The sequence below is a fragment of the Oncorhynchus nerka genome, linkage group LG12, assembly GCF_034236695.1.
Source record: "Oncorhynchus nerka isolate Pitt River linkage group LG12, Oner_Uvic_2.0, whole genome shotgun sequence".
NCBI classification, from domain to species: Eukaryota; Metazoa; Chordata; class Actinopteri; order Salmoniformes; family Salmonidae; genus Oncorhynchus; species Oncorhynchus nerka.
The window spans coordinates 60,948,407-61,078,484 of NC_088407.1; the positions used below are offsets into that span (position 1 = coordinate 60,948,407).

At 44.6% G+C, this 130,078-nt stretch overlaps 1 protein-coding gene across 5 annotated transcripts; it reads right to left on the reverse strand.

The window, feature by feature from the left end:
* Positions 1-6,738: 6,738 nt before the first annotated feature.
* Positions 6,739-75,455, reverse strand: LOC115138502 (steroid hormone receptor ERR2-like). 5 transcript variants are annotated; one of them, XM_029675400.2, is made up of 8 exons: positions 75,017-75,454; positions 64,791-64,859; positions 53,398-53,807; positions 41,548-41,664; positions 31,635-31,745; positions 29,929-30,090; positions 17,575-17,844; positions 6,739-10,007 (listed from the first exon to the last, which is right to left on the reverse strand). In XM_029675400.2, the coding sequence occupies exons 3-8, from the start codon at positions 53,792-53,794 to the stop codon at positions 9,763-9,765; spliced, it is 1,302 nt and encodes a 433-aa protein (XP_029531260.1). In that variant the 5' UTR covers positions 53,795-53,807; positions 64,791-64,859; positions 75,017-75,454; the 3' UTR covers positions 6,739-9,762. The 5 variants fall into 5 exon arrangements, with proteins under 5 accessions (XP_029531260.1, XP_029531258.1, XP_029531261.1 ...); XM_029675398.2 differs by lacking the exon at positions 75,017-75,454 and adding an exon at positions 69,267-69,404; XM_029675401.2 differs by lacking the exon at positions 75,017-75,454 and adding an exon at positions 68,629-69,249.
* Between the last annotated feature and the right edge of the window lie 54,623 nt (positions 75,456-130,078).

Consider the following 130,078-nt stretch of genomic DNA (forward strand, 5'->3'; position numbering starts at 1 on the left):
CTGTCCCTGAGCAGCACAAACTGGTTAAAACCCCCCCTAACTGGGGGGCCTAAAATGATGTCTTCCTTAAATGGATATTGTGGCCATATTAATAGTTGTATTCCTTTTTCTTACTTAACAGACTGGACCCCTTGTGAGTGTCAAACCACAAACCACTGTGTTCCCTGGAGCAGTATGACTTCATTTAGCTATCATGGGAAATATAATTACTGTAATGATTAGAGGATTTTGTAATACTTCCTCTGTTTTACCTTAACACCCTCCCCCTCACACACACACACGCACACGCACGCACGCACGCGCACGCACGCACACACACACACACACACACACACACACACACACACACACACACACACACACACACACACACACACACACACACACACACACACACACACACAGAAGGGAAACAGTAACAAAAATAGAGAGTTTCATTGGAGGGTTTTAATCATGGTTTATGGGCCAGTAAAGTTTTTAAAAGCAGTCAGTTTGTCTCCATGTCTGGGGCCAAATGTCGGCATAACCATCTCTACCATCTTAGAGCATGGAGCTAGCTGAAGGAGAAATAATTATATTACTGGAATGACTTTGTGTTGTTGTTGTTTTTCTTCATTTTACACTGGGGCAATCCTCATTCACTAGCTCTCCAGTATGATGATGCATGTATCATGTAGCGCAGCTGTGTCGTCCTCCTAGCCATATGACCACAGAACAGTTACTGAGTCAATCAGGGCTATCCAAACATGACCATGCACATTACATATCGCCGCTGCAGACAGAGACTAAGGACAAGGTACATACACCTAGTAAATCCCTTATTGGGATTTCCTCAATAATCTATTCTCTGACCATTCTCATTAGCTGTGTAGTGACAGTGTTAATTCCAATGAAAAGTGTCCCAAAATACCTGTCGATATATGAGCTTTAACTACACAAAGACAATAGTCCAGCCCTGCAGCTTTAGCTTGATGGTATTGATGGATGTCAGGAACTGACATAGGTATCTTTTGTGTATCACATGGTATATTCTAGATTGACAATGGAAAGGACACATTGTACAATGTCTTGTTATAAATATATATATATATATCTGAAGAGGACTGTGACATATTTTTCCCTTTAACACCAAGAAAACATTGAGGCAAAGAGAACATGGTTTCTTATTCCTGAATTAATGCATTTAGAACTCATACTTTTTTTAAAGGATATTTTACATACAAACATACTGCATTGAACCCTTTCTTTAGAGGACTAGTTAAATATAAGTTATAGGCAAATACTGTACACTTTTTTATCGGAAGAGACTCATCATTGTGTAGGATTTGTCTACATGTAATTACACCAAGACTTTAAAAAGTCTTGAAAAGGCTTCCTAAATGGCTTAAGTTCCACAACACATCAATGGTAGCATCTGTGCATGTGTGTGTGTGTGTGTGTGTGTGTGTGTGTGTGTGTGTGTGTGTGTGTGTGTGTGTGTGTGTGTGTGTGTGTGTGTGTGTGTGTGTGTGTGTATGTGTGTGTGTGTGTGTGTATGTGTATGTGTATGTGTGTGTATGTGTGTGTGTGTGTGTGTATGTGTATGTGTGTGCAGTGTTTGTGTGTGCATCTGTACGTGCATGTGTGCATGTCTGTGTGTGTTTATTAGGTCTCTGTGTGATTGAGAGCAAGGTCAAAGAGACATAAGGGGGGGGGGGGAGCTAAGGGGGGGTTGCTACCATACCGTACCATGCTCAAGACCATACCCACACATACGGACACCATATTGAAATGATCAAATGGACTGCATAGTGTTGCTTGCTGCCCCATTTGCGGTCCCCTTCTCTCTTTGTGATATACAGACGTGCACTGTGAAGGAGGGCGGGGGACGTCTAACCTCCCCCTGTTCTAAAATGAAATGAATCGACTCTTATTTATTTACTGCATGTTTTGCACTCATTCCATAACACTGTAAATTACCTGCATGGTCAAGGCTCCTTTCTCAGGCAAGGAGAGAAGGGAGGAAAGGACATTAAATATGTCATTTATATGGTATTTCATTCAGCAATCACATATGATCTGTCAATTTCCATATATCATGGTTTATAAGTCATATTTTAAATACAAAATCCCGTTTATGAATATAAATGTTTGAATTAGGAGCGGACATATGTGCTCTAAGAGGTACAATATGCCTGTAGGCTCCAGACAATGTACCATGCCAGTATTTATAAGGTCTCTATGTCACGTAAGAGGATAAGCAACGGGTGATTTCCATCCTATATTTTAGGCAGTTGATCACGATCATCTATTTCATCTTAGTTCAAATGTATTCTTGTCCTCTCCTTACATGTTTGACACTTAAACCTCCTCAAATACAAATGGTAGGAAATGTAAGTAAATATATTCTAAGATACGATACTTTTTGACTTTGACATGCAATATTTTCACCCTCCTTTTTGTACCCAAAGGAAATCTGAGCAGCAGCACACAGTACTTTGATTTAGCTAAAAACGCCTTGAAATGTTTTGTTTGATATCAGAAAGAAAAAGGCATTGGGAAGAGGGGAGGGGGACCAGAGAGAACGAGACTGAGCGGGTTAAGGGAAAGGGAGGATAGAGAGTATGTATGTGTGTTTGCAGAAAGAATTCCACAGCAGCCAGGGCTATTCTCCTGGGATTGGACCTGGTCTCTCCCTGTTCGCCAGAATAAGCAGGGGCCTCCTCCATTATGGCATACAAGTGCCTTTCCTTTAAGGCCAGGGGAGATTTCTAACCTTTGGTTGACATGCAGAGAAGGTCACATTCATCCCTGGCTTCTCCCCGTAATTTACTCCTAACCATTTTACTCTCTGGCTGGGGCTCTGAGGGAGGCTGAACTCTGCCTGCAAGTCCCACTGAAACTGAAGAAACTAAAATCCCCACAACTGCCACTGAGGGAGTCATATGGTCACAACAAACACATGCGTGAGCAGGTGATATTCTGTATATCTCAAAAATAAATATGTGAGAACAATGCAAAGATCTTGCTGAGTAATGTTTGGTTCTAATTTGCTTAATTAAAATGTGTTTATATATAGGGTCTATACACAAAGCATGTAATTGAGTACGATATTTCATTTAAACAAACCCTTTGCATATTTAAATTGAAAAATATGAATACGTGCTTAATTTGGGTTTTGGGTAATGGTGAAAATATTATAATTCATTTTCATCTGAAAATACAATGGAAGAGACAAAAACATATTGTTACAAATATTGTATTACAAGGAAAACACGAATGACAATACTACACTACAATTAGCACGTAATATGCTCAAGTGTGCTTTGCACACATTCATCAAACTAATGTCTTTATCTAGCTGTAAGTGTACACATTTACAGTAGTGGTCTTTAATGCTAGGGTGATTGTGTTCAATTCCTGTGAAGTGAGCACACACTCTGTGTAACTGAGTTTTTCTCCATTTGATGGACTGATTCATGTTTATCTGATCTCCTTATCTACCATCATTATTTCCAAACCAGTGGCTAAATTGGAAAAGCCCATAAGAACGTGTGAATACATGGCAGAGGCAATAAAATAGAACAGAAGGAGGAGAAGGCCCACCACACAGCAGAGCTTTGCTTTGGCAGTAGCAGATAGACTACACAGATAGCAGGGATATTTCTATTCCCCCACAGCACCATTGAACCACACAAATAAAGATGCAGCCAGCCATATAAATCTCAAAGGAAAGATCAACACTTCAGGTGGGGTTATCTGGTGTGTGTTTGTGTGTGTGTGTGCGTGTGTGTGTATGTGTGTTTGCGCCTCAATTGTTATTGTTTTAGATAATAAATCATAAAAGGTGCATTTTTATGCAGTGATTTTGTGCTGTGCACTTCCGTTTTAGTGGGCCAGTGGAGTCCCTGTTATATGGACATGTGTGGTAGCCTGCTTCTCTCTTCTGAGGCCTGTTTCCCCCTCTGTCTGCTCCCCGAGGACCATTGCTCAGGGGATTTTTAGGGATCACTTCATTTCTGTGGTATTGATCAGCTCAAATGACAGGGCCATTCAGGCAGCTCTCTCCAATTGGTGTGAATGACCTCAGTGAACGCTCTATCCAGAAGCCATATCAGCTCACAGGATGCACTCCACTGGTGTGGCACTATACAGGCTCCAGAATGGGCTATGTTTTCAATTGAGTGTAGTCACACGCACACCGTCTCTGTGTGTGTGGGACTATGCGTGTGTGTGTGCGTGTGTGTGTGTGTATGCATCTGTGTGTGTATGTGTGTGTGTTTGTCTGTGACACCTGAGTGGATATTCAGGAACACAGTCCTGGATGCTGGTTCATTGAGGGACGTGAGGTATGCACAACAGCTTGACCCCCCTGCTTCCCATGCATTAAATGGAGAGCAGAGTAGATGTGTAACCTGATAAATGCACTTAAAACAGTGAAGATGGACAGAGAGTGGAGGAAATCTCAGACGGGCTGTAGCCCAGTCTGCCTGCTAGGCAGTTAGAGGCTATTGATTAGCCACACGGAGTCCAAAGGAGGGCCAGAGGTGTTGGCTTCGTGGATCGTCTTATGCGTATAGCGATTCACCAAAATCAGCGATTCACCAAAATCTTGACAATGAGAAAATTGTATCTTTTTTAGGTTAGATATTATTTGATGTATTCCACTGCAGTATATGAGATTAATCAGATACAAGGTGCACCTGAGGGGCTCTGTACAGCATGTGTACAGCATATTGGGCTACACATGGGTGATGGTGGAGCAAGTGTTTATTCAGGCACAGTGGATGGAGCCATGCCAGACCAAAAGGGCAGGGGGATCTAGTGGACCAGGACTGGTCAATCTTGATGGTGAGCTTTTTCCCTGAAAAGAGGACGCTATATTTAACACAATACTACAGTAGTTGACCCTACTTTACGAGGTACATTTTGCAGTGACGTAACAGTTCTCTGTACATTGTGCTGTCGGAGACACTAATACCCTCAGGTTGTGAAATATGTCCCACTCCTGTTATCACAAATGGAGCAATAAATAAACACACAAAAACCAGTCTGACAGTAAGATCATCTGTATCGTACAGAGCAGCTGAGGACTCATATGAAGAGGAAGAGGAAATAAAGAAAATTAGACAGGGTGAGGGGAGACTGAGAGAGTGAGAGAAAGAGGGAGAGAGATAAAGAGAGAGAGGGAGGAGGGGAGAGGAAGAGAGGAAGAGAGGGAGAGAGAGAGATGGTGGCCCATGCTCTATATCTGTGCCACAAATTCTCCTGGGTATTTGCGTGCCCCGTTTTCAGCCTAAGTGTAATTTGAGCCTTTGGTTGATGCAAAGTGTGTGCAGCAGGTCTGTTCAAATCCAATCACTCACACTGACGTGTAATCCTTTCCCTCCCCATCATCAGTATTGTAATGAATAATGAAACACACTTAAGCAATACACAGCCGTCATACACCTGCGATGGAGATTGCATTCTGATGAGATGCGTGGTAGACCTAATGAAAGGTGTTTTTACTTGTCAATGGCTGGCTGGATGTAAAGCTGACTGTTATCAGTTGAGAGGGAACCATACAGCTTGGGATAACTGGAGAGCCTGGAGGATCCTCATGTAGCATGAAAATACCATTACTCTTAATGTACCCATTACATCTCAGATATGTACACAGTATGTGTAGGAGCTACCAGACCCCATGGCAACAGAGAGAATACACCCCCTTCTTTTCTTTCCATTCTTCCTTCAGTCAACCTAAAGCCACCATCACAACCGGCACTGTCTGGTGTCTTCTAACACTGTAGTTTCAACATGGAGGATTATTACAATTAATTGGTTAGCGAGACATTATTTCAAAAAAGGAAATTGCCTCTTATAATTATATAGAGCAGGGAATACTCAAGTCCCAGGAATCTCAGCTTCCTGAAATGATGGATCCATCTCCCCTCCCCTCCACCACCCCGCCTCCCATTCCAGCCCCCCCAGTAGTGCTAGCGTGTCTGCCAGTTTTCTGTGACGGATGCATTTTCTATGGTTCACTTCCACAGCTCCTGGTCTGGCTCAGTGGAGGCTGGGGCTGTTAGCTCATCTGCCCGTCGCCGGTGGCCTGTCCGGTGTCTGCTGGGACTGCTGCTCTCTGCTCTCACGCTCTTCAACTCACAGCATTAAGTCAATCCCAATCCGAGTGTCTGTAAACCCTGTGGACGAGCAGCATGCTAGTGTCTCTGCAGATTGGGTAAATACACTGAGGGGAGGATGGAGTTAAGGGTTCAGGTTACAAACTGAATGAGTAGCCTAGACGTGACAGAGTAAAACATGGATGAAGGCAAAAAGTCATACAGCACATGGTTGATACATAGAAATAAATGTATGTCTGATCCTCTTTCTGAGTCTAATGATATTATTAATAAAGATGAGCCCTCATCTTCACAAATGTGACTTTATAAATGCACTATTTCTCAATACTACTATGTGATTATTATGATATATATATTTTTACCTTTATTTAACTAGGCAAGTCAGTTAAGAACAAATTCTTATTTCAACGACGGCCAAACCCGGGCGACACTGGGCCAATTTTGCGCCACCCTATGGGACTCCAAATCACAGCCGGATGAGATACAGCCTGGATTCAATCCCGGGGCTGTAGTGACGCCTCTTGCACTGAGATGCAGTGCCTTAGACCGCTGCGCCACTCTGGAGGTTTGCTTGGGATCTTTTAACATCACAACATAATCACCAGTGTAGTGGGATAAGAAATGAATCACAGACTTCTGGGAGTTATTTAATTATTTGTTCCTTTTAGGAAATCAAAACATAAAAGTTACACAGATATTGATGATTTAACAATCTGAGATAACAATGTACACTGTTGCCAAATGATATAATTCACACCATAAATATTTATATGTAGGAGCAGGAAATAATTTAAAGTACCTGTTCCTTACTGCAATTTTATCATCAAGGGACCAATTCTGACACACTGATGTTAATAAAAACATGTACCCGCTTCATAACCAAAATGGGTGTCACACCCATTAATGGCCAACTCATGTGGTCAACTTTAAGCATGCTGTACCTTTACAAACAGATATATAGATGGTAAGAGACAACTGGTGACTACAATTACAAATATCTTGGCAGGAGCATTTCTAGACAATAAATCTTTGATAGAAACATGGACGGCTCAGGTATGTTTCAATACAGTCTTGATGATGATGATGAAGAGTAAGTCTTGAAATCAAAAGTATCGACAATAGTGATGAGGTAGTAGTCAGCAGGACGCTGCATACCGTACTTTATTTTGAACTGTTGTAACTCGGCAACCTACTGTATAGGCTACTGTCCAGTAACTATTGACATTCAGATATATACACATTATATAGAACCAGGGTTTGAATGTGAGACGTGAAGCATTGAGAGGAAGTGCCTGGAGTTTACGTTGCATCGTGTTGGGTGTGAATTTTGCATCGTTACAAAAAGTTTAGGCTAAACTGTTTGATGTGTGTAATCTGTACTTGTCCATTAAAACACTTGTATTTTACAGCCGAGCAAAGAAAATATAGTTGTGATATTTATTTTTGATTAGAGGTATTTTGAGTAATATTGAAAAGATAATCAAATTGTCCCAAATCTTAGTAAAAGCATGCTTTCAGCATGTTTTCAGCATGCTTTCACCATGGTTTCAGTCAGAATTGGTCCTTGTATTGCACAACAGTAAAATAACTCACGTTACATTGTCCCCCTCTAAAGTGGAGCCTGTTAAGTAGACAGCGGCTAGTTCAAGTTGGATGATTAGGTGCTGGGGTGTGTAGTCAACCTCCATTAAGTGGCCAATCAGGCTGCAGTAAAAGAGGGTGCTGCTGGATTAACACTGGCCAATGATATTACAAGCAGAGTGGCGACCATCCCGTCTGCAATGTCAGGGATTCATTTGATCACAGTATCATATTGTGACGGTACCACAATTTATCACTTCACATAAATCACATCAGTACTATAATCATCCACCTCCCACCACATTCTCTCCCTTTGAGAACAAAGAGCAGCATGAGTCTACAGTACTGAACTACAGGTCCCAGCATGCACCATGGAGGACAACCTGCCTACACACAGAGAGAATGGAGCCCCTCTACTCACTTTCCCACCAGAGATCACACCTTGTATAGACACACTGTGGGACTGGTGCTACCCTTTGAAACGTGCTGACACTTTGTAGTCTGCATGGCTTCTCACAAGAGAAGCACCTTGGGGGGGAGGGGGGGGGGAATTGCTGTCTTTAAGAATGCCTGTCTGTCTCCTGGCCTATTGGGAGGTGTTAGACCACAGCTACTGTGTGAACATGGAGTCAAGCAGCGCTCCACGTGTCTACTGTACTCCTGGAGGGAGGCAGAGCAGCACAGCAGAGAGCAGGCAGACAGCTACAGCAATAACCTCCTTCTGGGTTAAAAATACCCCCAGTCAGTGTGAAGCTCTAGCTACCAACACATCACTGCACTGCACCTGCCATTCACCTCCGTTTGGATGGAGATCCACAAAGGCAGCCCCAGCTATAAAAAGACCGTCAGCTTCTAAAATGGTGATAGCAGATGCTGGGTACCTTGCGCCCTGTGTGTGGGAGGATTCTGCCATGGGCTTAAAGGACCCTAAATAGAGCGTTTGACATATGGGCCTCTGATTGTTTGAACATGGAATCTCCTGGACTTCTGCCACTCAGCATAAATCCTTTGATACCTCCGCCCCAAACCCACTCATCATCTTTCACCCTGCCCAAATCAGGTCATTCGCTCAGTTGCCAAGAGGCAATTTCCATCGGCTTGAACAATGACCAAGTGTGGGGTTTGAGATAGAGCACCATTGACAACAACATCTGCAGAGGAGAAACATCTACATTGCCGGGACACACACTCACACACATATGGGTCTTATAGTGACAGACAGACAGATAGACAGCAGCATTGTGAAGGAGAGGGTAGTGGAGGTTTAACATGGCTTGGCCACGGCACGGCTCCCTTTATTGCTGAGTTACTACAGAATAAGACGACTGACTACCTGCCTACGCTAGTTTGGTTAAACATGTCATGTGACCAGTTTGTCTTCTTCCTGTCTGAGACAGACCCATATCACATGGCTCACTGCTCTGAAGAGGTATATTCAAGGGCATTTAGATCAATAGAGCTCACATTTAGGTAACAGTTTTAATTCTTTCTTTCTTTCTTTTTTTTCCCCAAGAAAAAGAATGAGAGAAAATGGCCGTCGGGTTCACCAGAATTAACTGTACACTCAGTTTTCCATTATTAATAAATATATACATGTCCTGGTCAAGTCCAGGAGGTGAAATAACTGTCTGACAAGTGAGGCTGTTCATAGTGGTTGCCATGTGTGTTGTCATCAGAACACATTTGGAGATGTCTTGAGGTTCTGACTAGAAACCATGTTAATTAAGAGCCTGCAATTATTCCTTCTGAAGATATAGAGAGAGGGGGAGATCCTTCACATACAGTATGACCACAGACCATAAACAAAACAAAATTATTACTGTACATAGTATTTCTTATATATTTTAAATTAATCTGCATCATTTTATATTTATACTTATAACCAAGTTTTGCATTTGTTCTTCTTTATTTGTATTTTTTTTAATGTCTGGGGCCCGAGGGGGTGGAGAACAAGAGAGGTCAGTCTGTCTCCTGTCTCAGTCAGCAGGGTGTCCCTGTCCTGAGTCCCTTCTGTCCATGTCTCTCTGTCTGCATTGCCCTGTCCCCATCGCCTTCACAGGGGGCACCTGCTCCTCCATCAGACCTTGGCCTCCAGCATCTCCAGGAAGAGTTTGTGCATGGGCACCTTGCCCTGCACTTTGATGCTGTAAAAGTGCTGCACGGCCTTGGTGGCGGTCTGGCGCAGCAGGGGCAGGGTCATGAGCAGCTTGCCTGCCCGCCGGGGGTCCTCCTGGTGTTGGCTGCTTTCGTAGTCCTGAAGAGCCTCGTGGAGCGCATCCTGGAGCTTCTGCACCGCCTCCACGTCCTCTATATGCATGGAGTCTGGAGAGGAGAGGGAGGGACAGGGTCAGTGAGAGAGGGCTCTTCAACATGAGTCTTGTGTTAATATCTTCAGAGATATAATGACAACACAAACCATTGCTCGATATATTGAAATGTAAAATAGTTCTGTAAACAGTAACACATCTCAATTGTATTTTTACTAAAGTAAACAATGGCTGGGCTGGGACTACTGATCTCTCAGTGGAGTCAGCTATGGGACACGTAATCAGCATAATTAACACTGTGAAAAGATAAACAACAGAATGTAAAGAAAAACACAAAGCTTAATGTCTTTTTTTTGCCTGGCGCCCTGGGTTTGATTTTCATATGGCCTTTGACCAATGAGACTGAAAATCAATGTAATCCTGCTGATTCCTGGAGGACGCAATGGAATGAATTGCGACCAAACCCCAGTGAATGATCACACATTAAACACCTCACTGTTCCAAAGGACAGCTCCGGAATAGACTGTTTTCTTATAAACACTCTGGGAATCGGACGGTGTAAACTAGCTTCAATAAAGAAATTATACTTCCTTCACATTTGGATTAATTTCCTCCCTCCTCTCCCACAGAAACATCTAGATCAAATAATGAGTGGAATGAAAGTATATACTATTGTACATTTGATTACATTATCATAGGACTGTCAGTGCTTAAGCTAGCTGGAAACCATATTTTGACTGATTGATTATCATACAAAATGTATTCTATCAATTCTGATCCAACCTGTGTAACTAAATGTATGTATGTATGTATGTCCAACCTGTGTAAACTAAATGTATGTATGTAGGTCTACTGTAACAGTGAAACTGAATCAACAACAACCACCATGTGTCTCATATGGACATATCATCCTCTCAGTCTCAGAGGCGGGTTCTCTCTCTGACTCATTGCAGTCACTCTCTCTCTCTCTCTCTGGTGTGCCGTGGTGTACTGCATTGTTCACGACTACTTTTACTGCATGTGTAGTATGTTTCAACACTTTTAATTTCTCCCTCTCTCCCTCTCTGCCTCCCACTCTCTCTTTGCCTCACCTCTCTCTCTCCCTCTCTGCCTCCCACTCTCTCTTTGCCTCACCCCTCTCTCTCTCTCTCTCTCTGCCCCCCTCACCTCTCTCTCTCTCTCTCCCCCTCTCCCTCTCTGCCTCCCACTCTCTCTTTGCCTCACCTCTCTCTCTCTCTCTCTCCCTCTCTGCCTCCCACTCTCTCTTTGCCTCACCCCTCTCTCTCTCTCTCTCTCTCTCTCTCTCTCTCTCCCTCTCTGCCTCACACTCTCTCTTTGCCTCACCCCTCTCTCTCTCTCTCTCTCTCTCTCTCTCTCTCTCAGGGATAGACTGGGGTTGTGGTTATCTCAGTGGTTAACCAGTGTCTGGTACTCGTGAGACAGCGTGTCATTGGTAGCCTGACTCATCTCACCTTGGTGGTGCATATTTCACCACACGGGACAATAAAAGGCAAACAGATTTCAGACTTCATCCTAAATTCATTGACTGGAACAACTGTAAGCCCAAGACCTTGAGACATTTCTCACCCTGACGCTTTCCAATCCACAGCGGTAAAAGGAAGTAGGTCGTGAATGGGGGGGGTGAGCAGAATAGATTAACAAAAGGGAAAATCACCAGGAACTCAGAGAGCTAACTGACTACTGTATCTCCTGTTTGTGTCAAACACAGTCAGTGATAAACAGGATATTAGGAAATATAGACAAGTCAATGCACTGACAAATTATTAGCAATTAAATGCATTTTAATTACAGTGATAAATCATAGAACTAATAAATGTATCAGAGACATTAGTGTGTGTGTGTGTTTGATATTTGAGCCATTACAGTGATCTGATCCCAAGAGTGAGTGAGCATAGGGGACACAGGTCAGAGTGAATGAGCATAGGGGACACAGGTCAGAGTGAGTGAGCATAGGGGACACAGGTCAGAGTGAGTGAGCATAGGGGGAGGGATAGAGTGAGATAGATATTGAGAGAGAGAGGGGGGTAGATAGAGAGTGAGAGAGATAGAGAGAGAGAAGGGGAGAGGGAGAGACAGAGAGAGAGCGAGCGAGAGAGAGGGGGGATAGAGAGGGAGTGAGAGGGAGAGAGAGAGAGAGAGGGGGGGATAGAGAGGGAGTGAGAGGGAGAGATAGAGAGAGAGAGAGAGGAATTGAGATAGAGAGAGAGAGAGAGAGAGAGAGAGAGAGAGAGAGCAAGCATGTAGGCTTTGGAGGAAGGGATGGTTTTAAAAAAACAACTTTGAAGAAACAATTTCCTTGCAATCCATCAGAGAGCCCACGTCGATCCCATTGATAAACTGCTAATTACAAAATCAATCGCTATGAATTTTCACAGCTGTCAGACAGAGGGGCTCCCGGGAGAGGAATCTCACAGAGACCTTGCTCAAACGTTCCGGACGCCCCCTCCCCACCCTGACACAAGGCCTCACTCCCTCCCCTGCCTTCCACACCTCACCTGCCCCACCCCCCAACAAAGCTCTGCCGTGTGAAAGCAAAGCCCACCATCAGCATTTTCATTTGTCAGCCTGACAAAAAAAGAGAGAGCACGCCCGTGGCCCAGCCAGGCATTGATCAGAGACGGACAAGCCCTGCCTTCTCAAAAGCAGCCTGTCGATATGAGTGTACCGTCTTTGCATTGGAACAAACGAGACCCATCACTCCCTGATACTCATTCCGTTCGACTTAACACATTTTATTGACAGGTCTTGTGCTCCTAATGAAATGCTAAATTTATCTCCCATGGCTGGCGTGCCCTGCAGCTACTGTTATGGAGATAGAGAGGGACGGATGGAGAAATATCACAACATGGAAGGATTTCAATTAAAAGCTCAGTCCTTCCCTCCTCCCCTATCTCTCTCACTCCAAACTAAAGGGTAAAGTCAACAACTACTTTAAACACGGACATGACATGTTGGTCAGAGATATAGAAATGTAAACTTAACATATTAAATTCATAAATATTAATGTAATGGAGAATATTAACAAATACAAATGATGAACAATTGTTATCACGAGTAAGATAATAGTCCAATATGACATTTTAAGCAGTTTTCTGGATTTGTGCAAATGTAAATAGAATGAGTTTTTAACTTTAAAAGAACCCCATAAAGAACACTAAAATCATGTTTGATGTGGTGGCAAAAGTGTTTTAAAAATTCAGAACACATTTAATAGTAATAGTTTGTTCATTTGAAACTAACACTTGCTCTAGATCTGATATATGAAAGTTTTTTGAGATGAATGAAATGTGTATAAATACTGTATTTATTCATAAAATTACAACAAAAAGTTTTTTTAAAGTCCCAATTATTATTACTGACTACATGTGTATATTGCTTGTGATGACCCATTTTACAATATCCTATTGTCCATAAAATACTGAAAATTTATACTGTGATTTTCAAAACATATATTTTGTTTGTTGCAAAAATACAATATCACCTTAAATTAGGAATTTTATATTTATATTTTTAATGATTTTGTTATTTTTGTACCTTTTTTAACTACATTAGGCAAGTCAGTTAAGAACAAGTTCTTATTTACAATGATGGCCTACCAAAAGGCAAAAGGCCTCCTGCGGGGTCGGGGGCTGGGATTAAAAACATATAGGAAAAAACAAACATCCTGACAAATGAGACACCATAACACCACATAAAGAGAGACCTAAGACAACAACATAGGATGGCAGAAACACATAACAACACAGCATGGTAGCAACACAACATGACAACAACATGGTAGCAACACAACATGACAACAACATGGTAGCAACACAACATGGCAGCAGCACAGCATGGTAGCAGCACAAAACATGGCACAAACATTATTGGGCACAGACAACAGCACAAAGGGCAAGAAGGTAGAGACAACAATACATCACGCGACAAAGTCACAACTGTCAGGAATAGTGCAATGATTTAGTCTTTGAATGAAGAGACGGAGATAAGAGCTGTCCAGTTTGAGTGTTTTTTGCAGCTCGTTCCAGTTGCTAGGTGCAACGACCTGAAAAGAGCAGCGACCCAGGGATGTGTGTGCTTTGGGGACCTTTAACAGAATGTGACTGGCAGAACAGGTGTTGTATGTGGAAGATGAGGGCTGCAGTAGGTTGCATACCAGAAAGAATACTATAGACATCAAGACATCAAGAAAGCCACTCAGTAGATTATTGACAAGTTTTTCCAACACTTTTGATAACAGGGCAAAATAGAAACTGGCCTATAATAGTTAGGATCAGCTTCATCTTGACCCTTTGAATAACGGACACTTCGTGTCTTCGCCTTCCAAGCAATGGGAACCTCCCCAGAGAGGTTAGAGATGGGCTTCGAGATGATAGGGGCAGCAACCTTAAAGAAGAAAGGGTCTAAACCATCTGACCCAGATGTTTTTTTTCAGTCAAGTTTAAGGAGCTCCTTCAGCACATCGGAATCAGTGACCGCCTGCAGGGAGAAACGTTGTAGCGGGGCAGCGGAAAAAGAGGGAGGAGCAAAGGGGCTTGTCGCATTAGAAGGCGTGGGAGATGGGGAAATGGCTGAGTTGATTAGGAATCATGACTTAATGAAGTGGCGATTAAAGAGCTCCTTGTCAGTAACAACTAGAGATGGGCAATATATCAGTGAAAATATCAGAATTTCTATTAGCTACAAAAGCCAAAATCGGTATCGGCCCGATATCTAGTTTAACGCCAATGTTAAAAACCGATGTCAAAGCTACCGTGCATACCTATATAACGTAGGTACATGACGTAATAACGCCACGTAAAATGTTGCGCTACACCTGCAACACAGCATTCCTAACTTAGCCCACAATGTCTGTTGTGTGGATCAAGCAGTCAACAAGTCGAGCAGTCATTTGAAATAGTAAGACAATTTCAGCGAGACAACTCAAAGGCGAAATCCATTAAAGCCAAGATAATGGGATTCATTACACTTGACAATCTACCGTTCTCTATCGTGGGGGGATGTTGGTTTTCGACGACTGGTCGAGCACCGGTATACACTACCAAGTGCTCTATTTTTCAGATGTTTCCCTTACCGGAGTTACACAATAATAGCGTCACGGCTATTAGCTTCTCTACATACATGCTATGGAACGCCGTTTGGGTGTTTGCGTGTCAAAAAATATACAGTAGCACTGTCAAAGTTGTACAAAAAAGTCTGCAAACAAGAAAACACCGGCCACGGACGATGTGTTTATAATACCGTGCTAGTTTTAGCTTGGCACCTAGCTAGCACCAATACAACCAGCCTGAAAACAATGATCAGTATAAACTGCAGTCATTTTCATTATTCTTACAAATTATTTGTGAATCTTTGTGAGTAAGTATTAGCTAGGTTGCCACTTGTTGTTCTCCTACTGAAATTGAACTTCAGTTCATGAAAATAAATAGCTAGCCAGCTACTTAAATAAAAGTATGTCATTGACAGTGATGCAAATTAATACAAATAGTAGAATTATGCCATACTTTTATTTTGAAGGCTAACCGCAAAGTCCACTGTTGTGGCTAATCCTTATTGTGGCTCGCTTCACATAGATGGGTCCGAGCACCATTAATCAATAAGAACTGTCTTATAAATGAGGATTCATTTAGATGATGACGCCTAGCTATATACAGTTGAAGTCAGAGGTTTACATACACCTTAGCCAAATACATTTAAACTCAGTTTTTCACAATTCCTGACATTTAATCCTCGTAAAAAAATTCCCTGTCTTAGGTCAGTTAGGATCACCACCTTATTTTAAAGAATGTGAAATGTCAGAATAGTAGTAGAGCTTTCATTTCTTTCATCACATTCCCAGTGGGTCAGAAGTTTACATACACTCAATTAGTATTTGGTAGCATTTCCTTAACATTGTTTAACTTGGGTCAAATGTTTTGAGTAGCCTTCCACAAGCTTCCCACAATAAAGTCGGGTGAATTTTGGCCAATTCCTCCTGACAGAGCTGGTGTAACTGAGTCAGGTGTGTAGGCCTCCTTGCTCGCACACACATGTTCAGTTCTGCCCACAAATCTTCTATAGGATTGAGGTCAGGGAATTGTGTTGGCCACTCCAATACCTTGACTTTGTTGTCCTTAAGCCATTTTGCCATAACTTTGGAAGTATGCTTGGGGTCATTGTCCATTTGGAAGACCCATTTGCGACCAAGCTTTAACTTCCTGACTGATGTCTTGAGATGTTGCTTCAATATATCCACATAATTTTCCTACCTCATGATGCCATCTATTTTGTGAAGTGCACCAGTCCCTCCTGCAGCAAAGCACCCCCACAACATGATGCTGAGACCACTGTGCTTCACGGTTGGGATGGTGTTCTTCGGCTTGCAAGCCTCCCCCTTTTTCCTCCAAACATAACGATGGTCATTATGGCCAAACAGTTCAATTTTTGAGGACATTTCTCCAAAAAGTATGATCTTTGTTCGGATGTGCAGTTGCAAACCACACTCTGGCATATTTATGGCGGTTTCTGAGCAGTGGCTCCTTTCTTGCTGAGCGGACTTTCAGGTTATGTTGATATAGGACTCGTTTTACTGTGGATATAGATACTTTGTACCTGTTTCCTCCAGCATCTTCACAAGGTCCTTTGCTGTTGTTCTGGGATTGATTTGCATTTTTCGCTCCAAAGTACGTTCATCTCTAGGAGACAGAATGCGTTTCCTTCCTGAACGGTATGATGGCTGAGCGGTCCCATGGTGTTTGTACTTGCGTACTATTGTTTGTACAGATCAATGTGGTACCTTCTGGCATTTGGAAATTGCTCCCAAGGATGAACCAGACTTGTGAAGGTCTACAATTTTTTTCTGAGGTCTTGGCTGATTTCTTTTGATTTTCCCATGATGTCAAGCAAAGAGGCACTGAGTTTGAAGGTAGGCCTTGAAATGCCTCCACAGGTACACCTCCAATTGAGGTATATCAAAAAATAAGGTTCAAGCGTCTTCGATAGAGGTGATCAAGCTGATTCTATACCAATTTACAGAGGCCAGGTCATGAAGGAAGGCTTGCTCATTAAATATTTTTAGCAAGCGTCTATGACAAATCAGTACAGGTTGTTTCACTGAGCAGCCATTACGAACACAGGCTGTAAAACAGTGATCACTAAGGTCATTACAGAAAACACCAGACTGATACCTATCAGGATTATTTGTGAGGATGACATCAAGGAGAGCAGCCTTTTCTGGGTGTTTGGAGTCATACCTTGTGGGATAATAATCTGAGAAATATTTAGGGAGTCCCACTGCTTTAGGACTTGGTCAAGTGGTTTAAGCATGTCCCAGTTTAGGTCACCTAGCAGGACAAATTCAGACTTAGTGTAAGGGGCATTCATTGTTTACATGAATTGCTCTTTCAATATTGCATCAATTACAAATCCTTGTAAAGAATGTAATATCCAGATATTCACCTATCATCCCTGTTTGCCACTTTATTTACGCTCTATATTGCACTGCATTGTCGGAACTAGAAGCACAAGCATTTCGCTACACTCGCATTAACATCTGCTAACCATGTGTATGTGACAAATAACATTTGATTTGATTTGATTTGATTTATTGGTGTATATTGTCCTACCTGAGTTGGCGAGAGCGATGGCCTTGAGGGTAACAAACTCCTCCTTCTCCACCTTCAGCTTCTTGTACTTGCGAACAAGCTGCAGGATGGACACGTAGAGGTCGAGCAGGCCCGTGAGCCGCGAGTGCTCCTCGTCCATGATGTAGTCCTCTGCATACACCAGCTCGTCCTCGTAGGGCAGCGAGCGGAACACGATGCTCAGGATCAGGATCTCCATCCAGGCGCTCTGCAGTAGGCTCATCTGGTCTGCCAGGGACAGTGTGGAGAAGCCTGAGGAGACAGAAGAGAATTGTTACCTGCACTACAATGCACTGGCACTCATATCATTTTGTGTTTGTATGTGTGTGTGTTTTATTGTGTTTTTGTATGTGTGTGTGTGCATGCGTGCGTGCGTGCGTGCGTGTGTGAAAGAGTGGGTGTTTCCAGCTCCTGCTTTGCCCTTAAGATGAAATAGAAAACAGTGAAAAAGAATCGGATGGGCTCTTTATATTCACACTTTGTCAATAGATCAATGCAATTATCTCAAATAAAGGGTGACCTATTAAAAGAACATCAACAAGTTAACAACGCCACTCTGATTATTTTAATCTGTGAAGCCGAAGATGTACTGTCCACTTTCAAGGTCTTTTCTCATGGACAGATCTGATCAGTAACCAAAACATGAGTTGTTGGTTTCACCCCGGCTGACTACACTACATGCCACGGCACATGTTAGCAGGAGAGGTGTTTAATTTTAAATGCACTCTGGAAGGTCCTCTCTGAAATGGGTGTCACAGCACTCCAGTGGGCTTTACTGTAAGTGAAGACAGTAAATCGGTGCAAAGGTCTTCGAGACACAAAGCCGTCTGGTCAGCCCTTGTTTCCTGTCACACTGCTATTGGTGGGATTAGCACTGAGACAGATCCTCATTGGAAGGGTCGAGGACGTGACACACACTCAGTGCCGCGCTGGGGGAGGTAATGAAAACATACATACAACACTAACATGCACGCTCGCTCGCACACACGCACACACACACACACAGCGAGGGGTCATGGGAGCCACCCTGCCCTAAAGGCCTGCTTTAAAAAATATAAAAAAATACTGATGTTTTATTGTCACATACACCGGATAGGTGCAGAAATCCTGTCCCCGTTCCTGACAGCAGCTGGATGAAATGAAATGGTCTGGATCACTGCAATTTCCTATTCTAACATAGCAGCACCCCTTGATTTGTTTTTATATATATATATATATATATATATATATATATATATATATATTGATATAGATATTATATAAAAATAACAAATATTCACAAAAGTAGTGCACTGGGCCTTTAATAGTCTTGTATTAGCGGACTGATATAGCCGATATACCCACCTACTCCCCCCAAAAATATATATATACTGATATACTACCCCAAAACAAATCGCAGCACCCCCACGCGTATGCCTTCAAACACACAGGATGCTACTGCTACCTCTACATATGGACAAAGAAACAACCATCCACACAGATTCTCTGAAGATGAGGTGAGGGAATTCAGAGAAATTAAAAGGAGAAAGAGGATCTGGACAGAAGAGAGGAACAGATAGCCATCTCATCCCTTTTTCCCCTTACTACCCTTCAGTGGTCAATAAACTGGGCACATCCCCTCCTCCCCCACAATCCCTCCTGTCCTGGTCTAGCGGGCCCACGGCGCCCCATTCTGAAAACATTTTAGCCCTCTCCGACGTCGCCTGATTAAAATGATTGCTTTTACAAGTTTACTGTTGCAATACTATCTTCTCCCAGGTGATTAAGAGGTGATAGATTACACTATTGACCAGGCCGCTCACCACACCTCCTCCAGATGTTTTCTCTTAAATATAAATGATCTCATTGGGACAGTCACAGGGTGATGTTTATCTCCCCAGCCCTGACACTGTGGTGGACACACACATATGGGTGAGAAAGAGGGAGAGAGGGAGAGAGAGATAGAAACAGAAGTGGGAGAAACAGATAGAATAAAGTAGAGAGAGAGAGAGAGACAAAGAGAGAGAGAGAGAGAGAGAGAGAGAGGAAAGGGGCTACCTGAGAGTTCAATTTCCCTTATCGTGGTGATGACCACAGCAGGGGAGAGCTGGAGGATACATTCATTAACAGATTGCGATCGTAATGTGAGGGCCTTCACAATGTGAAGGGGAATCAATAGTCAGTAGAATGGAGGCTGATCAAACAGAGACAGAGACAGGTGCAGGGCCCAGGGCAGGGCAGGGCAGGGCAGGGCAACCCGGGTGGCCAGGGGTATGTGAACCACAGACAGGACCAGCAAAATACAGACACTTTACCAAATTTGCTAGGAGCACATATTCATATCATTGTAGGAGGAAGCCACAAGTCCAGGTTAGTTCAGGTTCCTGTGCAACCACACCTCAAAATGCATTATAAATCCCTGTCTGCACTGGAGTAGGCGTACCTTGCCATTAGTGAGACAGAATCTGGACTGACCGCAAGGAAATTGTCACGCAAGTGTAGACAAGGTGCAGCCTGATTGCTGCGTCAGGTTGGCATTGCAATCACAGCCCAAGCTTTGTGCACACTTTTAATGCCAAGGAGGACTCAAGCGGAACAAACACCTTGCCCTCAATGTGACAGCACAGGGAAAGAACTTGTTCTAGATTTGTACGAGAGAATGCAGAATCCCTCTGTTATACCAGACACCTCTCAGCAATATGCACACACTGAACACAGCAGCCTGCAATTACGTTTGACGCTAAAAGTCCTTGAATTGAATCTGGTGTTGTGAGATGGAGAGTAGGTGTTTTCCCCCTGCTCTGTCTCTCTCTTCAGGGCCTAAATTATGGCTCCAAATGGAATCTCGTGTCGTTGCCTTGCCGTTTTCCACTCAATTTAATCGAGTAATGAAGTGACTTGCCGACTCCGCAGGTCACATGGCACTCTGGCCGCCACGCTCCAAAGGCGGCCCGGTTAAGTGCCGTCGGAGTGGGTGATTTCCTCTAATGAAATATCAATATTTACATCTTCATTTCCACACCAGTGCCTTGGTGGGATTTGACCAAACATGACACAATATTGACCAAATCTGAAAGACCTGTCTGTGTGGTTGAAGGCCCTTTTCCACTCGGCTGCTGAGTCCACTGGGTGAGTAAGCTAGCAGAGGGCAAGAAAGGCATTTCTGAGATCTTTATTTTTTACATTGATTTTGATTAAGGAAGCTTTCATATGGGGAATTGTGAAGTTATGAGAGAATCGTGCTTTAACATTATAACGTTTTAATTACATTTATAATGTAGTATTTCTTTTATCCACTAAACACAAGGGAACTTCAACATACAGTTGGTTTTAAGTGAATCATCTATGCTGTACCACAATGTACCTTGTCCTTACATGTGGACAAGAGGTCCCCAGGATAAATGTCTCTCCCTGGGATTACAGATGGTGACAGACAGACATGTGGTGGCTGTGAACAGGGAACATGTTCTCTTCTCGCCTCTTGTCCAGACACTGAAGACCATGACTGATTTCAACAGTAGACTAATTCACTTCATGCCGCAGCTGCGTTCTTACAAGGAGCCCTGTCCTTGGCTTGGCACAGTATAAAATCACACCAGTTTGTTGCTTGTGTTTATGGAGCTCAATAAACACGGCCACTTGAAATGGTTTCAACAACATTGACAAGCTTGGCCGGTCTCTCTAGCTGATAAAGGCAAATCTAGAATAGGGGTTCACTGCCATATTTTGTATAAATCACATATGAGAGTCATAAGACAGGAATAAATCTGTTTTCTTTGACAGATCATTTCCCTCAGCTTGTCCTGATCTGCTCCCTCACATTTGGCCTGACTTATCTATACTGAATTTGCATACTCAAACAATATCCCTGTCAAAACAGTCCTGTTACAGTCTCATTGCTCTGTCCTCTAAGCTCTCATCTGTTAATCCTATAGAGACGAACACATGTCGAAATATGTTTTGGTTTATCTTATGATTCTTAGCTTGTTATTGTGGATACAACTGTAAAGAGCCAGTTAGGGAGAGACAAAATCCCCAACCGACATATCTCTGACATATCTCTAACATATCTCCGACATATCTCTAACACATCTCTGACATACCTCTAACATATCTCTAACATATCTCCGACATATCTCTGACATATCTCCGACATATCTCTGACATATCTCTAAAATATATCTGACATATCTCTAACATATCTCTGACATATCTCCGACATATCTCTGACATATCTCCGACATATCTCTGACATATCTCCGACATATCTCTGACATATCTCTAACATATCTCTGACATATCTCCGAAATATCTATGACATCTCTAACATATCTCTGACATATCTCTGACATATCTCTGACATATCTCTGACATATCTCCGACATATCTCTGACATATCTCCGACATATCTCTGACATATCTCTGACATATCTCTAACATATCTCTGACATATCTCTAACATATCTCTGACATATTTGCGACATATCTCTGACATATCTCTAACATATCTCTGACATATCTCTGACATATCTCTGACATATCTCCGGCAGACCAGGCAGGCCACCCCGCGCCGACTGCCTCTGGGTCCACCACTCGTCAGATTAATCAGGGTGGCATTTCATCTGCCAGAGCAGAGGACGGCCCAAAATTAAATGCTGAAGATTTCTGTTGAGCGGGAGTTCATATTCTATTAATTTATTATTGTTTCCCTCTCCCAGAGGGCCATTAGTACGGGTCATAAAAAGAGATGTAATTACGAGGCATGGTGGCCCCCTCCAGCTGCAGCCCCCTCGTATTTCACCCTCAATCAAACTACTGAACAGACCGACAGAGAGAGAGAGACAGAGAGAGAGAGGCATGGAGAGAGATGGGGATTGAGGGAGAGGGATGAAAGGAAAGAGATGGAGGGAGGGATGGGGGAACGAGAGAGTGAGAGAGAGAGGGATGGAGGGAAAGGAAGAGAGAGAAAGATAGAGAGAGGAAGAGAGAGATGGAGAGGAATAGAGAGAGAGAGAGTAATTCTCGCTGGACAGGGGCTGATCTATCATGGCTAGCTATCAGAAGGACAAGCCAGCCCTGAAGACTTTTGCCCAACAGCAATCTCACCTCAGCCCAGTCTAGTGCTCTCCAGGCTCCAGTTCAATACTAGCCCTAAAAATCACAGAGGTCCAGCTAGCTCATCAAAGCTTTTATTTCAGAAACAGTCTTTTAAAACATCCCCAAATCGACTACTTTTATTTCAGAGACAGATACATTCTTAATTAAATCATCTCAAAAATGTTATTACAAGAAGCTGTGCTGTTAATGATATGTCCTGATCAGCTATACATTGGTCTTAAGGTTGATAAAACTACATTTATTTCATACCAAACAGACTGGAGCAGAAGCAAAGCCGTGTGGTCATTTTGATTCTAATGCGTGTGCAAGCCTGTGTATGTGTGTGTGTGTGTGTGTGTGTGTGTGTAAGATGCAGCTGACGGCAATGATTCTTCCTGAATTTACATGACAGCGCCAGGGGGACCCAATCAATAGCTGCTTGGTAATAAATTGCTGTGCTTGACATAAATAATTTACCCTGAGCCTCGGCCACACGTTCAACACACAGCTCAAGTCAGCCTGCTGCAAGCCTTCACTGGATACACAGTGCCCCACACATCACACAAACTACCTTGTCATATATGATGTTACAAATACAATTCAGTACATCTTGAATTTCAGCAGTGGAAATCGGTTTGAAAAGTCACATATAGCTGGATGATAGACAATTAATTAATTCAATTCTGTTTTGCAGGTTAAAACTATGACTAAACAGTTCAGTGCTCTCACTTTTCTGAAGAGCCAGCTATCTCTACTTTTAAGATGATAACCAGACCATTATCCCATTGTAAGTAGCTGGGAATGGGTGATTTGACCAGCGGCCTGTGAACGTTATGAGGTTGTATAACGTTAAATACAGTAATCCCCTTGTCTTAATCTGCACCCCCTGACCCCGTGACCCCGGCTCGGGAGTATTTAGCCGTCCCAAGGGTCCCACAGCCCTCGTTTGGCGTTATATATCTCTGTTTAGCCCAAAGACCAGGAGGAATCTGACTTTAATCATTCACATAATTACACATAATTTATCTCTGCTGCCAACCAGCAACACGTCTTAATGAGGGACGGACAGCTATCTGACAATGTCTAAAGGCACATCATCAGCTCTCTGAAGGACTTCCTCACTGCAAATTACTAATACTATTTATACCCTGCTGACGTTAATGATGTATATCAAAATATAAAATGCGTTTGATGCTCGGTTTGCTGGTAACTACTCATACAAACGGGTGACATTTTGTAGCATGGCAACAAAACAAAGGAATCCCCCTTCTCTGTTCCTGGTAGAGGTCCCTTTCCTACCCTTAAACACCCCTGCCTGCCTCCCTGCCTCTCTCCCTGCCTGCCTGCCTCTCTCCCTGCTTCTCTCCCTGCCTGCCTCCCTCCCTGCCTCCCTCCCTGCCTGCCTCCCTGCCTCTCTCCATGCCTGCCTCCCTGCCAGCCTCCCTGCCTCTCTCCCTGCCTCTCTCCCTGCCTGCCTCACTGCTTCTCTCCCTGCCTGCCTCTCTCCCTGCCTGCCTCTCTCCCTGCCTGCCTCCCTGCCTCTCTCCCTGCCTGCCTCCCCGCTTCTCTCCCTGCCTGCCTCCCTGCCTCTCTCCCTGCCTGCCTCCCTGCTTCTCTCCCTGCCTCCCTGACTCTTTCCTTCCTCTCTCCCTGTCTCCCTTCCCTCCCTGCCTCTCTACTTCTTCTCTCCTTCCTCTCTCCCTGTCTCCTTCCCTGCCTGGACTTATCTGATACACCCCATCTCAATCTCCCAGCCCCCTCAGCATGGTGCTCCCTGCCTGTCTGCCTGGGTTCAGGCCTCAGCATCCACCTGATTGCTCAATCTATCTTTATCTGGTGTGTTGAAGCCTACGTCAGAGGGTAAATTGAATATACTAAGAGCTGTCTGTTGGTGTCTATATTTAATAAAGTACACTGATGAGGTGCTGATGTATTGCCCGGCAGTATTCACACTCTATTACAAGAAGATTACGCAGCTTGAGTAGGATCAGCCTGGCAACACAGTAAGTAGATTTCACAATTTAATGGCAAAGCAACACAAAAAAAAACAGAGGGGGCTGTGGGGGAGGAGGGGTGTGGGGGAGGAGGGGGGTGGGAGTGTGTAGGAGCTCACATATACCAGAGGTGTGATATCTCCTAAACATCACTGCCTTGTTCCCTGCTAACAACTAAACATAAGCTACATGACCAATGGAGTCTGTATACTGAGCTAACAGGCTGGAATTGAATCAAGTAGATTTGATTGATAATCCCCAAAGACCATTAATAAATAAGAACAAGAACCAGGCCAATTCATTAGGCTGTTTGGGTGTAACTGCAAAGCAAAAATCTACAACTACATTTGATAAAAGACAATTGACATTCTGGGTTTTGTCTTAAACTGAACAATTTTGAAAAATATCGTTATTACATGAAATGTCTTACAAAATGTAAAATACTAGGATATGGAGTGTGTTCTACATTCCTATTGAAACATGCAAAAAGACAATGAACCCAACCAGGTTTAGGTCTGTGGACTAGACACAAACCGCAAGAGGAGACCAGTCAGCACTCAGTGAACCCACAGAATCACACCACAGAATTCCCATCAGAAAACACTCCAACCCTGGAAACAGCAGGTGACAAACGTCTGCCTCTAACAATGCAACCCTCCTGCACAAGTGGCATGCATGGCAGGTTCCACATGGTTCACACTGTTCCTGGATTAGGGGCTGGGGGTAGTTTTGGAAGGGTTGGGGGGGGTTCAGCAGTGCCCCCCCCCTGCGAAATATGTTAAGGAGACACAGAGGTCATAGCCATGTGGAGACCAGGCAGCCCAATTCTGATTGTTTTGTCACTGATCAGAACAGCTCTGAAAAAAATCTGAGGTGAAAAGATCTGATGTGATTGGTCAAAAAAAACAATTAGTGGAAAAAAAAAGAGAATTGGGCTGCCTAAGTTCCTCCTAAACCACTTGGACACAGAGAAATGCAGCTTGGGGGAGGGGGGGGGGCACCTTAGGAGCAAGTCATCACTCATTGTCCCCAAACACTGGCCTTAATGACCGTGATCCAGCCACAGTCCCTGTCAGCCCACCGTCATATTTGCCTCCTCCCTCCCTCTGCTGCTGCTGTCTCTATCTGGAGCAGAGACGCTGGCATCCACAGCCTCATAATGATCACTAATCCATCAGTAACAGATTTAAAGTAAAGGCTGTCATTAGAGGACCGGGTCCTCAGAGCTGATAACAGCAAACTGGGCCAGGCATCTGCAACACCAACTTGCTTCCTGATAGGTCAACAGTGTGACCTATCACAGTGTGAGGACTTATTGACTAACAATTATTAAGTCTAACTATGCATTGTGTTAGTCAAATCCTGTGGTTGAGATCCTCAGTGTGGCTACAGTATAACTGTACAATTTTACTGTAGTATGTTAATTGAAGTGTATTTCTAGACCATACATTAGAGAGATAACACACCAAATTGATATGGGATCTTGTGAGAGAATGATACCGCTCACGGAAGCTAATAGTACCACTTTGCTGTTCCTCAATCACCCTCCAATTAGACGAGGTTAGCTCTACTCCACGGCCAATTACAGCACTTTCAAAACACTTTTTCAAATGTTAGCCGAGAAAAGGGGCAATGAAAAATCAATTGGGAGAACTTAAGTGCCAATCTTCTTGACTTGTAAATGGTTACCTTTGGACTTTGGTCATTGCCCATCTGTCAATGTCCTAATCAATGTGGCCCACTTCATAATGAACTGTTAATCTTTTTAATTCCATTGCCAAAGGCCAGAAAATCTATCAAAATGCAATCAGCAGTTTTCTCCCTCTCTTTTCCTCCCAGCGAGAGTGGATGGGGAGAAAACATGGTTCTCTGTGCCCTGTGTCTGTGCTAGACTGCCCTGTGTCTGTGCTAGACTGCCCTGGGGTGCCATTGGTGCATAGAGTATTAGTGCATGGAGTCTGGGTCAGCCAGTGAACCATCTCTGATCAGGTTCAGCCATGTACAACTCAATTATGCAGCCATTTCATGGCTGGTGTAGAGGGAATGGCCTAATACAGTGCTCACCAAGGGGAGAACAGGGGAGCTTTGGAGTTACAGTTTCAGTCTCCCTTTTCATTCTAATTTGACGACTTTATGGCACATTTTGGGGTAGTCAAACAATCATAAAGGTTGTAAATTACATCATAGTACTGACGCTGTGTTTTATTCATGATTTAAAAACAAAATGGATTTAGACTCTTTAATTGAAATGTATAAACTCCTGAATGCAATACGTTGATGTTGTTGTTGACTCCAGTAGTCAGGTAAATATAAACAATCGGTAAGAGATAAAAGTGGGTGTGAGTGCATGCATGTGTGTGCATGCGTGTGTACACAGGCAGATCAGAATAATCTACTTAGGTTTAATCATCTCGCTGCAGCTTGTGCAGTACTCCAGCAGTACTATGCAAAGCCAAGCATTTCCACACATTTAGAAATGTCAGACAGTCTGCTTTCCAGTTGAATTTTGGGTTAAACAATCATTATGGAGTCATTCAGAATGATGGGCTTGTTGTCAGACAAGGCATGGCAAATCCAATTAAGATTAGTCAACTATCCACTGTACAATGCAGGTTACGATAATTGTATTAACGCAGCACTTAAAAGCTTTGACATACAAAGCACTGTAGTTAGCGCGCCATATTTACTGTCCTGTATGTCAACACAGGGAGGCAAGGGCTCTGACAACCTTACAGTTGACAATAGAGTGTAGCCCACCTTACAGTTGACAATAGAGTGTAGCCTACCTTACAGTTGACAATAGAGTGTACCCTACCTTACAGTTGACAATAGAGTGTAGCCTACCTTACAGTTGACGATAGAGTGTAGCCTACCTTACATTTGACAATAGAGTGTAGCCTACCTTACAGTTGACAATAGAGTGTAGCCTACCTTACAGTTGACGATAGAGTGTAGCCTACCTTACAGTTGACAATAGAGTGTAGCCTACCTTACAGTTGACAATAGAGTGTTGCCTACCTTACAGTTGACAATAGAGTGTAGCCTACCTTACATTTGACAATAGAGTGTAGCCTACCTTACAGTTGACAATAGAGTGTAGCCTACCTTACAGTTGACAATAGAGTGTAGCCTACCTTACAGTTGACGATAGAATGTAGCCTACCTTACAGTTGACAATAGAGTGTAGCCTACCTTACATTTTACAATACAGTGTACCCTACCTTACATTTGACAATAGAGTGTAGCCTACCGGTAATCAAACGGATTCAACTCATCCTCATGTGCTTTTATAGTTATTCAATAATTTGAACAGAATTCTATAATATTATCTGTAATAATACAGATGGTGTATGTATGGGGTAATAATACAGATGGTGTATGTATGGGGTAATAATACAGATGGTGTATGTATGGGGTAATAATACAGATGGTGTATGTATGGGGTAATAATACAGATGGTGTATGTATGGGGTAATAATACAGATGGTGTATGTATGGGGTAATAATACTACACCCCTACAGATTGCCAGAGGTGAACGGTAGTGTTTTCTCTGTATATTCTAGCCAGAGTTAGTGTACCTGGCTGGCTTGTTTGGGCCAGGTAGATGGATGGGACTGTGTTATTGGGTCAGTGTGATCCAGTCCTGGGTAAGCTAAACTCTCCCCCTGCTGACAATGCACTGCTGACAATGGGCTGTACCGAACAGTTTGGATGAGAAAGGGCTAATCTCCTTAATAGATCTGTAGCTGACTGCTACACCTCTTCTCTTCTGATAAATACTGGAACACCTGTCTGTCCAGGTACAGAACAGTTGTCACTCCTACATGTCCTGCACGCAAGGTGAGAACCAGGAGAGGCCCAGCTTAAACTACAGCAGGGCCTCTGCTGCTGCTGTCAGCTCAGACACACGTCTGGTATGCTCTGTTATACTGAGGCTACATAACAGAGGCTGCATAACAGAGGCTACACTGAGGGACACAGTCATTTAGTGTGTTACCTCTCAATATCTAGCATGCTATAATGTTCTAGAGTTATGAGGGTCAACCTCAAGATCAGACAGAATCTGCTCTGGTTGCAAAAAGAGTCACTAAGCAATGTGTTGACTGTCAGAATCAGGAGAAAACTCTAGAAGGGAGCAGAATCTCTGCTGACATAGAATGTGGCATCCTTAATACAACAGCATCTCATAACCTAACACCTTGTCTATCACACTTCCTATGGAGTAGAGAAACATGATTATGCTTATCAATAATTAAATTGAAGTGTGTGTGTGTGTGTGTGTGTGTATGAGTGATCAGTCTTGTTTCAGAGGGAGGGTCCTGTGGTTATGGTATATATTGACACCCGGGCTACAGCCCCTCCCCAATCAGAGTAGGGATTTTAGCTGGAGTCTATATATTTGATTATTTTAAAACAGTCTCCATTTTGGCCCTATCTCCATGCTAGCTTCTGACATTAATTATCTGCATTTGTATGCGTATTTGTGAGACTGTGCATGTGTGTGTGTGTGTGTGTGTGTGTGTGTGTGTGTATACCCACTGGGAGCAAAGGGAGGGACGTGGATTATAAAGGATAGAGGATCATGAGGGTACTACTGTAAATGGAACTGACCAGGACTAATCGCAACGTCAGATTGCACCAGTCAAAATGAATGGCTGGTCCTGTATCTAAACTGCTATCATGTGTTGGCTTTAAAACTACACAGTATGTTATATGTGATCATGAGGTAATGGTGTTATGCACTGAATGTACACCTGCTCTTTCCATGACTCAGTCTGACCAGGTGATCCCAGGTCAAAGCTATGATCCCTTATTGATGTCACCTGTTAAATCCTCTTCAATCAGTGTAGATGAAAGGGAGGAGTCAACTGAGACATGGATTGTGTATGTGTGCCATTCAGGGTGAATGGGCAAGACAAAAGATTGAAGTGCCTTTGAACGGGGTATGGTAGTGTCAAGAACTGCAATGCTGCTGGGTTTTTCACGCTCAACAGTTTCCCGTGTGTATCAAGAATGGTCGACCACCCAAAGGACACCCAGCCAACTTGACACAACTGTAGGAAGCATTGGAGTCAACATGGGCCAGCATCCCTGTGGAATGCTTTCGACAGCTTGTAGAGTCCATTCCCCGACGAAATGACGTTGTTCTGAATGCAAAAGGGGAAAAACTCAATAATAGGGAGGTGCCCTTAATGTGTTGTACACACAGTGTATATCGTTCTATGGTGTTCAGTTAGTGCAGGGGCTGTAGATGGGTGGGCGTACCTGGGATATGCTTGGCCCAGCCAATGATGACCACCAGCTCCCGGTCAGCCAGGTCACACAGCGTGGTCAGGGCCTTGATGTCACTCTCAGGCATGGTGGGGTCAGGCATGGCGTAGATCTTCTCTGGCTCGGCCACCAGAAGGTGGGACACTATCTTTGTGACTGAGGAGGAAGCAGAGGTGGTCAAAACAATAGTCAAAGGTCACATTACTGTGATGCACAAACAGGTACTGTACTCTTAGATACACACAGTACTTACATGGAAGAACACACAAGTACAATTATGACGTATTCTACATTCAACATTATGTGAGATGGTGTTACTGGGACTGCTATCTTTAAGAACCCAGTCACTGTTTAACATCGGTCATCCGCTCTGAGACCTGTCATAACTCAGCTGTGTCCAGAACAATGCATGTCTGGCCTATATTCTCTAGTACTTCTCCTCCATGGAAATACACCTATACAGACAACAGAGAGTCTGGTCTGAATAAAATGAATGCTTTAACTGAATGTGGACTGGGAGAAGGCTTTGGGGAGGGGTTGGGCAGTGGGGAGGGGTTGGGCAGTGGGGAGGGGTTGGGCTGTGGGGAGGGGTTGGGCAGTGTGGAGGGGTTGGGCAGTGGGGAGGGGTTGGGCTGTGGGGAGGGGTTGGGCAGTGGGGAGGGGTTGGGGTTGGGCAGTGGGGAGGGGTTGGGGTTGGGCAGTGGGGAGGGGTTGGTCAGTGGGGAGGGGTTGGGGTTGGGCAGTGGGGAGGGGATTGGGCTGTGGGGAGGGGTTGGGGTTGGGCTGTGGGGAGGGGTTGGGCAGTGGGGAGGGGTTGGGCAGTGGGGAGGGTTGGGGTTGGGCAGTGGGGAGGGGTTGGGGTTGGGCAGTGGGGAGGGGTTGGTCAGTGGGGAGGGGTTGGGCAGTGTGGAGGGGTTGGGCAGTGGGGAGGGGTTGGGCAGTGGGGAGGGGTTGGGGTTGGGCAGTGGGGAGGGGTTGGGGTTGGGCAGTGGGGAGGGGTTGGGGTTGGGCAGTGGGGAGGGGTTGGGCAGTGGGGAGGGGTTGGGGTTGGGCAGTGGGGAGGGGTTGGGGTTGGGCTGTGGGGAGGGGTTGGGCAGTGGGGAGGGGTTGGGGTTGGGCTGTGGGGAGGGGTTGGGCAGTGGGGAGGGGTTGGTGTTGGGCTGTGGGGAGGGGTTGGGCTGTGGGGAGGGGTTGGGCTGTTGGGAGGGGTTGGGCTGTGGGGAGGGGTTGGGCTGTTGGGAGGGGTTGTGGTTGGGCTGTGGGGAGGGGTTGGGCTGTGGGGAGGGGTTGGGGTTGGGCTGTGGGGAGGGGTTGGGCTGGGGAGGGGTTGGGCAGTGGGGAGGGGTTGGGCAGTGGGGAGGGGTTGGGCTGTGGGGAGGGATTGGGCAGTGGGGAGGGGTTGGGCTGTGGGGAGGGGTTGGGCAGTGGGGAGGGGTTGGGGTTGGGCTGTGGGGAGGGATTGGGCTGTGGGGAGGGGTTGGGCTGTGGGGAGGGGTTGGGCAGTGGGGAGGGGTTGGGGTTGGGCTGTGGGGAGGGGTTGGGCTGTGGGGAGGGGTTGGGCAGTGGGGAAGGGTTGGGGTTGGGCTGTGGGGAGGGATTGGGCAGTGGGGAGGGATTGGGCTGTGGGGAGGGGATGGGCTGTGGGGAGGGGTTGGGTTGTGGGGAGAGGTTGGGCAGTGAGTTGACAAGGCTGTACTCACGGGGTTTTTTGGCAGGAGGGGGGAGGGTGAGGCCCAGGTATGCTGTGCTCTCCGCATCCATCCTCCTCTTGTACTTCTGTCTTCCCCCTCGCACACGGTCCAGACGCACACCTGACACATGACAAGAAGCAAGGAGACCTTTGAGTAGGAAATACAATTTCACCAATCTGACAAATAAAATTAATCAATCAATTCTACAACATAGAATGTTTATAATGAAAACACAACAATTATGAAACCATTTAACACAGGGTAAAGTAGTCCCACAATTAGTAAATTGTTATTGGTAGAGAGTAACACTATAATAACAAACAAACATTCAAGTCTAATTCCCCCTCACACTGTCACGCCTTGGTCAATATGTTTTATGTTATCGTTATATATTTTGGTCAGGCCAGGGTGTGACATGGGTTTATGTGTTGTGTTCGTATTGGGGTTTAATAGGCATTGGGATTGTGTATGGTTAGGGGTGTGTCTAGTTAGGCTTGGCTGCCTGAAGCGGTTCTCAATCAGAGTCAGGTGATTCTCGTTGTCTCGGATTGGGAACCGTATTTAGGTAGCCTGAGTTTCACTTTGTATTCGTGGGTGATTGTTCCTGTCTTTGTGTAGTGTGCACCAGATAGGCTGTAATTAGGTTCACGTTCCGTTTGTTGTTTTGTCTTTATAGTTATTTCATGTATCGTTTCGTTTTCTTCATTAAAGTAACATGAGTAACCACCACGCTGCATTTCGGTCTGACTCTCTTTTAACAACAGACGAACGCCGTTACACACACACTCAGATACCCTCTTCTCAGATTGTTTTACATGATCAGTATCAAAAGTATTCCTCTTGTTATATGAGGAAGCATGAAAACTAGAAACTTGACCAAGCTAAGGTGTGAGTGTCTGTCCAGAGGAATCGCTCTGTTCTGTCGTCTGCATGGTCAGAGTACAGTACAGGGAGTGTCAGAGAGACTGCCGGCTGGCGCTGCGTTCCCATATGTGGTCCATGCCTGGCTGGTCTACTGTGACACTGCCGAGCCTGAAGGAGCTCTAAACATATGAATATTTAACGCAGGGTCAATGATCTCACAGACTGGCCCTCTAATTATTTGGCTTTTTGTGTGAGGCAGACGGAATACTAATGAGCAACCAGGCTGGTACCTGTGAGCTCAGCTGTCAACGGGCCTCTGCATCTAGCCATGTAGCTACTGTAGGAGGAGTGAATCCAAGGTGTGGAGTCGAGTCACATGACTTGATGTGGTGACTTGAGACAACACTTGATATAAAATAAAATAAATTGAGACTTGATTTGGACTTGGTGCCTCAAGACTCGGGACTTGACTTTGACTTGAGATGTGTGACTTAAATATCCGGCCAGGTTTTGTAACGCTTTGTTACTCATTTTGTGGCACAGTGTCTTCATTGACACAAAATGATCCAGAGGCAGTATTGCATTTGCAACCAAACGCACACTCAGCCTTCTGATTGGACCAGCAAACTGTCAGTCATCCCAGGTTGGGTGAGCTAGTCCAGTGAGAAGACTTTGGGGGATTACGAGTGTACAAGTGAGTCTGAATGAGATATAAAATGTTATACATGTTCTCATTGGCTACATATAGCCTACCGTTTGCATGTTATTATTTTTTTAATTAAAAAATATATATATATATTTACTGTATTTCACCTTTATTTAACCATGTAGGCTAGTTGAGAACAAGTTCTCATTTACAACTGCGACCTGGCCAAGATAAAGCAAAGCAGTGTGACACAAACAACAACACAGAGTTACTCATGGAATAAACAAGCGTACAGAAAAAAAGAAAGTCTATATACAGTGTGTGCAAATGGCGTGAGGAGGTAAGGCAATAAATAGGCCATAGTAGCGAAGTAATTACAATTTAGCAGATTAACACTGGAGTGATAGATGTGCAGATGGTGATGTGCAAGTAGAAATACTGGTGTGCAAAAGAGCAGAAAAGTAAATAAAAACAATATGGGGACGAGGTAGGTAGATTGGGTGGGCTATATTTCTACCTTTGCTTATTCGATCTGGTCACTAACATAGGCCTATGGCAGAGCACCACATTTTTGTTTAGAAAACATCTAATCTGTGTTTAAGAACCCAAAAGTTTTAGTCTTGACTGTTGACCAATGACCAGTCATCAGCATTGGCACGCAGCGGCGGGTGCACATATCCAGATGAGTGACCTGAAAGCTCTTCTTTAATGTTCTCCGGTTTTGCCTGGCAAAAACACAGTACCCATGTTATTCTGATCTTTTTCAAAACAATAGGCTACCTTGGGATTTCATTGATCATTTCCATAGTTCAGATAGGCCTAGATTGTGTGGGTATAATTACGTACCTCAGCGGTACTGCACATGTCTAAAGATGTAACATCACACGACCTTCACCATTTATGGGATGAAATTGCATGTGCGTCCGAGGGTAGGGGTCGAAAGCTTTGAACCACGCGCCTTTTTGGGGGTTGCGGCACAAAATGTTTGAAAATCACAGCGCAAATGTGAAATTGCTGGGATAGAGGATTGCCATAAATGAATATGCAGCTCCAAAAATGGTTTGGTGTTCTAGAATCTGAACCGTCTACTTTGCAAGCTCACCAGCAACGAGGCATCATGCAACAATTTGTGACTGGACTCGACTTAACTTGCTCATAGAATGCACGATTTTCCATCCATTCTACTGTATTTGCTGCTCGACTTGAGACTTGGACCTTGTGACTTGAGACTTGCTTATGACTTGGTCCCACCTCTGGAGGTAATCCACAACCCCATACATACACTGTCTGGCTGTGTACAGGAACAGTGTTATAGACACACTGTGTTATTACACAGACAGATAGATAGAGGGTAGCTTTCCAATAAAACCTCCTTATTTCACCCCTCTTTCACGGGACAGGAGTGAGGCCTTATCACTCTCTGCCACTCATAGGGGACCAGGTCCCGCACTGATACTGTAAATGTCACCAACCTCATCATAACATCAGTTATTATCTCATTATTTGATAAGAATGTTTCCATTTGCATTGTCCTTTCTATTCTATTACTTTTCCACATAGTTAAAATATTTCATCTGTATTGTTCCATTTATTTGATACAGCACGGCGTATGATGATTTGACTTAATAGTGTGCCAAACATTTATGTATATTGTGCAATACCCTATGCGGCCCCACAGGAACACTGTCCTTCACACAGCTGAATGTGCCTGATGTATCTTAACCCTGTATAGCAAATACCTATCCATTTATTCATTATGTATAACCTAAACCCTCTAAACAAATGGATGCTAAACTAGATTTGAGAGCACCTCCGATCAGAGGTATTATCCAGTATGTATGGCCTAGCTGGTGGAGGAGAAGGAGAGGGAGGGGGAGGGGTTCATTTGTCAGCGCACCAAGTCCCCTCTGCTAAAATCACTTGCAGGGAGAGCACTTGCTTGATGATTTCATCACTTTATAACTGTAAAGATGGTGTCAGAGCTGGGCATTGTGTGGCCACTGCAAATGAGGCTAATACAATTTCCCCTCAGTCTGTACTCTCGTGGAGGATGGGTTTGGATGTCCCTATGTACGCTGATTAGAGGTCGATACAGGGAACAGACAGTGGGGGTGTTTGGGGAGAAAAAAAGGAGATGACGTAGTATGTAAAGAATAGCCTTCATTCCATAGAAAGGGCTGAAACAATGGATTATGAAAACAGTAATTTTCAATTTCACCCCATCCACTGACAGAGCTGTACCCCCTTCTCCCCAAGCTAGACTGTACGCATGGGTGGCTACAGCAAACAGTATTATCTTGTAGGAGTAGAATAAGGAGATTTTATTCTACTTATATAAATTATTTGATTCCCTAGAAACACAAATCTGATTAGGATTGTCTTTCAATTTCCTGACTGACAACCCACTAACCTAATTACCCACAATTCCCAGCAGAGACCCATCATTCGCAGCAAATCACTACTTCCTCATTTCGCAATTTACATCCTTCACATGTAGCATGTAAAGAAAGTGTCAAGAAATATTTGACCAGTAAATCTATTCAGGGACGAGGCCTTGAGTATGAACTCATGACAAAACGGACTCCGATATCACCAAGTCAGTGCTTGCTAGGTTTAAGTGCTTAGGAGCATTCCGATTCAGTTTCTGCTGGTGGTACTATAGGAGTGGAAAATTCCTAACGCTGATAACTGTGATGTCACCACATTCTACGGTTTCTCTGGGCCCTCTTGAGGAGCTCAGATACAGCCAGGTGGTATGGATGAACCCCATGAGCTGTCCCGTGGTGTTGGGCTGGGCTGGCTGGCTGGCTGGCTGGGCTGGGCTGGGCTGGCTGGGATGGGCTGGGCTGGCTGGGCTGGCTGGGGTGGCTGGGCTGGGATGGCTGGGCAGGGCTGGGCTGGCTGGGCTGGGATGGGCTGGCTGGGCTGGGCTGGCTGGGCTGGGCTAGGCTGGGATGGGCTGGCTGGGCTGGGCTAGGCTAGGCTGGGATGGGCTGGCTGGGCTGGGATGGCTGGGCTGGGCTGGCTAGGCTGGCTGGGCTGGCTGGCTGGGCTGGCTGGGCAGGCTGGGCTGGGATGGGCTGGCTGGCTGGCTGGCTGGGCTGGGCTGGCTGGGCTGGCTGGGCAGGGCTGGGCTGGCTGGGCTGGGATGGGCTGGCTGGGCTGGCTGGGCTGGGATGGCTGGCTGGCTGGCTGGGCTGTTAGTCATGTGGCTGTGTATGTCAGCCAGCATAAAGCCACGGTGACGAGGAGTCCGAGGTACATGGGTGCCTTTTTTAATTAGAACAGTCCCGGCCATAATTAACAGATGCTGGCAGGAATTAAAGCTTGGCACTAACCTGTCTCATTTTACAGTCAAACAGGGCCATACAGGGAGGAAGGGAGGACGGGTGGAGACAGTGAGACAAAGAGCAAGGGCGTGTGTGAGAGAGAGAAAGAGAAAGAAGTAGAGCAGTTCATTCCATGTGTCTGACTCCTCTTGGAGAAACTCCCATATACCATTGCCAAGCCCACTTTGGTGAGCCATGGACCAAGCTTTGGATTGTTTGTTTGTGGCCAGTGTGTCTGTATTGTATGAGTATGTGTGAATGTGAATGTGTCTGTGTGAATGTGTCTGTGTGAATGTGAATGTGTCTGTGTGAATGCATCTGTGTGAATGTGTCTGTGTGAATGTGTCTGTGTGAATGTGCATGTGTCTGTGTGAATGTGTGTGTGTGAATGTGTCTGTGAGATTGTGAATGTGAATGTGTGTGTGTCAATGTGTCTGTGTGATTGTGTCTGTGTGACTGTGAATGTGTGTGTGTGAATGTGTGTCAGTGAATGTGAATGTGTCTGTGTGAATATGTCTATGTGTCTGTGAATGTGTCTGTGTGAATGTGTCTGTGTGACTGGGAATGTGAATGTGTGTGTGTGACTGGGAATGTGAATGTGTGTGTGTGTGTGTGTGTGTGTGTGTGTGTGTGTGTGTGTGTGTGTGTGTGTGAATGTGAATGTGTGTGTAAAAAGGGGTGAGTCCTGCCTCATCACCAGACACCACTGTGTTTTACGGCCGGCACCATCACCCGGTGGGTGGGTAAAGGGAGGGCGGTAGTGTGCGGTGAGCTCGGATGTCAGCTCTTCAAAGCAGGATGCAGGGTAGAGGGCTTCTGGCCAAGGCGGTTGGCATTTGCACACGGATTAGCGGCGGGCTAGGGGCGGGGGCTGGGGCCAGCTGACCCAAGGCTCCTCTTTCTCTCCAAAAACAATAATAATCCCCCTCAGAGCACACTCCTACAAAAGGGCCTGTCTTCACTCACTTTGTGTGGCCGGCCGAGGCAGGGGCCCTTATTTTGAGCCCCTCACCTGTTCTGGGTGTCTCTCCCTGGGGAAAGTGTCAGGATGTCTGGGATGGTTGGCAGTGCCAAGGGGGGCTTAAGCGGACCCTATTTTAGCTGGGAAAATCAGACGTCCACATGGCAAGGCATGGTGAACTGAACTCTGCCTTTCAAGGCAGCCGCCCCGCTAAACTACCGTCAGCACTATTTTAAAGGGCCCCTGTTGCCAGCTTTGCATGCTTGTAACGTGTTGCAGCATTTTTTACCGCGAGTGGTGATGAGCGAGGGCAGCGGAAAAATGGTCACACATTGTCCCCCCATCCCTATCTGCTGATTGGCCCCACAGTCTGCTCACCCCGAGGCCTACGTACGCTCTCACCACATGCTCCATCCACCTGCCCGTAGCGTGGTGGAGCCACCATACCACCTTGCAGTAACATCATGCTGGCTTCACTCCCCACTCAAGATGCAGGCTCCATTTGAAGGCCAAATTACACGTGGAAAAACATTGGTCTGTTTGAAATCTCATGTTCATTCTTTGACTTGGGTTCTAATGGAACCAAACAATTGATTCCCCATCTCCACACAGTGGCTGTCAGTGTCTTACTAATGTGTTTGGCTTGAATCCACGTGTGGCTCGATATGTCTGGTATTGTGATGTTTATATGTGCGTGTAGTGTGGCGTGTGTGTACAGAATGTTCGTGTGAGGATAACAGGAGTGCTATAACGGGATGTGGTTGTTCTACCGTGTGTCTGTCGTATAATAAGAGTGATATACAGGGAGGTACACCGAGTATCAACCACTCCCCCCTCCTTTAAAACACATGTTCGCGTCTGTTGTAATGCTCTCACCTGTCAGCCCACGGAACATAACAGGGTCGTAGCCTATTACAGAGAGGTGACAGATTGCATACTGTAGTGTGTGTGGTAGGGCAGAGGACATCTGCCACTGACTGATGTCAATGTAATCTCTCAATAGTATCTGTTCCTCTTCTCTCTCTCTCTCTCTCTCTCTCTCTCTCTCTCAGCTCTGATCCCCCTCCATTGATCAGAGGAGAAACCTGTAGCCTCTGACATTTGATTCTTCTATTGATCACTTCCTCTTTTATACAGTCGGGGGAAAGTAGAGCGATTCAACTCAAGTCTCTGGCAGATCCCCTTTAAGCGGACTGCTGATCTTTGGAGATCACTTCCCTTACACTTCCCTTAAGACGTCTACAGAGATAAACTGGAGCCTTTTCCAATGGACCAAATACATGCACTAATTCTTTACCATGTACTCGCTTAATCAGTAAGGGAGGTAAAACCTTGAAATGCCTTGCGTTTCAAAGATATCAAGTAATAACTTTAACATGGGCACTTGAGGCCCAATACATCACTGGGGTCAAGCTTCCTGCCATCCAGGACCTACAGTATATACTAGGTAGTGCCAGAGGAAGGCCCCAAAAATGTCAAAGCCTCCAGTCACCCAAGTTATAGACTTCTCTCTGTTACCGCACGGCAAGCGGTACCAGAGCGCCAAGTCTATGTCCAAAAGGCTCCTTAAAACAGCTTCTACACCCAAACCATAAGACTGCTGATCAGCTAATCAAATGGCCACCCGGACTATTTACATTGAACCCCCCCCTGCTGCTACTCGCTGCTTATTATCTATGCATAGTCACTTTACCCCTACTTACGTGTACAAATGACCTCGACTAACCTGTACCCATGCACTTTGACTCGGTACCGGTACCCCCTTCATATAGCCTGGTTATTGTTATGTCATTTTATTGTGTTACTTTTTATTTTATTTTTTACTTTAGTTTATTTAGTAAATATTTCCTTAACTCTATTTCTTGAACTGCGTTGCTGGTTAGGGGCTTGTAAATAAGCATTTCACAGTAAAACACTTGTATTCAGCGAACGTTACAAAGGAAATTTGATTTGATTTTAGGGAAAATTCCATTGCATTTCCAAGATCTCCCTGAATGTCTAGAAATTCAGTCGTATCATAGAGAGGTTAGGTGTGTTGTGGTCCATTCAAACGTACTGTAGTTTCGTAGAGCGCCTGACGGTAGGAAACTGCATTGCACCTTTGCTGGAGCTGAGCAGTAAAGTTATAATTAGGTGTTTTTTCCATTGACTGGATGACCTTTCTGCAGCTTCAGTCACATGAGCGCAGACCATCTCCAGCCTCTGAACATGGCGTTGAGCCGATGTCTTCGTGGAGCTTGGACTCGAGTCTTCTCCTGTCCCCATAACCAGACTCATCGGTGTCACACACGCTTAGATGCATTTCACATCTTTCTGTTCATTTGGGAAATGTATTTACTTGTTTTGATTGTGTTTAAAAAAAAACACTGCTGGAGGTGGGAGAGAGGAGGGTGATCGGGGGACTGGGTTCCCGCAGGACTTCATATAGCCAGACGTAATCTCTACCTCTATTGTAAAAGGTGGCGAGACCCACTCTGTGGTCTCTCTCTGCATATTTGAGCTATACACTCTCTTTATACAATCTCTTACTTCCGCCTGAAACTGGCCATGCATTTATGGCCATCACTACCTATTTTGTGGTCTCTTATTCCTCCAGATCATATATTGGCAAACATTTTCCATCAGATAGTAATGCGACTCTGGCCCAGTCTCTTTATCTCACTGCATGCAGTGAGGAGATTCTGTTACGGAGCAGAGATCTATATAGGCTACTCTGTAGATGGAGACTTGAAATCGCTACATCACTACATCCTAACGGGATAGGATCTACAATATACGTTCCAGTCTCTGGCGAATTAAGGGAGACAGGGTGGGGTAAAAGCTGGCTATACTGCATGTCATGTTGATGGGTAGGGATGAACAAAACAACATGAACAATTATGTACGTTTAGTTAACATATTTTAAGGTATGACAATTAGCCTATGGAGTATTCCGAGAGAGTATAAAATAACTCATCTTGTTGTGTTTTTCTGCCCCCATAATAGAGAACACCTCCTCCTGAGTCTTGTCTTCATGTCTATTCTGTAGTACAGTGAAAGTGGATAATCACGCTTCGTCAAACATAAGCACCCCTTGAACTATTCTCAGCAGCGCTCCCTCAAAAGCAAGACACAAAAAGTACAGTATGCTTCCTTAAAGAGCTCTTCCCAGCGGCCAGCTAAATAAATATGACACCTCCTCTCCATTCCCCAGCCACACTGCTCTCATTATTCATGTGTTTTGGCTGTTTGGCGAGACCAACAAGTGAGGAGGGGAGGGGAATAAAGGAGCAGTAATGCATGGGGTTGGGGCGAGGTAGGTAGGGGCCTAGTGGGCTGTGGCCATGGGCTGGGGCCTCCCCGGAAGGAGCAGCCCAGCCTGGGGTCTCACGGGGCCTGGCAGGGGGGAAGAAACCGAGCCAGAGAAATCCATCGGCAGCATGTTTAATTGTCATTGAATTCCCAGTTGGCGTGACTTTAAAAAACCATCCACAGGAAGAGAGCTGAGATGTTCGGAAAACATTTAGTGGATCAATATGCCGGGGAGAGCTGAGACTGGCCGGAGTGTGTGCTCAGGGACCCAGCAGAAGCCTTTCCAGTCGGAATACTGTTACATTTCTATTACTCAGACAGCAGGATCGACCTATTCAGCATATTTCTGTCCCCAGCTCAGCTGCACATGATTTACTGCTGTGTTGGTAGGGGGAGGACAGAACAGGCCAGGGGGCTCAGATCAGTTGTCTGGCTATGGCTGCAGGCACAGCAGGCTGCAGCCAACATCCCTCACCCTGGTCTGGACTGGCATGGGCCCACTCACTGCTGCTCGATCAGTCGGGAGCTTTGAGGAGACCACATCCTCTGAGGAGGCCTTTTCTGATTTATCCAGTCTTTACATCCTTTTTATTTGAATGGTGGCGTTCCATTGACAATTTGGAGATAATTTTAATAATGTTGACAGAATATCTAGAGAGTGATACAAGACAGACAGGCAGACAGACAGACAGGCAGGCAGGCAGACAGACAGACAGACAGACAGACAGACAGACAGACAGACAGACAGACAGACAGACAGACAGACAGACAGACAGACAGACAGACAGACAGACAGACAGACACTTTCACAAGAAAAGGAGATCTCCTTACCTTCCTTGAGCATCCCCACTTTGAGACACTTCATAAAGCGGCAGGCTTGACATGACTTGCGTCTCCGTTTTGTGATCTCACACTCGTTTGTGGCGGGACAGCTGTATTCTATGTTGCCTGAAGAGAACAAGAGATGTGGTTAACCTTAGCCTGACCACGCTTTATAAGGCAGTGTATCTTCCTATTGACTCAGAGGCAAAGGAAAAGCAAAAGGTCAAATGTTCTGACCTTTTTTCTCTCCTTTTTGTACATGTAAAAAAAGGGGGCACACATGAAGAATAAACGTAAACATATAAGTATTGATACAATAGACATTTTAGGGCATTGTCATTTACCTTTACATTGTACGAGTCACTGTGTAGATTTAAAACCAGTGGAATAGTTACTGTATATCACACAGTATTCTAGAGTCTATAATCAGATTGTGCAAACCAGACATTGGGTATCAGCATTTGTTAATCATCTCCTATGCAACAATCAATTACAGTAGTGTGTCTGAGGTGAGGTGAGCCGGAGGGAGGGAGGGAGAGAAGGAGACCTCCAGTACTCATCATGGAACCCTTTACAGACCCCACCCTGGCCCCCACTCTAAATTGGCCTCATTAATTCTGAGCGTGTCCCCTCTAGGCCCCTGGAGCAGCCAGCCATCCAGCCTGCATGCCCCTTCCCTTCTCTGTGTCCCTCTGCCTCAATAACAGGAAAGAGAGTCGGACACACGCCCCCCCCCGGCCACTTTACATAATACTCTGGCAGCCCCAAACCTGTTGTTACCACTGTTGCCATTGTTGACTACACAGTGTACAGACAACAGGCCTTATGCATTATTCAAGTCCAGCAATACAGCGTCTGATTCCGGGACAACACAATGAAAAAGGGTTATAGATGTTTCTGCCTGTACTGTAGCATTAGCAATAGAAAGGAAGGGCAGGATATACGATGGCATTCCCTACTTTTTACTGTAGTCAAGCTTTTCAATAAAGGGTTTCAGAATAATAGCTAGCTACTCAAGGTCCTGAATTAGAATCATTCATTGTCCACCAAGAATGGAACAACTGAGAAACACATTTTGAGGCACAACACTATTTTATCATTGATGTTTTGTCTTACGTGTGTATTCTTAAACTTGGATTATGTTTTTTAATATCGACCACAAAGCCATGTTATCTATTCAACGCTGTGTACAGCTCCTTCTACATTTAGAAAGATGAACCTAAATGACTTCAATATAGACTAACATACAGTATTATCCTGTCTAACTGCATACAGAGACAGTGGTTCAGCAGCTCTCCTGCCTATAGATGAACAGCCATACCCAGACACACTGGGATTCCATCCCGACACAACCAGCTTCTCTCTCTACTCTCACTCTCATTACGTGTTTTTTTTTTAAAGAGAGAGAGAGAGAGTAAGAGCTGTATAATATTCCAGTAGCGTTCCCCCTCCAACCCTCCAATCCCCTTTAACAACTTATGCAATTATGTTAACATTATTGGACATATCAAGCGGAGGGTCCCAAGATGTATTAAATAATTAGAAATGTCTCCTTTATATCTGGCTTAGAAATCATCATGCCAACTCCTCTCATCTCGTTGGAATTGGGGTAAATAAAGGTGTGAGGGAAGGGGAGCGATGAGGTATGATAGTCTCTGTTCCTGTTGTCTCTGTTGTCATAGCACAACCAGACCATAATAATAAGCCCATCTATTTCCCATCTGTTCACAGGAGGCAATCAGAGTAGCCGTCTCTGGTATCTATAGGCTGTTACCCTGCTGTGGTTGCTTCTTTATGATACTGTCTCAACTGCAATACTTTGGCACCTTTATACAAACCCCTTATGCCTAGAGAACCTTAAGTTACATTTCATTTCATCCAATGCATTGTCCTAGAATCTGGGCTGTAGATTTATCACATTAATTAAACATCATGATATTGAACATTATGTAATTGGCAGATGTATATGGTATGTTGCCTGCCTGCCAGACAAACACTGCAGAGCTGACCCTGGTCCCTGGCTAACCCACAGGACACTCATGTTGACGGGGGAGACTTCTCCCTCCACTACACCCTCCCTCCCCTGCTCTTCCCTCCACACCGGGAGCAGGGTTTGAACACCTGCACAAGGCACACCTGAAAGCTAACAAACTGAGACCATGCACAAATAACACACACTCATACTCTCTCATGATACACTTAAATTACAGCATGCACAGGCCAACTCATGTGCTGCCTCCAAAAAATATTTATATAAAAAAAAACGGACTGGTTCACCTATTGTGACATTTATAGCTCAAGGGCTGATCCTCGGTGACAAATGTCTATTCATGTCTATTCATACAATCAGTCAGTCAAGCATTTGAGGGTTTATATATAACCAGAACGCTGGGTTCATATTTGGTTTCAAAGGTTACCGTATGAAACAAATAACATAAAAAATATTTTCTTCTCTCAATTTATTTTATGGCTTTTCAGGACCTGTGCCAGGGCAGTGAGGGGAAAGTCAGGTCCTGTAAGTAAATTACAGTAAAATGGCAGGTATTTCTCATCAAAATCGAAACTGACTTTTACAGGCTTACTGTCAAGGTCTATTACTTCATATAAAAAAGAGGGCCACTGAGTTCAGTTGGTTTTCAAGCAATTTTACACTTGGGTTCAAAACGAGAGAAAAATAAGGTTCAATAAGAGATTTATGTTTTTGATTGGCGGGGCACGCGAGGTGCGGGACGGGACTATGATTAGGGAGCTATAAGAGCAGGAGTATTTCCGGGATGGATGCTGATCTAGGTTGACGTTAATTTGGGCCTGGGCTTGACTAATGTATCTATCTCCATGTAAGAGTTCAGGGGGCTTTTCATTGGATGAATATGTGACAGAAGATGGATTTGCCATTCCCTCCTGTCTAAAAGGTAGGGGCATCAGGTCTCTTTTACAGCAGTGGAACGTAAGGAAGTAGAGAGAAGAGAAATGAAGCTAGGAACCCCAGGTTGAAAAACAGACATTTACGGAAAATATTCCGTGCGGACAAAGTCAACTGTGTGGTCACTATTGTCTCAAATTGTTCTCAGATGAAATGCATTTCATTGTGTGCTAAAGATGTCAAGGGAAAAAAGTCCATTAGCTTTAGTGTTATTGCTTAGAAACAATATGATGAATGAGTGTGAAAGATACGTCTCCTGTGTTGTTCTCATTAAGGGATGTCGTCTCACACACTCCACCCTGGAAAGACAGCCTCATTATTTCTTTAATTAATCAGGTCTCATCTACTGAAACCTCTTCTTCATCCAAGGGCTTTATGTCCCACTGTTTACTGCGCCCTCTTCCTCCTCTAGTCATCCTGTGTGGTTTTTATTATTTCAGAGGCTTTCGGCCCCCTCCTCCTCCCCCTCCCCCAACGTCCCATGGTCCTCCTCCCTGTCCTGTTCTGCCTGGATTGGGACCCCTGTCTGATTATTATGCCATTAAGCCTCTCCTCCTCTGAAAGAGCGCTCGGGTCCCTCTCCAATCTAAAGAAGTCCTCGTTTTTTTCTCTCCCTCCTTTCCCTGAAATTACCCGGCGTGCGATGCGTGCCTGAGTTTCTAATTGGCCCTGCTGTCCCTGGAGACAGCCCCCTCCCTTCCTCCTAATGAAAAGCCTCGGCCTTAATTACACTTTCCAAACGCTGATTGTTATTGACAAAACTCCTGTGGCTCGGACAAACGACGGCAGATTAGCTCCATTACAGGCAGCCCTCCAAGAGGAGAAAGAGAGGGATTTCAAATCGACAATGCAAAGTGAGGGAGGGAAAAAAAAGAGAGAACTTTCAATTTTTCTTTTCATGTACCTCTCTCTTAATCGTTTGGGCCATTGCTCCACTTAAGACGTCTCTTTCTTCCCAGATTGCTCTTTTCTGTTCTATTGTGTGTCGCCGTCAATGTTTTGTAGCGAGGGGACAAAAGCATAGTTATGTTACTTGAGAGAAAATGTTCATCTTTTGTCAATAGACAGGATAGCTGATGGCAGCATGGGTAAACAGCAGGATTTGGCCTAATGCTTCTGTTTGCCTGCGAAGGTACATAGACTGTTTAAAGCTGATAGGATTTGGGATGTCCAAAATAAACACCTAGGCCTGCTAGACAGCCTGCACTCCATAACCTGGGAGCAATAATGGCATTTTAAGGGGGGGACATTTTTAAGAAGCTAAGGACCTCAATTGAGATGTACAGACTATTATATTTACAGAACATATATGAGGCATGTACAATGTCAAAAGTTTTTTATTTAACTAGGCAAGTCAGTTAAGAACAAATTCCTATTTACAATGACGACCTAGGAACAGTTGTTTAACTGCCTGTTCAGGGGCAGAACGAGCTTGGGGATTCAATCTAGCAACCTTTTGGTTACTGGCCCAACGCTCTAACCACTAGGCTAGCTGTCTCTAACCACTAGGCTACCTGTCTCTAACCACTAGGCTAGCTGTCTCTAACCACTAGGCTAGCTGTCTCTAACCACTAGGCTAGCTGTCTCTAACCACTAGGCTACCTGTCTCTAACCACTAGGCTACCTGTCTCTAACCACTAGGATAGCTGTCTCTAACCACTAGGCTAGCTGTCTCTAACCACTAGGCTACCTGTCTCTAACCACTAGGCTACCTGTCTCTAACCACTAGGCTAGCTGTCTCTAACCACTAGGCTACCTGTCTCTAACCACTAGGCTACCTGTCTCTAACCACTAGGCTAGCTGCCACCCGAAGGTATAAATATATAATAAATACATTTGCCTCCTAAATACAGTGCACTCCAAAAGTACTGGGACAGTGACAAGTGTGTTGTTGTTTTGGCTCTGTACTCCAGCACTTTGGATTTGAAATTCTACAATGACTATGATGTTACATTGCAGACTGACAGCTTTCATTTGAGGGTATTTTAATCCATATCAGGTGAACCAATTAGAAATGGCAGAACTTGTTGTATATAGTCACCCCATTTTAGGGCAGCAGAAGTATTGGGACAAATTCACTTATATGTGTATTAAAGTATTACATAGTTAAGTATTTGGTTCCATGTTCATAGCTCGCAATGACCACATCCAGCTTGTGACTACACTTTTCTTGGATGCATTTGCTGTTTAGGTTGTGTTTCAGATTATTTTCTGACCAATATAAATGAATGTCAAAAAATTTATTGGGTCATTTTGGAGTCATTTTTATTGTAAAAAATAATGTTTCTTAACACTTCTACGTTAATGTGGATGCTACCATGATTAAGGATAATCCTGCACGAATCATCAATAATGACGAGTGAGAAAGGATCATTATCATATCATACCGAATACCCCCCCCCCCCCCCCCGAATAACCCCTTATTTTATTATTATTGTTTACACTCCCTGGACTCTGACCACACGCTCACACATACTACACTGACAGCAGTGTGTGTGAAGAATGTGAATGGTACTGTATGTGTGTGTCTTAGAGTGTCACTCGGTACCGGTACCCCTTGTATATAGCTTTGTTGTTGTTATAGTTCTTTTTATTGTGTTACTATTTTTCCTTTAGTTTATTTACCACATTTTTTATACTCACTTTTTGGCATTGTTGGTTAAGGGCTCGTAAGTAAGTATTTCACGGTAGGGTCTACACATGTTGCATTTCACGGTGAGGTCTACACATGTTGTATTTCACGGTAAGGTCTACACATGTTGCATTTCACGGTAAGGTCTACACATGTTGCATTTCACGGTAAGGTCTACACATGTTGCATTTCACGGTAAGGTCTACACATGTTGAATTTCACGGTAAGGTCTACACATGTTGCATTTCACGGTATGGTCTACACATGTTGCATTTCACGGTAAGGTCTACACATGTTGCATTTCACGGTAAGGTCTACACATGTTGTATTTCACGGTAAGGTCTACATATGTTGCATTTCACGGTAAGGTCTACACATGTTGCATTTCACGGTAAGGTCTACACATGTTGCATTTCACGGTAAGGTCTACACATGTTGCATTTCACGGTAAGGTCTACACATGTTGCATTTCACGGTAAGGTCTACACATGTTGAATTTCACGGTAAGGTCTACACATGTTGCATTTCACGGTATGGTCTACACATGTTGCATTTCATGGTAAGGTCTACACATGTTGCATTTCACGGTAAGGTCTACACATGTTGCATTTCACGGTAAGGTCTACACATGTTGCATTTCACGGTATGGTCTACACATGTTGCATTTCACGGTATGGTCTACACATGTTGCATTTCACGGTAAGGTCTACACATGTTGCATTTCACGGTAAGGTCTACACATGTTGCATTTCACGGTAAGGTCTACACATGTTGAATTTCACGGTAAGGTCTACACATGTTGCATTTCACGGTATGGTCTACACATGTTGCATTTCATGGTAAGGTCTACACATGTTGCATTTCACGGTAAGGTCTACACATGTTGCATTTCACGGTATGGTCTACACATGTTGCATTTCACGGTATGGTCTACACATGTTGCATTTCACGGTAAGGTCTACACATGTTGCATTTCACGGTAAGGTTTACACATGTTGCATTTCACGGTAAGGTCTACACATGTTGCATTTCACGGTAAGGTCTACACATGTTGCATTTCACGGTAAGGTCTACACATGTTGCATTTCACGGTAAGGTCTACACATGTTGCATTTCACGGTAAGGTCTACACATGTTGCATTTCACGGTAAGGTCTACACATGTTGAATTTCACGGTAAGGTCTACACATGTTGCATTTCACGGTATGGTCTACACATGTTGCATTTCATGGTAAGGTCTACACATGTTGCATTTCACGGTAAGGTCTACACATGTTGCATTTCACGGTATGGTCTACACATGTTGCATTTCACGGTATGGTCTACACATGTTGCATTTCACGGTATGGTCTACACATGTTGCATTTCACGGTAAGGTCTACACATGTTGCATTTCACGGTAAGGTCTACACATGGTCTACACATGTTGCATTTCACGGTAAGGTCTACACATGTTGAATTTGCATTTCACGGTAAGGTCTACACATGTTGCATTTCACGGTATGGTCTACACATGTTGCATTTCATGGTAAGGTCTACACATGTTGCATTTCACGGTAAGGTCTACACATGTTGTATTTCACGGTAGGGTCTACACATGTTGTATTTCACGGTAAGGTCTACACATGTTGCATTTCACGGTATGGTCTACACATGTTGCATTTCACGGTAAGGTCTACACATGTTGAATTTCACGGTAAGGTCTACACATGTTGCATTTCACGGTAAGGTCTACACATGTTGCATTTCACGGTAAGGTCTTACACATGTTGCATTTCACGGTAAGGTCTACACATGTTGCATTTCACGGTAAGGTCTACACATGTTGCATTTCACGGTAAGGTCTACACATGTTGCATTTCACGGTAAGGTCTACACATGTTGCATTTCACGGTAAGGTCTACACATGTTGCATTTCACGGTAAGGTCTACACATGTTGCATTTCACGGTAAGGTCTACACATGTTGCATTTCATTCTACACATGTTGCATTTCACGGTAAGGTCTACACATGTTGCATTTCACGGTAAGGTCTACACATGTTGCATTTCACGGTAAGGTCTACACATGTTGCATTTCACGGTAAGGTCTACACATGTTGCATTTCACGGTAAGGTCTACACATGTTGCATTTCACGGTAAGGTCTACACATGTTGCATTTCACGGTAAGGTCTACACATGTTGCATTTCACGGTAAGGTCTACACATGTTGCATTTCACGGTAAGGTCTACACATGTTGCATTTCACGGTAAGGTCTACACATGTTGCATTTCACGGTAAGGTCTACACATGTTGCATTTCACGGTAAGGTCTACACATGTTGCATTTCACGGTAAGGTCTACACATGTTGCATTTCACGGTAAGGTCTACACATGTTGCATTTCACGGTAAGGTCTACATTTCATGGTCTACACATGCATTTCATGGTAAGGTCTACACATGTTGCATTTCACGGTAAGGTCTACACATGTTGCATTTCACGGTAGGTCTACACATGTTGCATTTCACGGTAAGGTCTACACATGTTGCATTTCACGGTATGGTCTACACATGTTGCATTTCACGGTTCACGGTAAGGTCTACACATGTTGCATTTCACGGTAAGGTCTACACATGTTGCATTTCACGGTAAGGTCTACACATGTTGCATTTCACGGTAAGGTCTACACATGTTGCATTTCACGGTAAGGTCTACACATGTTGCATTTCACGGTAAGGTCTACACATGTTGCATTTCACGGTAAGGTCTACACATGTTGCATTTCACGGTAAGGTCTACACATGTTGCATTTCACGGTAAGGTCTACACATGTTGCATTTCACGGTAAGGTCTACACATGTTGCATTTCACGGTAAGGTCTACACATGTTGCATTTCACGGTAAGGTCTACACATGTTGCATTTCACGGTAAGGTCTACACATGTTGCATTTCACGGTAAGGTCTACACATGTTGCATTTCACGGTAAGGTCTACACATGTTGCATTTCACGGTAAGGTCTACACATGTTGCATTTCACGGTAAGGTCTACACATGTTGCATTTCACGGTAAGGTCTACACATGTTGTATTTCACGGTAAGGTCTACACATGTTGTATTTCACGGTAAGGTCTACACATGTTGCATTTCACGGTAAGGTCTGCACCTGTTGTATTTCACGGTAAGGTCTACACGTTGTATTTCACGGTAAGGTCTACATATGTTGCATTTCACGGTAAGGTCTACACATGTTGCATTTCATGGTAAGGTCTACACATGTTGCATTTCACGGTAAGGTCTACACATGTTGCATTTCACGGTAAGGTCTACACATGTTGCATTTCACGGTAGGTCTACACATGTTGCATTTCACGGTAGGGTCTACACATGTTGCATTTCATGGTAAGGTCTACACATGTTGCATTTCACGGTAAGGTCTACACATGTTGCATTTCACGGTAAGTTCTACACATGTTGTATTTCACGGTAGGGTCTACACATGTTGCATTTCACGGTAAGGTCTACACATGTTGTATTTCACGGTAGGGTCTACACATGTTGCATTTCACGGTAAGTTCTGCACCTGTTGTATTTCATTTCGGTAAGGTCTGCACATGTTGCATTTCACGGTAAGGTCTACACATGTTGCATTTCACGGTAAGGTCTACACATGTTGCATTTCACGGTAAGGTCTACACATGTTGCATTTCACGGTAAGGTCTACACATGTTGCATTTCACGGTAAGGTCTACACATGTTGCATTTCACGGTACAGGTCTACACATGTTGCATTTCACGGTAAGGTCTACACATGTTGCATTTCACGGTAAGGTCTACACATGTTGCATTTCACGGTAAGGTCTACACATGTTGCATTTCACGGTAGGGTCTACACATGTTGCATTTCACGGTAGGGTCTACACATGTTGCATTTCATGGTAAGGTCTACACATGTTGCATTTCACGGTAAGGTCTACACATGTTGTATTTCACGGTAAGTTCTGCACCTGTTGTATTTCACGGTAGGGTCTACACATGTTGTATTTCACGGTAAGTTCTGCACCTGTTGTATTTCACGGTAGGGTCTACACATGTTGTATTTCACGGTAAGTTCTGCACCTGTTGTATTTCACGGTAAGGTCTGCACCTGTTGTATTTCACGGTAAGGTCTACACGTTGTATTTCACGGTAAGGTCTACACATGTTGTATTTCACGGTAAGTTCTGTACCTGTTGTATTTCACGGTAAGGTCTACATATGTTGCATTTCACGGTAAGGTCTACACATGTTGCATTTCATGGTAAGGTCTACACATGTTGCATTTCACGGTAAGGTCTACACATGTTGCATTTCACGGTAAGGTCTACACATGTTGCATTTCACGGTAGGGTCTACACATGTTGCATTTCACGGTAGGGTCTACACATGTTGTATTTCATGGTAAGGTCTACACATGTTGCATTTCACGGTAAGGTCTACACATGTTGTATTTCACGGTAAGTTCTGCACCTGTTGTATTTCACGGTAGGGTCTACACATGTTGTATTTCACGGTAAGTTCTGCACCTGTTGTATTTCACGGTAAGGTCTGCACCTGTTGTATTTCACGGTAAGGTCTACACGTTGTATTTCACGGTAAGGTCTACACATGAAGCATTTCACGGTAAGGTCTACACATGTTGTATTTGGAGCATATGACACAAAATGTGATTTGATTGGAAAACGCTAGCCTCCCGTTATTGTAAGTAAGGTATTTGTGCGTCTGTAACTTTCTCACTTGTCATTATTCAGGATTCATTTAGGATTATCCATAATCATGGTAGCGTCCACATGAATGTAGAAGTGTTTAGAAACATATTATATTCTTATTTACTATAAAAGTGCAAAATACATTATTTACTATTCATTTCTAATTGGCATAAAATAATATAGTCTCATTATTTTATTGTGATACTATATCCTTTTTATTTGGCAAATATTTGTCTTACTGTTTTAACTCTGCATTGTTGGGAATGTGTTCGTAAGTAAACATTTCACTCTAGTCTACACCTGTTGTATTCGGCACATGTGAACTCTACCATTTTATTTTATATTATTTTAATTTGAAACACAACCAAAACAAACAGCAAATGCATCCTACAAGTTTGTAGAGTCACGGGCTGGATGTGGTTATTGTGTGCTAAGAATATGGGACCAAATACTACACATTTGACTACTTTAATACACATATAAGTGAATTTGTACCAATACTTTTGTTCCCCTAAAATTGGGGGGGGACTATGTACAAAAAATGCTGTAATTTCTAAACAGTTCCCTCAAATTAAAGCTGACAGCCTGTAACAGCCTTTCATAGTCTTTCATAGTCATTATATCATTTCAAATCTAAAGTGCTGGAGTACAGAGCTAAAACAAACAAAAATATAATCGCTGTCCCATTACTTTTGGAGCTCACTGTATGTTTACCTTAATGCATGACACTAAATATAAAAATATTAGTTTTCATTTTGAATTTCTCCCATTCTCACGCAGACTGTCTGAGCTTAGGCAGGGACAGCTGTGCATGTTGAGCAGTGATTTTCCCTGGCTCAATAATATCTCCCTCCGTACCGTAGGTCCCACTGATTAATGTAGGACAGAGCACACAGAGAGACACACAGTGGGGGGCCTGTCATTGCCTCTCTAATGGGAACCTGTGATACATCATACCATGCAGATCTGCACTCACGCCCTATTCCTCAGGCACTCACTCACACACACATGCAGCACACACACACACACACACACACACACAGGACAGGAAACAAGCACCTGCTGATGATAACCCCTGATGATGATGTCACGACCACTGCCCCCTACCTACCCACCCAGCAGATGACGTCATCGCGAGCGACGGGCTAGTGGCCTATCCTGTGTGTGGCTGTCAACTTTGTATTCAGCCCCTGTGGACATGTGTTGTCTCATACTGTGCTGCACTGCATGTGATTCCCCTCACTATTAATGAAGGTGCCCTGGGTGTCATAGCAATGCAGGCCATTGATAGCAGCACAACTGGAGGCACCAGCATTTCAAACATATACCTTTTCCCAGGGAGATAAAGGGAGATGATGTAGGTCAACAGCTACATTAGAAGATGGTAGTTCAGGGCAGTAGGTGATTGTGTTCAGACCACAGAGAGATACAGTACATCTTCTAGTGTGTGTTTTATGCTGGAGGAGGAGGAGAGGTAAAACACTGTATGGAGTGTATTGTTGTGTCTGAAAGGGGGGCAGATCCCTTGTACTGAGTGTGTTTGTGGGGGGGGGGGGGGGGTGTCAGGGAAATACCTTGTATTGTCCTTTTAAAGAAGGCTTTGCAGGCCTCACATGAGGCCACGCCGTAGTGATACCCAGAGGCTATATCTCCACAGACCAGGCACAGCCTCTTGGGGATGGAGTTCAACATGTATTCGCACTTAATGGGTGAGTCCTCCATGATGTTGCTAGAGCAGTCGTCGTAGCGCTTGCGGCAGGCGCCGGGGCCTAGCCCGCCGGGCGTGAACATGGGCGGAGAGTCCAGGCCGTTGGAGTGGCTGTTCATGGCGCTGACATAGCCACCGCTGGCGTCCGAGTTGCCGCTGGGGCTGTGGTGGCTGACCGTGTCGATGACTGAGGAGGGGCTGGACGGCTCCGTCTTGATGTAGGACCCGCAGCTGGAGGGAAGGTGCCGGTCATCGGCAGCCATTCTATTCAGCAGCCTGGAGAAGGGGGGAAAGGAGAGGGGAGGGTAATTTGCGCGGTTTGTCTGACTACAGACATGAACAGCTTCAGATCGACTGGTGCTACCCACAAAACAAAAATCTATACACATTGTCTAACGATACAATGACAGCTACAGAGAGAGAACGCATTTTTGCACAATTTGACTGTGGGAAAACTCTGTAGGCTACTGTTCACACAGATCAAGTCCCTTCACACTCCCACACTCCAAAGAGGACTTACTACATTATCAGCTGTTCTCTTTTATTCTGACCCCCCCGACATTTATGTTAGCCTAACCATCACCATTAACCAGCCAACCAGGTGGGAGGATCCTAAGCGCCTCATTAACCCCACACTCCACCAGCCGTGAGAGAGAGAACACACAGGTGCAATAAACACGCTCAACACTGACCACACTCCTTCTGCTTTAACACAGAAACACAACCACAGCTGACACAGGATGGCACCATGCCTGGGACACATATTTAAGACTAGGTTAAAGAAAGCCAGAGCACAGAAGACTTATCTGGAGCGGTCTCCTTGAGTCAGCAGTCAGGCAAAAAGAAACATGATGGCACCATGCCTGGGACACATATTTAAGACTAGGTTAAAGAAAGCCAGAGCACAGAAGACTTATCTGGAGCGGTCTCCTTGAGTCAGCAGTCAGGCAAAAAGAAACATGATGACAAAAGGATATTGACTTTGTTCACTGTCTGGTTGATAACAGAATTTCTGAATTTTCTGATGTTGTGCCTGCCTTGAGTGAAATAAAGTGCAGCCTCTGGCTGTGTTGATACAAAACCCCCAAAACAGCTCATTGTCCATTCGATTTGATTTATGTTTCCTTCCACCACATGTAAAGTGGACTGGGAGAACAGATAAAACAGTACTGCTCTCTTGTAATATGGACTTTTCCTGGGTCAACAGAGTGAACTGAGGAGATGGAGTGCTATAAGAGAGGGATAATAGTATTCTAAAGGTGGTGTGGACACAATGACGTCAGGGTCGTGGCGGGATCACACACACACCTCTGCACTAGGCACCCCTGACAAGGTCAAAGGTTGCCTGCACTCATCCACATTCATCAAATTGAGCCTTGCGTGACTTATGCAAATGCAAACACCGGGGTTCCTGGTTGAGTGGCAGCTAGTCAGCCCAGGTTCTGCCTTAACACGTTAGTTATATTAGTATATTGCCAAATAATGGTAATGTTTACATAGTTCCCATGTCAGTTTGCCATCGGCAGGGAAGAGAAAGGGTAGACACTCTCTACCAGTATGCCTAACGTCTCTATCAGGATTTATCCATGAGTGGACGTCTCAGACTGCTACAGAGTGCAGAGAGGGAGAGGGAAAGGCCTTTCCATATCCCCATCGGCCAGCCAGAGAAGGGCCAGCCAGGATAGCTGTCTCTCTCTCTGGCTGATTTAATTGTAAGGGTGGGTGATGGTAGGGTTCAGGCCCAGGGGTCAGTGGGTCAACCTTATTTTCTCACCCTGGCTTCCTGGGCCCGTGGAGATGGGGGTCAGTGTGTCAAATTAAATCTCATTCCCGGGTTTCCCCATGTATATTCATTGGAACTCCAGGTGCCCACCACCTCTGAAAATTCACAAAAAGGTTAACTGCTAAAATAAATATTAAAAAATGCCCCCTGTTAAAACCGTTGACCTTGTGGAATAAGCCCTTTGTCTGAACACTCCTGGAACTTTTTTCAATATAGAACGTACACAATATAAAACCGATAACCACCTTTTATACTAGGGATCATGGCACTCAATTTACAGTATTTCTCACAGTAACTATAAAAACAAGTTGGACAATACCTATAAAAAACATTGAGAAGGTCAAAGTAAAGCCAAGGAAGTTTGAAGGTTTTTTCTCCCTGTGTTTTAAGGAATATTTAGTATTTCAGATAGATTACTCTATGTACTCTTAAAAAGTCAGAGCAAAATAAAACAATTTGCAAGATAATGAAATAAAAAGCTCCATCTCCTTGATGCTTTTTTAACATACATGTAATGTCTTGGTTTAAATAACTCGGGGGTTCTATCCACATATATGAATGAAATTAGTCTCTATTCATCCGCTTTATGTTCTCTACTTCAGCAGCTCTGTGCACCTGTGTGATAGGACACCTGCACTCGGCTCTATATTAAAATGGCAGCACGCTGTTAGATGGCTCTATTTAGCTTTTATTCACAAATTCAGAGTAAGCTTAACCCCAGTTCAAAGGTCACCTCCAGGGTGACACTTAGCATAATTGCATAAGTGTCTAAACTGTTTCCCCTCCAGCTCTATGTGGTCATATATAATACATGTTCTGGCTACAATTCCCTTAACTCATTCCGCAATGACACATTATGCTACTGCTCTGCTTATGTTTTTAACAAGGCTGGTTATATTGATTAATGACATTGAATGAATACTAACCATTTGAACCTAGTGTACATTAATCAAATATTTTCTTAAATTTATAGAAATATTATTTTTCTCAAATGGGACAGGTTCAAATCAAATCTATAAACACTATTAATAATGTGGCAAATATAATATGAACATAAATAATTTGACAGCAGGAATTGTGTTAATAAAAACACAACATATGGACCAGGTGCTAATTAGGATGTATCCCAGACAGGACATAAAATTAAGAGGTCCACTGAACTGATCAAGACCCAGGTATGTTGTGAAATCCATAGTTATGTCTTCCTCTCAAGTACAGGAAGTGTCCTTTCCCATTCTGCTGCTCAGCTGCACACTGGAGGATTGCACGTCAAAGATATATCTCTCTCTCGCCCTTTCCCTCCTCCTTTCTTTCTCTTTGTACCGATCAAAATGCATGCTGAGTGGTGGGTTATGGGCCCACAAAAGCACACTGCGCAGTTTGGTTTTAATCTGATTCCAGCTGGTCCTCCTAACAGCATTTCAGATCAGTAATATCATTCCACTGCTGCTGCTGTGACCAGGATTAGCTGCCCTAATGATCTCCTCTCCAGCTCCTCTATCTCTCTCTGCTCCGCTTCTTCAGGAGAAGAGGGAACTGAGGAGCACCCGTCCTCATGTCTCAGCCATTCCCTTCTTTGCCTGGGCCTCCGGCAGCATTCTGAACACGGCCTGAACATTCTGAACACTGTCACAGGAAGACGACAGAGCCTGGAGAAACTAATTGGGCCAATTTGTAGGTATTCCTACTGTGAGCTGTATGCTGACTTCTGTAGCGTGCTAATGTCTGTACTGTACTGAAGTGTTAAACACATACACGGACAGACACTCAGACGTTGTCTCTCTGACTCACATTAGCATTCCCTCTTTCTATGAGCACATTACACAACTCGAGTGCTTATATTAAAAGCTCAACTCAAAATGGGAGAAAATGTAAAATGTGTACTCAAACGATTCGTCCTGCGACTGAGTTTTATGGCATGATGAGATCATTTAGAATGTACTTTTCACTCTCTGAGCTGTGGGATGCCAAAAACCTGGTTTGATAGTGTTGGCTAACCTCATCCCAGCCCCAAACCCCTCACCCTAAGCAGATGTGGGGGGTGATATCAGATGCCCCAGTAGGGGCAGATCTGCCTGGAGGCCCCTGGGCGATGTCCCTGATAAGCTACTGGCCCCAGAGTCAGCGCAGGAGGAGGAACTCAATTAGCTCCTGACAGACCGTCTCAGCCTCCAGCCACCACCAGAGCCCACTGGCAGCTGCCATGGTGACCTCTCCTCCAGTGGCCACAGCCACCTCTTACCACTCAGCCGACCGCACGGCTGCATGGAGGACGACTCATTTAGGGAGATGGGAACGAGGGCTGAATGACTGAAACCAGATCACAGGCTGACTGGCTACAATCACTGGAATACACATGTCTCCAAACATCATCTTTAGGACGGGACGTTTCTGGAGGGTTTCTGTATCCACATGGGGCCATGGAAATGAAATGGGATAGGGGGTCAGGGCTTGGGGGGAGGGGGGTGTATGGGGAACCATGTGAAATAGGGAGAATGCCTTTCTATATAACTGGGTCCAGGTTAATAACCCTCGGAGGAATGGGGACAAAAGACGTCTGGGACAATTTTGAGTGTGTGTGTGTGTATGTGTGAGAAAGTGAGGAGGTGGAGACGGATCTGAGTAAATGTGAAAGGAGGCAGTGGTTGGTATAGAGGCTAGAGGCACTCCCTGCACCTCATAGGGACCCATTTCATCTGGGAGAAACTCCTCATTTGGGATTTTCTCATTCATTAGTCCTGCTCTAAACAGATAGAGGAAGGGGCAGCGTGGGTGTGGAGGGGTGGGAGGGAGAGGCCTCTTTGTTAACGAATACGTCGCCTGACAGAGATGTATGATGTGCTGTTCTATAGAAGAACACAATAGAGGAATAAGATAGCAGACAGAAAATCAGAAATCCAAAAAGAGGGGGAGAGGCAGAGCTACAGAAAGAGAGAGAGAGAGAAAAAGAAAGAAAGAAAGAAAGAAAGAAAGAAAGAAAGAGAGAGAGAAGGAAAGAGAGAGAGAGAGGAATGGATGTTTATGCATGCTTATGGAGAGCAGCACGGGCCCCAGATCAATAGTCCGTAGGCCAGGGGATGGGTGTACATGGAGCTGGGTGGTGCAGGGTTACCACTGGGGGGACCATGCTGCTCCGTTGCCCGGCCAATTAACTTCCTCAGTCTCCAGCAGAGGATTAAATTTAGCTGCTCCACAGCGATGTCACTGTAGTCTTTATAAAGCCATGAGCTCACTCACTACGACAACATGAGCCACACGCACCAACAGGCCAGCCACAAGATAGTGCTGGCTGCCCAAGAAGACACAGATCACATCTATTGATCCCCCCCCCCCCCCACCCCTTTCCTTCCTGTTGGAAAGATGCTGGCAGGAAAAACTGGCCCTCTTATGATACAGGCGCTGCTGTTTATCTGACGTAAACTGTCTGAGTGACACTGGAGTGATCCTATTCTGAAAAAGGGGCTAAGGATCCTCGGAAAACAAATGGCGGTAGGAAAGATCGGATGAAGATGCCAGAACCCTGTTAGGGAATGGGTTACCAGTTTAAACATTCTTCTACAGCAATAGAAGAGTTAACACACTACTCTGCATACCCAGCAGAGAAGCTCCCTGTAGAGTAGGACCGCTCATCATCACATGGAACAAAAAGTAGATCAGTACAGCCCTGGCTTGGCACACATTAGGATCCTATAGTGCATCATTTCATCTCAAAGTAGGAAGAAAATCTAATGGTGCTCGTTCAGAAAAAGAATCAGCAACCATCAAATCTGTCATCAAGAGCATTAATCATTGGCAGTGGATGCCTAATGCCTAATCATAAAGAATTGTGTAAGACATATCCCACACACATTGTCTAACAGCCTTAACAGGTTTTCCATTTCCTGGCCTAAACCAGAGACGCAGAGACCTGGCTCCAGCTGTCCCACCACACAACACTGTTCTGGAACCAGCACAGACACACCACCCTGTCTACCAGGCCAAAGGGCAACTATAACCAGCAAGGGAACAATATGTGTAATATCAAACTGGTCCACACATACAGTTCTGGAAATATAGCTAATGTCTAGGGTAAAAGACACTGCATTGACTCTGCAGTGTGTGTGTATAGACTACAAACAGAGGGAAATATTATTGTAAAGGGTTAAGCCTGTTTAAAGCAGACCAATGTAAATCACAGGTTTAGACACAGTGAGAGTACAGGGGGACAGAGGCAAGGAGCCATGCATGAAATTACTTCATTAATCTTCCTCTGATAGACTGTCTTGTTTAGGGGGGAACTCTACCTGCTTCAAACAAAGAGCCCGTCCTGCCACTACCATAAATTATCCTCTTCATCAGAGGAAGGGCCAAACACACACACAGACAAATATACTAGGTTAAATTAACCGGGGCAAAATTAGTGAGTTTATCAGTTGTCCAGAACAATTGAACTGCAATCAAATGTGTAAATGTTTATACAGGCTCACACAAAAACAGCACATATACACACGGTTGAGATCCAAATATGTTGTCAAATATGTAACACTGAAACTATGTGAAATGTTGAACATATATAGTTTGCTGATAATCGACACTGATAAAGAAATGAGAAAGAACAAAATACATTTAATATTGTTAATTTCACTACATGGGTTGTTTGTTTGTGGCATCTTTGAGTCAAACACAAGTACATTTTTGTCTCTCATTTAACGATCAACAATCAACAATGTAATATATGGCGCCACCAACTGCTGGTCTTCTTCCAGGGCTACTGTATGAGGTGGTGTGGTAAAATTAAACAAAAATTCTCGAGGTGGTGTGGTATATGGCCAATATATCACGGCTAAGGGCTGTTCTTACGCACGACGCAACGCGGAGTTCCTGGATACAGCCCTTAGCTGTGGTATATTGGCTATATTCCACAAACCCCCGTGGTGCCTTATTTCTATTATAAACTGGTTACCAACGTAATTAGAGAAGTAAAAATAAATGTTTGTCATACCTGTGGTATACGGTCTGATATACCACGACTGTCAGACAATCAGCATTTAGAACTCTAACCACCAAGTTTATAAGTTCCTTTAGACCATTATAGAGCCAGGGCCGCTCTTCCAGGTCTCTCCCCGGTCTCTCCCAGGTCTCTCCCCGGTCTCTTCCAGGTCTCTCCCCGGTCTCTCCCCGGTCTCTCCCTGGTCTCTCCCCGGTCTCTCCCCGGTCTCTCTCCCCGGTCTCTCCCTGGTCTCTCCCCGGTCTCTCCCTGATCTCTCCCCGGTCTCTCCCTGGTCTCTCCCTTGTCTCTCCCAGTCTCTACCTGGTCTCTCCCTGGTCTCTGCCTGGTCTCTCCCAGGTCTCTCCCTGGTCTCTGCCTGGTCTCTCCCAGGTCTCTCCCTAGTCTCTGCCTGGTCTCTCCCTGGTCTCTACCTGGTCTCTCCCTGGTCTCTACCTAGTCTCTCCTTGGAACCTCCCTGGTTCCCACCTCTTTACAGGCTGATCTCCCAAACCCTCCTCTCATTTCCCATAAATAGTGGTGATAATATAGGCGGGAAGGTTGGCTGAGTTACACACTGGCGTCCAACATACGCCATTCAGGAATAGTGAAGGGAGGGTACATTTTTGGGCACTGGATACACACATATAAAAGGGCAAGCACACACACATACTGTATACACAAACACACACACACACACACACACACACACACACACACACTGTATACTTAAACAGAAACACACACACACATACTGTATAGACAAACAGAAACACACACACACACACATACTGTATAGACAAACAGAAACACACACACACATACTATACACACAAACAGAAACACACAGACACATACTGTACACACACACACACACACACACACACACACACACACACACACATTCTGTATACACACACACACACATACTGTATACTTAAACAGAAACACACACACACACACACATACTGTATAGACAAACAGAAACACACACACACATACTGTATAGACAAACAGGAACACACACACACACACACACACACACACACACACACACACACATTCTGTATACACACACACACACATACTGTGTACACAAACAGAAACACACACACACACGTACTGTATACACAAACAGAAACACACACACACACGTACTGTATACACAAACAGAAACACACACACACACAGGTACTGTATACACAAACAGAAACACACACACACACGTACTGTATACACAAACAGAAACACACACACACACGTACTGTATACACAAACAGAAACACACACACACACGTACTGTATAAACAAACAGAAACACACACACACACAGGTACTGTATACACAAACAGAAACACACACACACACGTACTGTATACACAAACAGAAACACACACACACGTACTGTATACACAAACAGAAACACACACACACACGTACTGTGTACACAAACAGAAACACACACACACACGTACTGTATACACAAACAGAAACACACACACACACGTACTGTATACACAAACAGAAACACACACACACACAGGTACTGTATACACAAACAGAAACACACACACACGTACTGTATACACAAACAGAAACACACACACACGTACTGTGTACACAAACAGAAACACACACACACACGTACTGTATACACAAACAGAAACACACACACACACACACGTACTGTATACACAAACAGAAACACACACACACACGTACTGTGTACACAAACAGAAACACACACACACACACACATATGCACGGACGCACAACAACATTTACAATTGAAAAACTGTCAGACACTGTATTATGCCATAAGCATATAAAAACACAACATAAAGTATGACTAGCTTACACCTTCCATAACATATGCAGTAGCCCTTGCCAAGCCATCCATCCTCCCTCTACGTACCCCCTACAGCATCATGTACGTCCATACCTCTGCTATGACATTCTAGAAATGAAAGCAGAGAGGCTTCTCTCAGGCAGAGAGCGTGATGAATAAAGATTTACATTATAATGCGCTCTGGTTTACTGAGACACTCACAGGTCAGCACAGCACTGAGAGAGGGACAAAATGCCTATATAATGTACTTTGATTTACGTAGAGAAGATAGCACCTTGACATTGAATAAAAACAAAGAAATGAAATAGACGTGGTAAACCTTCTGAAAAGACAGAACCCAGAAAAAGATCAGTGTGAAAAATACACAATATCCAGAAATCTCATTACCCAATGTTTTAGCACTAATATTCTAAAACTCTAAGTTGACAATTTAACTGAAAACAAAAACAAAAATATTCCCATCCATTTTGCAAAACGACTGCAAAACATATTGACATGGGCCCTACGAAATAAACACATCAATAAATATCCCCAGTCACCACAGTGAAACTAGGCCCGCATACTGAGGCAGAGAGTGGCCAGTAGTCAGCCTGCATGCTAGGATGTTAATGGTTGGCGATCGGTCAGTCAGAAGTACCAGCCCCAGGGCAGGCAAACAGGGCAGTTCTCTCTCTCTCTCTCTCTGGGAGAGACAAATGCACAACGCAACAGCAGGGGTCTGACAAGTATGTATGTACGCACACTACATTTTCACACCCTTCATTTTAACTCCTGAACTTGTAACTTTAGTGTCGCTCCTCATCCAAGCTCATTTATGCTCTTGTTCAGACAGACCTACAACATATCATCAGAACCTCCAACAATACTCCATGCCATCAGTCTGCCTGGGTGGGAAGGACAGAACAGGGCAGAGTAGAGCAGAGTAGGGCAAAGAAGAACGATGAGGCAAATGGCTCTTAGTCTAACAGCTGTTATGGCTGCGATGCCTGGGAGAGCTGAGGCCGTGTACAGTCAGTCCGTCCATACTTGGTTAAGCTGTCAGTAAGAATCAGAGCTGCTATTGTGACGGACGGTTTCAATATTGATTTCATAAATAAACAGAGCTAACCATCGATCCTAATGTTATTTTGCATTTCAATTACTGCTCAGAAACATAACCTTCAAAGGACTGGCCGCTCAATACCAATAAGATTCACTGATAAACGCCCGCGTAGCCACCCACTCCACGTCACGCTTTTAACCAAGTGTAAATTAGCGGACTTAGCATTTTCCCTCCATTACATTTAAGACAGAGCGTATCGAAAAGCTGCAGAATTATTGTTCAGTCTCGCGTCCATTGGGCGGCAAAAAAGAGGCAAATACAGACAGAGAGAGGAATGAATGAAAACAGACAGATGACGAGAGGAGTAACACACCAAACCAAAGAGCTTCAAAGATTCAACTTTAAATGGTTAATCACAATCTCACCATATATTTAATTGTAATAAACCTGTAGTTACAGCTGTTTGCCACATTGTGTCAGAAAGAAACAAAACTAGTGTACCGATGCTCTGAAATCGTATATACATTTTCATGAGAACTAGTAAAGTGTGTATTATAATACTTATAATACTGGTATTATGTTTTTACAGTTTTTTCACATCGTTTCTGACAGTACTCCATCAGAACCTCCTTTTTGTGTGTGTGTGTGTGTGTGTGTGTGTGCGTGTAAATCAAGAGGAGCCTTTCCGTGTTGGAGCAACAGGAAGAAGTGCTGACGCACCGTGTCAGTGATAGCACTTCGCTGCCACAAGGGCGTGAGAGTAGCCCACGTAGCCAGGCTAGCATTATCCTCCTAGACTAATGGACCTGGTTATTTTTAAACACATTCTCGCACTGCAGTGAAGGTGTCCAAGGTTACCGTGGCCAAAATTAGGAGGGACTTGTGGTGGCGTTTGGTGGTTTCAGCGCGGGTGGATGTCGTGAAACGGTCAAAGTGACACGTGGCTCATCACAGAAAATACTAGAAAGGCCAAACACGACATGAGCTCGTATGAGTCACGGTACCCAAAATAAAGCTGTAATGTTAGAGCGCTATCAAAGGGTGCTAAATACTAATGGGACAATTATCTAGGTGTTCTGAGAGAAACTACACAGACTTCAACCAAACAAATTAAAATGAAAATCGTCAAAGAAACATCACAGAAATGGAAGTCCACCTACTTCAGATAAATTGTATGAACTTGTATCATTTTCGTTATGTATTTTAACAGCAATAAGTAAGCATCTCCAGAGGCCCTAGTTTAGATCGGGTATATCAGATAAGGTGTAGCAGATGTGCGCAGTTCATTCTGTTTGAGTCTCAATACTCTGTGTCCTAATATTCTATCCTGCCTAGTTTTCTGGAAAATAAGGATGCATGAAGGACAAGAACGGGGAAGAGTGACACTGCATGTTAATGTGGAAGTGAAGGGGTGTGAAGAGCTTCCCTTAAAAAGCAGGTGCAAGTAGCCAACAATTACAAACACACAGAAAAACAAAATGGAGAACAGGGAGGGTAAATCCACTCTGCATCCCTAAACGCCCTGGGGGCCAGGGACAGTACCCCCCACCCTCCCTTAACAGCCAGATCTGAGTGACAGGTTTACAGTGAAAGAAATGATACTCATATGCAGAGCTTACCAGAAATGAGAAGGCTCCAGTGTGGCCAGTGGACTGAGTAATCGCCCTAATGAATTGGACAACGAAGCCCTGTTGGTACAAGGAGATGCATTTAGAATTGTGTGACAAATGTAATTTAAAACATTAGGTTTTTCTTAAAAGACACGTTTCCCCCGACACCTCCCCTTAAGTGCAGAGGGAGAGAGGCAGGAGGAGGGTTGGAGCGGGCCGGGTGAACAGCGGTGGCCACCGGGGCCGGCTGGAGCTGGCTGTCTGCAGTGGCCACAGCGACCACAGACTCCTAGCTCTTAGCGGGGTGGCTGTTCTCGGCCAGGAGCCTCTTCTGGTAATGTATTCTGAAACCAAATGACCGTAAACTGATCCCATCTGGATAGTGTCTGTGCAGGGCTGCTTTGGTTACCCGGCACTGCCTCTACCCCGCGATAGCATCTCCATGAAGACAGCAAAAATCTGATTAACCCAATAACACTGAAACACTTGGTCAAAGACCAAAGAGCTTTTAACTTAAGATACACTAATGCAATTCCCTCGCCTTGTTCTCTGAAACCTAATCAGAATAAAGAGAGAAGGGACAAGAAGGAATGTTAGAGATGGGTATTTTACTGAGCCTAATGGATCGGATTAATCACTGTGTGGTAAGTTTTGCTTTTGTGAAAATTCATCCAAAAGATCTCATTCCCTAAATGGAAAATGGACATGTAGAATATGGCTGGGAGCAGTGAGGGTGTTGATGGAACATTAAGGGAGGGAAAGGAGTCCTGTCTCAATCGGCTGCCTGCCGCTCAGAGTGCGTTTGCTAGCGAGACCAGATGAACTCAAACTGACAATCCTCAGCATTGGCTGATTTCTGAGCGCCGCTGAAACAGCCAGAGCAATAGGAGAGCAACAATAAGCCTGTCTGACTGCCATATGTTACCTCCTGCCGTCTGAGCCAAGAGAGACTTCAACTTAAACGAATCAAGTGCTGTGAATTACGGCTTACTATCCACACCAATCTTGGTGTACGTAGCTTACTATGCATCCCAATCGAGAAGGGAGAATAAATATTGAGCAAACTTGAAGCTGTGGAGAGAGGTATCTTAAAGGACATACCACGTCATATCTACTATTGCTCTTTTTGAGGTAAAATGTATTTGGTTGACAAATTCAAACGAGCAGTAATACTAGGCTATACATACCTCTCCATATTGTCTGAAATACAAATCAGTCACTGTCTCAATCCTATTCCTACAGTGGTAGGCAGTCATTCGGGCACCCAGGTCAATCTATAGAGTAACATAATAATACACTGCTTCCACATCACTGCTCTGGTTCTGCTAATTACACGGTGCACAAACGTCCCAGTAATCCCAGCAACCAAGCACCGGAGACACACACCACGTCACACCACACCACACCACGCTGGCGGATGTAAATACTGCTGTCCACAGACCAAGCAGATGGACTACTAGTGAACAGATAACGACACACTGCAAATATGTCCTATAATGAACAACACTGCATTAGTTAGTATGAAAAGCAAAGACAACATTTGTGGCATTAGCAATAATTGTATAGATGTTGACCGAAGTTATTTTCATTAGAAAGTCTTGAATCTTTTGCACGATGCTTCTACTTTAGGATTAACTGCTATGTAAAATGAATATTTAAAAAAAAAAAAAAGTTATTTAAATGATTTAAAATCAAATCAATCAAATAAAACTTAAAGAGGATGATAAATAGTGTTAGATAAATATCTAAATTAAATCAATGTGATTTATGAAAAAGATAACAGCTTACTGATTTATGCATAAAAAAAATCTTAAACTGATTTATGTTTGAGATATTGCCAACCATGTCAAAATATCTACTGTTTGTAATTACCTCTACACACGACTAAAGCCCTAATAAGTATTTTGTTTCCTAATATCATTTTTACATGCACCTATGTCTGACACTCATATCATAGAAAACAATAATTATGTCAAACCTAAAATTAAATATGGAGTTATATATTTCATTTACAGGCATGACCTTTTCTATACCTATAGAAGATAAGGAAACACACGCTGTCTCTACTTCACATGTGATATAAAATAAAACATGTCAAATACAGTCAGCATTTTGAATGCCAGCAACCCCTTGCAGTTATATTTTCTGTGTACATTTCTAATGATAATTGATTGTCTTAGAAATGTTACATGAATGAAAGAGTGTTCACACAACATTGAGAGAAATTAATATTTGTGTCTAGGAATCTTATTCGACTTAATGATATGTTTTATGTATACTGTGTGTATATGTTATATTACATGCAATAAATAAAGGATTCTGCATAATCTACTTGTGTTATGAAAGCAAACAAAGTAAAGCTTTGCCTAAGTTAACCACTAACACTACTTTACTGTTGTATATTGTGTTCACATTTCCAATAAAACCCTAAATCGTTATATTGCACGTTTCTGTTGAAATTACACTCTTGCTAAAATGATCTTAAATTCAACTTTCCCTATAGGAAATATAATGTCAGTCAACTGTAAATAGACTGCATTTAATCATTTCATTTATGCACCTCATATTGACTACAGTGCTTATAGTGAATCACCACCAAACTAGGTTAGATTGCCAGTTGTTAACAATTGGAAGAAAATCATAAAAATATATACATGACAGACACATTTTGAGGAGGAAAACGGCATTTTAAAGGTCTTTGGGTGTTAAAAACTCAGTAAACTGACTAGGTAAACGTCAATACAATTCAATTGATCTTAAATATGTCTCAGTAGTTATTATATAGTTATTGTATATTATGATGAGCGTGTTTATGTTACTTTGACCCTTTTCCACTGAGGTGTATCTAAAAGGCAGAGTTGTATAAAACCTCTAAAAAAAGACGAGGTAAAACAAAGGAGTTGATAACAGTGTGTCTAAGGAGTTAACGAGTTTATCTAGGAAATGTGTCTTTTCTCTCTCTGAGCAGTCAATGGTTCAAACTCAAACTAGAGTTCCTGAAAACAAGTGAGCGAATCCTTAGGCGGTCAGAACAATTCAACCAATATCCTCTTTTGCATGACATCCCATTGAGAATGTCTGTGCTTGTATTGCTTTGAAATTCAATACATGAAAATCTACACTTCTCAACTACTTCAATTTATTAATCACTATCGTATAAATCTTTCAGCAGGCATGCACGGTACCTTTAAAAAAATCATAATCCAGCTACAACAACAGACACATTTGGCTGATTAGATTGTTATGTGGAAAGAGTTATGGGTTGAAATAATGACTGTCTTGAATACTATATGAGGGTTTCACAGCAAGTAGAAATAATTTAATCAACAGCACATGATAATGCTTACAGACCTTACAAATTAAAAGATTGTCACCGCTGAATGAAATATTGGGAATTAAATGTATATTCGCAAAAGAAAATATCACAACTTCAAACAACAGACATCTGTCCTATAAATTGATATTAAAACATACACGTATAGATATCTAGCTGTTGTATTTTTACCATTTCTAAAGCAGATGAATAGGACTGGATATACTTTCCTTCGTTTTTTTTCAAGTAATAATAGCAGTCAGCTCCTCAAATGTACTGAACAGTACATGCTATAACATAAAACAACCTCCTACATGTCAACAAGAAATTCATATCTAAAAGCAGAACTGCATTTAGATATAACAGGTTACTTTGAGTAAACCCACAGCTAGAGAGGGCTTCTTAGACAGGGTTGAAGCTGCCTGATCACTGGGGTTACAGGGTCCTTTCACATGTTTTCCCCCCCAGATGTACAAATATTGCAGCGTGTAAACTCATCCTCCCAATTCCATGAATTCACTTGAATCTAATCACCTTAAATGTATTCTGATTCTGCCAGGGTGGCCGTCCGGCCAGGACAGGGACAGAGAACAAAGCCATCCTAGAACAAGCTGCTAACCCAACAGGACACGTTCCCTCTATTCTTTAGGAAAAACATACGCACGTTGCAATGAGCCACTCTTAATTGATCGGCCATGCTCTTAATGAAATGTGCACAGAGTGACACACGGCTAACAATGTGTAATCTCTCCCTATTGAACATAACCACAGACACCTGCCCTGTTGCTTTAGGATATCACTGGCAGGAGACAGTCCTGTACGAATTAACAGCCATTCAAAACATATACATATAGAGAGAGAAAGAGTCAGATAGTGCATATTAGTGTGTATCTCTCTGTGTGTGTGTGTGTGTGTGTATGTGAGTTAGTGTGTGTGTGAGCAAGAGAGACAGGAAAAAGCGCAGTGCATCTTTACTATAGCAGTAAAAAGTTCAGCGCCACGATTGGCAGGACCTTTGTAACGGAAACAAATGCAGGCACTTCTACAAGAAAACACAAAGAGAAAGAAGGAGAGAGGAGAAAGAAAGATTGCAAGAGGGGAAAAATGCCATATCCAATATCACAAAAGACGGGTATGTTAAAAGGAAGGTTGAAAGAAAGAAATGCACCTACTGGTTATGATAGCTGAGAGGGTCTGGCAGACAAAGTTCTGAAATGTCCATCAGTCCAGTTTTAGCATTCCAGGAATGAGAAGAGGAAGAGGAAATAGGAAACAATTGAGACCCGCTTCTCTCCCAAAATGACAGCACAGCGCCCTCAGAGAGAACGGTGAAAAGCCCCTCCAGCACTACTCCCCCCAGCCTGCACAGGTATGCTGTATCTGATTGTGTGTGTGTGAGTTTGTGTGTAAGAGAGTGTGTGTCTCTGTCGGTATGTGTGTGTGGTTGTGTGTGTCAGTGCGTATATGAGAGAGAGGAGTGGAAGAGAGAGAGAGGGAGCGAGAGAGAGAGAGGTAAAGGGGGGTGAGAGAGAGGTAAAGGGGGTGAGAGAGAGAGAGAGCGAGAGAAGCGCAGGCAGCGGCGGATGAGCGCTAAGATGGAGAGAGCATGAGAGAGGGAGCGAGAGGAATGACTCTTTCCATGGTCAGGATAGGGCTCTTTAAGACTCAAGGGCTTGATGAATATGGAACAGCTGCTGTTGGCTGGCTCCGAGGGGCAGGACTTAAAGCGACAGAGGGACCAGCAGAGCATGAGGGAGGAGGGAACCACACGCTCAATACCTAGCTCACTCAATCGTGCACTCCGCTACACACAAACACAAACACACACACACACAAACACACAAAGCCACTGTCATTCAAACAGGCAGATAAATACACTTTACATTAGAACATGCATATGCAAATTAAAGAGCTCACACTACACACTAAAACAAGTAGAAAAATACACCAACAAAAATATGACTACTAAAATCTCACATTGTAGGGCATTAGAAAAACTTTTTTATATATATATTTTTTTAAATGATTAATGTAAATATTTTGTGAACTTGTGAACGTTTGTGAAATACTGTGTGAACGTTTTAAATAAAGAATAAATACATGAGTGTCTGGACAAGCCCTATTGATGATGAAATATCAAATCAAATCAACAAAAACATTGTCACATGCTCCGAATACAACAGGTACCTGGTACAGAGTCAATGTACAGTCAAAATAAAGCACATATCCAGACAAAGTCAAGAAAATGATTTCCCCCTTGAGCCCACTGAATCTCAATTAGTTAGGGAAACAGCTAAACATACTGTTTATTGTAGAACAAACATCATTATTATTGATTGATTCAATTCAACCTTTACTTTTCAGCTTCACAAAAATAAAGCTTTTATAAAAAGTTGAATAGCTAACAATTCTCTCTTTTTTTTGCAAAAAAAGGTGGTATCATAATTATTATGTATATTCTTTTGAATGTGCTGAAACTTCACAGGGACTATTTATGACCATACAGTATATATATTTTTAACAACAAAAAAATTGCACAACAATGACAAGAGTCCATCAGCAATTTGTTGTTTTGTTTACATACAACCACAATAAAGCAATGCAGCAACACAATGCAGCAACACAATGCTGCACAATGCAGCAACACAATGCAGCAACACAATGCTGCACAATGCAGCAACACAAATGACTCATTAAACAATCTTATTAAAAACTGTTTCCAACTAACAGCAGTAGTGGCTTTTAAGTTTACCAGAGACATTTCTGCAGAAGTATAACCAAATCAGATGTGTTTTGATTCAGAACAAGTCAAAAAGCTCACCAACAGAAAACTGAAACCACATCACAGACACAACTGGGAACTGGTGTATTTCTTTACTTGCAATAGAAAACAACTTTGGAACCATTGAGGAAATCAAATCCATGTATTGAGCTGTGCGTGGCCATTTGTACTTGGTGTTACATGTGAAGGACTATTGTGGACCTTTCACCAGCTGTAAGAGATGATCTCAAGCCCTAACTCAAAACTCTGAGAGCGCATCAGCATCTAAAGCAGCGGAAAATCCAGCCCTGTCTTCTCTGACCTCCGTTTAAAACCGCCTGTATTTCACTGTTGGTCAAGCCAAGGAAGAATGTGGAGAATGCAGATAGCATTTCACAGCCAATGAGGGGCTCCATGTTACTGTATCCCCATATTATAAGAGCACAGCTTAACATGGCATCTTAAAGGAGAAAAGAGCAGTCTGACAATGGCTGACTGCTGGGATAAATGAAATAGAAAGAGTAGGACTCACTCCTATTTCACGAGCTCTTCTTGAATATAGAAAGTTCAACGATGGTGGCCAGTGGCTTTACTTTTCATAGTTGCTTTAATCATTTGATAATTGAAGAGTCGACCACTTGGGGAAGTGAGTACAATGTCTACCAATAGGGTACAGAACGAGAGCAGGTGGGAAACTGATCTCTCCCTACTGTGGTACAGTAACAGTATATCTCTAATAAAATAGGACTGCCCCCACAACGACATGATGGTATTCCAGCTTGACAAATAATCCAGTTCTATTCATCGGCTCTTTACCGTAATTGATGCAAAAACATCACACGATGGCTATTGATCAACACAGGACTTGATCAACACTAGCATATTTCAAGCATCATGTCCAAATCATACGAAAGTATCTAGAATTGACTACTTAACAAAGTCACTTATCGATGATTTGAACATGATGCACAAAATAAAATGCTAATATTGGTCCCATGACTTGAATGGGATTTGTGCCACAAATGCTAAAATGTTAGCATGTGGAAACAGTACAGGGGAAACTAAACCAAAGCAGGGATCGCTGTCACTCCTTGTCCATATACTGCTTACAGGGTAAGGATACCAATGTGTGATTGTGTAATTTGGGGGAGCTATCCCCGGGCTCTGGAGTGGCGCTGTGTTCTAAGGCACAGTCTCTCTGCAAGAAGCGTCACAGCAGTACCTGGTTCAAATCCAGGCTTCATCACATCTGGCTGTGATTGGGACTCCTGTCAGCTGGGGTAAGCTGTCATTTTAAATAGGAATTTGTTCTTAACTGACTTGCCTTGTTTAACAAATAAATAAAGCAGCACACATATAAACCTATAGTCTTTCTTAAAGACACAAAATGACTAACAGTACACCAAAGAACTCTATTTCCACATCTAAGCTAATGATTGACATGACAGCTACTATAAGACACAATATACAATCCAAAATTGAACTAGTGTGAATTAATGATAAAACCTTACATGTTTGCTGAAGTTGCAACAAATCTGACTGAATATGTCAATGGAATAATGAGAAATATCCAGAGCAAATCAGGACTACATGTTTTCTTCAAAACAAAGTGCTACCCAATTACCTTGACCCGGATACAACCCTGCAGAAACATGGTGCAAATTACAGACAATGCTGACAAGGGATTTCATGAATAAGCATATGTAAAAAAGGACTATATATTATCAAAGAGCTGTAAACTACTGTAAACTACAGCTGTACGCTGCTAGCTACTACAAGAACATGCTTTGGCATGTATTCAATGGATTGTATTCAATTGATGGTTGATGTCTTAGATATTCTGAAACAGATTTTTTTATCCATCTGATTTGGTTAAAGGGATGGGAGAAATCTCTTTGGAATGCATATGAAAATGGCTGGGTCAGTGCTGGAATCCTCCATAAAAAAATAAACACACACACACACACGCACGCACACACACACACACACACACACAGGGGTTTTAGTGACTGGGATCATTTACAGGGTTACATATTCATGTTCATATGCCAAGATCATCCTTATTCATTGCGTGTCTACCACAGTTGATAATGCCAACATTTACAATCTGCATGCATATCAGAGAAGGAGATGATGTAATATAATAGAGAAATATTACACTTCCCTTCCAGTGCTTACTGGATGACATTGGCCAGACTGTTGTAGTGTAAACTCAGTTATAAAAGTTATGTTGTTCATAATGCCCTCTTATCAGGTGTGTTATGAAACCTTCCCTTATCGCAGTGGCAGCTGATTTAACAGGGAGAACCGGATGCAAAAAAAGAGAAGAGACCTGCTCCATGCATTGAACACACTTGATCACTCTTAGGAGAGCAAATGTGGAAGCAGAGTTATGACAAAAAGTAATACAGCACACACAATTCCTGTCATACAAGACTTTTGGCTAGTGTTACACTCACAGAGCTCCCTTATTTCATTACACACCGAGGACCAAGGAGGAACTGGTACTCTGCAAATCTGACATAGAGGCTTAGACAATAAATACATATTCGATAAGAATAACAGCATGTTGAAGCAGTGTGTGTGTGTGTGCATTTGCATGTGTGTGTGTGTGCATTTGCATGTGTGTGTGTGTGCATTTGCATGTGTGTGTGTGTGCATTTGCATGTGTGTATGTGTGTGTGTGTGCTTGCGTGCATGTGTTTGTGTCACCACACAATTATGAAGTAGTAAAATATGCATTGTGTCCATTTCATCTAACATGCCCTGTTTTGACCCAACAAGTAGCCTAGGCTTCTGGTTTCAAAGTAGCTAGAATTTGAATTTCTCAACGATTTCACCTGTCTCAAAATGATGGATACAGGGACTGTTATATGAATGAAAGAATAGGCCACACCGCATAGGCCCAAATGTTTGGAATTTCAAAAAGGCAATAAATAACAATAGTATGCTAACTTGGTCCCCAGGCTAAGCTTGGGCCTAAGTTTTTAGTCAAATTTGACCAATAGTAGCCTAGAAAACATTCAGTAAAGTATGATGGTTTTACACATCTGATATTCAAGATGGTAACAAGAGAGCAGTGCAGTAAACGTGGGAGCAAAGTAGAAAGGGCCTTGCTTCCCCAGATTCGCAGGCGCTGGCACGATAATTTTGATAATTATTTACTGGTCAATTGCACACATGGTCCAACCAAAATTTCACCTCCACATTAAACCCAACAATCAGAAAGACACACAGGATTTTGAGAGATGTGGGGGGAGGTTAAGTGCCTGTTCAAGGAATCAACGGCAGGCGATGGTAATCACTCAAGTTGCCAGCTCACTTCCCACCAGATTTTTTTCCCGGGACCCAGGATTCGAACTGACAATCCTCCAGCTCGCCTCTCTACCCGCTAGGCTACGTGCCGAACAACAACTCCAAGATGCGTTAGTCACAACTTAAGTCACTCAACACTGGACCGAATGATGTTATGAAGTTAAGGTTACCGATGAATAGCTACGACATGGGACAGCAATTGTGTTGACCGTTTGGCTTTAGCGGAAGTCCTCCCTCTCTAGCTCTCTCTCACATCATGTTTCTGTTTTTCATTTTGCCTATGAGACGCGTGCGACGCACTTCAAGTTGATTTAAATTTCAGCTCCATTGATTAACAGTCCTTCATTAAAACAGGCAGCCATCATCACGGCTCTCTGAATCAGAGCCACAATCAATACAAAAGAAAATCATTAAGAAAAAAAAGAAACGAATAAAAGAGTGCATGTTGAACTTGTCCATAGTTATGAAGCATTGAATATAGCGGGGTGATTATTAAAACGTTGCGTAGGGTTTGAGGCTGCTATTTTGCATGTTGGCAAACTACATGGATAAGAGTTGCCAACCGGGACAGAACTAAGCTACAGCCTAATCAATAACAGCAGCACTTCACATCAGTAACATAGTGAAATATGCACTTTTAAAAAGGTGCATGAAATAACAGACACACACTAACTCCCATCAAAATACAAAACTTAATTTGTGACCATCTTTCATTCAAAATATTTTAATCAACCTTTAACTCAATGGCTAATAATGAAGTTTTACAAACTGCCAACTTGTAAATAGCTTCAGAAAAGTGGGCCCATGATAATAAATGGAAGAGAAAAGTGGTTGAGAATACTCTACCTTACACAGACAGGTCATATCAAGTCCCCCAGGTGCTACTGCGTAGGAGTGCTGTCTTCAATAGCGTAATAGCGGCTCTTTCCCTATGATTGTGAATGTGCAGTTTTAGTCATGTAGGCAGCTATCAACTCCTCCTCCAGCCTTTGCCCTCTCAGTCCATCCCCTGCGGCGACACCAAAATCGTTGCAGAGACCTAGGTGCCTATACAGCTGTTTGAAGCCACTACTGACCTTTACTGCTACAGTTACGGAGAAAAAGTCGGGGATAATTTGGATAACTGCCATAGAATATTTGCCCTCTCTCTCTCCTCCCCCTCGGGGTCCATAACAGCAACGTGTGCCCCTGGGTTAGTGTACATCTTCACCAAGAAAACAGCAGTGACAGTTGACACTCGGTGCAAATCTTGAATACCACAGTAGTTCTGGAAAAGGTCGGTTGGATTCCACTGTTGATGAATAAATAACAAGACAATAGTAGCGTAGCGTCTGCAGCAGAGTGAGATCAGGGCGTCGCAACAGTATCGCATAGCTGCTAACACTGTGACAGACCCTCAGGAAGTTTGAGAAGGTGCATATGGGGGCCAGATGTGTATGCAAATGATCAGGAACCCCCTTCTTCACAATGACCTCAGTTCAGTTATTGTATGAAAACTTGTAGCCTAATTAGTTTTGCTTCTTGGAAATATGCAGTTGCATCGAGTTGCTGCAATTAGTGTCGTGGACTGTAGGCCACTGATGGTGTCGGTATTGAATTTACTATAGCAGAAAAGTCATGTGCAATGTTTGATATGCTTGTTATCAAATCCATTGTTTCATACGTTTCTGTGGGCAATTATGTCAAATAGAAAGTAAAACATAGAGATATCTAATGAGTTGTCTGTCATCAAGTAGCATACCTTTAAAGACAACATTATGGGATAATAATTCAAAAACTCTTCCATTTAACGCTGACCCTAAGCTGAGATGACCCCTCATTCCTGAATACACTTGCTTTGAAGGCGTATGCAGTTTGTGTAGGGACTACCAAGCGCGCCAATTCCATTATCTCCGCTAGAGGGAGTGGTATTTCACCAGACCACCGAGGACAGGGGAGGCATTTTTATTGTACAATAACACATTGCAATTCAGGAACTGAACTAATGGCAGGAACCTGCCAGCAACAACATGTACTATGTTTGTATAATTAACCCATTAATTCAATTCATAGGCTAAATATACAAGTTTAGGGTCCATGTTGATAGGCTATTGATAAATACATTTGAAAGAGAACATTAAGTTACATTCAAATTATAAAATAGTCAGCCACATAAAAAATATCAATATATTTGAATGTGATTAAGTGCATGTGAAAATGTATTCCAATTGAGGTGCACCAGGGGGTTGGAAAGATCACTTGTGTTTCATGGTAGAAATATAAATTAAGAGATCAGATTATCCCTTCAAAGGGAAAATCTATAAATGCAATTTGTTAAAGGCACAGCATCCATCAGGTCTGAGGAATTACAACAGTGGCCCTGTTTAGTTCCCAATGAAAAGACTCTTCCTCGGATGGTTACATTTCAAGGTGATTATTGCCTCACTTAGTAAGCAGGTCAATGAAACCAGTGTGTTTCCATGCATGCATGGAGTTATTATCAGTGCCTTGGTGGGTTGAATGAATAGACTGATTTCTGCTCAAACTACAGTACACTCATGCTTTTCGGGGTTGGCATACATTATAATGGTATTATTCTATTAATATTCTCATCTCTCTATAGATGTGAGAAGAGAGCTGGATAGAGACTGTAAGGTAAGCTCCGTGGATGGTTGTTTTCCTACTGCTCTACACTGTTCCACTAACCCAATCATGATGATGTTGTAAACCCAGTGAAGTAACTCCCATGTCAAACAGGCAGAGAGATGAGCTAAGAAACATCAACCATCAGACAGAACCGCCATTAGTGATGTCCCGGGATCAAACAAACCAGGCATTAATCTCAACTCCCTCTCAAAAACGTTGCATAATTCAAAGAAAGACAAACATTTTTCTTTCCCATGGTTCAAACCAAATCAGAGGGCAGCTTCACTAACTCCACCTGCTGTCAGCTCGCCTCCATCCACCATCCTCCAAATTTCATTTGGAAGACATCTCTCTCCCTTTTCCCCCTTGTCCTATCTCTCTCCCTTCTCTTCCCCTCTCTCTAAATTCAGTGCACCTCACCCCGTAGATTTACTTGCTTAACAAATATGGGCAGGAGTCCTAAGTGGTATTTGAAATCTTTGAATGGACTTTGGAGTGCCTGTACTGTGCTGAGCTGTGCTGGCTGGCTGCAGGGCTGTTCTTTCTGCTCCCCTGGATTCCCTGGTTGGGAGATGGCAGTGCTGGGCGGAGAGGCAGTCTGGAAATGAGATAAGGATGTTTGATTCATAGGATCTGACAGGAAATCTATACTCTGCAATGTTTATAATCCAGCCATTACTACACGGCCAAATGAAATAACAATAATCCAATAATTGACTCCATATTTACCTGAGGCAGATTCTCAGCTTTAACGGTGAAGTGCTCAGTGTGGTGGTGGGGGTTGTCAAACAGCTGATGGAGAGTAGACAGACGTACTCCAGAGTTGCAGAGAGTAGCAGAGCATGGAGCTCCATGCTCCCAAAGATGCAGGGAGAATGGGCTGGGAAGCAGCATTCTGAACATCGGGGTTCACGGTGCCTGATGGTCTACCTGTATGGTCCTCAGGGTCAGAGCTCAGGGGTCGGTCACCACTGGTCATTAAAATAGCATATATGCAGGAGGAACTGACAGCTGAACTATGGAAAACACCCAAAATACTGTCCCAACACCAGCAAAACTGGCAACACTTGGACATAGTGTTAGGAGAGATTAATGGGTGGTAGTGTCCAAGTATGTGTAAAATCACTGGTCCTAATTCAGGTTCTTGTTTTTTCAGGCTACATGGGATCAAATGTCTTCAGCTCCATAGATAACTTGACATAGACTACCATAGAATACTTGGGGGAATGCCTGCCTCCATAAGCATACATTGATTTCCAAGTAGAGAGTTACTAATCATAAAGTCTTTCATGGACAGTAGGAGCAGTTCCTCTTTGTGTAAGGGGTGGGGGAGGTGTATCTTATTTGGGAAAGTGAAGGGGGCCATATCTGTCAATAAACAGTAATTAGATGTTGTGGCCGATAGCGTTGATTGGTTTCTAATCTAGCTGTCACCCTGGACGTGTGTAATTAAAATCTTGATTGATAAAGGGGCAGAAGCCCGCCCACGCCACCACTTACCTGACCCTACCCCCGACCCCTCCGCAGCACATACAGGAGGTAGAGATATGAAGGAAGGCCTAGGGAGAAAACTGCACTTCCAATTGATCAGTCCTATCTACCTTCCTATCAATGGCTTTTTTTCACAATAGAGTGGTCAGTACAATGGTTTAATTTGCACATGTCATTTGTGAAAATGATCTTAAACAAAAATATTTATCTTACAACCAAAAATATAGCTACTCTATACGATTTAAATCTAATCGTAACCCTCTTCATCTTCCATGTCCATCGCGACTTAAATCTAAGACAAAAAATGGGCATGTGTAGCCCAAAAAAATGCCCTACAATAATTGTGTGTGTGCATGCCGGCGTGTGTGGCCTCAGATCAGCCATGAGAAATAAGGAGTTGAAACATAGTTGCCACTAATGAGGGGAAGGTTGCTGTGAATGTAATGCAATCAACGGAAGACACCCCTGAGGCTGTGGAGAGGATGAAACAAGAGCAATACACCTTGATCTAGTCCATGGAGAACAATAGCACCTCCTCTCAGCTGCCCACTGCACTGAGGCTAGGTAACACTGTCACCACCGATAAACCCCTGCCAACAGCTCCGCACCCCCCGCAGCTACTTGCCCAAGCTTCCCCAGCTTCTCCTTCACCCAAATCCAGAATGCAGATGTTCTGAAAGAGCTGCAGAACCTGGAACCGTACAAATCAGCTGGGCTAGACAATCTGGACCCTCTCTTTCTAAATTTATCCGCCGCCATTGTTGCAACCACTAGTACCAGTCTGTTCAACCTCTCTTTTGTATCATCCGAGATCCCTAAAGATTGGAAAGCTGCTGCGGTCATCCCCCTCTTCAAAGGGGGTGATTCTTTAGACCAAACTGTTATAGACCTATATCCATCCTGCCCTGCCTTTCTAAAGTCTTCGAAAGCCAAATTAATAAACAGATCACTGACCATTTCGAATCCCACCGTACCTTCTCCGCTGTGCAATCCGGTTTCCGAGCCGGTCACGGGTGCACCTCAGCCACACTCAAGGTACTAAACGATATCATAACCGCAATTGATAAAAGATTGTACTGTGCAGCCGTCTTCATTGACCTTGCCAAGGCTTTTGACTATGTCAATCGGGCCTCCCGGGTGGCGCAGTGGTTAAGGGCGCTGTACTGCAGCGCCAGCTGTGCCACCAGAGACTCTGGGTTCGCACCCAGGCTCTGTTGCAACCGGCCGCGACGGGGAGGTCCGTGGGGCGACGCACAATTGGCCCAGCGTCGTCCGGGTTAGGGAGGGCTTCGCCAGTAGGGATATCCTTGACTCATCGCACACCAGCGACTCCTGTGGCGGGCTGGGTGCAGTGCACGCTAACCAAGGTTTCCAGGTGCATGGTGTTTCCTCCGACACATTGGTGCGGCTGGCTTCCGGGTTGGATGCACGCTGTGTTAAGAAGCAGTGCGGTTGGGTTGTGTATCGGAGGATGCATGACTTTCAACCTTTGTCTCTCCCGAGCCCGTATGGGAGTTGTAGCGATGAGACAAGATAGTAGCTACTAAAACAATTGGATACCATGAAATTGGGGTAAAATAAAAAAATAAAAAATACTCTGTCAATCACCGTATTCTTATCGGCAGACTCAACAGCCTTGGTTTCTCAAATGACTGCCTCGCGTGGTTCACCAGCTACTTCTCATACATAGTTCAGTGTGTCAAATCCTGTTGTCCGGACCTCTGGCAGTTTCTATGGGGTACCACATGGTTCCATTCTCGGGCCGACTATTTTCTCTGTATATATCAACGATGTCGCTGTTGCTGATTCCCTGATCCACCTCTACGCAGATGACACCATTCTGGATACGGTACATCTGGCCCTTCTTTGGACACTGTGTTAACTAACCTCCAGACGAGCCTCAATGCCATACAACACTCCTTCCGTGGCCTCCAACTGCTCGTAAACGCTAGAAAAACTAAATGCATGCTTTTCAACCGTTTGCTGCTCGCACCCGCCCGCCCGACTAGCATCACTACTCTGGACGGTTCTGACTTAGACTATGTGGGCAACTACAAATACCTAGGTGTGTGGCTAGAATGTAAACTCTCCTTCCAGGCTCATATTAAACATCTCCAATCCAAAATTAAATCTAGAATCGTCTTTCTATTTTGCAACAAAGCCTCCTTCACTCACGCCGCCAAACATACCCTAGTAAAACTGACTATCCTACCGATCCTCGACTTTGGCGATGTCATTTACCAAATAGCCTCCAACACTCTACTCTGCAAACTGGATGCAGTCTATCACAGTGCCATCCGTTTTGTCACCAAAGCCCCATATACCACCCACCACTGCGACCTGTATGCTCTAGTCGGCTGGCCCTCGCTACATATTCGCCGCCTGACCCACTGGCTCCAGGTCATCTATAAGTCTTTGCTAGGTAAAGCTCCGCCTTATCTCAGCTCACTGGTCACGATAACAACACCCACCCGTAGCACACGCTCCAGCAGGTATATCTCACTGGTCATCCCATCCATTCTCTCTTACGTTGTGGTTGAGAATTTCTCCTCTCCCCATGTTCCTTTCTCTACCAGTGTTGTTACAACTGCCTTATATACATAGACTTGATATCGCTGGCCACTTTAATAATGCTTTCATACTGCTTTACTCATCTCATATGTATATACTCTATTCTATTCTACTGGATTCTAGTCAATGCCACTCCGACATGCTTGATCAAATATTTATATATTTCTAAATTCCATTATTTTACTTTTAGATTTGTGTGTATTGTTGTGAATTGAAGCATACTGAAGCCTGTATATCCAGCTGTTGCTGGCATTATTTGGAGAGTCTACATTTCAGTATGTCTTGTGAGGATATGAGATGTGCACAATGCTTTCACATTGAGTCAAGGTCTGTGTCTATGTTTTTCTACATCAGTAAACGGGTAGAGAGCACAGACTGCAGGCCTGTGACCTTTCCTGTCTGACACTGGTCACCTGCTGCCACGTGCTGCAAGGGCTGGCCCACAGGAATGAATGATGGCTGCACACTCGCCCTCACCCCCCTCTGTGACACACAATTGCGCTCGTGCTCAAACACACACACACACACACACACACACACACACACACACACGCACGCACGCACGCACACACACACACACACGCACAGACATGCACAAACGCACAGACATGCACAAACTCACACACCATTGTGCAGTGGAACAAGCACCTCTCACTCAACAGCATGCCAATCTGGGCTACCTTCACGAGAACATAATAAATCACAAATTAAAAGTGTGTGCGTAGGTGGGTGCATGTGTTTATGTGTTCACATTGTGGTGGAGATGATGCTGTTGGTGGTGGGGGGAGCAGTTAAAAGTGACTCTCAGAAAGCAGTGGTCCAGTACTTAATTTGATTCTTAATGGAAGGCAAAATTTGCAAAGGAAAACTTCCATTGAGCACAAAATTACTTTCCTTAGTTTTCAATTTAGGAGGCTGTGAGTGGGATTGAGATTGATCAAGGCTGGCAGAAGCAGCCCTGCATGCTCTACCTCATTCAGCTGATCAGTGTAATTTACACACTAAACATTGTGATTTATATGTTATCATCTAAACAAATGAAACATAGATTGTATAATAAATCTCACTCTAGATAATATTTCACTCATTGACCATGAACCAAACGGTTATCTTACAAAACATCTAATTTCATATCATGACTTGATTACTTTGTAGAAATGCATTGGAATTTCGTTTTATTGTTTTAAAGACTTATGTTTCCAACAAAGCAGTGATTCTCTCTTACGTTGTGGTTGAGAATTTCTCCTCTCCCCATGTTCCTTTCTCTACCAGTGTTGTTACAACTGCCTTATATACATAGACTTGATATCGCTGGCCACTTTAATAATGTTTACATACTGCTTTACTCATCTCATATGTATATACTCTATTCTATTCTACTGGATTCTAGTCAATGCCACTCCGACATGCTTGATCAAATATTTATATATTTCTTAATTCCATTATTTTACTTATAGATTTGTGTGTATTGTTATGAATATTTAAATACTACTGCACTGTTGGAGCTCGGAACACAAGCATTTCACTACACCCGCAACAACATCTGCTAAATATGTGTATGTGACGAATAAAATGTGATTTGATTTGATTTTGAACAGCAGCTGTGTGACCTGGTGACCAGGGTGCCATGTGGCGCTATTGGAGACCCAGTGGTAGACCTAGACCTAGCTGCCCGACAGCTTCCCGCGGTGCCCCCATCATAGCCCCCTTACGGCACCAAGGAGGACCATGCCAGGGCATCTCCAATCTCCAGGCTCTGGAGAACATGACTCCAATTAAGAGGGAGAGCCCAGGTCCACACACCGCTGCCTGAGTCCAGCAGTCTTACTGTACATGTAGAGTGGAGTGTGCCCAGGGAGCTGATGGAGCTAGGAGCTAGGAGACAGGAGACAGCCATACAGAGAGGAAAGGAGATAATGGCGCAGGAACAGTTCTTCCTCATGGAGATATAGGACCTAAATGGAATTTAATTTGGGATAAATTGGTAACCTGGGCTGGATATGCCTGCAGAAATTAATATTTGAATAGTATGGATATTGGTACAGTAATAGCATAAAAACATTTAAGTGTGATATTGTAAGATCAGTACAATAACATAAAAATTCCACTATTTTGTCCTTATCATATTGATGCCTTTATTGGTATTTTAATAAGAATGTGCACAGAAAGTGCTATATAAGTGTATTAGTTTTGACTGTTATGAGAGTCCCAGAGTATTTGTGGAGTGGTAAGCACACAGTAATAGATGACAGACCCCTCGTTTCCCCCCTGTGATTAAAAATGTATGTTGCCACACGCAGGCTCTGGTGTGGAACTGCCTGGCAAAGGAGCTCGTTAATATTCAGGCCCATGTCTAGCTAATGTCTTAAAGTGATAAATAGGAGGGGGGAGCTGCTGTTTGATTGTTCTTCACAGGCGGCCAGGGAGCTGGCTGCACAGCGCGGGGAGATTTAAGGTGGAGGAATCCTTTCAAAGCTCTTCATTCTGTCCCTCAGAAATGCTGGGCCCATTAATTGGCCCTGTCTACATGACTTCAGTGTTCTGAAGGCTAGTGGCAGCCAGCTACTGCACTGGATGTGGTATTTCAAAGAATCCTGGCCGCTATAAAAGCCATTCAAATTACATGGAATTTCATTCATGTCAAGCCTGGGAGGCACATATACACCGCAACAGAACGTCTTTATTCATGCACAGCCTATCTGCATGACTGTATAATCTTTCTCTTGGGGTAAAAAAAATCATGACACAAAAGGGTAAAGATTTACAATCACTGTTTGAAGCTGTTCGTTTCTAGATAAGATGTTTATTTCTAAATAAACATATGGATTGGACAACAATGAGTAGCAAAATATATGTTGAGGAAATTCATGATTTACTTCATTGTTTTGAAGAAACATATATCTCTCCTAATATAATTCAGTAGTGTAAAACACCTAGGAGTAACTTTGACTATTATAATGGATAATGAATATATCTAAGGCAGTCATGTAGCAGAGGATGTAAGAACCCGTGGAAAAATGTAGAAATGATCCATAGGGAGTCATATCAGTGTTATTACACCAAATAAAGAGTGAATAAACCAGGGGACTGCATAAGTTAGCGCCATACAGTTGGTAACATATAAAATACCAGTAGCAGACACATCTGCATATCTTCAACTTACCAGTCGCTCAAATGCCAGTTAGTGCATTTATTTTAAGCAAATACAGCAAGCAATTTCATCGAGAACCACTTAAAAGAATGCCATGTGTGTTAGCCATTCATTTTGGCATAGTCTTCAGGTTTTGACAAGGCATTGCTAAACTCTATAAGTATATCTAACAGGACAAGGTGAGTCCAGACTTGAAAACTTTCTGAAACCTACCGATGTGGAGTTGGAAGGTGAAAGCAGAATGTGGCCAAATTTGGTTCATGGTGTCAAGCATGTGACACTTTAGTATTTATAACCATTAAGAGGTGGATTTATGTCATAAAGTACAGCAGGACTTTTTTTCAGGGTTGCCTTTGCCCTACTTCACTTGTCACCCTTCCTTGCCCGACTTTCTTTATAAGCCAGAACTGATGGCCCACTCACCTTCAGGAGAGGATAGATTTAACCCTTAGTGGACTTGGAAAGAAGATGGTCTGAGCGTATTTACACCGGATAGCCAGCCAATTGTTAGTAACTGAGTGTAAGGCCTGGAATAAAAGTAATCCACTTTGTGAAGACACTACATAAACATGGCAGTCCCAGTTGTCAGTGTCATTGTCAGACTCAGACTGCTCAATCACAGTGCCAGAGTTGTTGACAGTATACAGCATGTCTAACACACTGTGGAGAGCAGGGTTGAGCTGTTTGAGGATGACTATGACAACCAGTCAGGCCACACAAGCACACACACGCTCCCAGAAAGCTCTGCCGCGCAGAGAGCACAGCCCTGGGCTCTGGCTGGGATTGGCTTCTCTCTGTTTGTTTCCACAGGGGCCTCTCACACAGAGCTAACAATCAGGGCCACCAGGACTGTCTGCTCTCTCTCACTCACTGTCACTCTCTTTTCTTGTCTGCTGCCTTTCTTTATGCTCTCTCCTAACCCCCCCCCTTTCTTTATGCTCTCTCCTAACCCCCTCCCCCTTTCTTTATTTCCCTCTAATTTCCTCCCCTGCTCTTCTCTTGCCTCTCACTCTCTTTATTTGTCTCATTCTCTCCCTCTTTCCCTAATTCTGTATCCTTCCATTTCTCTCTCTCTTTCTCCCTCTCTTCTGGTAGTGGCAGTAGTGTTGTGGCTGTGGCTGTGGGAAGGCAACCCGCAGCGGGAGAGATCCTAATTAACAGCCTATTCATTTGCGTGGAACGGAGGGCTCCTACTTTCTGAGCACTTGTTTTATCGTGGCGCAGGGGAGCCCTGTCCGGGGATTTGGAGAGGGATAATTGCCTTTGCCGCAGGCTGCAGTAATCTGGTCGGCTAATTCATTATTTTAATAAGTTAGCTTCTCCTCGGGGGTGCACTAGCTGCGCCGTGTCTCAAACCTTGGTGGTGCACCTCGTTATTGTGGCACTCTTTTACGCCGCCGCCCGCGCGGGGTTAATAACTGTTATTAGCCTCTCTCCTCAGCCTGTAATTTCTCATTTAACTGGGGCGATTCGAACTAAACCTTTGCGAGCAACTAATAATCAACCTCTCCCGAACCAGGGGTAATCCCTGTGAAGGGGTTTATATAGTGGAAAGGGGTAATGAATGCAATCGCCTGAGTGCCTCTGCCTCTGCTCCATTTCATTATGGGCCCTGATGTTGTTTTGGTTGTTGTTGTTGTTGTTTTTATTTAATGTGTCCAAATTCATTTGAAGAGAGAAATATTTGCCTAAAGCAGGGGAAATTGATCAGATTTATATACACAAATAGGATGATCATTAGGTTTGCGTAACTAATGACTTCATTTAGAACATAATCTTCCATCTCTCTAATAGGCTGTGCAGACAGTGTGTGTGGGTGGGGGTTTAATGACTGCAGTTCAGTCAGACATTTTGCGCATTGGCTGATTAAAAAGCATGTCATTTAAACAGGATGGGAATACAGAGAGGTCTCAGCGAATAGAAGTATTGGAAAAATCCAATATTGGAGATTGGTGACTGCTGGGTGTACGATTGGATCTGCAGTTAAAATCCAATTATGAATACAACTCAAAGTGGTTAAATGGTTTTAAAGACGCCCCTTAGATACATTATTTCACTTTGTGGAAGACAGAGATACTCTAATTCACTTTTGAAGGATATCAAATGGAAATACAATGTAGCAATTGGCTATCCTATGTCTGTCTAGATATTACTGCTTAGCATTTGACAATGACCCTCACAGCCAGTCCCTGTGTCTGTGACTGAGATCCTAAATGGAATTGATATAGAATTTGTTGACAGCATTTATCAAACAAACAAAAAGTTCTGGATGGTGTCCACCCACAGCCGTACCCTGTCTGAATGAGAATGATATTCCCTCAGTCTGACACAGAATGCTGTGTCAAGAGCAGTTTTACATTTTTCCTCCTACATAGATAACATGGTTTAGCTGATCACAGACAGCATATACTGAAGCCGCACAATGTATCCAATGCAACAGGTATAGTAGTTGCCTCTCCATTGAACTCCATTGAGTTGAGAATGTAAGAGCCAGGCGTCCTCAGGCTGAGCAGGCCCATGTGGGGTCATGCTCTCCCCTGTAGGTTGGCTTGTCTAGCTGTCATCGTACCGCTCTCTGCCAGCCATTGTGGACAGAGAGCTGGTGGATATTAAAGGGATATCTTTGCATCTGAGTTCAGCCCTGACTGACACATCACATGGCTATGGTACGGCAAGGCAGGGAGGCTGGCCATGATTAAAGCGCTCTATTATGGGTGACCAGAACCAAGGCTACATTCAAAGTCTCTGGTCCAGAGTGTGTACAGTACAGAAAATAACAAATATCCCTAAATGACTGGTGAACTGAGTTAACTCATGTTGAGCACTCAGTCATATGACCAACATAAATGTTTTTTTATTCTGAAATAGTTTTCTACTGAGAATTTCATCAATCATAGCCATAGCCATTAAGCACCTACTGCATTGCACAATGTTTGTCCAAGTCTGTTAGAGTCTGTAATGGGTTTTTATAATATATTATTGGCAGTGATTATGTGCAGTGTAAAAGTTAAACCTTGTGTACACAGGCAGGCTGCTGGATGTGGCCCATAAACTTACACATGTGATACTAATGACCTGGTTCACTATTAACTACTATTACCCACTTAATGTCCTTCCTGACTGGCCACATGTGGAGAGGAGGCTCAGTGCTGGCCCCTGGGGCTGCCTGGGGCTCGTTCAGGGCGATCGCTTTTCAGACTCCACCATGCCATCTGTTAGTGCTGCCGCTCCCCTTCACAGGACAGCCATTGGTGGGGCCGCTACGTCCTGTCCCCACACCCAGGTGTTTTCTTAGGCTTCATGCATATGGATATCTATAGTTTTCTAGTCCATATGTGTGAGCTGAGTGTGCAAGTCTCATCAAATGGACAGGAAGTTATGGTTATCACTAAAGGGGAACTACTGTAAGTCATGCCATTGTAAGGTATATTCGCTCCATCTATAATCTTGGTGCAAAGATCTCTGATATGTGAGGTCTGATATGTGAGAAGCTTTCTTGATTGATTTGGCCTTTTTTAAGGCATCAGATGGCTTCCAAAGACGGCCTCATATAGAGCAGCTTTCATCTCTGAAATGACCAGTGGGATTGAAACAAAGTGGTTGATCTTTTCCTAAGAATGCGGGCCTAGCCCAGTTGAGCCCAGCTCAGCTCAGCCTGACTGGATGCTAATGAGTGGTCCCCCCTCTCATCACACTCTCCCCAGTCCCGCCTGCATTCATCAATTCTCATTAGGGAAAATCATTATGTGTAATGCAAACTTTTGGCCAAATATTCATCACTGTCAGCCCTGATCCACGCAGGCCCAATGACAGATGCAGGCGTTGTGAGTGCCTGAGCACTGATTTAGCTCTTTTATTCCCTAATCTCTCCTCTTAAAGTGGAACCCAACCACTGCACTGCACGGCACACACTCCCTGACAGCAATTACTTTATGCAAAAAGAGTGGAGGAGAGTTCAGAGAGTGGCGTGAGTGAGGATAAGCTGGGTGGAAACACTGGCTGTTGGCGCTGCTCTGGTCACAGCATGCCAATAATCACCTCCCATGAGTACCACAGGGCAGAGGGGGATGTTTCCCCAAAACACTGACATCATGCCCGTTGTGTGAGTGCCAACATGCCATTTTGCTTATCTGTTCGGCCAATGGTTTCTTGTCTGGTTCATGTAACACAGAGAACTTAGGCCATTACATATTTGGAGGCTCGTCCGGGATCAAAGGCTACTATAAGGGTGGCAGGTGGACATCATCAGCAACCACTAGAGCCCATGTGGGCCTTTGTGGACTCAGCATAGTGGGCAGTCCTCTTGCACCTATGTTAAATCCTGGTGATCCACCATAAATCATGCCCTGTGAATATGACCTAGACACAGCTTGGCAATGTCAAGGGATCTGACGGAGCAAATTCCTCCCCTATTTATTTAAGCACGACTCCTAATGTTGCTGAAGTAAAATAGTCATCAATACGCTGGCTCTCTGTCCAGTGATGATATCTTCACCAGAACCAGTCAGCAATGGATCCACTGGTATCACTGTTACACAGTGTGCATTAGTTACAATGTGTGATATATAGCCTTTATGACAAGGGTTTATGTATCCTTTAGTAAAGTGTATATATTCTGTAGCTACTCCTCATAGACATTGTGTCACGATCGTTGTCGTCGTGGAAATGACCGGACCAAGGTGCAGCGTGGTGGGCGTACATTTCTTTTATTGATAAATGTCGGCAACAAAACAAAGAACAAGGAAACGACCGTGAAGCTTACTTAGGCTATAATGCCCCTAACAAAGACAACTACCCACAAATACAAAAGGAAAAAAGGCTGTCTAAGTATGATTCCCAATCAGAGACAACGATAGACAGCTGTCCCTGATTGAGAACCATACCCGGCAAAAACATAGAAACAAAGAACATAGAGTTTCCCACCCGAGTCCAACCCTGACCAACCAAACATAGAGAATAAAAAGATCTCTACGGTCAGGGCGTGACACATTGTGTCCCATCCACTTTTTGAAGAGCTTATCTACGTCACAATCATAATGCTCTCGCCAGCAGTGTGTTCCCCCCTATACAGAAATAGCTTGTGCGTGTCATTCTCATAAAGGCTGTGGGATCGATACCTTCATTCCCATTTCAGCTCATCTGCCCCCTTCTGCCCACCCACACCCAAGAATAGACCAGCTTGCAAAACGGAGCAGCAATGTCAGCTAATCACAGCCCTATTGCTTCAGTCATCCATGCCCAGGCCACATGGGCTGCCAACCACAGAGAGATTTACCCAGAGGTCAATGGATGGCTGCACCGCCTCCCTCCTGCCAACCTGATCACAGGGAGGGTACCAGCTCACCTCTCTGCAGAGAAAATGAGATCACAAGAGAACCATGGGAGGGCTGTCTTTGAAGGACCTTCATTCCAGGCTGGAGGATAATAGTGAAAAACCATTTGCATCAAGCAGGGGAACATTATAATAAATCAGACGCAGTCATAAATTATCTTAATGCTTACCTCTAACAGGACGTTAACAACTGACTTTCAACTATTGTCGTTCAACTCTCGCTACAGAGCTGTGTAAGAACGAGTACATTTGCCTCTAATTGACTTCAATGATGTAGCTGCAGGGAGTTTATCAAGTGGTGTGTTGTCTTTCAAGAGAGACCTAATTCAGATAAAATGCATGTGGCTGTTGAAGAGCTAACATAAGGGTCCTGCGTTCCAAGAAGATTTGTATTAGTTTTTGGATGAATTCAATGACATATCACAATGTGGCCCAATTCCACATTGTTAGTGGTTTACCGTGTTGCTGTATTTTCCATTTCTAGATCTTCACATGCTAGCATGTGCTGTCTTTATTCTATCATATTCTATTTCTATAGCCAGTTACGAAATACAGCAACTGCCACACAATGAACTGTACTGACAATCCATCCAGTCTTATCCCCTCTGGCAGATATTATTTAGCTGTGGCTGTCTTGTGATTGTGAATCATCCGTGGTATACACATGCATGTTGTCTCCTGCATCTACTGAGGATATCCTGAGAAACAACACATCAGGGCTGAATGAGCCAGGGAGAATGAGGTGTATGATCCCCGAGCAGCACTCTTCCACACAGTAGGGAGCATCATCGCACTGTTGTGACACACACACACACACACACACACACACACCCCCCCCATTGAATGCAGATTGGAGCTGAAAGGGAGCCTTGGAGTGTAACATATGATGGCCTGAGGCTGTGGCTGTGTGGTAGAGGCTTCACTCACTCCCCTGAAGACTGCTACTGAAAACATAAACAAACTGGATTGCCACTCTGGGAGGATGGGAGTGCAAAGGTGAAAACTACTGGTGTAGACTATGCATGGCGTTGGTTAAGCGTGATTTACTTACTGTATGTTAAATATGCGTATGTCAGTCAGATACGGCAGATACATGTTTTAGGTGACGTGGTGAAATTCAAACCAGTTTGATAGGGGAGGCCGACAGGCAGTTTACATTTATAGATCACTGAAATATTTATGAGTGGCCAGGAATGAGAAATGGGTCCAGCATGATCCTGAACTCACATTCCTGAACAGAGTGAGGTAATATCAAGCGGTTTTTAGTGATGAGGAACCAAGAACACCCAGTCCTTCTTGAACCTAAACCTTCAGCCCAGGTCTCCTACCCATGGCCTTGCAGGAACTCAGTGAGGTGACCATAAAGTGATGGGGGAATAAATCCCAGGATGGTGGGAGCTCAGCAGGGTCTCTTTCTTTCTCACTCTGTCTCTCTCTCTCTTATTCACTCTCTCTCCTTCTCTCTCTCTCTCTCTTTGCGAGGATGTCTGCAGCGGTGGCTGTCATAACACAGCCTGTAAATCAGAGACACACGCTCTCACACACAGCACATTTCCTTTGTCTCCCAGTGATATAGAGCGCCTGAACTTTTTCTCTGGCTGATTCATGGATGGCAGGAAGTCCCCTCAGGGCCCGGTGATTAAACAGGAAGTAGAGTATGTCAGTCCAGAGCGCCAGTGATACAATGACCCTCCCCCTTCCTCCCCCCACTCACTGATCTGCTGGGATAGAGAGCGGAGGAGAGAAAGAGAGAGGTGGAGAGGAAAGAAGAGAGGGAGACATGGATTATCAATTGAGTCAATATGGAGTTGAATTCCATCTAACCTCTAACCTAAGCATGGTATCTAAGTCTGATTACTCATATCGCACATTACCCAATGATGCAGCAAGTGCCGCTATTAGAGAGGAGCTTTGTAATTCATCTGTATTCAACAGCTGGATGTTTTGATTTTATCTAAATCCTTATCAGAAACATGGATTATGTTGTGATTAAAAGGGTTTAAATTCATAACCTGCCTTTAAAGCATATTGACAGTATAATCATAATTTACAAGCTTGTGAAATCTAGAATTATTGTAATACAGAATACAATTGCTTTAGAATTATTTAATTAATTACAATATTTTCATACATAATTATAATTCCATAAACCATTGTCTCCTTGATTTAAAGTTTGAAATCGTAAACACTACTAAAACATGGAGCAGAAACGCAAATGTTTTTTTATTTTTTATCAAGGACTGCGTTCTTTCTTTCAGCAGCATGATGAGTCAAGTCACTCAGTACTTTTCAATATATACCACTGTCAGATACGTACAGAACCATTTCAGAACTGGAATTCCACTGCCTGTCTCTGAATTGGCACTTTAATTCATCTCAAGCATTCCACGTTACATTTTTAGCCTGGCTTGCCCACAGGGACTTGAACTCTTTCTGCTGTCTAATTTTAATCGGATGCTTTTTGTTAAATGTTTAACTTAAATTGGGACCCTCATAAATATTCCAAATCACTCGCTCTGTGTTTGAAGAGGAAATGAGACTCCTACCCACCGCGATTCCCCAGGCTACACAGGAAAATAATCCCTACAATTTAACTCTTAGAGCCAGCCCTGTGCGGCTCCCTAACAGCCTACATTAGTGTGCAGCAATAATGATGATATCTAATTTTGGTAGGGGTAATCATTACTATCGTTTGTTCTGTCATCACCAGCTAAAAAGCGTCTTCAGTGTCGTAAAGAGATGACAGTTTGCACCAAATATGAACCTAAAATCAAACAGTATGATAACATAGTACATACATGCATGATAGAAGAGTCATGTGCTTCATATCCGGAATGACCTGATGTGAACACAATTATCTTCCTGTTGACCATTCCCACGGTCCAGTTTCTCTGTGAGACCTATGGTGCTAGATATAGTAGACATGGTGCTCCACAAGGTGGATAAACAGGCCTGACCTCTAGGTTAGCCAGGTAGGTCAGGGCCAGCCAGGGCCCTGTCGTTTTACAGGGCATGGCTTTTTTTATGGGAGAACTGCTTTCGCCTAGCAGGTCCAGCATAGTGGTCATTAATCTTCCACACAAGCGATGAAGATGCTGACCCCCTGCTCCACTTCCTCTATTAACACCATGACAACTCAACTACCAAACCCAAGCCCCATCCTTCTTCAGCTAACTACCAAACCCTAGCCCCATCCCATTTCAGCTAACTACCAAACCCTAGCCCCATCCCATTTCAGCTAACTACCAAACCCTAGCCTTGTCCCTCTTTAGCTAACTACCAAACCCTAGCCGGCGTCCCTCTTCAGCTAACTACCAAACCCTAGCGCTGTCCCTCTTGAACTAAATACCAAACCCTAGCCCTGTCCCTCTTGAACTAACTATCAAACCATAGCCCTGTCCCTCTTCAGCTAACTACCAAACCCTAGCCCCGTCCCCATTCAGCTAATTACCAAACCCTTGCCCCATCCCTTTTCAGCTAGTTACCAAACCCTAGCCCCGTCCCCATTCAGCAAACTACCAAACCCTAGCTGTATCCATCTTCAGCTAACTACCAAACCCTAGCCTCTCCTGAACTAACTACCAAACCATAGCCTTGTCCCTCTTCAGCTAACTATCAAACCCTACCCCATCCCTGTTCAGCTAACTACCAAACCCTAGCCCCGCCCCTCTTCAGCTACCTACCAAAACCTAGCCCTGTCCCTCTTCAGCTAACTACCAAACATAAGCCCCATCCCTCTTCAGCTAATTACCAAACCCTAGCCCTGTCCCTCTTTAGCTAGCTACCAAACCCTAGCCCCATCCATTTCAGCTACCTATCAAACCCTACCCCATCAGTCTTCAGCTGACTACCAAACCTAGCCCCATCCCTGTTCAGCTAACTACCAAACCCTAGCCCCGCCCCTCTTCAGCTACCTACCAAACCCTAGCCCTGTCCCTCTTCAGCTAATTACCAAACCATAGCCCTGTCCCTCTTCAGGTAACTACCAAACCCGAGCCTGTCCCTCTTGAACTAACTACCAAACCCAAGCCCTATCCCTCTTTATCTAATTACCAAACCCTAGCCTCATCCCTCTTCAGCTAATTACCAAACCCTAGCCCATCCCTCTTTAGCTAACTACCAAAACCTAGCCACGACCCTTTTCAGCTAACTACCTAAATCTAGCCCCATCCCATTTCAGCTACCTACCAAACACTAGCCTAACCCCATTTCTGCTAACTACCAAACCCTAGCTCTATTCCATTTCAGCTAACTACCAAACCCTAGCCCCATCCCATTTCAGCTAACTACCAAACCCTATCCCAATCCTTCTTCAGCTAACTACCAAACACTAACTTCGTCCCTCTTCAGCTAACTACCAAACTCTAGCCCTATCCCATTTCAGCTAACTATCAAACCCTACCACCATCTCTCTTTCAGCTAATGACCAAACGCAGCCCCATCCCATTTCAGTTAACTACCAAATCCTAGCCCTGTCCCTCGTCAGCTACCTACCAAACCTAGCTGCATTCATCTTCAGCTAACGACCAAACCCTAGATCCCATCCCTTTTCAGCTAACTATCAAACCCAACCCCATCCCTTTTCAGGTAACTACCAAACCCCAGCCCATCCCTCTTGAACTAACTACCAAACCCAAGCCGTGTCCCATTTCAGCTACCTACCAAACCCTTGCCCCGTCCCTCTTCAGCTAACTACCAAACCCTAGCCCTGTCCCTCTTTAGCCACCTACCAAACCCTAGCCCTGTCCCTCTTGAACTAACTACCAAACACTAGCCCTGTCCCTATTCAGCTAACTACCAAACACAAGTCCCATCCATTACAGCTACCTATCAAACCCTACCCCATAAGTCTTCAGCTAACTACCAAGCCTAGCCCCATCCTATTTCAGCAAAATACCAAACCCAAGCCCCATCCTTTTCAGCTAACTTCCAAACCATATCCCCGTCCCTCTTCAGCTAACTTCCAAACCCTAGCCCTTTACATCTTGAACTAACTACTTAACCCTAGCACTGTCCCTCTTCAGCTAACTACCAAATCCTATCCCTGTCCCTCTTCAGCTAACTTCCAAACCCTAGCCACATCCCTCTTCAGTTAACTATCAAACCCTACCCCATCCCTTTTCAGGTAACTACCAAACCCTATCCCTGTCCCTCTTCAGGTAACTCCCAAACCTGAGCCGGTCCCTCTTGAACTAACTACCAAACCCAAGCCCTATCCCTCTTTATCTAATTACCAAACCCTAGCCTCATCCCTCTTCAGCTAATTACCAAACCCTAGCCCATCCCTCTTTAGCTAACTACCAAAACCTAGCCACGTCCCTCTTCAGCTAACTACCAAACCCTAGCCCCATACCATTTCAGCTACCTACCAAACACTAGCCTAACCCCATTTCAGCTACCTACCAAACCTAGCCCCATCCCATTTCAGCTAACTACCAAACCCTAGCCCCATTCCATTTCAGCTAACTACCAAACCCTAGCCCCCTCCAATTTCAGCTAACTACCAAACCCTATCCCGATCCTTCTTCAGCTAACTACCAAACACTAACTTCGTCCCTCTTCAGCTAACTACCAAACTCTAGCCCCATCCCATTTCAGCTACCTACCAAACCCTAGCCCCCTCCCATTTCAGCTAACTACCAAAACCTATCCCAATCCTTCTTCAGCTAACTACCAAACACTAACTCCGTCCCTCTTCAGCTAACTACCAAAATCTAGCCCCATCCCATTTCAGCTACCTACCAAACACTAGCCTAACCCCATTTCAGCTAACTACCAAACCCTAGCCCTATTCCATTTCAGCTAACTACCAAACCCTAGCCCCATCCCATTTCAGCTAACTACCAAAACCTATCCCAATCCTTCTTCAGCTAATTACCAAACACTAACTCCGTCCCTCTTGAACTAACTACGAAACCCTAGCCCTGTCCCTCTTCAGCTAACTACCAAACACAAGCCCCATCCCTCTTGAAATAATTACCAAAGCCTAGCACTGTCCCTCTTCATGTAATTACCAAACCCTTGCCCCGTCGCTCTTTAGCTACCTACCAAACCTTAGCCCCATCCCTCTTCAGCTCACTACCAAAACCTAGCCCCATCCCATTTCAGCTAACTACCAAATCCTAGCCCTGTCCCTTTTCAGCTAACTATCAAACCCTTGCCCCACCCCTCTTTCAGCTAATTACCAAACCCTAGCCCCATCCCATTTCAGCTAACTACCAACCCCTAGCTATGTTCCTCTTCAGCTACCTACCAAACCTAAATGCATCCCTCTTCAGCTAACTATCAAACCCTACCCCATCAATATTCAGGTAACTACCAAACCCTAGCCCTGTCCCTCTTCAGCTAACTACCAAAACCTAGCCCATCCCTCTTGAACTAACTACCAAACCCTAGCCCTGTCCCATTTCAGCTACCTACCAACCCCTTGCCCTTTCCATCTTCAGCTGACTACCAAACTCTAGCACCATCCCTCTTTAGCTAACTACCAAACTCTAGCCCTGTCCCTCTTTAGCCACCTACCAAACCCTAGCCCCATCCCTCTTGAACTAACTACCAAACCCTAGCCCTGTTCCTCTTCAGCTAACTACCAAACATAAGCCCCATCCCTCTTCAGCTAATTACCAAACCCACCCCATCCCATTTCAGCTACCTACCAAACCCTTGCCCTCTCCATCTTCAGCTGACTACCAAACCCTATCCCCGTCCCTCTTCAGCTAACTACCAAACCCTAGCCGTGTCCCACTTCCGCTACCTTCCAAACCCTAGCTGCATCCATCTTCATTTAACTACCAAACCCTAGCCCCATCCCATTTCAGCTACCTACCAAACCCTTGCCCTGTCCATCTTCAGATGACTACCAAACCCGATCTTCTTCCCTCTTCAGCTAACTACCAATCCCTATCCCCAATCTTCTTCAGCTAACTACCAAACCCTATCCCCGTACCTCTTCAGCTAACTACCAAACACCAGCCAGGTCCTTCTTGAACTAACTACCAAACCCTGTGCCTCTTCAGCTAACTACCAAACCTTAGCCCTCTTCAGCTCACTACCAAACCCTAGCCCTGTCCCTCTTGAACTATCAAACCCTAGCCGCCTCCCTCTTCAGCTATCGATCAAACCCTACCCCCATCCCTCTTCAGCTATCTACCAAACCCTAGCCCCGTCGCTCTTCAGCTACCTACCAAAACCTAGCCGCATCCATCTACAGCTAACTACCAAACCATATGCCCATCCCTCTTCAGCTAACTACCAATCCCTAGCCCAATCACTCTTGAACTAACTACCAAAACCTAGCCCTGTCCATCTTCAACAAACGATCAAACCCTACCCCCATCCGTCTTCAACTAACTACCCAACCCTAGCCCTGTCCCTCTTGAACTAACTACCAATCCCTAGCCCTCTCCCTCTTCAGCAAACGATCAAACCCTACCCCCATCCGTCTTTAGCTACCTACCAAACCCTTGCCCCACCCCTCTTCAGTTAATTACCAAACCCTAACCGTCTCCCTCTTCAGCTATCGATCAATCCCTAGCCCCGTCGCTCTTCAGCTTCCTACCAAACCCTAGCCGCATCCATCTTCCGCTAACTACCAAACCCTAGCCCCATCCCTCTTCAGCTAACTACAAAAACCTAGCACTGTCCCTCTTCAGCTAACTACCAAACCCTAGCTACATCCCTCTTCAGCTAACTACCCAACCATAAACCCATCCCTCTTCAGCTAACGATCAAACTCTACCCTCAATATTCTTGAGCTAACGACCAAACCCTAGCCCCGTCCCTCTTAAGCTTCCTACCAAAGCCTAGCCGCATCCATCTTTAGATAACTTCCAAACCCTAGCCCCATCCCTCTTCAGTTAATTACCAAACTAGAGCCCCATCCCTCTTCAGCTAATTTTCCAATCAATAGCCCTGCCCCTCTTCAGCTAACTACCAAACCCTAGCCCCATCTCTTGTGAACTAACTACCAAACCCTAACCCTGTCCCTCTTCAGCTAACTATCATTCCCTACCCCTATCTCTCTTCATCTATCTACCAAACCATATGCTCGTCCCTATTCAGCTAACTACCAAACTCTATCCCTATCCCTCTTGAACAATCTACCAAACCCTAGCACAGTCCCTCCTCAGCTAACTGTCAATTCCTTCCCCTGTCCCTCTTGAACTAACTACCAAACCCTAGGCCCATCCCTTTTCAGCTAATTACCAAACCCTTGCCCAGTCCCTCTTTAGTTATCTACCACATCCTAGCCCAGTCCCTCTTCAGCTTAATACCGAATCCTTGCCCCGTCCCTCTTGAACTAACTACCAAACCTTAGCCATGTCCCTCTTCAGCTACCTACCAAACCCTGTCCCTCTTTAGCTAACAAACAAACCCTAGGCGCATCCCTCTTCATCTAATTACCAAACCCTAGCCCCATCCCTCTTCAGCTAACTAACACACCCTAGCCCTGTCCCTCTTGAACTAACTACCAAACCCTAGCCCTGTCCCTCTTCAGCAAACGATCAAACCCTACCCCAAATCTTCTTCAACTAACTACCAAACCCTAGCCGACTTCCTCTTCAGCTAACGATCAAACCCTACCCCTAATCTTCTTCACCAATCTACCAAACCCTATTCCCGTCCCTCTTCAGCTACCTACGAAACCCTAGCCGCATCCATCTTCCGCTAACTACCAAACCCTAGCCCCAACCCTCTTCAGCTAACTACCAAACCCTAGCCCCGTCCCTCTTGAACTAACTAAAAAACACTAGCCGCATCCATCTTCAGCTAACTACCAAAAATTAGCCCCGTCACTCTTCAGCTAATTTCCCAATCCATAGCCCTATCCCTCTTTAGCTAACTACCAAACCCTAGCCGCGTCTCTCTTGAACTAACTACCGAACCTTAACCCTGTCTCTCTTCAGCTAACTGTCATTCCCTACCCCACCCATTTTCAGCTAACTACTAAACCCTATGCCAGTCCATCTCCAACGAACTAGCAAACCCTAGCCCAATCCCTCTTGAACTAACTACCAAACCCTAGCACAGTCCCTCTTCAGCTAACTGTCAATTCCTTCCCCGGTACCTCTTGAACTAACTACCAGACCCTATCCCCCCATCCCTCTTCAGCTTATTACCAAACACTTGCCCCATCCATATTCAGCTAATTACCAAACCCTTGCCACGTCCCTCGTTGGCTAACTACCAAACCCTAGCAGTGTCCCTCTTCAGCTCACTACCAAACCCTAGCCCCGTCCCTCTTGAACTAATTACTAAGCCCTAACCGCCTCCCTCTTCAGCTATCGATCAAACCATACCCCCATCCCTCTTCAGCTTTCTACCAAACCAAAGACCTTCGCTCTTCAGCTACCTACCAAACACTAGCCGCATCCATCTTCAGCTATCAACCAAACCCTATACCCATCCCTCTTCAGCTAACTACATAACCCTAGCCCAAATCATCTTCTGCTAACTACAACATCCTAGCCCCGTCCCTCTTCAGCTAACTACCAAACACTAGCCCCATCGCTCTTCAGCTAACTACCAAAACCTAGCCCAGTTCCTCTTCAGCTAACTACCAAACCATAGCTCCATTGCTCTTCAGCTAACTACCAAACCCTAGCCCCATCCCTCTTCAGCTAACGATCAAACCCTACCCCCATCTTCTTCAGCTAACTACCAAACCCTATTCCCTTCACTCTTCAGCTACCTACCAAACCCTAGCCCTTTCCCTCTTCATTTAAATACCAAACCCTAGCCCAGTCCCTCTTCAGCTAACTACCAAACCCTAACCCCATCCCACTTCAGCTACCTACCATACCCTAGCCACATCCATCTTCAGCAAACTACCCAACCCTAGACCCATCCCTCTTGAACTAACTACCAAACCCTAGCCCTGTCCCTCTTTAGCAACTATGAAACCCTAGCCCCGTCCCTCTTCAGGTAACTACCAAACCCTAACCCCATCCCTCTTCTGCTAACTACCAACCCTACCCCAGTCCCTCTTCAGCTAACTACCAAACCCTAGCCCTTTCCCTCTTCATCTAAATACCAAACCCTACCCCAGTCCCTCTTCAGCTAACTAACAAACCCTAGCCCAATCCCTCTTCAGCTACCTACCAAGCCCTAGCTCTGTCCCTCTTGAACTAACTACCAAACCCTAGCACAGTCCTTCTTCCGCTAACTTTCAAACCCTTCCCCCGTCCCTCTTCAACAAACTACCAAACCCTAGCCCAATCCCTCTTCAGCTACCTACCAAGCCCTAGCTCTGTCCCTCTTTAGTGTACTACCAAACCCTAACCCCGTCCCTCTTCTGCTAACTACCAACCCGTAGCTGCATCATCTTCAGGTAACTGCCAAACCTTATGCACATCCCTCTTCAGCTAACTACAAAACCCTAGCCCCATCCCTCTTCAGCTACCTACCATACCCTAGCCACATCCATCTTCAGCAAACTACCCAACCCTAGACGCGTCCCTCTTGAGCTAACTACCAAACCCTAGCCCTGTCCCTCTTTAGCTAACTATGAAACCCTAGCCCCGTCCCTCCTCAGCTAACTACCACACCCCACCCTAGTCCCTTTTTAGCTTACTACCAAACCCTAAGCCTGCCAATCTTTAGATAACTACCAAACCCTAGCCCCTATTCAGCTAATTCCCAATCCATAGCCCTGTCCCTCTTGAGCTAACTACCAAAAACTAGCATCGTCCCTCTTCAGCTAACTACCAATCCCTATCCTAGTCTCTCTTGAACTAACTAGCAAACCCTAACCCCACCCCTCTTCAGCTAACTACCAAACCCTAGCCCCATCCCTCTTGAACTAACTACCAAACCCTAGCACAGTCCTTCTTCAGCTAACTTTCAAACCCTTCCCCCATCTCTCTTCAACAAACTACCAAACCCTAGACCAGTCCCTCTTGAACTAACTACCAAACCCTTGCCCTGTCCCTCTTTAGCTAACTACGAAACCCTAGCCCTTTCCCTCTTCATCTAAATACCAAACCTTAGCCCAGTCCCTCTTCAGCTAACTACCAAACCCTAGCACAATCCCTCTTCAGCTACCTACCATCCCCTAGCCCTGTCCCTCTTTAGCTTATTACCAAACCCTAACCCCATCCCTCTTCTGCTAACTACCAACCCCTAGCTGCATCATCTTCAGGTAACTGCCAAACCTTATGTACGTCCCTCTTCAGCTAACTACAAAACCCTAACCCCATCCCACTTCAGCTACCTACCATACCCTAGCCACATCCATCTTCAGCAAACTACCCAACCCTAGACCCATCCCTCTTGAACTAACTACCAAACCCTAGCCCTGTCCCTCTTTAGCTAACTATGAAACCCTAGCCCCGTCCCTCCTCAGCTAACTACCAAACCCTAGTCCCTCTTTAGCTTACTACCAAACCCTAAGCCTGCCCCTCTTTAGATAACTACCAAACCCTAGCCCAGTCCCTATTCAGATAATTCCCAATCCATAGCCCTGTCCCTCTGTAGCTAACTACCAAAAACTAGCATCGTCCCTATTCAGCTAACTACCAATCCCTATCCTAGTCTCTCTTAAACTAACTACCAAACCCTAACCCCACCCCTCTTCAGCTAACTACCGAACCCTATGCCCATCCCTCTTCACCTAACTACCAAACCCTAGCCCTATCCCTCTTGAACTAACTACCAAACCCTAGCACAGTCCTTCTTCCGCTAACTTTCAAACCCTTCCCCCGTCCCTCTTCAGCTAACTACCAATCCCTAGACCCGTCCCTCTTCAGCTAACTTCCAAACCCTAGCACCGTCCCTCTTCAGCTAATTCCCAATCCATAGCCCTGTCCATCTTCAGCTAATTACCAAAAACTAGCATCGTCCCTCTTCAGCTAACTACCAACCCCTATCCTAGTCTCTCTTGAACTAACTACCAAACCCTAACCCTGTCCCTCTTCAGCTAACTATCACTCCCTACCCCATCCCTCTTTAGCTAACTACCAAACCCTAGCCCCAACCCTCTTCAGCTAACTACCAAACCCTATGCCCATCCCTCTTCAGCTAGCTACCAAACCCGAGCACAGTCCTTCTTCAAATAACTTTCAAACCCTTCCCCCGTCCCTCTTCAACAACCTACCAAACCCTATCCCTGTCCCTCTTCAGCTAACTACCAAACCCTAGACCCGTCCCTCTTGAACTAACTACCAAACCCTATCCCTGTCCCTCTTCACCTAACTACTAAACCCTTGCCCCACCCCTCTTCAGCTAACTACCAAACCCTAGCCCCATCCCTCTTGAACTAACTTCCAAACCCTAGCCCCTCTTTAGCTAACAACCAAACCCCAGCGCAGTCCCTCTTGAACTAACTACCAAACCCTAGCACCGTCCCTCTATAGCAAACCTTCCAAAGCCTAGCCCTGTCCCTCTTCAGCAACCTACCAATACCTAGCCCCATCCCTTTTCAGCTCATTTCCAAACTCCATCCCTGTCCCTCCTTTGCTAACTACCAAACCCTTTCCCCGTCCCTCTTCAGCTCACTACCAAACCCTAGCCCCGTCCCTCTTGAACTACCAAACCCTAGTCCTGTCCCTCTTCAGCTAATGATCAAACCCTAACTTCATCCATCTTCAGCTACCTACCAAACCCTAGCCCCATCCCTATTGAAGCAACTACCAATCCCCTGTCCCATCCTTCTTCAGTCAATTCCAAATCTATAGCCCTGTCCCTCTTCAGCTAACTATGCTAACTACCGATTCCTATACTAGTCAATCTTGAACTAACTACAAAACCCTAACCCTGTCCCTCATAAGCTAACTATCATTCTCTACCCCATCCCTCTTCAGCTAACGACCAAAAAATATACCCGTCCCTCTTCAGCTAACTACCAAACCCTAGCCCATCCCCCTTGAACTAACTACCAAACCCTAGCACAGTCCCTCTTTAGCTAACTGCCAAACCCTATCCCTGTCCCTCTTTAGCTAACTACCAAATCCTAGCCCTGTCCCACTTTAGCTAATTCCCAATCCATAGCCCTGTCCCTCTTCAGCTAACTACCAAATCCTATCCCTGTCCCTCTTCAGCTAACTACCAATCCCTATCTTAGTATCTCTTGAACTAACTACCCTAACCCTAAACCTGTCCCTATTCAGCGAACTATCACTCCCTACCCCATCCCTCTTGAGCTAACTACCAAACCCTAGACCCACCCCTCTTCAGCTAACTACCAACCCCAGCTGCGTCCATCTTCAGCTAATTACCAAACCCTTGCCCCGTCCCTCTTTAGCTAACTACCAAACCCTCGCCCCGTCCCTCTTGAACTGAGTACCAATCCCTAGCCCCGTCCCTCTTCAGTTCACTACTGAACCCTCGCCACACCCTCTTCAGCTATATACCAAAGCCTATCCCCATCCCAATTCAGCTAACAACCAAACCCTACCCCATCCCTCTTCAGCTAATTACCAAACCCATGCCCCGTCCCTTTTTAGCAAACTACCAAACCCTAGCTCCGTCCCTCGTCAGTTCTCTACCAAATCCTAGCCCCATCCTTCTTCAGCTAATTACCATTCCATAGCCCTGTCCCTCTTTAGCGAACTACCAAATGCAAGCCACGCCCACTTGAGCTAGCTACCAAACCCTAGCCCCGTCCCTCTTCAGCTACCTGCCAAGCCCAAGCATCATCCATCTTCAGCTAACTACCAAACCCAAGCCCTTTCCCTCCTTTGCTAACTACCAAACCCTAGCCCGTCCCTCTTGAACTAACTACCAAACCCTAGTCCTGTCCCTCTTCAGCTAACGATCAAACCCTAACTTCATCCATTTTCATCTACCTACCAAACCCTAGCCAAGCCCCTCTTCAGCTAACTACCAAACCCTAGCCCCGTCCCTATTGAACTAACTACCAATCCCTTGTCCCATCCTTCTTCAGTTAATTATCAATCTATAGCCCTGTCCCTCTTCATTCTCTATCCCATCCCTCTTCAGCTAACTACCAAAAAATATACCCATCCCTCTTCAGCTAACTACCAAACCCTAGCCCATCCCCCTTGAACTAACTACCAAACCCTAGCACAGTCCCTCTTTAGCTAACTGCCAAACCCATCCCTGTCCCTCTTTAGCTAACTACCAAACCCTAGCCCCATCCCCTTTCAGCTAACTTCCAAACCCTAGCCTAGTTCCTCTTTAGCTAACTACCAAACCCTAACCCTGTCCCTCTTGAACTAACTACCAAACCCTATCCCTGTCCCTCTTCAAATAACTACTAAACCCTTGCCCCACCCCTCTTTAGCAAACTACCAAATCCTAGCCCCATCCCTCTTGAACTAACTTCCAAACCCTAGCCCCTCTTTAGCTAACAACCAAACCCTAGCCCAGTCCCTCTTGAACTAACTACCAAACCCTAGCCCCGTCCCTCTATAGCAAACCTTCCAAAGCCTAGCCCTGTCTCTCTTCAGCAACCTACCAATACCTAGCCCCATCCCTTTTCAGCTCATTTCCAAACTCCATCCCTGTCCCTCCTTTGCTAACTACCAAACCCTTTCCCCGTCCCTCTTCAGCTCACTACCAAACCCTAGCCCCGTCCCTCTTGAACTAACTACCAAACCCTAGTCCTGTCCCTCTTCAGCTAATGATCAAACCCTAACTTCATCCATCTTCAGCTACCTACCAAACCCTAGCCCCATCCCTATTGAAGCAACTACCAATCCCCTGTCCCATCCTTCTTCAGTCAATTCCAAATCTATAGCCCTGTCCCTCTTCAGCTAACTATGCTAACTACCGATTCCTATACTAGTCAATCTTGAACTAACTACAAAACCCTAACCCTGTCCCTCATAAGCTAACTATCATTCTCTACCCCATCCCTATTCAGCTAACGACCAAAAATATACCCGTCCCTCTTCAGCTAACTACCAAACCCTAGCCCATCCCCTTGAACTAACTACCAAACCCTTGCACAGTCCCTCTTTAGCTAACTGCCAAACCCTATCCCTGTCCTCTTTAGCTAACTACTAAACCCTAGCCCCGTCCCTCTTCAGCTAATTCCCAATCCATAGCCCTGTCACTCTTTAGCTAACTACCAACCCCATCCCTGTCCCTCTTTAGTTAACTACCAAAAACTAGCACTGTCCCTCTTCAGCTAACTACCAATCCCTATCCTAGTCTCTCTTGAACTAACTACCCTAACCCTAACTCCGTCCCTCTTCAGCTAACTACCAAACCCTAGCCCATCCCCCTTGAACTAACTACCAAACCCTAGCACAGTCCCTCATAAGCTAACTGCCAAACCCTATCCCTGTCCCTCTTTAGCTAACTACCAAATCCTAGCCCTGTCCCACTTCAGCTAATTCCCAATCCATAGCCCTGTCCCTCTTCAGCTAACTACCAAATCCTATCCCTGTCCCTCTTCAGCTAACTACCAATCCCTATCCTAGTCTCTCTTGAACTAACTACACTAACCCTAAACCTGTCCCTATTCAGCGAACTATCACTCCCTACCCCATCCCTCTTGAGCTAACTACCAAACCCTAGACCCACCCCTCTTCAGCTAACTACCAACCCCAGCTGCGTCCATCTTCAGCTAATTACCAAACCCTTGCCCCGTCCCTCTTTAGCTAACTACCAAACCCTCGCCCCGTCCCTCTTGAACTGAGTACCAATCCCTAGCCCCGTCCCTCTTCAGTTCACTACTGAACCCTCGCCACACCCTCTTCAGCTATCTACCAAAGCCTATCCCCATCCCAATTCAGCTAACAACCAAACCCTACCCCATCCCTCTTCAGCTAATTACCAAACCCATGCCCCGTCCCTTTTTAGCAAACTACCAAACCCTAGCTCCGTCCCACTTCAGTTCTCTACCAAATCCTAGCCCCATCCTTCTTCAGCTAATTACCATTCCATAGCCCTGTCCCTCTTTAGCGAACTACCAAATGCAAGCCACGCCCACTTGAGCTAGCTACCAAACCCTAGCCCCGTCCCTCTTCAGCTACCTGCCAAGCCCAAGCATCATCCATCTTCAGCTAACTACCAAACACAAGTCCTTTCCCTCCTTTGCTAACTACCAAACCCTAGCCCGTCCCTCTTGAACTAACTACCAAACCCTAGTCCTGTCCCTCTTCAGCTAACGATCAAACCCTAACTTCATCCATTTTCATCTACCTACCAAACCCTAGCCAAGTCCCTCTTCAGCTAACTACCAAACCCTAGCCCCGTCCCTATTGAACTAACTACCAATCCCTTGTCCCATCCTTCTTCAGTTAATTATCAATCTATAGCCCTGTCCCTCTTCATTCTCTATCCCATCCCTCTTCAGCTAACTACCAAAAAATATACCCATCCCTCTTCAGCTAACTACCAAACCCTAGCCCATCCCCCTTGAACTAACTACCAAACCCTAGCACAGTCCCTCTTTAGCTAACTGCCAAACCCATCCCTGTCCCTCTTTAGCTAACTACCAAACCCTAGCCCCATCCTTTCAGCTAACCCAAACCCTAGCCTAGTTCCTCTTTAGCTAACTACCAAACCTAACCCTGTCCCTCTTGAACTAACTACCAAACCCTATCCCTGTCCCTCTTCAAATAACTACTAAACCCTTGCCCCACCCCTCTTTAGCAAACTACCAAATCCTAGCCCCATCCCTCTTGAACTAACTTCCAAACCCTAGCCCCTCTTTAGCTAACAACCAAACCCTAGCCCAGTCCCTCTTGAACTAACTACCAAACCCTAGCCCCGTCCCTCTATAGCAAACCTTCCAAAGCCTAGCCCTGTCCCTCTTCAGCTACCTGCCAAGCCCAAGCATCATCCATCTTCAGCTAACTACCAAACCCAAGCCCTTTCCCTCCTTTGCTAACTACCAAACCCTAGCCCGTCCCTCTTGAACTAACTACCAAACCCTAGTCCTGTCCCTCTTCAGCTAACGATCAAACCCTAACTTCATCCATTTTCATCTACCTACCAAACCCTAGCCAAGTCCCTCTTCAGCTAACTACCAAACCCTAGCCCCGTCCCTATTGAACTAACTACCAATCCCTTGTCCCATCCTTCTTCAGTTAATTATCAATCTATAGCCCTGTCCCTCTTCATTCTCTATCCCATCCCTCTTCAGCTAACTACCAAAAAATATACCCATCCCTCTTCAGCTAACTACCAAACCCTAGCCCATCCCCCTTGAACTAACTACCAAACCCTAGCACAGTCCCTCTTTAGCTAACTGCCAAACCCATCCCTGTCCCTCTTTAGCTAACTACCAAACCCTAGCCTAGTTCCTCTTTAGCTAACTACCAAACCCTAACCCTGTCCCTCTTGAACTAACTACCAAACCCTATCCCTGTCCCTCTTCAAATAACTACTAAACCCTTGCCCCACCCCTCTTTAGCAAACTACCAAATCCTAGCCCCATCCCTCTTGAACTAACTTCCAAACCCTAGCCCCTCTTTAGCTAACAACCAAACCCTAGCCCAGTCCCTCTTGAACTAACTACCAAACCCTAGCCCCGTCCCTCTATAGCAAACCTTCCAAAGCCTAGCCCTGTCTCTCTTCAGCAACCTACCAATACCTAGCCCCATCCCTTTTCAGCTCATTTCCAAACTCCATCCCTGTCCCTCCTTTGCTAACTACCAAACCCTTTCCCCGTCCCTCTTCAGCTCACTACCAAACCCTAGCCTGTCCCTCTTGAACTAACTACCAAACCCTAGTCCTGTCCCTCTTCAGCTAATGATCAAACCCTAACTTCATCCATCTTCAGCTACCTACCAAACCCTAGCCCCATCCCTATTGAAGCAACTACCAATCCCCTGTCCCATCCTTCTTCAGTCAATTCCAAATCTATAGCCCTGTCCCTCTTCAGCTAACTATGCTAACTACCCTTCCTATACTAGTCAATCTTGAACTAACTACAAAACCCTAACCCTGTCCCTCATAAGCTAACTATCATTCTCTACCCCATCCCTCTTCAGCTAACGACCAAAAATATACCCGTCCCTCTTCAGCTAACTACCAAACCCTAGCCCATCCCCCCTCTTGAACTAACTACCAAACCCTTGCACAGTCCCTCTTTAGCTAACTGCCAAACCCTATCCCTGTCCCTCTTTAGCTAACTACTAAACCCTAGCCCCGTCCCTCTTCAGCTAATTCCCAATCCATAGCCCTGTCACTCTTTGCTAACTACCAACCCCATCCCTGTCCCTCTTTAGTTAACTACCAAAAACTAGCACTGTCCCTCTTCAGCTAACTACCAATCCCTATCCTAGTCTCTCTTGAACTAACTACCCTAACCCTAACGCATGTCCCTCTTCAGCTAACTACCAAACCCTAGCCCATCCCCCTTGAACTAACTACCAAACCCTAGCACAGTCCCTCATAAGCTAACTGCCAAACCCTATCCCTGTCCCTCTTCAGCTAACTACCAAATCCTATCCCTGTCTCTCTTCAGCTAACTACCAATCCCTATCCTAGTCTCTCTTGAACTAACTCCACTAACCCTAAACCTGTCCCTATTCAGTCCCTATCACTCCCTCCTACCCCATCCCTCTTGAGCTAACTACCAAACCCCTAGACCCACCCCTCTTCAGCTAACTACCAACCCTAGCTGCGTCCATCTTCAGCTAATTACCAACCCCAGCTGCGTCCATCTTCAGCTAACTACCAACCCCAGCTGCGTCCATCTTCAGCTAATTACCAAACCCTTGCCCCGTCCCTCTTTAGCTAACTACCAAACCCTCGCCCCGTCCCTCTTGAACTGAGTACCAATCCCTAGCCCCGTCCCTCTTCAGTTCACTACTGAACCCTCGCCAAACCCTCTTCAGCTATCTACCAGCCTATCCCCATCCCAATTCAGCTAACAACCAAACCCTACCCCATCCCTCTTCAGCTAATTACCAAACCCATGCCCGTCCCTTTTTAGCAAACTACCAAACCCTAGCTCTGTCCCTCTTCAGTTCTCTACCAAATCCTAGCCCCATCCTTCTTCAGCTACTTACCATTCCATAGCCCTGTCCCTCTTTAGCGAACTACCAAATGCAAGCCACGCCCACTTGAGCTAGCTACCAAACCCTAGCCCCGTCCCTCTTCAGCTACCTGCCAAGCCCAAGCATCATCCATCTTCAGCTAACTACCAAACCCAAGCCCTTTCCCTCCTTTGCTAACTACCAAACCCTAGCCCGTCCCTCTTGAACTAACTACCAAACCCTAGTCCTGTCCCTCTTCAGCTAATGATCAAACCCTAATTTCGTCCATTTTCATCTACCTACCAAACCCTAGCCAAGTCCCTCTTCAGCTAACTACCAAACCTTAGCCCCGTCCCTATTGAACTAACTACCAATCCCTTGTCCCGTCCTTCTTCAGTTAATTATCAATCTATAGCCCTGTCCCTCTTCATTCTCTATCCCATCCCTCTTCAGCTAACTACCAAAAAATATACCCATCCCTCTTCAGCTAACTACCAAACCCTAGCCCATCCCCTTGAACTAACTACCAAACCCTAGCACAGTCCCTCTTTAGCTAACTGCCAAACCCTAGCACAGTCCCTCTTTAGCTAACTGCCAAACCCATCCCTGTCCCTCTTTAGCTAACTACCAAACCCTAGCCCCATCCCCTTTCAGCTAACTTCCAAACCCTAGCCTAGTTCCTCTTTAGCTAACTACCAAACCCTAACCCTGTCCCTCTTGAACTAACTACCAAACCCTATCCCTGTCCCTCTTCAAATAACTACTAAACCCTTGCCCCACCCCTCTTTAGCAAACTACCAAATCCTAGCCCCATCCCTCTTGAACTAACTTCCAAACCCTAGCCCCTCTTTAGCTAACAACCAAACCCTAGCCCAGTCCCTCTTGAACTAACTACCAAACCCTAGCCCCGTCCCTCTATAGCAAACCTTCCTAAGCCTAGCCCTGTCTCTCTTCAGCAACCTACCAATACCTAGCCCCATCCTTTTCAGCTCATTTCCAAACTCCATCCCTGTCCCTCCTTTGCTAACTACCAAACCCTTTCCCCGTCCCTCTTCAGCTCACTACCAAACCCTAGCCTGTCCCTCTTGAACTAACTACCAAACCCTAGTCCTGTCCCTCTTCAGCTAATGATCAAACCCTAACTTCATCCATCTTCAGCTACCTACCAAACCCTAGCCCCATCCCTATTGAAGCAACTACCAATCCCCTGTCCCATCCTTCTTCAGTCAATTCCAAATCTATAGCCCTGTCCTCTTCAGCTAACTATGCTAACTACCGATTCCTATACTAGTCAATCTTGAACTAACTACAAAACCCTAACCCTGTCCCTCATAAGCTAACTATCATTCTCTACCCCATCCCTCTTCAGCTAACGACCAAAAATATACCCGTCCCTCTTCAGCTAACTACCAAACCCTAGCCCATCCCCTTGAACTAACTACCAAACCCTTGCACAGTCCCTCTTTAGCTAACTGCCAAACCCTATCCCTGTCCTCTTTAGCTAACTACTAAACCCTAGCCCCGTCCCTCTTCAGCTAATTCCCAATCCATAGCCCTGTCACTCTTTAGCTAACTACCAACCCCATCCCTGTCCCTCTTTAGTTAACTACCAAAAACTAGCACTGTCCCTCTTCAGCTAACTACCAATCCCTATCCTAGTCTCTCTTGAACTAACTACCCTAACCCTAACGCCGTCCCTCTTCAGCTAACTACCAAACCCTAGCCCATCCCCCTTGAACTAACTACCAAACCCTAGCACAGTCCCTCATAAGCTAACTGCCAAACCCTATCCCTGTCCCTCTTTAGCTAACTACCAAATCCTAGCCCTGTCCCACTTCAGCTAATTCCCAATCCATAGCCCTGTCCCTCTTCAGCTAACTACCAAATCCTATCCCTGTCTCTCTTCAGCTAACTACCAATCCCTATCCTAGTCTCTCTTGAACTAACTCCACTAACCCTAAACCTGTCCCTATTCAGCGAACTATCACTCCCTACCCCATCCCTCTTGAGCTAACTACCAAACCCTAGACCCACCCCTCTTCAGCTAACTACCAACCCTAGCTGCGTCCATCTTCAGCTAATTACCAACCCCAGCTGCGTCCATCTTCAGCTAACTACCAACCCCAGCTGCGTCCATCTTCAGCTAATTACCAAACCCTTGCCCCGTCCCTCTTTAGCTAACTACCAAACCCTCGCCCCGTCCCTCTTGAACTGAGTACCAATCCCTAGCCCCGTCCCTCTTCAGTTCACTACTGAACCCTCGCCAAACCCTCTTCAGCTATCTACCAGCCTATCCCCATCCCAATTCAGCTAACAACCAAACCCTACCCCATCCCTCTTCAGCTAATTACCAAACCCATGCCCGTCCCTTTTTAGCAAACTACCAAACCCTAGCTCTGTCCCTCTTCAGTTCTCTACCAAATCCTAGCCCCATCCTTCTTCAGCTACTTACCATTCCATAGCCCTGTCCCTCTTTAGCGAACTACCAAATGCAAGCCACGCCCACTTGAGCTAGCTACCAAACCCTAGCCCCGTCCCTCTTCAGCTACCTGCCAAGCCCAAGCATCATCCATCTTCAGCTAACTACCAAACCCAAGCCCTTTCCCTCCTTTGCTAACTACCAAACCCTAGCCCGTCCCTCTTGAACTAACTACCAAACCCTAGTCCTGTCCCTCTTCAGCTAATGATCAAACCCTAATTTCGTCCATTTTCATCTACCTACCAAACCCTAGCCAAGTCCCTCTTCAGCTAACTACCAAACCTTAGCCCCGTCCCTATTGAACTAACTACCAATCCCTTGTCCCGTCCTTCTTCAGTTAATTATCAATCTATAGCCCTGTCCCTCTTCATTCTCTATCCCATCCCTCTTCAGCTAACTACCAAAAAATATACCCATCCCTCTTCAGCTAACTACCAAACCCTAGCCCATCCCCCTTGAACTAACTACCAAACCCTAGCACAGTCCCTCTTTAGCTAACTGCCAAACCCTAGCACAGTCCCTCTTTAGCTAACTGCCAAACCCATCCCTGTCCCTCTTTAGCTAACTACCAAACCCTAGCCCCATCCCCTTTCAGCTAACTTCCAAACCCTAGCCTAGTTCCTCTTTAGCTAACTACCAAACCCTAACCCTGTCCCTCTTGAACTAACTACCAAACCCTATCCCTGTCCCTCTTCAAATAACTACTAAACCCTTGCCCCACCCCTCTTTAGCAAACTACCAAATCCTAGCCCCATCCCTCTTGAACTAACTTCCAAACCCTAGCCCCTCTTTAGCTAACAACCAAACCCTAGCCCAGTCCCTCTTGAACTAACTACCAAACCCTAGCCCCGTCCCTCTATAGCAAACCTTCCTAAGCCTAGCCCTGTCTCTCTTCAGCAACCTACCAATACCTAGCCCCATCCCTTTTCAGCTCATTTCCAAACTCCATCCCTGTCCCTCCTTTGCTAACTACCAAACCCTTTCCCCGTCCCTCTTCAGCTCACTACCAAACCCTAGCCTGTCCCTCTTGAACTAACTACCAAACCCTAGTCCTGTCCCTCTTCAGCTAATGATCAAACCCTAACTTCATCCATCTTCAGCTACCTACCAAACCCTAGCCCCATCCCTATTGAAGCAACTACCAATCCCCTGTCCCATCCTTCTTCAGTCAATTCCAAATCTATAGCCCTGTCCCTCTTCAGCTAACTATGCTAACTACCGATTCCTATACTAGTCAATCTTGAACTAACTACAAAACCCTAACCCTGTCCCTCATAAGCTAACTATCATTCTCTACCCCATCCCTCTTCAGCTAACGACCAAAAAATATACCCGTCCCTCTTCAGCTAACTACCAAACCCTAGCCCATCCCCCTTGAACTAACTACCAAACCCTTGCACAGTCCCTCTTTAGCTAACTGCCAAACCCTATCCCTGTCCCTCTTTAGCTAACTACTAAACCCTAGCCCCGTCCCTCTTCAGCTAATTCCCAATCCATAGCCCTGTCACTCTTTAGCTAACTACCAACCCCATCCCTGTCCCTCTTTAGTTAACTACCAAAAACTAGCACTGTCCCTCTTCAGCTAACTACCAATCCCTATCCTAGTCTCTCTTGAACTAACTACCCTAACCCTAACGCCGTCCCTCTTCAGCTAACTACCAAACCCTAGCCCATCCCCCTTGAACTAACTACCAAACCCTAGCACAGTCCCTCATAAGCTAACTGCCAAACCCTATCCCTGTCCCTCTTTAGCTAACTACCAAATCCTAGCCCTGTCCCACTTCAGCTAATTCCCAATCCATAGCCCTGTCCCTCTTCAGCTAACTACCAAATCCTATCCCTGTCTCTCTTCAGCTAACTACCAATCCCTATCCTAGTCTCTCTTGAACTAACTCCACTAACCCTAAACCTGTCCCTATTCAGCGAACTATCACTCCCTACCCCATCCCTCTTGAGCTAACTACCAAACCCTAGACCCACCCCTCTTCAGCTAACTACCAACCCTAGCTGCGTCCATCTTCAGCTAATTACCAACCCCAGCTGCGTCCATCTTCAGCTAACTACCAACCCCAGCTGCGTCCATCTTCAGCTAATTACCAAACCCTTGCCCCGTCCCTCTTTAGCTAACTACCAAACCCTCGCCCCGTCCCTCTTGAACTGAGTACCAATCCCTAGCCCCGTCCCTCTTCAGTTCACTACTGAACCCTCGCCAAACCCTCTTCAGCTATCTACCAGCCTATCCCCATCCCAATTCAGCTAACAACCAAACCCTACCCCATCCCTCTTCAGCTAATTACCAAACCCATGCCCGTCCCTTTTTAGCAAACTACCAAACCCTAGCTCTGTCCCTCTTCAGTTCTCTACCAAATCCTAGCCCCATCCTTCTTCAGCTACTTACCATTCCATAGCCCTGTCCCTCTTTAGCGAACTACCAAATGCAAGCCACGCCCACTTGAGCTAGCTACCAAACCCTAGCCCCGTCCCTCTTCAGCTACCTGCCAAGCCCAAGCATCATCCATCTTCAGCTAACTACCAAACCCAAGCCCTTTCCCTCCTTTGCTAACTACCAAACCCTAGCCCGTCCCTCTTGAACTAACTACCAAACCCTAGTCCTGTCCCTCTTCAGCTAATGATCAAACCCTAATTTCGTCCATTTTCATCTACCTACCAAACCCTAGCCAAGTCCCTCTTCAGCTAACTACCAAACCTTAGCCCCGTCCCTATTGAACTAACTACCAATCCCTTGTCCCGTCCTTCTTCAGTTAATTATCAATCTATAGCCCTGTCCCTCTTCATTCTCTATCCCATCCCTCTTCAGCTAACTACCAAAAAATATACCCATCCCTCTTCAGCTAACTACCAAACCCTAGCCCATCCCCCTTGAACTAACTACCAAACCCTAGCACAGTCCCTCTTTAGCTAACTGCCAAACCCTAGCACAGTCCCTCTTTAGCTAACTGCCAAACCCATCCCTGTCCCTCTTTAGCTAACTACCAAACCCTAGCCCCATCCCCTTTCAGCTAACTTCCAAACCCTAGCCTAGTTCCTCTTTAGCTAACTACCAAACCCTAACCCTGTCCCTCTTGAACTAACTACCAAACCCTATCCCTGTCCCTCTTCAAATAACTACTAAACCCTTGCCCCACCCCTCTTTAGCAAACTACCAAATCCTAGCCCCATCCCTCTTGAACTAACTTCCAAACCCTAGCCCCTCTTTAGCTAACAACCAAACCCTAGCCCAGTCCCTCTTGAACTAACTACCAAACCCTAGCCCCGTCCCTCTATAGCAAACCTTCCTAAGCCTAGCCCTGTCTCTCTTCAGCAACCTACCAATACCTAGCCCCATCCCTTTTCAGCTCATTTCCAAACTCCATCCCTGTCCCTCCTTTGCTAACTACCAAACCCTTTCCCCGTCCCTCTTCAGCTCACTACCAAACCCTAGCCTGTCCCTCTTGAACTAACTACCAAACCCTAGTCCTGTCCCTCTTCAGCTAATGATCAAACCCTAACTTCATCCATCTTCAGCTACCTACCAAACCCTAGCCCCATCCCTATTGAAGCAACTACCAATCCCTGTCCCATCCTTCTTCAGTCAATTCCAAATCTATAGCCCTGTCCCTCTTCAGCTAACTATGCTAACTACCGATTCCTATACTAGTCAATCTTGAACTAACTACAAAACCCTAACCCTGTCCCTCATAAGCTAACTATCATTCTCTACCCCATCCCTCTTCAGCTAACGACCAAAAAATATACCCGTCCCTCTTCAGCTAACTACCAAACCCTAGCCCATCCCCCTTGAACTAACTACCAAACCCTTGCACAGTCCCTCTTTAGCTAACTGCCAAACCCTATCCCTGTCCCTCTTTAGCTAACTACTAAACCCTAGCCCCGTCCCTCTTCAGCTAATTCCCAATCCATAGCCCTGTCACTCTTTAGCTAACTACCAACCCCATCCCTGTCCCTCTTTAGTTAACTACCAAAAACTAGCACTGTCCCTCTTCAGCTAACTACCAATCCCTATCCTAGTCTCTCTTGAACTAACTACCCTAACCCTAACGCCGTCCCTCTTCAGCTAACTACCAAACCCTAGCCCATCCCCCTTGAACTAACTACCAAACCCTAGCACAGTCCCTCATAAGCTAACTGCCAAACCCTATCCCTGTCCCTCTTTAGCTAACTACCAAATCCTAGCCCTGTCCCACTTCAGCTAATTCCCAATCCATAGCCCTGTCCCTCTTCAGCTAACTACCAAATCCTATCCCTGTCTCTCTTCAGCTAACTACCAATCCCTATCCTAGTCTCTCTTGAACTAACTCCACTAACCCTAAACCTGTCCCTATTCAGCGAACTATCACTCCCTACCCCATCCCTCTTGAGCTAACTACCAAACCCTAGACCCACCCCTCTTCAGCTAACTACCAACCCTAGCTGCGTCCATCTTCAGCTAATTACCAACCCCAGCTGCGTCCATCTTCAGCTAACTACCAACCCCAGCTGCGTCCATCTTCAGCTAATTACCAAACCCTTGCCCCGTCCCTCTTTAGCTAACTACCAAACCCTCGCCCCGTCCCTCTTGAACTGAGTACCAATCCCTAGCCCCGTCCCTCTTCAGTTCACTACTGAACCTCGCCAAACCCTCTTCAGCTATCTACCAGCCTATCCCCATCCCAATTCAGCTAACAACCAAACCCTACCCCATCCCTCTTCAGCTAATTACCAAACCCATGCCCGTCCCTTTTAGCAAACTACCAAACCCTAGCTCTGTCCCTCTTCAGTTCTCTACCAAATCCTAGCCCCATCCTTCTTCAGCTACTTACCATTCCATAGCCCTGTCCTCTTTAGCGAACTACCAAATGCAAGCCACGCCCACTTGAGCTAGCTACCAAACCCTAGCCCCGTCCCTCTTCAGCTACCTGCCAAGCCCAAGCATCATCCATCTTCAGCTAACTACCAAACCCAAGCCCTTTCCCTCCTTTGCTAACTACCAAACCCTAGCCCGTCCCTCTTGAACTAACTACCAAACCCTAGTCCTGTCCCTCTTCAGCTAATGATCAAACCCTAATTTCGTCCATTTTCATCTACCTACCAAACCCTAGCCAAGTCCCTCTTCAGCTAACTACCAAACCTTAGCCCCGTCCCTATTGAACTAACTACCAATCCCTTGTCCCGTCCTTCTTCAGTTAATTATCAATCTATAGCCCTGTCCCTCTTCATTCTCTATCCCATCCCTCTTCAGCTAACTACCAAAAAATATACCCATCCCTCTTCAGCTAACTACCAAACCCTAGCCCATCCCCCTTGAACTAACTACCAAACCCTAGCACAGTCCCTCTTTAGCTAACTGCCAAACCCATCCCTGTGCCTCTTTAGCTAACTACCAAACCCTAGCCCCATCCCCTTTCAGCTAACTTCCAAACCCTAGCCTAGTTCCTCTTTAGCTAACTACCAAACCCTAACCCTGTCCCTCTTGAACTAACTACCAAACCCTATCCCTGTCCCACTTCAAATAACTACTAAACCCTTGCCCCACCCCTCTTTAGCAAACTACCAAATCCTAGCCCCATCCGTCTTGAACTAACTTCCAAACCCTAGCCCCTCTTTAGCTAACAACCAAACCCTAGCCCTGTACCTCTTCAGCAACCTACCAATCCCTAGCCCCATCCCCTTTCAGCTAATTTCCAAACTCTATCCCTATCCCTCCTTTGCTAACTACCAAACCCTTGCCCCATCCCTCTTCAGCTCACTACCAAACCCTAGTCTCTCTTCAGCTAACGATCAAACCCTAACTTCATCCATCTTCAGCTACCTACCAAACCCTAGCCAAGTCCCTCTTCTGCTAACTACCAAACCCTAGCCCCATCCCTATTGAACTAACTACCAATCCCTTGCCCCATCCTTCTTCAGTCAATTCCCAATATATAGCCCTGACCCTCTTCAGCTAACTATGCTAACTACCGATCCCTATCCTAGTCTCTCTTGAACTAACTACCAAACCCTAACCCTGTCCCTCATAAGCTAACTATCTTTCTCGACCCCATCCCTCTTCAGCTAACAACCAAAAAAATACCCGTCCCTCTTCAGCTAACTACCAAACCCTAGCCCATCCCCCTTGAACTAACTACCAAACCCTAGCACAGTCCCTCTTTAGCTAACTGCCAAACCCTATCCCTGTCCCTCTTTAGCTAACTACCAAAAACTAGCACCGTCCCTCTTCAGCCAACTACCAATCCCTATCCTAGTCTCTCTTGAACTAACGACCCAAACCCCAACCCTGTCCCTCTTTAGCTAACTGCCAAACCCTAGCCCATCCCCCTTGAACTAACTACCAAACCCTAGCACAGTCCCTCATTAGCTAACTACCAAACCCTAGCCCCGTCCCTCTTCAGCTAATTCCCAATCAAATAGCCCTGTCCCTCTTTTGCTAACTACCAAACCCTAGCCCTGTCCCTCTTTAGCTAACTACCAAAACCTAGCACCGTCCCTCTTCAGCTAACTACCAATCCCTATCCTAGTCTCTTGAACTAACTACCCTAACCCTGTCCCTCTTCAGCTAACTACCAAACCCTAGCCCATCCCCCTTGAACTAACTACCAAACCCAAGCACAGACCCTCGTTAGCTAACTACCAAAACCTAGCACTGTCCCTCTTCAGCTAACTACCAATCCCTATCCTAGTCTCTCTTGAACTAACTACCCTAACCCTAACCCTGACCCTCTTCAGCTAACTACAAAACCCTTGCCCCGTCCCTCTTCAGCTAACTACCAAATTCTAGCCCCGTCCCTCTTCAGCTCACTACCAAACCCTAGCCCTGTCACTCTTCAGCTTCCTACCAATCCCTAGCTACATCCATTTTCTGCTAACTACGAAAGCCTATCCCCATTCCTCTTCAGCAAACTACAAAACCCTACCCCATCCCTCTTCAGCTAATTACCAAACCCTATCTCCGTCCCTCTTCAGTCTCTACCAAATCCTAGCCCCATCCTTCTTCAGCTAATTACCATTCCATAGACCTGTCCCTATTTAGCTAACTACCAAATGCAAGCCACGCCCCGCTTCAGCTAGCTACCAAATCCAAGCATAATCCATCTTCAGCTAACTACCAAACCCTAGTCCTTTCCCTCTTCAGCTAACTACCAAACCCTAGCAATTTCTCTCTTTATCTAACTACCGAACCTTAGCCCGTCACTCTTCAGCTAAATACCAAACCCTAGCCCTGTCTCTCTTGAACTAACTACCAAACCCTAGCCCTATCCCTTATCAGCTGACAATCATACCCTACCCCATCCCTCTATAGTAAACTTCCAAACCCTAGCCGACCCCTCGTCAGCTAACTACCAAACCCTAACCCCGTCCTTCTTGAACTAATTACTAAACCCTATCCCTATCCATCTTCAGCTAACAACCAATCCTTAGCACTGTCCCTCTTTAGCTAACTACCAATCCCTATCCTAGTCTCTCTTGAACTAACTACCAAACCCTAACTCTGTCCCTCTTCAGCTAACTATCACTCCCTACCCCATCCCTCTTTAGCTAACTACCAAACCCTAGCCCCACCCCTCTTAAGCTAACTACCAAGCCCTATGCCCATCCCTCTTCAGCTAACTACCAAACCCTAGCCCCATCCCTCTTAAACTAACTACCAAACCCTAGGACAGTCCTTCTTCAGCTAACTTTCAAACCCTTCCCCAGTCCCTCTTCAACAAACTACCAAACCCTAGACCTTTCCCTCTTGAACTAACTACCAAACCCTATCCCTGTCCCTCTTCAGCTAACTACCAATCCCTAGCCCCATCCGTCTTGAACTAACTTCCAAACCCTAGCCCCTGTTTAGCTAACAACCAAACCCTAGCCCAGTCCCTCTTGAACTAACTACCAAACCCTAGCCCCGTCCCTCTTTAGCAAACCTTCCAAAGCCTAGCAATGGCCCTCTTCACCTAACTACCAATCCCTAGCCCCATCCCTTTTCAGCTAATTTTCAAACTCTATCCCTGTCCCTCCTTTGCTAACTACCTAACCCTAGCCCGTCCCTCTTGAACTAACTACCAAACCCTAGTCCTGTCCCTCTTCAGCTAACGATCAAACCCTAACTTCATCCATTTTCATCTACCTACCAAACCCTAGCCAAGTCCCTCTTCAGCTAACTACCAAACCCTAGCCCCGTCCCTATTGAACTAACTACCAATCCCTTGTCCCATCCTTCTTCAGTTAATTATCAATCTATAGCCCTGTCCCTCTTCATTCTCTACCCCATCCCTCTTCAGCTAACTACCAAAAAATATACCCATCCCTCTTCAGCTAACTACCAAACCCTAGCCCATCCCCCTTGAACTAACTACCAAACCCTATCCCCGTCCCCCTTCAGTTTATTCCCAATCCATAGCCCTGTCCCTCTTTAGCTAACTACCAAACCCCATCCCTGTCCCTCTTTAGCTAATTACCAAAAACTAGCACCGTCCCTCTTCAGCTAACTACCAATCCCTATCCCAGTCTCTCTTGAATGAACTACCCTAACTCTAACCCTGTCCCTCTTCAGCTACCTACCAAATCCTAGCTGCGTCCATCTTCAGCTAACTACCAAACCCTAGCCCCACCCCTCTTCAGCTAACTACCAAATCCTAGCTGCGTCCATCTTCAGCTAACTGCCAAACCCTAGCCCCATCCCTCTTCAGCTAATTACCAAGCACTTTCCCAGTCCCTCTTTAGCTAACTACCAAACCCTAGCCCCGCCCCTCTTCAGCTCACTACCAAACCCTCGCCCCGTCCCTTTTGAACTAAGTACCAAACCCTAGCACAGTCCCTCTTCAGCTAATTCCCAATCCATAGCCCTGTCCCTCTTTAGCTAACTACCAAACCCTATCCCTGTCCCTCTTTAGCTAACTACCAAAAAACTAGCACTGTCCCTCTTCAGCTCACTACCAAACCCTAGCCCTGTCACCGGTCAGCTACCTACCATTCCCTAGCTACATCCATTTTCTGCTAACTACCAAAGCCTATCCCCATCCTCTTCAGCTAATTACCAAACCCTTGCCCTGTCCCTCTTTAGCTAACTACCAAACCCTAGCTCCGTCCCTCTTCAGTTCTCTACCAAATCCTAGCCCCATCCTTCTTTAGCTAATTACCATTCCATAGCCCTGTCCCTCTTTAGCTAACTACCAAACGCAAGCCACGCCCTGCTTCAGCTAGCTTCCAAGCCCTAGCCCCGTCCCTCTTCAGCTACCTTCCAAACCCAAGCATCATCCATCGTCAGCTAACTACCAAACCCTAGCCCTTTCCCTCTTCGGCTAACTACCAAACCCTAGCAATTTCCCTCTTTATCTAACTACCGAACCCTAGCCCGTCACTCTTCAGCTAACTACCAAACCCTAGCCCTGTCCTTCTTGAACTAATTACTAAACCCTATCCCTATCCCTCTACAGCTAACTTCGAAACCCTAGCTTCATCCCTCTTAAGCTACCTACCAAAGCTTAGCTGCATCCATCTTCAGCTAACTACCAACCACTAGCCCCGTCCTTCTTGAACTAACCACCAAACCCTAGCCCTGTCTCTTTTCAGCTAACTACCAATCCCTAGCCCTGTCCCTCTTCAGCTAACTACCAAACCCTAGCCCGTCCCTCTTCAGCTACCTACCGTACCCTAGCCCAGTCCCTCTTTAGCTAACTACCAAACCCTAGTCCGGTCCCTCTTCAGCTACCTACCAAACCCAGCCCTGTCCTTCTTTAGCTTACCACCAAACCATAGCCCCGTCCCTCTTCAGCTAACAACCAAAACCTAGCCACGTCCCTCTTCAGCTACCTACCATACCCTAGCCACATCCATCTTCATTTAACTGCCAAATCCTAGCCCCGTCCCTCTTTAGCTAACTACCAAACCCTAGCCTCATCCATCTTCAGCTAACTACCAAATCTTATCCCATCCCTCTTCAGCTAACTACCAACCCCTTGCCCCGTCCATCTTGAAATATCTACCAAACCCTAGCCCTGTCCCTCTTCAGCTAGCTACCAAACGGTAGCTCCATCCTTATACAGCTAACTACCAAACTGGCAGTTACTCCAATTTGCCTGGATCATAGAGTTTGTCATTTTGTTTACTGGGTTGGATGTTGAAGGAGATTTTTGATAAACATGATGATCTACTGATTTTTAAAAAACAATCTTGACGATATCCCATCATTTTCAATGTCTTTTTTTACAAAAACAAAACAAAACTGTCTTTCAGTGATCAGTGTCACAATGATCTCAAATATTACAATAGTTTTTGAGAAAAATACCCACTCTTTTAAAATCAGAGGTAGAAAATAGCAACATGTGTTTTCATCCATCTCTCTCCAAACAGTCATTTTGGAAATATTTCTTGATCAGCCATTCTCATCAGTTCTCAGACAGAGTTGTGAATTTGTGCCATGTTCTGGGGTCATGACCTCTCTGCTGCTGCCTCCACCAGAGTATCTCCGTTTCACACGGGAGGAAGCTTTCACTCAACAGCTGGGCTGTCTTTCTTCTCTCCTCATGTACAGAACACAGACAGACGCTGTTATTGCATTCTGCATCTCTGCATCCTCTCTTCCTCACCAGCCACCATACGCCAGGGACCTGCAGGGTGCAGGGAAATACAAATGTCACTCAGGATGGAGAAAGGATACGGGGAAGCCGAGAGCAAGACACAGTTAATTTGTTCCCCAGGGTTGAAGGAGTAAACTAGTAGAGGGATCTGGCTTTCCGAACTCCAAGTAGTGAGACTGTGTACTTCCAAAATAAAGAGCTGCACACACCTTTGAGACAGAGAGAGACTGTACTAAAACTGTCTGATACAGAACAACAATACATACATTACATTTCTGCATTATTGTCACGTTCGTCATAATGATGAGACCAAGGCGCAGAGTGAGTAGAGTCCCACATCATTTTAATAAATCGAAACTTACTGAAAAAAACAACAAACAACCAAACGAAACGTGACCCTACTGATGTGCACTAAGTCAACTAAACATAGTCAAGATCCCACAACACAAATGAGGAAAATGGCTACCTAAATATGATCCCCAATCAGAGGCAACGATAAACAGCTGTCTCTGATTGGGAACCATATGAGGCCAACATAGACATAAAAAAAACCTAGACATACAAAATCTAGAGTATCCACCCTAGTCACACCCTGACCTAACCAAATAATATAGAAAATGTAGATATCTAAGGTCAGGGCGTGACAATTATTCTCAATTGATTTCCTTTTTAATGCCCTTTTGAATGTTGACTATTGCAATTAATACAATTTAATTCATACAAGATTACTGTAGTCTTCAGTTAAACGTTTATGATGGATAAATTCTATGTTTATTAAATGCTTACGTGCAATGTACACATATATAGATACAAATAGGAGACATCAATTGCATATTTAAATTCTACAATCTATCAATCATTAGCCTTCAACTTCCTAAGGTCCTGCCATGTTGAGAACTTCTAGATGTCACCATGATGGTGGTCCTAGACTCTCTTTCTGTCTATCTGTCTGTCCTCTCACTGAATCGCTGACTTTCAGTGTGTCTCTCTCTCCCATCTCACCGAGGTCACCCCGTTGGTATCGCAAGCACAGCAGTCACATTGTGCTTCAATGCAGACAGATTGCTTATAATAACCATAAGGGACCTTTCATTTTTCATTGTCAGCAATTTGCGGGATAATTTTGGCACCCTTTAAGGATCCAACTCCCCTAATAAGAGGATAAAAATAAACAAGCTAGTTGTGAAAGCACTATATCGGGATGGCATAATCCTATTTACAAGTCTGAACGCGCTCTGGGCAATGAGATCAAACCACTGCAACACGGTTATAGGTGGCAATTTTCACTATTTTTAAAACAAGAAACTACCATGCCTAAGGCCTTAGAGTGCCAGGTTTACTAAGTGGATAAAACGTCACTTTCTAAATTTCATTACAAAACGCCAACTAAGAAAAATGCTCAGTCAATCTATGTCATATACTCAATATTAGACATAATAGAAGAACATGTATTTTGGGGGGCAGGTATCGACAAGTACATTTGATAATTGATTCATTTGTAAATCTATTTTAATTAGCCATTTAAGCATTAATGAACCAGTTTCAAATATTACAGTTCTGGAAAGTATAGATTTTTTAAATAAGATGCAGAATTTCTGCCTCTACTGTATAAGACATCTGTACAGTACAGTGTGTCTCTCCTGATGGGATGGCTGAGGGAAGAAGGTTCTGTTTGACTCTGTATCAGATCAGGCTTTTGTGACCAACAACTAGTGTCTGAAAACTCGTTTCTGACATGTCTAGGGGGTTTGGTGGATATATTATACTGCAAGGGGTGAGGGTTGTAAGGGAGGGGTGAATTTACAAGAAAGAATAAGTTACAGGGAAAGGGAGAGGAAGTGTGACATGGAGGAATGGTTTGATTGGGTAAAATCAAGGAGCTAGTCAAAGGTTAGGGTACACAGAAGATAGTTGTGGGAGAGGAAAGCAAGTGGAATATAGAAGGAGAAAGTGGGGTGGGAGAAATAAAGAATGCAAAGTACTGTTGTAAAAGGGAGAGGGAGAGGAATTGATCGAGGGAGGCTGAGGGACAGACAGGGGTTGAAGGAGCAAGTTGATTTAACAGCTTCTGTGCTGAGTGAGATAGACATTTAAAAACATAGCATTAGATCGATACAGGAGCCTGTTTCTTATGATAAGATCAAATCCATTACTGTCTTCAAACTTCAACCCCTCTAATTCTACCTGCTGTGTAAAACAATAGTAAAATAGTTATAGTCATTGCTCTATCAAACATTAAATTCTGCTCCATGGGTAATATTTCTATACAAATGAAATGTGTTACCAATGTAAATGAAGCTGCCTCTTTCTACTGGAAACCAGGATTACCATATCCACAAAATGTTCAATATTTCAGGTTTAAACAATTTAAATTGTTTACATAAACCTATCAAATGGTGTATTGAAAATGCTTGGAGTTCACCCCGGTGCAAACTGAAAATAAATCCATGTGACGTTCATTATCAGCTTCTATTTACCCCTTTCCTGCACTCTCTTTATGTATCTAATATTTCAAATTTACCACCGTCCAGGAAAAGTGACACAAGAAACCATAAATTCCCTTCTAATTCCAAATAATTCCGATTACATGGACGAGTAGTTTTCAATCAGAAAGATAATCTGGATGATAGATGGTGGGATAATTGGCTGTCTCTGCCACGTAAATATTGTGTCGTTCTATTAATCTTGCCGAATGAGGTGTCACTCTGTCACTCATTCGTCAAACTGAATTAGGAAATATAACGAATAAATAAATGTATGTGGGTGGAGGCTGTGTATGTATGTGTGTGTGTGTGTGTGTGTGTGTGTGTGTGTGTGTGTGTGTGTGTGTGTGTGTGTGTGTGTGTGTGTGTGTGTGTGTGATGCAATGAAATGGAAGGAATTTGTGGGTGCTATAGTTACTATCCTACCAGTATGAAAAAGTAAGAATGCAGGGTATAGTTTCCAGGTAAAACATTTTATTATACAGTTATACCTACTTCAGTAGAGGTTGAAATAAAACCATATGTATGCACTATTATGCATCTTTGAACATTACATTGTAACCATACCCCATGCTAAATCTTGAAACAGGCATTTTTATCAGTAAATATACCCCTGGTACAGTACTGTATTTTCTATTTCAGGATCCATTTCTCTCGCATGTTAAATCACTCAGAGGCAGCTCGTCCAGACAGGGAATATTTTCCTCCCCCATCAGGTGACTTGGATGTAGCTGGGAAGAGACAGTTTATTGCCACACCAAGAAGGTCCATCCTTTTAGATTTACATTGAACCCTAAACAATATGTTAGACATGTTTGCTATGACAGGCTTTTTCCCTCAGATAATATTTAGCATTGTTGTTATTGTACTGGCATTCATTTAATGAATTCCCTTGTAAAGCTTTTGATATCGTCCTAATGTACAGACTCATCTGGAAACAGAACCTACTTTTCCCTAGCTAATATGTCAGCTAGTCTCTTAACCTGTGTGGGAGGAAGATTTTAAAAAATCAACCAGTGACATCTTCCTAATTTAATTTATAAAGATCATAATTAATGACCTGCAGGCAGCAGGAGACCCCATCTCAGAGCGGAGACAAAAAAGGCCCCAGCCGTAAGAATAAAAATGAAGTTTTCATTGAATTCTGAATTAAATCTCAAATATCAGTAATTTAAAAGAAAAGGTCAGCTCTAATGGAGTCCCTCCCTGCTTTTTAATATCTCATAATTCTCTTTAAGGAGCCTACCTGGCGTGACGTGGTCTGCTAATTCAACTCTATTAATTAATAGAACCATCAGGTGTTTGTAAAGGCAAACAAATCACTACAGTGCTGGTTTGGCCTGTGGGCAGGTGAACTGATCTCCCTGCATGAGGCGTGACAGATTATATCTGCTCAGGAGATGGGCCACCGGTTTATCTGCCTGATAAAGTCAGATCCTCGCTCCATTTTCAATCATCAGAAAGGAAATTAGATTAAAAATATCTCAAACTTTGCAACATGAAAGACAAAAAACACAGATAGGCCAACATGTAATAAACCGAAGGAATTTTTAGATCAATCACTAAACAGAAAGTGTTGCAACATTAGCAATGCTGCACTTTTGGTAAATCCAGTCATTCATTCTATTTTAATTTAGTCTCGGAACCCCCAGACCTTGGAGCAAAAATAAACTAGGCAACAACAGCACAAGGTCTAGGTAGGATGTCGGATTCTCTTGGGAAGAACATTTCTGCGGAGACTCTTCTTCGGACAGACAGTTCTCCCAAAAAATCATGGGTCTGGGTAGGCGGCGGCGAGGTTTAAAATGCGGTGCTCATGTTTAGCTAGGGTAACAAGGGGATACGGCAGTGACATCACCGGTGACTCGAGTCTCATTTCCGACTCCTCCTCTCTGTCCCAACTTACTCCAGAACTTCTACAGACGTGTAAACCGGAACATTGGAACGTTGAGTGAGGTAACCCGTCTGTCTAGAGAGACTACTTTTAATTCAGGCTATATCAGGTCATTGTTCAATGGATTTAATGGATATTCCAACCCACCTTCTGTTACACATTGTATTGTCTGTATTGCATGTCAATCATGTGTGTTACCTGCAGGTCAGGATTGCAGAGATGGTCTCCAGAGGAAGCCCTGATAAAGGAGTGTGTTAGAGACAGGGGAGGTAACTTGGGGCATTGAGAGGGACCAGCTGGGGGCTCCACTGCCTGCGGAGAACAGGTGGGCTGTTTAAAAGGCAAGCTCTCTGCATGACGCGTGACAGATATCTGCTCAGAGGATGAGCCGCCCATTTATCTGACTGATAAAGTCAGAGCCTCAGTCCATTTTCAATCATCAGAAAGGAAATTAGATTAACAAGGTCGTGGTATAAGCAGACAAATATAAACCCCATATTTCCTTCATGCCACTGTAGATTCCTGAACACAGCTTGAATTATAAAAAGGAAGAATCTTATTTGCTAATATTTGATCTAAATATCATTTGCAATTTTTCAGAAAAAGGGAACTTTCAGTTGTTCAAATAGAAGCCCCTCTATCTATACTCTGCCTCTTCTCCTGTCCCAGTTAAATCACAAAGCACAGTGTGTGTCCATAGGGCAAAGGTATGGGGACGGGACAGGTCTGTCATTTCATTTCTGTGGGCGAACAGGCTCCATACCTCAGTCAGTCATAAATTTACAGTACCCCTGCTCTCCCCTGGTGGGTCAGCCCCTCCCCTGCCTTTCCGGGCCTGACACGCATAGCAAGCATCCCAGGCCTCGTAAAGCTGACATCTTCACTAAACTATGCTAACAAGACCATGGTGATTTGTATATGCACAGTTCCCTGGCACGTGGCAGTAAGGAGCACAGGAAGAGAAAGAGCCCAGGGGGAATGAGGGGATCAGGGGTGGAATCTACAGGCCTGTTGATGGGCAGCCCCCTCAAAGTTCCACCTTTGAGGGGGCTGCCCATCAACAGGCCTGTAGATTCCACCCCTGATCCCCTCATTCCCCTGGGCTCTCACACATGGCCAACAGGACACCAGGGGTGGCAGGGTAGCAGGACGGGGGACAGGCGACCCCAGGGATGTCATGGCCAGGACATGGAAAATTCCTCCTGTGATTCTCCACAGCGGTGGGATTTATAGACCTCTGAGTGAATGGTTGGTGCAGGTGCAGAGCAACTTGCCTCTCTCTGCTGATGCAATATATTACAAAGCAACTAACATGGCTTAGGGTGTCACCACAAACAACACAGTTATTATTTAAGGTTTATTTTCTTTAAGGTGACGACATTGAACAGCAAAGGCTGGATAAAATCACGTTGGATTTAAGGTTTGGAAAATCAATTGTATAGATGAGTGAAATGTGGTGTCAAATTAATCCAATTGTATATGTTTTGGCTCCTCTGATAGATTAAGGTAAAAATAGAATAAAGTCAGATTTTATGTTCCATCTGAATGGCCTTAACATGTTATTTAATTTACAACAGGTACCCAGGTTATTAACAGTGTTCATTCCAAATATATAGCAAATCACATGGATAAGACAGAACGACAGCAGCCTAAAACTATATCTGTGTCGATGTATCTGGTTAGGCATGGTTTCACTAGAACCTTCCTCCTCTCTATTAATACCTGCCTCTGGGCTTGGGGACAGTGAGTTGTCCACTGCTCACTACAGGGTGATTGAGGGCCTGCATGCTCTTTTACGACCCGACAGGTGAGGCTTATTTGAGGGCATTGATAAGAGCCTCACCCCTGTCATGACCCAGCCACGCTAATTTGAGAGACTCCCAGTTAAAATTATAATACACTTCATTAAAGACACTTGTTTAATTGTTTTTTTTCTGCAGAGGAATGACATTCAGAGGATTAGATAAGATCCAGTTCAGCGCAAAAGATCTCGAACTTTGCAACATGAAAGACAAAAACCAAAGATAGGCCAAAATGTAATAAACCGAAGGCATTTTTAGATCAATCACTAATCAGAAAGTGTTGCAAACATTAACAAGGTTGCACTTCCAGTAAATCCAGTAATTCATTCTATTTTAGTTTAGTCTGGGAAACCCCAGACCTTGGAGCAATGTAAGCCAGGCAACAACGACACAAGGTCTGGGAAGGATGTCAGATTCTCTTGAAAAAAATGGTTCTGGGAAGGGTCCTCTCCCAACAAATCATGGGTCTGGGTAGGCGGCAGCGAGGCTTAAAATGTGGTGCTCATGTTTAGCTAGGGTAACAAGCGGATACGTTACCTGCAGGTCAGTATTGCAGAGATGGTCTCCAGAGGAAGCCATGATAAAGGAGTGTGTTTGGGACAGGGGAGGTAACTTGGGGCATTGAGAGAGGCCACCTGGGGGCTCCACTGTCTGGGGAGAACAGGAGGGCTGTTTAGAAGGCAAGCACTAAACCCACACACAGATCATCACTGTATACAGAATAAATATGATTGGAATGAATCCAGACAGTTCAGTAGGATTAAATTAAAAAGAAAAGAGAAACCACAACAGAGACAGCACAAAGGATAAACCATGGATACAAAAAGAGAATAAACAGTACATTGACATGATTCTGTTGGAAGCAGAGGAACAATGGTTGAGTTACACCGAGGGAGAAGGACAGGGGCCATGTAGATAGAGCTGTGTAGAGCCCAACACTTCCTCCTGTACAGTATCTCTACCTCCTGCCACACCTGTCCCCGAGTTCATCCCATCCACCGTTTGAAGTTCCAACTTATCTCTCCCTTCTATCTTTGGGCCCATTTCACATCACCGACTGTTTTCTTCTTTCTGTGCTTCTGCTACATCCTCTCCCTCTCTAACTCTTTATCTCTCTGCCCCCTCATCCTCTCTCTCTCTCTCTCTCTCTCTCTCTCTCTCACTCTCTCATTCTCTCTCTGGTTTGGACACCAGGGCCAACCAGGGGGATGAAGGGGTAGGAGTGAATGAAAGTGCCCCCACTGATCTGCTTTCTTCAGGCTGTCAGCGTGCCCTGGAGTGGGCCGTGTGGACCCGCTGTCGGAGGGTGTCATGTTTCCAGGGCTGACACTGTGGCCCCTCTGTCCTGCCTGTGGCCCGGACTCAATGGGGCCTTTGATGGGACACCCGAGGCCTTTCATCGTGCACCCTGCCCTGGAGCACGGAGCCGGGAGGGGGGCTCACAGCCCAAAACACCTGGCAGGTACCGAGGACCATGTGCCTTGGCCAAAACAAAAGCCACTCTGTCAAGTCATTTATTGCAAATTAATTTCCTCTCCCAATCTTTTTGCATTCATAAAACGCAGGGGGGGAGTGAGGGAGGGAGAGACAGGGTGCTTACAGTGAGCCACTCAGCAGGTACATATGAACTGTCAGCTGCAGGAAGTAGGTTCATTTACACAGGCAGATTAAGGATATCAATATTAAAATAAAATAACAATTGGGAAATCATCAGGCTTTTTAGTAAACTGGATAACAGCTAATCTGCTGAATACAATTTGCACATCATACATTTTTCAGAAGTACACATCATCCTGAAAGCATTAAATACTCCTTGATATCTTTTTGTTGTTATCCATTTCATGGTTTTATTCATTGTTAAGCTGTATGTTGTGTATGGATATAGTTGATTCATAAGTACACTTCCACCTACAATGGGGCCTATCTCGCTTGGCCCTTTAATGCACGCCTTGAGGCACACCTGCCCCCTCCTGTGTCGCCCTCTTACCCCCTTCCCCCAAACACTGTTACATCCCTGGACTCATCCTCTTCCTTCCTTATCTGCAGTTCAAAGCCTGATGACTGAATTATCTCTGGATGGTCAGAGAGAAAGGAAACAACTGTCTGCAGCTCTCAGCGTGGTGGGGATGCTGTTCTCCCACAACCGCCGGGTTAACTCTGCCTCCCTTCTTAATCCCAATGAAGAGAGAAGGAGAGAGGGAAATACAGGAGAGAGAGAGAGAGCGAGAGAGCAGTGTGAGGGCACATCAAGGCCATTGCTGGTCTGTCTGCAGGGGTGGAAGTAACAAATTAAAAATACTATACTGTAATTGAGCAGCTTTTCCAAGTATTTGTATTTTTGAGTATTGTACTTCACTACCTTTTTATTAACATCCGTTACAGAGTACGATTTTGTAGGCTATCCATAATCGTAGATCGTGAGGGCACGGAAACTTTGCAAGAGTTCATCGTTGTTTTGTCAGTGAACAATCAAATTAAATTTCACGCATTGCGCCAATACAGGCCAATCAGATCAAGCTGTGCATACAAACTGAACAATGACAGACAACGACAAAGCTAAAACATGTTTTTAGAAATGTTTGCACATTTATTGAAAATGAAACTCATTAACTTAAGTACCCT

Bases quoted from the DNA above. Each gene is read 5' to 3' on its own strand.
- LOC115138502 (XM_029675398.2), bottom strand. From the start codon at position 69,316: ATGGACATTTCAGAACTTTGTCTGCCAGACCCTCTCAGCTATCATAAC. The intron at 41,665-53,397 runs GTATTTCCCTGA...TGTTCTCTTCAG, and splicing joins CTTTAAAAGGACAATACAAG to GCAACATAGAATACAGCTGT. The intron at 10,008-17,574 runs GTAGGACAATAT...TCTCCTCTCCAG, and splicing joins CATCGCTCTCGCCAACTCAG to ACTCCATGCATATAGAGGAC.